Source organism: Lytechinus pictus, chromosome 12 (genome assembly GCF_037042905.1).
Source record: "Lytechinus pictus isolate F3 Inbred chromosome 12, Lp3.0, whole genome shotgun sequence".
Taxonomy (NCBI): domain Eukaryota; kingdom Metazoa; phylum Echinodermata; class Echinoidea; order Temnopleuroida; family Toxopneustidae; genus Lytechinus; species Lytechinus pictus.
The window spans coordinates 6,578,120-6,722,298 of NC_087256.1; the positions used below are offsets into that span (position 1 = coordinate 6,578,120).

The 144,179-nt window shown below is 36.3% G+C and overlaps 2 protein-coding genes across 2 annotated transcripts; one reads left to right on the top strand and one right to left on the bottom strand.

Moving 5' to 3' along the window:
• Positions 1-47,642: 47,642 nt before the first annotated feature.
• Positions 47,643-81,705, top strand: LOC129273246 (fibroblast growth factor receptor-like). Its single transcript, XM_064107852.1, has 17 exons — positions 47,643-47,676; positions 57,221-57,502; positions 59,229-59,494; positions 60,441-60,564; positions 61,003-61,190; positions 63,377-63,478; positions 65,965-66,106; positions 66,978-67,204; positions 67,899-68,029; positions 68,659-68,780; positions 69,344-69,454; positions 70,418-70,605; positions 71,061-71,183; positions 72,384-72,592; positions 76,647-76,752; positions 77,087-77,146; positions 77,668-81,705. The coding sequence occupies exons 1-17, from the start codon at positions 47,643-47,645 to the stop codon at positions 77,758-77,760; spliced, it is 2,508 nt and encodes an 835-aa protein (XP_063963922.1). The 3' UTR covers positions 77,761-81,705.
• Positions 81,706-82,347: 642 nt separating this feature from the next.
• LOC129273442 (fibroblast growth factor receptor-like 1) lies at positions 82,348-110,804 on the bottom strand. Its single transcript, XM_054910470.2, has 7 exons — positions 110,801-110,804; positions 109,029-109,136; positions 105,327-105,599; positions 95,236-95,319; positions 90,006-90,290; positions 88,063-88,413; positions 82,348-87,536 (listed from the first exon to the last, which is right to left on the bottom strand). Exons 1-7 carry the CDS (start codon positions 110,802-110,804, stop codon positions 87,013-87,015), a joined length of 1,629 nt encoding a protein of 542 aa, XP_054766445.2. The 3' UTR covers positions 82,348-87,012.
• Positions 110,805-144,179: the final 33,375 nt, after the last annotated feature.

Genomic DNA, 144,179 nt, shown 5'->3' on the forward strand with positions numbered 1-144,179 from the left:
ATGCAACAAGTGAGAACACCAACATCATTTCGTTCAGTTTGCACTTCGATACTTCTCTCCGGGGGGGGGGGGGGGGGGGTACTCGACCAAAAAAGTAGTAGGTATGTGCCGCTGGCGAGACAAAAAACGGGGGCCTTGCAGCGGGCTTATTGTAAAAAGGAGGGTCCTCGGAACTACAAATGTGAAAACGGGTCCTTGGAACGGGTCGCCTGCATGTGAGTGCGCATGCATCCCTATGGAAAGTGTATGCAGCTAGCCCGGCGGCACGGGCGCCGGGTGCGCTAGCGCAGAGGCGATGGACGGACAGCGCGGCTCTGCGGCCGCTTTTCACCAAAATTGCGGCTCATTGTAGCAGATCAATCAATGCGACCGGAACGGCGTAACAGAAAATATGCGAAGCTTTGGAGCCGATGTCTTTCTTTTTTATCGATAAGAAGAAAATGCTATGCTTTGGAGCAGCTTTCTTTGTTCTTTTTCTCAATAAGACAAAACTGCTATGCCTTGGAACGGAAATTTGAGTGTAAAATTGGGGGTCCCCTCCGCTGCACGTACCCACTATGCACTATATATATACTGAGTGCCCCCCCGGGACTTCTCTCCTCTTTTTTTGAAAGTTAAGGGTGCCATTCACTGGATTCACATTATCGAAGGGGAGGAGATGGTCTCTCACGATCTTATTTCTTTTTCAATGGCTGAAAATTCTTTCTATGTTGCAGCCACAGACTTTGTATTACATAAAGAAAAGCTTATTCAGTGTATTGGTGTCACGCAAAAATGACAATGGATATCACCATCTCTGCACCTTGTGTATGCTAACATTCAATAAAAAAAAACTGTGCCCCATCAATTCTTCACCCAAGACTGCGCTCTCCTCCAATTTTCCCCTGAACTCTTCGATCAAGATTATTCTGAGACCATTCAGATTTCAAGATTGGAAGAGACTTTCTCCAAGCTGAATGGAATCTTTCCCTTCCCCCTTTCCGAGGATAATGTGAACAGAGGATGGGGTATACTACCCTGAAGACACTACTAATTGATCATCCTATAACTGTCAAAGATCATCCCAAAGCTGTCTGTTGGGCAATGACATCCCCACACCAAAGGGACTATGAAGGAAATCGTTCATTATGGCACCACTGGACAATTGCTATCTGGAAGTCATATGGTCAGGAGTCTGCCCAGGGTGACTAGTGGGTTTAAATCTTTTAAATATATTAAACATGTTCGCCAAACTTGACCTATAATTTGGACTGCCAACATTGTCCCTTATGGGCAATTCCATAAAATGATCATCCTTTTTGTACGTCTGACCCCCATTTTCCTCAAGTCATACTTCATTCCTTAAACTGATCAAGCCATGGTCCTTTGAGAACAATACAGACTGTCAAGAGAACATGAAATCAGAGACAGAAAATTTCATGAAGGTCTCACATATAGGGGGTCGGACGTACATCCACTTACATTGACGAGTGGATACCATGCGCGACCAAAAAACATGTAAAAAGGATGTCTTTTTCAAGATAGGGCACGTTGCGTACGTAACGTAATAAGGGTATCAAAAACACTAACATGTTTTATAAAGGAAGTCCTTTTTGCCCCAACACTACGTGTTTAGAGTCCGATTTGCGCAAGGTGTGGAAGGTGGGGCCGTACTAAGCCCAATGATGTGTAAAGGTAAAACCGACGACCGATGGACCCATGACATAACAATTAAAATATCGCTGTACTTAATAGGGGGAATACTTGGGTAGTTTTGTTTCCAATACTTGTTAAGGGTAGGGTTTCACACGCTATTACTTGTTAAGGGGAAGATTTTCAGAGTATGGAAAATACTCGTTTAGGATGCTTTTCGAGACCCCATGGTCGTGCATGGCATCCACTCAATAGGAGTGCCCCCCCCCCCCCCGGAATTGCCCTTATCCTATAGTATCGATACTTATGCAATGGTAACATATTCTGGCCCAGGGCATATTCATAGTTGTAAGCTTTAATTCTGTCTATTTTTAATGATTCAAAATGTTACATTGAACTATTATTCTAAAAAATTTCTTTTTAAAAATTTGACAAAAGCAAAGAAGTCCTCATCATTTTTCATTGATTGGTATTTTAATAAAATTGTCAAGACTTGAGCGAAGATATTAAGAAACTTCTTGGGCCTTGGGGCTTATGTGATAGCTGTCTGACCAGGAAAATATTTGTTGTAAATAAGAAAACATCAACATGCAAGTAAGAAGGCATGTTTCACCATCCAAAAAAATGAGTATTCGCCATTATATAGCTTTCAGGTCTTGATATGAATGATTACTGTATTAGTGCCCCATAGACACCCCCCCCCCCCCACACACACTCCTCAACGACAGTACAATTGGTCTTTGGAAATAACAAATTATCAACCTTCATGTGGGGCCCATGTCAATATTTTTTCAGTTGGATTATCTGTTGTTTCCTTTGGGATGTTCACAAAAACAATCATATTTTGTTCTGGATGTGTCAAACATCTTGAGTGAACTTGCCCCCCGACTGAGCAAGTTCAGAATCAAATTACTCAACTTGCCACTGAGTTCCACCCGCATAGTAGCTCACTGTATTGATGGGTATTCACTGGCCTGAAATATAGCCACTAGGTCTATGCTCGCATCAACTAGTTTCTGTTTGGTCTAATCCTAGTTCGTTTTCAACCTGTTTGTCTAATACCATTTGGTCTTATCGCCATTTAGCTGTTTACCATTTTGTCTAATTACATATTCATAAAGACATAAATTTAGAACCGTTTCCCCCGAATTAATGAAAAACTTTAAAAAAAAACTTTGTTTTTCCTTGTCTGATTTCAATGAAATATTTAGTGAATGATTGATTTTACTTTTCCTGTTCAAATCATGTTATTTTCAACCTGGAGTGTACGTCCCCCTTAACCACTCATTCACAAGTGATAATTGCTCTGGTTTTGGCCCTGGATGAATATTCATGATACTTTATAACTAGCAGACCTTTGCATGCTTTTGAAATATGAAGCCCCAAAGTATATGCTGTGTATCCCAATGTAGCATTCCATGCTCAAGTATGAGGAGCCTTGCTTAGGCCAATTGAAAGGGTGTTTTTTCAAAATTTTCTGACTTTTCTTTGATTGGTGCTGATTTGGTTGTATTGTTTAGATAGAGCAAAATTTAGTTGATATATACAGATATTGACCTGCCTTTAAATTGATTGCATAATGTGACACATCTTTGATAAGGCATTAATCAATTTTTTTGGGAGGAAAACTGAGATTGGAAATAGTATTAGTAATAAAACGTTTCTTGGCCATTTGAACATGAGGACAGAAGTCTTATATAATAGCATAGACAGGGTTTTCACTCTTGTATTTTGTTAACCACAGATTAAGACCATTGTTAACTTTATACATCATGGGGAATACAAAGCCATATACCTATAGAATTTTAGATCTATTGATGTAACTTTACTGCCAATTCTTAGAAAAGAGGAGATTGATCTCAAATCTCTTGTTAAAAAGGAATACATGTTCATGATGCATTTAAAAGTTATTGAGAAACTCAGAATATCCAAGAAACATTATTTTATGCCTAATAATTGCCTATTGAAACATTAATGAAATGCTTTTTGATATTGAATGCTCAATTAATACGTGGCTCAATGATGCCAGATGTGCTGCTTTTATCTTTTAGATCATCCTGGTAATTTGTGAAATGATTGAAGGTACAGTAACACATTGTTGCGCTATTAATGCATGCATATCTTCCACAGTGAAAGCTTCTTTTCAGCTCTCTATCAGTTCAGGGAAAAGGGGGGCTTGCCTGTTATCTCCTTTTCCATTTTCTTTTCATATCTCTTGTGTCAGGCTTTGTAATGTCTTATCGTTATAAGTAGCTTGGGTTTACCTAACGCCCCCAGTTTTATCCACCTCCTCCTCTAGCTTATTTAGCCGGCCTTGTCAAGATGTGATGTGAAAAATTCAGTAGGACAGTGACTCCTCATCTCAAAGTCCTCCCCAGACTATCATCAGCCGTAGTGCAGTTCACATAAGTTCATCATATCTATCTTTAAATTCAATTCTATCTGTCAAAGTGTTAAATCTATTGGGGCTGTTGAATTCGACTTGACCAGTGTCCACCTGGGGCCGTTTCATAAAGGACTTGCAACTGTTGTAACTTTGCCGTAATGGCAACTACCATGGCAACAGGGCTTAGCAGCCAATCAGAATCAAGGTTACCATGGTAGTTGCCATAATGGCAAAGTTACAACAGTTGCAAGTCCTTTATAAAACGGGGGGGGGGGGGGGGGGGATACCAATATGCAATTTAACTTCCTTCACACCAATGACAGCTTTTTTGCCAATTTGAGATTCTTGACAGTGGAATGTGAAAGCAACAATTAACGTCTGAGTCAATGAATGATTATTTAGATTATTATCTAATCAGTACTATTTTAAATAAAACATTATTTGATATTTTTTTAGTCTGGATACTAGCATACTAGGAACCTGGACTGAATGTGTCTTTCTCATTTTCATATTGAATAATTAAAAGAACCGTTTTTTAATTCCATATGTGAACATCTCTCTCCTCACTTTATACAGTGAGCATTGGCTCGTTAGAAATTGATTGCCTGTGTTTTATGATGCATGCCCAACAAATTACCCTTCCTCAAAATGGGCTTATACTCCGTTAAACTAATCCCACTTTCGTTTTTTCCATGCAATTAAGAGAAGATGCACCATTATCTGTGTCATTAGTGGTATTTTTTTGCAAAATTGTCTGATTAATGCCCTTAGAAATTTGTTATTCAATACTATTTTCATTAGTGCATTCTATGTAAATGAGTTATATTTTCTTCATCACAAATACATAGGTTTCTCATTTCCTTTGATAAGAATAAGCCAAGTCTTTAACTCTAGTTTACGAAATATGGTTTGCTTATAAAAAAGGCCAGCCCAATATAAAGCATATCACTGAAATGTATAATAGGGAAATTTATGGAAGTTAAAATTTTCTTTTTGTATGCACAAAATGGATGGCATGCAAATGGCGAGGCGTTGCTGACTTTTGTAATTTCCAAATTTCAGATACTTCAGTATTTCTACCAACAATGTAAAGTATGGGTTGTCATAGAGCATGAACAAATTTAATTAATAAAAACTGTATATTTTTATGGTTTTTTTTTATTACTTGCATATGATTTGAAATTACTTAATTTGTAAGATAAGTGTTCAAAAGGACCCTTTTGTAAAAAAAAAAATGGAAACGTTCGTAAGTGTCCTTAAATTTAGAATTAAAATTTCTGCAGAGAAATTGGCAGAGTACCACAAGTCTACGTACGCCCACTTTAACTCAAGACAAGACGACAAGATGCTGGATAAAAATAAGATGGAATTTAAGATTATCTCAAATAAATGTAATGCACATTATTTGAAATTTACCAAAGCTTTAGACTGTCTTTGGTATAAATGTTTCTCTACTTCTGTCAGATGACGCCTTGTTCCCACTGTCATGCGATTTGTTACGATTGCCTTTCCTCTTTGATCATGAACATTTTTTAGCCTTCTACACGCTGGGCTTAAAGTTCCCGTAATTTGCTATCACACTGACAAAATACCTATGACCTTGGAAAATTCCCTGTGAAAGTTCTCGTAATTTTGACAAGTTATAGCGGGTATTTTCTTTCAGGGAGATAATGCATAATTTGCTTTCACACTGCCCAAATTACCTGGTATTTTCTGATCGGGGTAAATTTTATGAGTCGGATCATGGTTTCAATCGTGGCGCGAATCGTGAGAGTGCAAACCAGTTATTACGGTTTGAGTAGAATATTGTAAATAATGAGCCGAGCTATAGTTTGGAAATGTGAGATGATTCACAACATTTTAGTCAATTATAAGGGACTGAGAATTTTGAGTAAAATGAAGCATTTTTGTCTCACCTGCATAGCAGAGTGAGACTAGGCGCTGCTTTTCCGACGGCGGCGGTGTCAACACCAAATCTTAACCTAAGGTTAAGTTTTTGAAATGACAGCATAACTTAGAAAGTATATGGACCTAGTTCATGAAACTTGGCCATAAGGTTAATCAAGTATTACTGAACATCCTGCCTGAGGTTCAGGTCAAATGACCAAGGTCAAAGGTCATTTAGGGTCAATGAACTTAGACCATGTTTGGGGAATCAACATCAAAATCTTAACCTAAGGTTAAGTTTTTGAAATGTCATCACAACTTAGAAAATATATGGACCTAGTTCATGAATCTTGGACATAAGGTTAATCAAGTATTACTAAACATCCTGCATGAGTTTCATGTCACATGACCAAGGTCAAAGGTCATTTAGGGTCAATGAACTTTGGCCAAATTGGGGGTATCTGTTGAATTACCATCATAACTTTGAAAGTTTATAGAACTGATTCATGAAACTTGGACACAATAGTAATCAAGTATCACTGAACATCCTGTGCAAGTTTCAGGTCACATGATTAAGGTCAAAGGTCATTTAGGGTCAATGAACTTTGGCCAAATTGGGGGTATTTGTTGAATTACCATCATAACTTTGAAATTGTATTGGTCTAGTTTATAAAACTTGGACATAAGAGTAATCAAGTATCACTGAACATCCTGTGCACATTTCAGGTCACATGACCAAGGTCAAAGGTCAATGAACTTTGGCCATAATGGGGTATCTGTTGAATTACCATCATAACTTTGAAAGTTTATGGATCTGACTCATGAAACTTGGACATAAGAGTAATCAAGTATCACTGAACATCCTGTGCGAGTTTCAGGTCACATGATCAAAGTCAAAGGTCATGTAAGGTCAATGAACTTTGGCCATTTTAGGGGTATTTGTTGAATTACCATTATATCTCTGTAAGTGTATTGGTCTAGTTCATAAAACGTGGACATAAGAGTAACCAAGTATCACTGAACATCTTGTGCGAGTTTCAGGTCACATGACCAAGGTCAAAGGTCAATGGACATTGGCCATGTTGGGGGTATTTGTTGAATTACCATCATATCTCTGTAAGTGTATTGGTCTAGGTCATAAAACTTGGACATAAGAGTCGTCAAGTATCACTGAAAGTCTCATGCGAGTTTCAGGTCACATGACCAAAGTCAAAGGTCATTTAAGGTCATTGAACTTTGGCCATTTAAGAGGTAATTATTAGATTGCTGTCATAACTTTCAAAGTTTATAGATATAGTGTATAAAATGTGGATATAGGGGTAATCAAGTATCACTGACAAGTTTTAGGTCACATGATCAAGGTTAAATGTCAATGAATGTAGTATTGTATCATTGTATGAATGGTGTTTTTTGTGAATAATTATTTTGTAGTAGTTTTCAAAGTCAGCACTGCTGCTATATTGAATCGCGTGATGCAGGTGAGACCGCCAGAGGTATTCCACTTGTTATTTTATGTGACCCCGTTTTCCACTTTCAAAATTTTGAGTGAAATCTAATAAGCACTATATACCAAATTTTGTATGGTCATTTTAACTTGACATAGCAACACACCTGGCTCAATGTAAAAACTTATTAACAGTAATTTAGTTTTTGGAAGCCTCCAGCTATGGCCGGCATTAGTTACAGTGCTGGGAAGTCAGATTCATCCAGGCCTTTGCAATTTAAAGGTCAAGTCCAAACCAGATAAAAGTTTATTTGAATAAAAAGAGAAAAATCAAACATAACACTGAAAATTTCATCAAAATCCGGTGTAAAATAAGAAAGTTATGACATTAGAATTTCGCTTATTTTTCACAACTCAGTGATATGCAAATGAAAGTCGATGATGTCCCTCACTATTTTTTTTTTATTGTTTGAAATTAACAATATTCATTTTTATAGATTTGACAATAAAATGTTAAAACGATAATCACACATGTTCAGGGAGGATTCAAACTTCATTTAACATAACAATGAGGAAAAAATTAGAATATTTCATATTCTATGTGATGAAATACATGTACTAAAGAAATAATGAGTCGATGATATCATCAGTTTCCTCATTCGCATACCAACCAAGATGTGAATATAACTATTTTGTGAAATTAAACAAAAAACTTTAAAATATCATAAGTTTCTTATTTTACATTCAATTTTAATGAAATTTTCAGTGTTATGTATGATTTATTCAAACCAACCTTTTGTTGGGTTGGACTTATCCGTTGATACTTCATAATAAACCTTTAACTGGGTTGAAGGATCCTAACTCAATGGATGAACAAAATTATACTGCACTGTACTGCCCAGATGTATATTTATTCATTGTATTGATCTCTTTATATTTTAATATTGTTGACATAGATTCAAATATTACATGATGACCTCATGCAGTGCCATGTCTTGATGATCCAGGAAACAATTGCAATCAGATAGGGGAAATTGGGATAATACAGGAAGTAGGTGCTGATATACCAGACAATATAGTTCGGTTCATACATGGATCTATGGTTCATACTGCTCCTCATCATCGATAATGGCTCATTATCAAAGTATACATCAGGGAAAAAATTGCATGGGGAATCTGGGCAAATTCACTTCAAACGCCCTACAGAGCCAACAACCCTTGAAATTTATCTAGTTTAAACTGTAATCGGTCTGGTGAGATAAAAAATAAGTAGCCCCAGAAGTTCTAGAACAAAAAAAATATTTTTTTTCCTCTTTAGCCTGTACTATGAGGGGTCGAACTACCAACTATTCTTTAAAATTCAGAACTAATCTTTGATGAGCAATATATATGTATATTGGGATAATATGTACAGGGAGCAAATGCTGTGATAATAGTTCAGTTCATGACTCCCTGTTCATGATTATGTTCAGTGATCATTTTAAGTTCTTCTTCATAGAAGAGAAATTTGTCCATCGGGATTCAGCCCACAGGCACTGGTGATTTATTGATTGAAATGTCATTATTGGTAACATTTTATTATTATTTTTTATTTGTGTAATAAAGGAGTTCAATTCACCTTTCCAAATCTAAGCTCATACTTTCTAAAACTAGTTTACTGGAAATCGGTTCAGGAAACCAGTTTGGAAGATTGCTTTGCTAGCATTCCCATTTGATCAGCTGAAATTGTTTTTCAAAACCACTTCATGTAAAGTGGCCTTGTTGCTATGGGAACGCTATCAGTGGGGATGACATGTTTTGCACGAAATTCAAAACTGCAGAGTACATATTCTACACAGTGTGTGGAGTAGCGCGCTCAAAATGTGCGAAGATCACTTCCCGAAGAACCGTTGTCCTCACTTACGCTAAAACCAGTTTAATGAGGCACAGCGATCTTGAAAACAACATTGCAAGGTAGTTTTCCAAACTGGTTTGGAAGATCACTTCCAAGACCGCTTCGACAGTTCTCATTACACGTTAAACTAGTTATAATAAGGTGATAATGAGAACGAGGTCGTGTTCTTATATCGGCCCTACACGTGAAGGCCTTATATAGACCTACCTGGGTCGTGAACCTCTGCCTGACATGCACCTCTCCTTGTGGATCTGGCCATTGGGTAGATTCATTCTGCAAGTAATCTTGAAAGGTTACTTTGGAGTTGTTGGTTAATCCAGATAAGTGTTGAACCAGAGAAATGGGAGTTTTAATAGATAACTCCCACTTCCCTTGTTCAATTACCAATTCTTCTCTGAAGATTGAAAATAAACTTTTGGTATAAATAGTTGTGTAAACTTAACCTCTGTATCTATTCTACAATACACTATCTGAAGGATGACCTTGACGCTAAAACAGTTCATACTTTCCACAAAGATATTCCCTTTAGACGCTACCTCAGAACAAGGACAGGTAGGAGGAATAGACTGTTCCAATTTTCACGAAGGTTAGAATGTAATGAAATTGCTTTTGTCAAGGGAAATAGCCAAAATGATTAGTGCAAATTAATTATTTTCAAAATGAGTGTTACTAATAGATGACCATGGTATCAGTGATCCTCATCACCACAATCTAATTAATGTCAGTATCGTTGCAGTTTAGCATCAAATTGGAAATGCATATAGATCTGCTATGATATGGACTTGCCCAAGAAGTGGTCCATAAGTGAAATAAAAATATTAGTTGCAAATATCCTCACCAATATTTCTAGCACGAAGCAGATGCTTCTCGAACGATAGGTGTAGATTCTTGCATAAATTTTATTGGTGATCATACTTCATGAATCGCTGAGTCATAAATATGTAGCGCTGATATTCAAGACAAGTCTGAAATATTGGCAATTTGTAACAACTTTTCAGTGTTTGGGGAAAAATATGGTTTTGGGGTTTAGATGTAAAAACAGTCATCATAATTGCACTTTCTCAGAGGTCAGATCACCTTAGCTACTCCGAGGTCACTGGGTCACCTTTACCTCCATGGAGCTACTGTACTTGTAACAAGAAGTTCAAGTATGTCTCAAGCGTATTGTCAAGACAATAAATTCAAATTTAAGGAGAGAACTTTCTTTATGATCTCCACAGAGTCCAAACCAAGCAAAGTGTAGGCTGAGTAATGTCGGATATCTTTATCTTCCTTTGCAATCATGAACATTTTTTAAAAGAGATTTGTGCAATCAGAACATTTGAAAAAGTTATATTTAGGTTGGAATCAGATCTTATTCAGATAGTATTTTGTTTGTTTGTTTATTCATTTGTTTATTTATTCATTCATTTACTCGTTCATGTATTAATTCATTTGTTTCTGTTTGTTTGTTTTATTTTTACAAATATTGATGGTTTGTTTGATTGGTTGATTCATTCATTCATTGATTCATTAATTCATTCATTCATTGATCCATTCATCCATTCATTCATTCATTAATTTATCTATTCATTCATCCTTTCCTTCCTTCACAATGCATTTATTTATGTAATTATTTATCCATCTATTTATTCATTATTATTATTTCATCAATCCATTTATATAGGCCTATATTTTATTTTGAGAGGGGTGATTTTGAAAGTCCTGTACCAAGGAACACCTGTGTTACCTCAAACACTAATGCACTTGACCTATTAGGAGTAAAGATTGACATCATCTTCAACCTGATTACTCGTTTGACCCATGAATGTAAACAGTCCTTCTCAGGTTAGTCCTAACATAAGCAAACCTTGCCCAAACCTTAGGGTTATGAATTATTAATTCAGGAAGTTGTTGAACTAATCTCTGAAAAAAGGAACTTCAATTGAAAAAAAGAGGAAAATTTGTAAAATTATGAAATACAAAGTTTAATATTTGCAGCATGTAATAGTGATTGATCTTACAGTTGATTTGTGGTATGATTTTACACAATGATCAATGTCATCGATCATAAATTTCAGCCCATATATCACTTAGTGTTACAGGGCCCAAGAATAGCTTAATATAATCTTTATATAGAAAAAACGACATGCATTCACCTTAATTATGTAAAGGTTGGATATGAATATTTAACATTGATCAGATAAAACAATGAGAAACCATCCTGTAAACTCTTTCAGAAACTTTCTCCACCAAGACTGTGTCTGGACAGGAAGACTAGCTAACTGAAAGGTAGCAGTAGTAAATGTACATTCCAAGCAGGCTTGAAATCCTTGATAGACATTCCTATTGCGCTTGATTGATGGGTGGAAAATGAAAGGCAGCTTGTTACTGACACAAGGACATCACATTCTTGATGTTGATTATTACTGTCTTACCTGAGGGATTACTTCATCTGTCCAGGCCAGTCGTTACCAGTGAGACCTAGGTTTGCTCTTGAAAGAGCTTGTACAACATGCATTCTCCAGTGACGAGGCCTTGTCGATAATTGCTACTCACAACATGATTATTGTTTGGTGTAGTGATGCGCAAATGGTGGTTTCTCGGAACTTTCAACTTTAATAATTTATTAATGATGGTTCTTCTGAATGCAATGCAATGAAATAAGAAAAAATAAATGAGTGACAATGTTGGGTCTCCAAGAATGAAGTCATGGACAATGACTCCAGAAGTTACAACGTCACTTTTTCTATTGCAGTATTGGTGATCGCAGCAACATGAAAAATCTATAGTGACTGATGTCTGAAAGTTGGGCAACAAGTAAAAGTCTGATGATGGTGACTTTGCAATTGAATTCTCTGATAACTAAGAATCTAACGATGAACTTATTGATGACTCCAAGCCAAGGGTCCCTGGATGTCCCATACCAAGCCATAATTGAACTACTAAAGATTAATTAATATGATGAACAACAGAAGAAGCTTGAAATGGGCATCCCCAAGCAACACCCCCCATGATACACTTAGGCCTACACCACTGTACAGTTATGTTTCATGTTAAAATAACCACCAAATTATTACTGTCTGATCTTTATTAAATGGTCCTCTCCTTTAATAATAGGTAGAAAATATGAAACAATGGAAAAGGGATGTTTAAAGAAAACAAAACAAAATGCCCATAATAAAGGAAACTACATTCAGTAGAAGGGTCTACTTTTCGTTTAGTATTGGGATTCACTCATTCTCGTACGATTGAATTCCACATGTTTTCAACATGAAGCGAGATAAAAATCATTATATGTCATTTTTCCTTTGTTTTGTTTCCTTTATTGTTTCTATACAACACTGTTAACAATACCATACATGACATTCTTTTGAGTCCAAAGTTGTTTTCAAAGTTTTACGTTGAATGGAACAAAGGGGGATGGTTGCTTATCCATGCATGCTATAATTGGCACAATACTTTAGTCTTTATTGTTTAAGATTTCTTTTTGCATTTCTGTTCTTAGGAATTATCAAACATACTTGCCATTGGTATTTTTGTTTAGGGGGTGAGGCAAAGCAGGAAAAAAGCTCCTGTTTAACATTAAAGGAATTCTTAACAAAAAAAATCACAGCCAAACATAATTTTTGACAGTGTAAATGGCCTGAATGTAATGTATTATTAAATGTATTTAGATTATGCTTCCATTGTTTATTATGACAGGCGGTCTTGGGGATCAGACAGGATTGTTTGGTTTACTACATAGTTGAGTAACTGAGCTTTGATAGGGCATGGACCTATTACAGTTCCCATCCGGTGGTCTAATTTCATTTTGTCTTGTAGTTACCATTTGGTCTCAACACATTTAATATAAAGTGTGTCTACAACCAGTTTGTTATTATTAGTCCAGTGGAAGAAATCATTAAAAGGTTAATCCACTAATAAAGAATGATAAAAGTGTAGTGTTCTTTTGAATAATTTGTATTTATTTATGTTCTTTTGAATATTTTGTTTTTGTTTTCATTCTTTTGAATATTTTGTATTTGTTGATGTTCTTTTGAATAGGCCTATTTTTTTTCTTTTGAATATTTTGTATTTGTTTGTGTTCTTTTGAACATTTTGTATTAACTTGCCAGTGGAACTCAAATTCATGCTGGAACTCTGTTTGCAGAGACCCCGAAAGCCATCTTGTTTCTTGAACGGAACGGTACAAGGAAGAAGTAAAAAGTTGTTGACGATCAGGAAGAGTATTTAGGAGGGGTTAAACATCACACATCACCTTTACACCTATCACCTTGACTCGTAGGAGACAAAAAGTGTGGAAAACATTACCATATGGCAAACAGATGAAGCCAGCAGAATCCAAAGAAGGAGTCATCGTCAAGTTCCGCAGCACCTTGCTTTTCCATCATAGCATTGGTTTCGTATGGCATGACCTGTACACTGTAGTTTCTAAGCTTGGGTGTATATATACTTCCAGAAAAAAAGTCTCCTGTGGACTAAAAAATGACTCTTCAAAAGGCTTCTTTTTAGGGGAAAATGAGATGTCATCTTTGAGCATAATCTATGATTCTATTTATCTTTGTAGGAATTTTGAACACTGAATGACAGGGATGTATGTGCTTTATTTATCCAAGCTCCCTTGCAAAAGACTGAAATTTACTGTTTTTATTCTGCTTTCAAAATATTCCTTTTATTGATATATCTTAAATATATTTTTGGTTTATTTAGTATTTATTGATAAATCATGTGTTTATTTATTTATTTATTCATTTATCTATTTATTTATATTTTGGGGAGGGGGAGAAGCAATATTAAATGGTTCATTAATTAATACAGCCAGATAAGAATCTCAAGATGACACAATTTAAGTCATGTGTGCTCAAATCATGCTTAAATGAATATCAACAGAAAAGAATGATATTTCCTTGTTTTTTTCCATTCTGTATTTATAAGTTTGATTTGATAGTTCAGAAGTTCACAACGATGATTTTTTTTCTTCTGTTTTGTAATGTGTTTTGTGTGGGTAGACATGAGTGGATTTGTGCAAGCTTTAGAGAGATTAATGGTAATATTATAGCCATATCTGGGCCATGCAGATACATGAAGGTCTGTGTAATTTCTAGCATGAATAAAAATGGACCCCAAAATTGTGATAGAGTAGGCCTACACATGTTGTGTGTGTATGGGAATTCAAAGATGGCTCCCTCATCAACGGAATAATTCATGTTGATAAAAAAAGAGGCTCCAAACACCATGGACATGCATTGCAAACACTCACTTTGGTAAGGATGCCTGTCCATTAATATTTGAGGGTTTTTACCAGGCACTACTTGTACAAACGTATTTCGAATTTCTTTTCAAGTTGGGAATGGTCAACAGTTCAACAATTTTGAACACATACCCAAATTTAAACAGAAATGGAGTTCTAAACGTCTGTGTGGTTACTGTTATTTTTGCTTAAATTGGCATTCTTCGGTTTACTGGATTTGGAAATAGAATTTGCCAGATATTCAAGGAAAATAACATTTTTAGGCAGAAAAAAAGAATATTTGTTCGAATTTTTTTTTTTGGGGGGTCACCAGCCCTCTAAACTTCCCAGTTAAAGCTACAATATTAGGTCCCCAGGAATTGATGCTGAAAAAACTAAAGATAATCAAGCAATGATACTATATGTATTTACTGCATAAGCAAGCCAAGGCTTACCGGTTTTATACATTTTGTTGTAGTATATAGTTGATGTGATTGGCAGGATTTAGCACTTGCCTGGGATGCAGTATGGTCGCATGACCTTTGACCCCCCTCATCAAATACTTCCTGGTAATGTCATCAAAATTATTGTAAAAGAAGCTTCTCCAAGAAAAACTAACCTAGTGATTTTGGGGATACCAGTAATCAATCAAACTTTTGTTCCTTTGGCATGTTCAGGGGAGCATTCCATGAAACAAAAAGTGAGTTTTTGCTGACAGCTGTTATAAGCTACTGAAATTCTTGTATCTGATTGGCTCGGAATGAATTAGCCAGTGAAAATCACTTACTATTTAATTTGAGAAACACTCCCAGTCTCCCCTGGAAAAGTGAAAGATCTGTAATTGCAATCCAAACTTTATGATGGTTGTATTGTATTACATGCAAAAAAAAAATATATATATAGTTGATATGAATTTGATGTGCTTTAAAATTTGGGTACATGCAACTATTTAACAGTGATTTATTGAAATGTTGGGGAGGGGTTGTTGTTTTCATCTTGAAATATAAACCATTATTGACAAACGTGTAAACATTGATAAAAAGCTTTTCTGTTGATTCTTTAGGCATAATCCAGATTAAAAATGTATCGAGGCTATGGAGTAAATTCCTATATTTGTCTATTTTATTTCACATTGGAATCTACATAATATGCTTGCTGTTATGCAACATGCAAGCGTCATTTTGCCAGGGGGGGGGGGGCAGATTGCTATCAAGCAAAATACTCGTGTGGTAAACATGAATGTTATGAGCTCATCAATAGGGGAATAGAAAGAGTTTGAAATTGGGAGTGCAGCTGTAATCCTGTCAGCTTTTATCGGTCTGCTTTCATTTAGTCATTTTACCTACATCACCATGCATTTCAATCAAGTAGTTGTGTTTTTCTCTCCTTCATTTCCTCCATTTAACCATCCGAACATCTTCATTTGGAATTCCAGCGTACAGAGCCTATGTTCTTTTGCAATCCGCTCGTAACGACCAATCCAACAAGGAGTGTTTTAAAATAGAGCTAGGTTTTATTGCTTGAAGTTCAGATTTAAGTGATTGCCATGAAGCAAATAAGCAGACTGTCAGGTACACAAATAATTGACCGATTGTTAAAGTAGAATAAAAAAGTGATTTATATTGAACTTAGAACAGAGCCATTTTCTTTTTTTTTTGCAAGTAAAGGGAGAGAAAATAAACATGAACACCTACATAAATCAATTATTCTGTAAAGGACTTGGTGTAGATACCCATGTTTGGTTTACACCATGTTGTATTGACAAAGTGCGGGCTATGAATCACCTTTTCAACAAAGGACGGTTAAAGAGTCATTTTTTTTAAGTCGGTAGAATCTGACCTTCGTTGACATGAATAGCTTCTTCGCAGGAAAATGTAGGGCTACATGCTGGTTGTTCGTCTGGTAAAATGACGCTTATCGTACAGGATAGATCAACCCGAGCCCGGTCATACTGTGGCCCTATTTAAGACACCCCGGGGGCCCTGTTGTATAAAGAGTTGCGATCAATCCATTTGATCTCAACTACGGAAATCCTATCACTGCAACATCTGTAATGCATATTTTCATTGGTGTTTTTAAAATGTGATGTTGGCCCATATTCAAGCATGCATCATTGTGACAAAGTAGTGTGCTCTGCTTTGTTTCAAAATTGAAGTTATTGTCTATATTTTCTGAATGAATTATGATATTGATGACTTCCATAGTTAAGATCGATTGGATCAATCGCAAGCCCCTAAAATTAAAATGTGTTTGTACTGTACTTTATGACCTCATTTGTCTGGGTTTGATCAATACCAAAAAGCAAGCATGTTCAATAATACTTATTTCTACTCTGACCAAGTTATGATTTTGTTTCTAAATATTAAATTATATAGGCCGAAATCTGAAGTAGTTATAAGAGATTGACAGTAAGTCAAATCATCACCATTCAACCAACATCAAAATAGTGTGCAATCAAAAGTTATAAACATAAGATGTAGTAATTTATTATTACCCAATACTAAATTTTATCTGGTTAAAATGATTGAAGTAAATTTGATTGGATGATCAGTTTTCATATGCTCCTGCCTCCCCCCCCCCATACCCCTATCACGCTTATCTATAGCCAAAACTGGAAAAACGTGAAGGCACTCTTCTTCCCACCCATTCTCATTTATTCCCTAAAATATGATCAACGATTGAACAGACATTTGAGTGGTTGCATCTCACAGTGTGAATGGGGGCGAATGAGTCCACAGTTGCACAGTTCATGCCACCGTGTGAGGTTAGTTCCGCAATTGAAGAGAAAGAAATCATCTATGACCTCTGACCTTTCACTGCATCTCATTCTGGCTTATCAAACACCGCATCATATTGGTGCATTCATACGGGTGCGGTCAGGGAAATGCCAGGGAATAATAAGAACTTTATTAAATTGTTTAAACCTTTTTAGCAAATTGTTTAAACTTTTTAAACAAGTTGTTAAAATATAAAGTTTAAACAATACACGTTGTTTAAGTGACAGGTTTAATGTGCTTTAACAATTCAAAAAATGTTTTTAACAGTGTGAATTCTGATAGAAAGGTAATTTAATTTCAGATCTTACACCTGGCCCCCTTGCATAAAATCTACATACAGTGACATATATATGGTAACTTTACCATCCAATGGTAATTACCATGGTAACAACTCTCAACAGCAAATCGAAATCAAGGATTCCGTGAAAGTTTCACTAAATGGCAAAGTTACTATAAACTCTTTATGAAACGGGCCCCTGGAATTATTCAAATATCATGCTGGTGTGAAATCGCCTTATATGTGTCATGTTATCTTTTATATTCCTTCCCAACAGGAGTTTCACCAAACTTCTTAAGAAACATCATGGAAGCAGGGATCCTACCATGTTTGAATGTATGTCGGTTTTCTAGATTTAGCATAATAACGATAAAAAAAATGGATAGGCATTATCATTTTGAAGGTCTATTGGGTTGAAAGGTACATCTATGCTCTTGAGATTTTCACTTTCTGAGAATCGGTTTGTTTTCCTTTTTATAAATTGGCAATAAAAGAAAGACAAACAAAACAGATTTTTGTTGCAAACATATATTATGGTATAAGAATTTTAATTAATGTGATGAAAATCAAAGGGTAAAAATTCACATTTTGCAGTGCTACTTTAATACAGTATATATATAAAAACAAATTGATAAAAAAACCCATTAAATTTTGCATACCTACATATGAACGAAGTAAGATTAACAATTGCATGTACAGTACATGTTGGCCAAATTAACAATTTTGATTTTTTTTATAATTATAATGACAAACATAAAAAGAAAATCTAGAAAGAGGGTTGAAATTACTTAAAGGTCAAGTCCACCCCAGGAAAATGCTGACTTGAATAGATAGAGAAAAATCAAACTAACATAGTGCTGAAAATTTCATCAAAATCGAATGGAAAATAAGAAAGTTATGACATTTTATTATTTCGCTTATTTTTCACAAAACAGTGATATGTACAACTAGGTGAGTCAGTCGATGATGTCCATCACTCACTATTTCTTTTGTTTTTTATTGTTTGAATTATACAATATTTCATGTTTTATAGATTTGACAATAAGGACCAACTTGACTGAAACATATAGTATTAAACAATGCTAATGCCACATGTTCACGGAGGAATTAATCATTGTATCACTTGCCAATGAGGAGAAAATTAGAATATTTCATAGTTGACATAATAAAATACAAAAGAAATAGTGAGTGGATGACGTCATAGTCTCCTCATTTGCATACCAGCCAGGATGTGCGTACTTACTGTTTTGTGAAATTAAGTGAAACTTTAAAACGTCATAACTTTCATATTTTACATCCAATTTTGATGAAATTTTCAGTGCTATGCTTGTTGGATTTTTCTCTTTTTATTCAAATCAACTTTTTGTTGGGGTGGACTTGTCCTTTAAAAAAGGACACTTGACATAGGAAATTATAATGATAGTAAAAAATGAGCAGAAAAAAATATTTTTGCAGTAATCTTGCATATGTCTATCTAGTATAAATTATTTTGGGTGTATTTTACACTGGAACCTAAACCAGTTCAGTTGTGTAATCCGGTTTTCTAAGGCATCCTGTAACTGAATAAACATCATTTCTACATGTAGGCCTAAATGAAAATATAAAATATATTTAGAGGTAAATTTCAACTCTCTTCATGGAGAATGAATAATTAGATGGTTTCTTATCTGCCATCTGTAAATACAGCAATCATGTTGATAAGACTAGAGTTTCCTATCTTGCTTGTACTTTCCTTCATATCTATCTTCACTCTTTTTTCTGAGGGGGGGGGGGGGGGGGGGAGGGGGAGGGTTAGGGGTTATCATTAGGAGATATCTTTAACTTCCCAGTCAATGGCATTCACATTAACACTACAAGTAAATTCAGTAGGGACGTCTACCAGGGCACTCTGGCACCAACTCAAGTAGTATGCTTGATTTCGTATCCCAAACTCTCCTATCCAAAAGATTCTATCAGTATTGTCTTGTTCGTTTTATAAAAGACAGACCCATTTTCTGATACCACAACTACGACATGCAAGGTGTAGATTGAAAGGGGCTAAGGTTGGGTGTAACTGCCCCTCTTCCTTGAAAACCAAAATTGTGCATCCCTTTTACCTTTTCATCCACTGTTGTGTGCCTCTGCCTCTTTTGAACTGAGAACCTTTTTTTCTTGTCATGAAAATGGGGGGGGGGGGGGGTAAACATACTCTCTTTGCCTCCATATTTACAAAATCCTGGACCTGCCCCTCCATTTGTTTTTTCAAATAAATTTTTATGCAGTAGGAACTATAGTTATGTGGGTTTTTTAAACTTTAAATCATGCTTTTCAATTAGATTATTTTTAGTTGCCATAATTTTTGTAACAATATCTTAAAATGATATTTTAACTTAAATATCACTATAATAGATTTTTTCTCTGACTATTATATATTTATGGAAATATTTTTTTTTCTGTCAAAACTGCCATAAGTTCAGTAGCTTCATATTTTATTTTGTACTATGAACTTGGAGTGTGTCATATTTGCAAATGTGTTTTGCAAACAATGGTCAATTTTGGGAGATCATTTGGTGAAGAAGTTTTCATTTTGATTTGATCATAAAATGAAACACCGTCACCATCTCTTATCCACTCCACTGACGAGGGTTTATTAAAAATCAGAAGGTCAGGATGTTGTAGACTATCAACCATCTCACCTTAGCCTGTGTTTGTGGTCTGTGAGGGGTAGAGCGAAACTTTTCCAACTCCTGTGTTTATTGTTCAGGGAACACACCACACTGTGATAGTGCTAGCCTGCCTAAATGCAGTGTGTGTGTGTTACTGCATTGCTGACTCGGGGAGTGTGTGTGCGTGGTGCTCTGTTTTCTTTGGTTTTTATGTAAACGAGGATAGAATGAATGCCTGTGCATTGGAGCAAGAGCGCAAGCTGATTGCTCTACCAGTTTTCAGTACCATGGCACAGGGAGGGCTGGCATAAGCAGGTTCATTGTGTGCTCCCCAAAAAGTATTCCATTGAACAAAGTTCAGCGTTGGGCTAGTGCTTGCACCTTATGTGCATAACAGGCACACAGGCAGTCAGTGGAGAAGAGCGAACACATTGCATTGGTACTTTTCTGGATTTGATTCCTTACTCTGTTTTGGATTCTTGGATATTTATTAATTGTCGAAGTGATGAAGTTCTTTTTGGATTAGTTTCAACCCTTTTACTGTATCTGGATGGTGTAGTTCATGGTGAAAAAGGTAGATATTTGAGAGAGTTTGTATGATTGTGTAAAACTTTTTGATCATGGAGGCAAACCTAAGTATAATCCTCCATTGGTGTGGTTTATCCCTTCTATGGATTGGGTCAAATTGAACAGAGGGACATTGTGTTACTGCACTGGGGTGCTTCTTAGTTAGGGGTGCACACTTTTCATGCATAGAGTCATGTAGAGTTGTAGTTTCTGTATGCATATTCAGTGCTTTAAAAGATTATTATGTCCATTATTTGATGATACTTGATCTTCCAATTGTTTGGTGTTATTTTGGAAGTTGTAGTTGTAGATGTATTCCTTATCAGTTTTACTAAATTTAAGAATTGTGCATTATTACATGTACTATGATGTAGGCCAACGTAGTAATACAGCATTGCTATGTTTTCTGGAATATGTAATGGAATATAACTGATGGCCAAGTTTCTTTCTTGTAGAAAGTGGCCTTAGATATTAAGCAAGACTTAAATAAATGCAGTTATGTTAAAATTTTGAGCATGATAACAAATTAATGTCTGTAGAATTAAAATGGAGTCATTCTGAATGTTCTTAATCTTATAGTTTTTCCTCACTATCATGACTATAACTTGATTTTTTTTCTCAGTACGTTTAAATGAATTAATTTCATTTTTTTTCAGGTTCTTTTTAATGGTCATGGAAAGAACATTGGTTGATACACGATGAAAACATAACCAGCATGATGTCGTCCATACTTGTCGAAAGATTCGCTCTCCAAACCTAACATTCTGCGGTGGGATTTTAATATTACTACTTGCTACAACTACAAGAGTGGTCCTCATCCTGAATCGACTTCGTAAGATTCAACAGATCCGATACGGAATAATTCTAAAAATTGACTGGACTCTCTGCAATTGATTGGAAACGAATGACACTTCAACGGAGGAAAGCTCCTTTTTCGACAAGAGTCCGTGAAGGACTTCCAAAGTGTTGCATCGAAAGCTATGCTCAGAGCAGCAGCGGCATCATGAGACTGCCTTGCTGCTGTCTGAGGGCTCGTCCCGCCATGTTTTCTAGAACTTCTGCTTGTTCAGATCCTCTAAGGACGCTATGGATTGCGCTATTATTATGTGTAATATGCAGTTGGACATTAGTTTCAGTGGTTGGAGCAACAACGTTACGGGATCCAGAAGGTTTGTATTTTGTAGTGTTATCTTCCTTTTAGATGTGAAATGTGTTTTTTATTTGACACTTCAATGTTAAAAATTCAGAGCTTGAATTAGGTTTATCTTCATTATGCCCTTTTATTGGGACAGATATTTTTTTCTGTTTTCATTAAACTTGATTGGATTACATGTAAGGCCTTTTCCAACTTCCTAGGCTTGATAGATTAGTAAAAGAAAACAAAAATAACCAAGGGAAGGGAGTAGAAAAAGTACATGAAAATTTTATAACTGTTCTTAAAGTTATGAATAAATCATTCATTTTATCATGTACATGTAGGCCTAAAGCTTTTATGGCTTTTTCAAATCAGTTATGGTACTTTAAGGACAAGTCCATCCCAGCAAAAAGTGGATTTGAATAAAAAGAGAAAAATCAAACAAGCACAACACTGAAAATTTCATCAAAATCGGATGTAAAATAAGAAAGTTATGACATTTTTAAGTTTCGCTTAATTTCACAAAATAGTTATAGTCACATCCTGGTAGGTATGCAAATGAGGGAACTGATGACATCACTCACTCACTATTTCTTTTGTATTTTATTATATGAAATGTGAAATATTTTAATATTTCTCCTCATTGTCCTGTGAAACAAAGTTTTATTTCGCCTTGAATATGTGGAATAACCATTTTTTAACATTTTATGTTTCAGTCAAGTTGGTCTGTATTGTCAAATCTGTAAAAATTGAAATATTGTATAGTTCAAACAATAAAAAACAAAAGAAATAGTGAGTGAGGGACATCATCAATTCTCTCATTTGCCTGTGACTAAATTGTGCATATAACTATTTTGTGAAAAATAAGCGAAACTTTAAAATATAACTTTCTTATTTTACATCCGACTTTGATGAAATTTTCAGCATTATGTTTGTCTGATTTTTCTCTATTGATTCAAATCAACATTTTTCTGAGGTGGACTTGACCTTTAAGCTGATTCAAGAAACTAAATTTTAATCAATAACTTACAAACATGCAATTTATGGATTGCTTTAACTGCAGCAAAACAATTTTGAATGTAAATCTACAATATGTGCAATCCTGTATGATTCAGTCAAAATTTCTGAAACCATAGTAATAAAAGAATCAAACCCTAAAATTCTCGTTGTGATGAGACTGCTTTCATTATTCATTAATGCTCTTGCATGAATAAGAAAGAAGCGGGATAAACAATTCAAAGTTTTCAGTAGTTTTTCCTCAATGCAGTGAAAGTACATGTACATTGGGCCTACTGTCGATAATGTTGATATATTTTTAACATCCTGTGCATGAATGTAGATGTTAGCCTTAAAGAACAATTTCAGCACATCTACCATAAAAATGTATTAAATTTTAATCAAATTGTTTTCACTTTAACTCAGTTTATTAGACCTATATTTTTGGAAAACTTGTTTTTTTGACTTTGTCAATTCCAATGAGTTAGCCGATAGTGCAAGTGAACTTATTTCAAAATCAAGCAGAGGAAATAGTGTGGAATTGGTCAGAGATGTGTGTGAAGTGCAACTGGGACTGAACAAGAACAGGAACCAATTTTTATGGTTAGATGACACAAATTGAATTCTGACAATTTTCTGCCTCCCGAAAGCCCTGGAGGAAACACCAGAAACCGAACGCCAGCTGTCCCTATCAGTCTGGGTTGTGTGAAGCGAGCCAGCCTGCCTGCCTGCCTGGCCAGCGCTCCTGCCTTCATTTACAGTTCCTAATAATAACCATCCCCATGTTCTGCAGCCTCTTGCTTTCATAATTCATGCCTTGTTGCATGAGATGCTTCCCCTTCTCACCTCGCTTTGGGAATGGTTCTATCCATGCTCGGGGTGTAATATTGTCACTTGATGGTCTCCCAGTGGAGTTGTAGACTGATAATGACTTTCTCGGAGTTCAGGCTTGCCAACACACTCATCACCTTCTTCATATTTGCTCATCTCTCTGCATTTGAATTAACTACTCAGTGCCAAGTCTGAAAGGATGACTGAAGATGTAGTTAGTGCCTATTGGGTGTTCTGTCATGATCGTTTTGCTACATTTCCATGAAAAGTAGTCACTAAAGGGCCTTGTTTCCAAATTTCCTCTCCACTTCCAAAGCAACCGTCAGCATTTCTCATAGGTCTTGAAGAAAAAGACCAATCGTTGCCATGTTAGTCAGTTACAGTAAAAAAAAATGCACTAAAAATAAAATGCAGAAAGGATGTATGTATTTCAGTTTGATGGAAAACTGCCTTTCACATCAGTTGTTCCTTGCTGTTTATTTTAGAAAATATGTAAACTCAATCAACTTCTTGTATTTCATGATGATATCATGTTTGTCAATCAGAGGTTGAAGCCTGTTGTAGAGAGTCCAAAAATTTGACTCGATAATATTTTGAAATTGAAATTTATGGCAGCATACAGAATTTAAAAAAAATTCAATTTTTGTGTATGCGTAATCCAAACCCTCTCCCCATTGAGAAAGGTATTTCTTTTCTTTCACACTGGAATGACTCATTCTAACTTACAATTTTATCCAAATCAACTCCCCTGTCGAGTTCTAACAATGCCAGACAATTCCTCTTTTCCCCATCAGCAGACGATTAAGACGTTTAGGATACAAACAATAGATACCATGCTGCTTTGTTTCCAGAACACACCCATTTTCATTTCATGTTGTTCCTATATTATTAGGTTAAACTCATGGCATTCCATTAGAGCAAGCTATCAAATTTTATTTTGTTGAAGATAAAATTTTACAATGTACAATTGATAACAAATTTATATTGTGCATTGAAATACATGTAGACAGTATTAAGGTCTCAGTCTCAGATTCCAGTCTTAAATATTTTTGGTATGTTACAGTATATCACATGCACATGTAGGTCCTAAAGCTTATGATTTTTGTTTTTAATTGTTCTATATTTCAAAGTTATCCCATTTCAAAGTATTTCAACTATGCAAGTGTGTACAATGGATATTGGCCTAAGAATCATATTATAGAGTTTTATACGGGTAGGTTAAAGTAAATATATCTGAAAAAAGGGCCATGTTTCTTAGTTCTATATATAAACCTTCATTCTGAAATGTAATATATATACATGTATACTGTGTAGTCTTACAGAGGGGCTTGGGCAAGACTTCTTTATACAATCTTCGACCGATCAGGATAACGAAAGATTCTTGGCTCTCTTTGTCAATATGCTTTACCTTACCCTCAAGAGAGATAAAAAGCCTGATAAACTCAATAAACTTGCTCTCTTCTGCAATCATAGTGCACCTGCTGGCCAAAGTCCCCAAACTTCTCTTTTGATAGATGCAGTAAACTACATGTATGCCAATAGGTGGTTTCAAACCGCCTTGATCATAAGAATCCCCGTTAAATTACGAGAACTTTTTTAGGCTAAAAAATACCCATTAATTATTCCTGCATTCACACTGCCCCGAAACATACCCTTCGGGATAAATTCCTGAAGTTAGGAGCATGCGCAGTTTGGTCTAATAAGCAGGCAAGGCGCGAGATTCAAAACCACTAGCCCAGCAGCCACCCACCGCGCCCAACGACACACTGGGCTAAAAGTTCCCGTAAATTGCTTTCATATTGCCAAAATACCTGCGACCTTGGAAAAATCCCTGCGAAAGTTCTCGTAATTTCGCCAAGTACCTACTATTTAGCAGGTATTTTTTTTCGGGGAAATTATGCGTAGTTTGCTTTCACATTACCAAAATACCTAGTATTTTCTGATCGGGGTAAATTTCCCGATCACAGAATACCTGGAACTGACGAACTTCGAGGCGGTCTGAAACCACCTATTGGTGCTGCAACAAACCAACATGGAGTTTATATGTGTGTGGGCCTATGCTAATAATGGCAGACATGTAGATGTAAAATTAAAGGGGGAGGGTGGATGTGGTCTGAACTATTGTTTTTCTAGGGGGGTATGAAAAGTTGTGTTAACTTGCAATGCAAACCTGATATTCTCATTAGATGCTGGTGAAGATTTAATGTTTCTGTGTCATTACAATTACAGTAACAATTGATTTTAAGCTGCAGACTCCCGGCATTCAAGAGCGGGCTTTGAAAATATGTTCATTTTATAGAGACAGGCAAGATGTGATGAATAGTTAATGTAAGTTTTGTGAAGCTAAGCAGCATTCATTCATCTACTTTTCAAGGATACTGTACTGGCAGTTGCATTTCCACCTTCAATATGCATGCTAGCATGGCATGTGCACCCACATCCCTTACAACATTCAATAGTTCAGATCAGAAAATTATTTTTCTGTTTGTAATGAGAAATAGTAAATAACAATAATTTCAAAAAATGAATTAGGATGAAGCCTATAAATGATTTTTTTTTAATGGAGTGTCCCCAGGCTTGTTCATTGTTAGAGTAGAAGAGCTATACTATTTTTTGAAAATTATTGCTAGAAGAATAAAAAACAGAAATGGGGGAAGGCATTCAAAGAAAGCAATGACCAAATTGGTGTGCAGTTAATTTCTGTTTGAGTTAATGAACAAAATAGTAGAATAGTTGGAACATTTGAAAGAAAATAAACATGGAGCAGTTATTTTTGTGTTTTAGTAACTAAGTTACTTTACATTTCATTGGGCGAAGAAACACACCTGTATATCTGTTCAAGGTAGCGCTTGATAATTTGATCAATAATAAGTGTTATCAGGCCACTGCAACAAATAAAAAAAAGACCAAATTGGACTTATTATCCTGTCTGTCTCCAGAGATAGTCCTGTTTGGCGCTAGCTCCACCATGGAACAGCAACAATGACCCAGCAGTAGGGCCAGGCTTTTTTCCCTCCTCCATTACCTACCTTCTCTTTCTCTCTCCACAACAAACAAGCTGTTTATTTCTTTGAAGGCAAGTCATTGGGGCCAATAATTGATTTTGTTGGACCCACCTATTGACCAGAATGCGGCGCTGGTAGAGTTGTGAGATAGGACTAATGATACCCCTTAATCAGCATTCCAGTGCTCGTTCTCCGAAGCCCCACACTTTCCCTATTGTGTATGCCTCCCCCTGCCTCTGTCCTAGCGAGAAAATAGGCCCTATTGATGTCCCTTTTTATATGCTTGACTTTTGAATCAGCTTTGTATTCTGTTTTTTTCTCTCTCTTCTTTTGCGCTGGACACCGTCCAAGCTACTATGGTATGTAGCACCAACCAGTTGTTGAAATTGAAATGAAGTAATAGCCCTATTTACATCCTTGAATAATTTAACCCCCCTGCTTTTTCTACTACTTGTATTGAAAAGTATCTTGGTAGCTGGGATCTCCCAATTATGTGATTAAGAGTATTTTTTTTTGTTCAGTTATGGTGTGAATGCCAGCCAACATGTTGGTCAACTTTCTGCCTCCATGGTTTGATGTAAATAAATGATATCCATTGGTCATGGTCTTCTAAGAAAAATATAATAAAAAAACTAAAAAAAACTTGCTAATGCAAAATTCTCCTACCAACTTACATGTAGTTATGAAATGCCATGATTTCAGTAAATTTTAATAGACAAATCAATTGGTCTACATTGATAAGTCTTTTGGGGTAACAAATATTATGAAATGACAACCATTTCAGATTACAATCATACCAAATGGCTAGAGTAGCATCATTGTAAGGTTTAGAACTTCAAGGGGATACTCTGTACATGTAAATGTATGTAATGTATCGTAAGCAAGTTAAGGTCCATATGAGATCCATAGGCTGACTGCATTTTTGGCCTATTTGGTTTAATTGTTGCACATGTGCATTTGTCTGAGGACCACTTCATTATCTTCCTTTTTGACACTTTTCTCCTGTTGCATCCTCAAACATATCTAGACCTCTTCCATCGTCCCTCTCGCTCCATCTTCCTACCCCAAGAAAATAGGTCCAAGGAAAGCCTGCTTCTCGCCTTGGGCCAAGATTGGCTCACAATGGAAAACTAAAGGGAACTTGAACCCACACCTAGCCTGTTTTCTTTGATCTGCTAGAGTCCTGTGAATGCTGAGGCAAGGTCAGGCCTTTGTACTTGTTTCACAGAGCCCTTTCATCCGGTGTTAAGTACGAGAACTCTCAATCCACAGAACTTCTCCTCTCTCGCACTCCCTCCTTTCATGCCAACCCGGTATTCAGCTGGCCTTGCTTTTGAGAAACGAGGAAAATTGAACTCCCCCGTGAAAGGAACAGAAAACGGGAAAGAAAAGATTATTTGGCGGGTTCTCAGTTGAAAATAAACCCCATTAAGATGTTGTTACAGTCTAAAGGTTGGATTTGGGGAAATAAATACCCTTGCTTTGGCTGAAAGAAGACGTAAAAAGGTATCTTTTATGATGAAGCCACTAGGGGAAAATTGAAAGAGAGAATGGATACTCGGGCACTATCAGTTTTCAATTGATAATTTAGAATTAGATACTGTTGTTTGCAAGTGCTCAATATTTGCACAGGAACTTATTTTTCACCAAATTTTTGTGGACCTCCTTTCAGAAACTTTGATAATCGGTCAAAGAGCTTGCATTGAAATGTTTGAATCAACACGTCTGAAAAAAAAAACAGTGGCAGCATTTCTATCAAGACCACCATTTTATTTTTCTATAGAAGAAACCTGTGATATTTTATAGTTAAATTTCCCGAGTTTCCCACCGTATCAATGATAGATCTACATTGATGGAAGTCCATCATTTTTAGTTTCTGTTGATCATAAAAGAAGATCTGGAGACATGGGATAGTTGGAGAGTAGCAAGGGACTTGGGAACTGATCTCTGACAGGTTTGATGAGAGTCCAAGTTTACAGCTCCCCTGCCATTCACTCTATTCTGATAATATTTAAAGTAAGGAATATACACCATCCCGTCTGTACAGCCATATTTGGTGGTTTTCTACATCTGGAATTAAAAGCTCATTTGCTGGTGCAGGTTTGCAGTCCAGCCATTCATTCTCGTAAACCAGCACTTGCAAATCTTATCAAGTCCAATTAACAAGATGTGTGCTTTTAATAGAATGACAAGTATGCCTTTCTCATTGCAATATTCTCTGTTCTTCTGTTAAGGAGGTAATAAAAGTCTATTCAAATAGGGCCTATAATCAGGTCTATACAGTGTAATTACTTCAAATAAAATTGTGTTGGGGCTACTGGTTAAACATGTACTGAAAGTTAGGTAATTACTTTCAGTTGCTCTGTTTGATCAGGGGAATCTTGGTAATATGATTAAGATTATGCGATAGATATGACTCTGAGTTCCAAGAGAAAGATTCATTTCAAGTGCATGTGCCATTGACAAATTTTTAGCTCTCTTGACAGTAGGGTCTTTCTTCTGGTGCACAATTAGTTAGGGTGGTGGTGCACTTTTCTTTTTTACTGGGATTAGATCTCTAGGGTTGATAACTTGACATGCTCATCAATAAGCAAGATGGAAATCTTGACACAAATACTCTCCAACTTGAGATTACACCCAGATCTGTTACTCATGTCCAGGCGCATCTGAAATTGTTTTCTGAAACTGTATACAAACAGCCCTACAATTATTTTTTCAGCTTGTACATTACATCATGCTGATGAAACAAAACAATGTGCATAGTACGAAGTTGGAAGATCACTTTACCAAAAATAATCGGTCTTAATCAAGTTTTTGATGAAGGATATCATGTCAGAATGGGCTACCTTATCCTGTATATTGGATGGAATGGTATTTACATGTAAGCTTAGAATAATAATTCTGTATACTTTCTTATTGTATCAAGTTTGTTTTTACTTTAAAGATAAATGCCAGTTGTGGTAATGATTTCAAAATGAGTTCGTACAGAATCCAAAAAAATGGCAACCAAAGTGTCTGTTTGTATAAATAAAAGATATGTGCCAAAGGATTCTGGAAGAAATTGTGTAATTGCTGAGAAATTAGCAAATGAGCACGGGATTCGGGTCAAGCGTCGGGCCGACATTCAAAGCAATAATAATACACTGTCCCACGTGCACTTATCTGTGTTGGTGATCTTCAGTGTGAACATTTTTCAGCGTAGATTTCAAGATTTCACAAAGTTCAGTTTATGTAACTGTACCAGATCTAGATCCTCGATGATATAGTGACAAAGAAGCCTGGTTTTACTGACTTTCTCGTGAAATCAGTGTTTACTGCAACTACATGTACTTTCATTTATCTTTAATATTAGCAACTGAACTGGCTAATTTCTTCATACATGTATGACAGGCTTTTATGTTTCTTAGTGATCTATCAAATGCATTTGACATCAATTTCCTTGAGACATTTCTTATAAAAGCTATTAAACAATGAGGTATAAATGAATTGATAATATTCCAGAATTGTGACAAAGTCCTATTCCTTCCAGGATACATAATTAGCAGATATTTCCATCAAAGGTCCTCTAATTTGCATCAAAGTACTTTGCACTGGTCCCTTCTTTGGAAACATCGTGATCTTATCTGAATCATATATATTTAGGCTACATGGCAACTATGCGCTGATTAGAATTGATATTTGTTGCCAATTTAAAGATCAACCAAAATCAATGTTGCCCCTTAAAATAAATCGTTATCATGAAAGGATGAGTGTTTGAACAAGGGGGATGTGCCATGAAAAGACCAAATTTATATCAAGGGAGACAAAAGGCTTGGGAGCGTGGATGTACTTTTCTGGGTGTAAATGATATGTGATTCATCACATTTTGACAGCTTCACAGATGTCCTAACTCAATTTTTTTGTGTTCCCTCCCTTGGCGGGGACAGGACCATCCACGTCATGATGAATCTTTTCAATTGATGCTCAGAAATCCTAATCAACAGAAAGATAATCAGGCCACCCATGTTTCTCTGCTCCTCTCTTTCTCTTTCTCTTCTAGTGGTAGGGTGGGGTGGGGGGGGGGGGCAGTCTAGCGACAGGAACAATGTAGAGTAATTGCCCTACCCTTTGCAACAGGTAAAATAATTTTGGTAGTCAATATCAGGTATGCCAATTGCCATATCCATACAGGCTAGTAGGCCTACATGTATGGCTATGTTTGTCAACTTTGTGTCTGTAAGAGTCCATTCTAAATGATTCTCTTGCCTTTTAAAATTAATTCCAAGTTGCATCCATGCTAATCTTAATCCCTGCTGTATATTGGGATGGGGGCTGAGGTGAAATTTTACACTTTGTTCAGTAAGTTGCATTCTAGGGATGGTCGGTTTTGATATCAAACATGCTTGGATAAACACACACTTTTCCTGTCTTTGTAGTTTAGTTCCCTGGCTTTAAATATACACCAGTCATTGCCACTATGACCTTCTGACTTCTTTGACCTCAGACTTGGTATAAGCAAGTGACAAGGACAGCCTAAAAATAAATATGGAAGATGATCAAGCTAAAATCCACCAACTTTGGGATGTTTGACAGGACATCCAAATTGGAAGATCAATCCTGGCTGGCACATTTTCATTTCAAGCCACAGCGGCACAAGGGAAATAAACCTCCGCAATCATCTCCAAATCAAATTCCAAGCTAGGGGATAGCTACTCTTCGGAAGAGCGAAGAGGTAAACCAGGTCACAGACGCCTGCCCGTGCCGAAATATGACTTCCCCTTCAGACAAAACTGATGGTGAAATCTCCCAGCATTGAGATGGATCTGCGCCATGTCTGGTGCTGAAATGTGACTCACACCAAAATGTCTGAGGTGGGACTGAAGAAAAGGTGTGCTGGGTTGGACAGTGACCTTGCTGGGTTGGGGGAATATGTGAACTTTGCCCTCTGATGTGATTGTTGTGGGTAACCTTGCAGAGTGGAATGCCTCAAGATGGAATGTGTGGTGAGCTTTTTGGAGGTTGTTCCTTATGCTTTGAGTTACTGGAGATGCACTTTCAAGTGAAATTACATGTACATGTATCTGAAGGACCACACCCTTCGAGAATTTTATCCATTTGAATTGCTAAAGATGGAACTTTCGATATGTCACTTGTAAAGTATCCATAAAACGTGGTGAACCATTATATTCATGGGGAAAATTATGAAGATCAAAGATTTAAGGTGTGCTCACTTGTATTGTATGGCTTAACTTTCTCTTCTCTGGAAAGGCCTTCATGAAATTAACCTGTTTCTGGATGATAACTTGTGAAATTCAAGGATCTTGAATAATGTGACAGTTGAGGGAAATTCTAAATTGTTACGCTGCAATCGGCTGCATTAGTTTTTTTTTTAGTTTGATCTTCTAAAATGAGATAGGCCTAGTACTACATGTACGGTTGAAATTAAATTCATTTGGAATTCCAATTTGACACTACAGACAAATAATAAAGCCTTTAAATTGACAGAAACCTCTGCTAATACTTGTAGTATTATTGATATGATTGTTGTAGATACATCTATAGGCAGTTGAGTTACGGACTTGACATTCTCTCACTGAGCTTGCTTTATGAATCACACATATTAGTTACAAGAATGAATTAAACTGCAGACAATGTTATCTTCAAAGTACAACTGACCAGACTACTGTTAATAAATGCGATCAACTTTGATATCCCTTCTGATACATTTTCTTTTCTTTAAAACTTAGGAGGAGAGAATCGCTTAAAGTCGTAACGTTGTAGAGTAATATTATGGTAATACTATGTCTAGACTTTTATGTGACCTCTTTTGGGGAAAACACAAATCTGTTAACTCTGTGAAGTCTTTAAACTTGTTAGTGCCTCTATGGTTTTCGTATACATGTTATACATGCCCAGTATCAGTTGGAAGCTAGTAACCAAAAAACCATGTTTATAATGTGGTAAGGCCTGTATATTAAAAGATGGTCAGTGAAATTCCAATCTTGACACTGGAATTGAAAAATTTGTTAAAAATACAATAGGTCTGTTTCTATGGCTTGCTTAATAAGACCAATAGTAAAAAGTGGTTTTCATAACGGTATTTTAAAGAAAGAACAGATTATCCAGGGAAAGAAGGTGGGGTATACTGGAGGTGGAGGCGAGTGTGTTGGGTACACATGAAATTGATTCAGTGTACATAATAAGAAGTAGACTTTTCAGTACTGTGACGAGCACTGACTTCTTCCCAAGCAGTAGGCCTCCTTTTCTTGTTGTTGAATTCATTGAAAAATGCATTTTATTTGATAATTTGAGCTTCTTTTTGGGAGTGCATGACTGCTCTTGACAAAGCCCTCTAGAATACAAGTTGTTTTCCTTCCTAAATCATACCACCCCTGAGTATTGCTCTCGTGATAATAATACGAGCCATCGGCCATAAGAAAGGAGGTTGAGCCATTTTTGTTGCGATATTTCATTGTGTTGGACCGGACTTGCCTCAGTCCAAGCCTTTTTTTTTTCATTGCCTCAGTAATACCTTGTCCCATTGGTAGTTCTGTTGTGACAAAACCTTTATAGTCTTGATAACTCTTAGTTTGTGTGTGTGTGGGGGGGGGGGTTGATTGTGTGTATGTGTCGGGGAGAGTAGGAAAGAGAAAGAGAGATGGAGCCTTTCCCCCAACTGCATATTGTTACAGAAGTTCTTTCAATTCGTTGAAAAGCCAGCTCTACACTGCAGATATCACTCACTGGGTGCTCGTACTTTTGCATTGAAATTGTGAAATAAATAAATGGCAGGCGCACAAAGGGTGCAGAAGGAAAGAAGTGAAAAATATCAGTCTGTGTGGTCGTTGGACCAAAAAGGTCAGGGATTCGGTTAATCACAATTTTCTTTTGAATCCTATTTGATGTTCAACTGCTCCGGCCCATAATAGAATGAATATACAAAAGTTTTGTTGATTGCAGAACCGCAAAATTATCTACATCCATTTGGATAGAGATAAATGATGGATCAGGAGTCGGCAGAAATGATACAAGCATGAAAATCTAATATTTCAGAATTTGTTGAAGAACTCATGTTCTGTATTAATGTGTTGTCCTGCTGACTGTGTTGTTTATCTGTAGCCTGAATGTAGGGTGCAGTCTGTAGGCTGAAATATTTTAAGATTTGATCACTAATACCATCATAGGGGATAAAGAGAACTACATGAAGCAAGAGAGGAAGGAGGACTGTTGATCAGATTATCTTTGCCCAGATGAAGGACGAATCCATTTTATTCTCAATAGAGGGAGAAAATTGAGGATGGCTTGGAAGAGGAGGCCCAAATTACTTGAAATTTCCACCCCAAAATATGATTTTTTTTAGCTTTATAGAAAATAACTCTAGAGATTATTCTTAATATTGTTGGGTTTTTTAGGGCACCCTTTTCTCAAACCCATATATGGAACCATGTGTTCCACTCGTGTTCCAAAGAAATATAGCCCTATGGGATATATACATGGACTTCTTTGACCAACCCTTAGAACTTGTACCTGATATACATGTAGATATGTAGAATCAACTTAGGCTTCCTTGGGATTGTAATGTACTTTAAAATTGTGATGGATTGTGAATCAGACCCCTCGCCTAGGTTCTACATGTACATGTGTTCATAGTAATTTTGTAAATTGTGTTGATTTGGTATATAGGGTTTTCTTCAGGGAAATGGATCTATTTCCATTTCCCCTCCCTTTTCTGCCTTTTGATAAAAGATTTAATACATTTTATGTTGCACCTACTCTAGTGGATTCTGACATGCGGCATTGTCAGGCATATTCAGTTTTAGTCCTGGAAAACATTGACAAAGATGAAGTGATGTGGATTTCTGGTGAAGAGGGAAGGATTATATGTTGAATATTAAATAAAAAGAGGAAGTAGATATTGTATATAAGAAGGGCGGGGGGAGGGGCTTTTAAAAAGTTGCTTATTTATTTAATCCAATCCCAGTGACAATATTTTCTTTTGAAAATATGAAACATTGTTATCAGCAAGAAGTGTACTTTGGATAAGATCTTATCTGATGGATTGAAGGAGAAAACACATTCATCATCCTTTTGGTTTGCATTTCCTTGCAACAGCATTTCTATTTATTTTTATCGAAATGGATTTTATAGGCGATCCATCAAGCGGGATTTAAATGCTTTATTCCAAATAACAGCTTTATACCGTGGATGCACACAGGTATTCCTTATTATACAGTTCTTAAGGCTCAAGAAGAATGGCTATTGTGTTTGCACCTGAACAGAATTAGGCTCCAAAAACAAGCTCTATTCAAACGGTAAAAGTTATCAATTTTTTTCCAACTTTGATGGCAATTCTCTAGTAAATTTCATAAACTTAATACTTAATGTATGCATAATTTATTAGCTTTAAAATGTTGAAGCTTTGTGGAGTTTTAGTATGGTGGATCTTGATGCAACTGCTTACATTTTGGAATTATGGCAAAATCTTCATTGTGGCTGAAAACCTAGACTAAAGAAGCTTGGTTTCCAATAATACCCATGAATGGGTCGCTATTGATGTGCAGTGTGGAATCAAATAATTCGACAGTACGGAGTAGAGCTCTGAGTTGGCCCATCTTATGGTCGGGAATGGGATTGGCCGCCTTGATATAAAAGTTGTGGTTTATCACAATACAAAGGGTTAGATCCTGACTGGCATGCCCAGCTTATTGATGAACCAAGAGGAAAACTGAATAGAATTGTAGCCATTTTCTGGAATAGGCAAAGTAGATGATTTTATAGTGAAAATAGTAACGGAGGACCATTTGGTTGTGTTTTATTTAGGGTAAAATGGAAACCTGTCTATAAACTGAAAAGACTGAATCATATATTGCTATGGTAGAATAACATTGTGGATATCATTTTCAATTTGGTTTATTCTATTTTAGTCTTCCCGCAATCTAATATGACTATTTGTCAATGATTATCCATGAATGGGTAGTGTAGGCCTACTCTTTGTGATTATATGTTACTCCAAATACACATGAAGTGAGAAGTCAAATAATTTCTAATAAGATTCATGACATTCAGAAAAGTTCACATTTGAAAAGTTGATGAATTTTGTAATCAGCAGGAATTGATTTGAAAACCACAGAAAAAAAATAAGGATTAGGCGTCATGGCTAGGTCAATGTATAAGGGCACGCTATCTATGCTTTTGAATTGTCAGTTTGGGAAGAAAAGCTCATCTCTCAACTCTGATTTTAATGACTTTGTCCCCCTGGCTAACAAAGAAGAGTATATACAGGTAGATTTTACAGTTTTCGTAATGTGTATCGCCATTGTGTGATCAGAGCATGCTTTGAATCAACAGATCTTTTGTTGTTTTTCTCTTCAAATGACTCACAAGAATTCAAGAGTGAAATCTATTGAAAATAGTGCGCCCTTGAGCTCCAAACTTTAGTTTGACACCATGCAAGTGGGCATTGCAAAGATTGAAACTTGCACATTAATCACAAGATACTTGTCATCTTTGAACAAAAGAATACACTGTAGGGACTAGGTGTAATGTCTATTAAAGAAGTTCAGAACATAGATATCAGTATTTCTTCATAATTATACATTGTGATTCTTTGATATTGAACACATATCAAAAAAATAATGTGAACAAGGACTGAAAAGTAATAACAACTTTCGCCCAGAATCACGAGGATTTGCACTGTAACGTTCTGTCAATTTTCTTATTTTAAAGTTGTCAATTCATGTCTCACATCTTTGTAGTATTACATTTGGCAATGATGATAAAAGTAATAAGACTTGAGATACTCCCTGGCCTAGCTGGGATAAAATTTCCAAGAAAATATGTTTTTCTACAGGATTGATATTAACTCCCCTTTCTCTTTTCTCTTTTTGAATTTAATTTCAACAGTTCCACCAGAAGCTCCTCGGGATCTGAGAGCAGTCCCAGTCAAAGCCGAAGCCATAGTTTTAACATACAAAAAACCATTAAAAGAAGGATACACTGGATACATTGTTACTTATTGTCTCGTAAGAAGAGGAGGTAATGTATACTCAAATCTTTCTGTCTTTTTTTATGCATGGATGCTATATTGTTTCATTTCCAAATTTAGTAATCTAAAAGGTATTTAGTTTTGTTTTGTCCAATTAAATTTGTGTAAAAATGTTGATTAAGAACAGTGATCGCTAACTCACAAAAAGGTGTGTACATGATCAATGTTCCTCCAAAAATCCAAACACCACCGATCTTCCTGATCCATGTTGTAAAACGAAACCAACACTGGCATCTAACTTAGATGTGAATTCATCATTTTTCTTGTTATTATAGTTTTGCACTCTTTTATCACCATTATATTGTAGAAAATACTAAATGTCACAATTTTTATTGGGAGAACAATTCATCATGTTCAACATTTATGGCTATGTTTTTTCTTGCTAATAAATGCCACTGTATAGACAGTCACTGTGAGCGGGAGGCAATTGTAAGAATAGAAATATCTGAATACAGTCCGACCTCTCTTATCCGCCCCCCCCCCCCCCTTGTCAATTCTGTCATTTACATATCACTAAGTTGTTCATATATATGTAACTGTTTTGTGAAAAATATGTGAAACTTTAAAATGTCATAACTTTCTTATTTTACATCCAATTTCGATTAAATTTTCAGCGTTATGCTTGTTTGATTTTTCTGTATTGATTCAAATTAACTCTTTTCTGGGTGGACTTGACCTTTAAAAATTAGTGAGTCTTAAAAGGATTGTTGTTATAGATATATCAAATAGATATTCATGTTTATAAACTCGAGTATGACAGTCACGGTTTCTATTAAAATATTGCATGAGTTTGGAAACAAAGAATTAAAAAATTATTGAATTATTAGGGTTAAGAATTTAATGTAGATGGTAAAAGGATGTATATACATGTAGGTTGAAAATGTAAGGTCAGTTACATAATACATTAATTAAATTTTTGCTTTTGTTTTATATTTATCAGGAGGTACTTGCGATACGCAAGAAATTGATGCCAATACGACAGAAGTCGAAGTTACAAACTTGTATGCAAACCACACATACCGATTCCAGGTGCAATCAGTTTATCCAGACCATAGAAAAGGAGTATCGACGCCTTTCGTTGAAGCGACAGGATTAAAACCAGGTAAGTATCAACGGAGTGTTCTTACGTCATGTTGGTTCAGAAGGAAGTGTGTAGCTGGAAGCTGTTCATTGGTGGTAGCTTTGGTGACTTTGATGATAGTGATGATGATTGATGATGATGATGATGATGATGATGATGATGATGATGATGATGATGATGATGATGATGACACTATTCTTTACCATGATAACAAATGATTTTCCTGGAGGAAGAGGACAAGGAAAACATGGGAGTGATGTTAATATGGATGGTGGTGGTCATGTTTATGATGTCAGTAATGATGATAGTCGTGATGATGGTGATGATACTTTACAACTAGTATAAATTATTTAAGAATTAATGGTGGGTTTTAAGAGTTTGGTAAAATAAAAAAGTCTGTAGGCCTGAGTATTTCCAATGGACCTTCTTGTACCCCACATAAACTTGAACTGTAAGCATTTTTATTTTTTTACCAAAGCTATCTTTGGAGTAATCTGCTTTTCCTTTTGTTTCAATACTTTTTTTAATTCCTACTGAGAATAGAAACCAAATAGCAGGATAGCTTGATTTTATCATAGAAATTCTAGAATCTCTGACTTTTCTAACCTTCTGGAAGTTCTGGTGTTTCACACTCAAAGAAAATTACCAATTCTCTAGATTACCTTTGATTGGTAACCACAGCTCAGAAACGTTTCATTTTAAATAATCAAACGTCATTTCTATTGTTAAGAAGATAGGATAGAATTACATTTACGCATCGGCAATGAACAGTGGTCTTCCCCGATAGACAGCTCGTCGGTGCAGATGTCGGCATTGGATTTCCTGTTTGGTATTTGAATTGGCTTCTTTCGTGATCCGCTTCTACCTGACACTGAAATCAATGCCGTGATCTGTATTTTGAAAAGATGGAAATTAGTAACGATTGGGGGTTATTAAGCCTGACATTTTCCTTGTGTGAAAGAGGATACTGTGCAACTCGTTTCAAATTATTGGCCGATCGTTATCAAATTATTGGCCGAAGACATTGATTGCTCATGAGGTGGCCAGACACTCAATATCAAATTTTGGGGGAAATCTCAACTTTGTTTAATGAGTAGGCCTATGCCTTCAATATTGTATGGTCCTAAACAATTTATCAAGTGATTTCTTGTCCAAATCCTAGCTCATCCCCTTCTCCCTCCCCCAAGTAGCCCCCTGTCTTCCCCTCCCTCCCCCAAAGTAGTCCTTCCATTTTTAGGAAGACTATCCCATTTGATACAGGAGCCATACATTTTTCACTCTCCTGAATATTACATAAAGCAGCTTTCACACTTGGTCATAAATCATTTTTTTATCGTTATCTTGTTAGAAAATATTTTTAAACCAAAGAGCCACAAATGGTCATATGTTCAGGCGTGAAAGCCCTAATTAAAATTATTAACCCGAGTGATGTTATTTATTGTGACCATCCTTGTTTTTAAAAGGTATATACATGTATGCAATCAATAATGTACAATTCCTATAATCTATTCTACTGCATGATTGTATATATATTTCCTTAGTGCTCACTCAGTCCTGAGAATTAGTGACGGTTTTATGCATACTGACGTAACCATTGAAAAGCCAGAAGAACCTAGTCATGTGCTAAAGCTTTCCTTTCAAAAGCATTCATGCCTATTAACCGTTTAAAAGAGAATCTTGATATAGGAAAGTTTTCTTTCTCTGGTCAATCTGATGAGATTGTTCAAAAGAGATCAGTGATTGCTTTCTGTAACAAAGATTGGAGTAGATCTTTGAAAGATTTAGCAATAGTATATCCTTTATAATGTGCAAATGTGCTTGAAAATATGGCTAAGAGTAAACTTGAGTTATGAATTTGAAAACAAAAATTAAGGAGATGGATATTTTCAGCAAAACGAATGACATAAAAAGGCACTGTGAATTTGAGTGATAGTGACTTTAAGTTCACTTTTATAAACCATTGATTAGTCATGTGATCAGTGGCTTTAAAATGTGTCTACCCAATCAATTCTAGATGATATTACATTTCGATACATATTAGTTACCATATATCTGCTTTCGGAAATAAGCTATTGACTTCCAACAAATTTTCCCTGAAATTAGTCACTGAGTGATGCTAGTGCTTGATGATTGGATATTGAGGTGAACTGTTTTGACCTGCTTAACAAGGGGAGAATATACTGTGATGATGTCAGACTTTTCTGTGAAAAGATGGATAAGTCGTTTGGCAAGGATGAGGGCGATGGAATTTTGATAGGCAATTTTTGACCGCAAACAAGAAAGCACATTTGCCCTGAATGATTCTCACTGATGCTAGTGAATGCAAAATGATGTTAAGTGTTCGAAGACGTCAAACTTTTATTTTGAGAGAAAGCAATGACTCAAAGGAACATATTTAGCACAATGGATGATCAATCCATTTTGTGTGTGATTCATACAAACTTTAATGGTTACAGTAACTTTAAACAGAAGTTTGAAATGATATTTATGGATTTCTTCACCCTTTAGTATGAAATTATGTGTACATTCAGATAATTGTATAATACTGCGTTAAATGAAAATTATTTGTTGAGTCTGTGATTAAAGTTTAACATTTTTAAGCACATCATGGGCTTTTTGGAAGTGGAATTCTTAGTTTATTTCCACACCGTATTTTGGCCTATATGCTTGACAGCATGTAGCCTACATGTAGTGCCAGACAGCCCATTTCAAGTAATAAACACAAATGAATTGAGTTTTCAAATGGTTCAAGCCAAACATCTTATAAAAGTGATCTTTCACATTTTTTTTTCAATGAAAAAAAAAACACCCCAGAAATAAAATCAGGACCATTGGTCGAAGAAAAGTTGGTTTAAAGCTCTGATTTTTTGTTCGGCTGTATAGTGTACTTACTTACCCCATGTCTTGAATGTAACAAAAACTAGTGAAAAAACATTTGAAATGTAGGCCTATTATTTTCTCTCTCCTGAGAGCGTTATATATGATTGAAAAAACACAGAACTCTGAACAGCACCCCATCCCCTATACTCTAATAGAGAAAAGAATAAACAGTTGAAAACAAGTTTGACTTTAATAGGATGGTATTTACTTGACATTCTCATTTTCATCTACTCCAAAATTGGAGTGGAGACACGATGCGAGTCATAAAACCTCTTCAGGTCCAACAGAAAAATATTGAGCACTCCATCAATTCCCATCAGTCATTATTTTAGTTATGTTGGCACTTTGTTTGGGATTTCGAGAGACTCGCAATACATTCAAATTCATTAAAAGTTTATGAATAGATAGTGCTGGTACACAGGGCGAATGGTGCATTGTGGCATTTCTTCAATTTCCAATAAAGTTCTGTGTGTCAGTGATATCCCTCCAAACTTAAAACATAGATAAGATATGGATTGAGTAGCCATGTCATTTTTGGGTGCTAGAGGATTTATATGAGTTGATATGGATATCATGAACTGTCTTCATTTTGATGGTGAAATTTTGCTGAAAATGAGTAGGAAATGTTTCCTTGATGACCATTATTAAAGGGATGGTCCGGGCTGTAAATATTTATATCTTAATACATAGAGTAGAATTCACTGAGCAAAATGCCGAAAATTTCATCAAAATCGGACAACAAATAATAAAGTTATTGAAGTTTAAAGTTTAGCAATATTTTGTGAAAACAGTCATCATGAATATTCATGAGGTGGGCTGATGATGTCACATCCCCACTTTCCGTTTTCTTATGTTACATAAAATCATAATTTCTTCATTATTTCATACTTGTATAAATAATATGTCTCCTTATAATGAAATAAGTTGCAGCAATAAATATCTAATGCATTTAATCAGTTGTCAATCCAATTATTATAGTTCTTGGAGGAAAAAATTTGAATAAACCTAATTTCATATAATAAAATACAAAGAACAAGTGGAGATGTGACATCAGCCCACCTAATGAATATTTATGACGACTGTTTTCACAAAATATTGCCAAACTTTACAATTCAATAACTTTGTTATTTGTTATCCGATTTTGATGAAATTTTCAGCATTTTGCTCAGTGAATTCTACTCTATCTTTTAAGCTATAAATACTTTCAGCCCGGACCATCCCTTTAATACCCACTTAACCGACTGTCCACTCCCACACTGTACTCTCGCGTAATGAAAGTTGGCGACAAATGAAGCGCAAATTAATTAAGACAGTTACTGTGTTTTCTCCCAGTTCCATCTTACTATTTATCCTTTGACCTAGTAGGGTATGTAAAAACAAAGCTTTGCTGACACGCAACCCATTCAGTCAAGTTCCAAAATGGGAGGGTCATCTCTTGATCTGTTCTTGTGTTTGTTGAACAAGCAGATCGCAGTCCATCCATCTCAATTTTCGCTTCAGGAGTTGACAGAACTTCAAACTGATGGGGTGGGAAATGGGTGTCTGGTCGGCCTGCAGTACCTTGCCTGCCTGCCTACCCCGCGACGGTGCGTGAGGAGAAAGCCTAGGACGGGAGTACGTGGGTAGTATGGTAATTTTGTTAAGTGGTCTTGGTTGAACGATGCCCTTGATGGGTTTGTTGCGATGATGAATAATGAAGCTTCATCAACCGCATCAGCTCCATCCTCACTTCCTGAGAAGGAATGTACCTCATCAGTCTCCTCACACATTGCCTTCATTTAACCCTTTGGCTCTCTGAAGTAGGTGCTTACTGTACAAACATAGGAGAATGGCAGAATTCAAAAGTCACTGGGTTAAAGGTGCTTGGATGTAATCCCCAACAGAAGCACAGAATAAAAAAACCCCAAGATATTCCATGCTTCAGAGCTTTTGGAGTTTCTTGTTTGTTGAACTTGTTTTTTCATACTGAGTAAGTTTTTCTAGACCAAAGATAATCGGTCACGCTATCATCATGCAGATGAATGATGGTTGAAAGTCCTCTCTGGGGTGAGGTTATAGCGATTTAGGATGCTATATAGGATGACTGCTTGTTGTTGAGATACCAATTTCAAATGAATTATGGTCAGTTGTTGCCATCTGGGGAAGTGGAGTAAGCATACACATGTCTGATATGTCAAATTATGAAAATGGTGTCATGACCCAGCTTTTTTTATCATTTCTTTTAGTTGCTGACCTATATATAACAACAGAATTCTCCCTTGTCAAGTTGCCATTTTGAGCCTCATATCGTGCGGATGTCACATCCCAAATACTGCCCCCACTCTTCATTCATTTTCCCCCATACTTTTTTTTATTTCTCATTGTTTCTTTGTACATTTCATTCCCTCTTTATATCCTCCTTCCCCATCTTCATCTTCTTCTAACCCCCCTGCAATCCTCCTCCCCTCACATCTTACTTCATTTGTTTTTACATTTATATTTCATGTTTGCAGTTCTCAAACTGCAGATAAGGAAAGCACAGATCTACATCAACACAATTTGACTTACTGATGTTTTCACATTTTTCTATGGACAGTGTCTTCTTTCAATCTCTTTCAATCTCAAAAAGTATTTTTTACATGGACACACATCTTGAAAGGAAACTATGTCACGCAGGCATTGTATTGCATTGACAATACTCATCCTGCTTGAAGACATGTCGGGCAAATTACCATGTCGATGGTATTGCATCGATGTCGGTGTAAATGAGAGATACACCTTTCTCTTCACAGAAAAGCTCACTTGTGTTGCTTGCTTCCTGTTTGCCATCGTGGAGTTGGCATGAAAGTGAGTAGACTGATATCGATGAAAAAGCATTTTGCGCAACGCAAGACCCATCAGGACAATTAGGAGATCGGTTGTCATATGAGTTATGTGGTGAATATTCATTTGTTCCACATTCTCTGATGGTGGAAGCAGTGTTCTCAAGAGAGAAAAGAAAACAGATTCATGAAGAGCCTTCTTGACTTTGGTATCTTGCTGCAGTCACACCAATGAAACTGACTCCAAACCGTCCGATGATATGTCATTAGCAATTTTGAAATAGCTTTGGTTGGTTTGGAGTTTTGTTGTGCCGTTGTGACTCTGGCGCAAGGTTGTGTTTGTGTAAACATTTTTCACCAGCCTCGAAAATGAATGCAACAGAGATCTCAAATCATGTTTTTGAGATGTCATCGTACATGTCATGGCCTGTGTTAAGTTTTAATGGGCAAGACCTCCCTGGTTTAATAGGCCATGCATTGTGTACACTACAAGTTGAGCTATTTTCCTCTGCTTCCAATGTCAAATTGCACAATATGTTATAATGATGCGTCATGGAAATATATTCCTGTATAAGTAGAATCTACGTCGATAAAATTTGTCTTTTTCTTGAAGCACACAGATTAAACTCTGGTCTCTAGTACTGCAGTTAAATAAATCTGCAAAAATTTAGTGGAATTGCACTCTTGCTTTTGTTGAAGATCTATCTCATCGTCACAGTTTGAATATAGGCCTAGCTAGGTGTATGTGTTTTGATCCATTATTAGGGCCTTGATATTATGTTATCAAGCATTAGCTACCACCCCCATGGCTTGAATTCACCATGTTCGGTTAAATGCATTCTTCCCCGAAGTCCATCTGAAATTTTGAAGATCCAAAAACTTGGTGTAAACAAATTTGAACTGACAGGAAACATCTTCTCATCTCTACCTCCTAAGCTCAACACACATCTCTATCTGTGTACCACCTCCGGCCAATGGCAAGCCCTCGCTCGCTGTCAGGTGACGACAAGTTGTCGCGGCCCTCCCACTGAGCTTGCCCATTGGCCAGCATTCTGAACGGGTCGTTTTACCCAGCTAGAAGTGTCAAGAGAACAGCTGGATGCAAAGAAATAAACTTTGCCTTGTGGGAGTAAAAACATTAGAAGAAAACCTGCTTGAGAATGGCAGGTACACCTGGACAAGAATGAACTCAGGTGTTGGGAAAGAAATCTAGTGAATGTTATTACTTTCCTTCCTTGACTTTTCTCATGATAGGATGTGACAGAAGTCAATTTATAGAATAGGACTAATGAAGTTTGTTCGGTTGTTTGATACCAAATCATTTCCCTCTATAAAAAATCTAATTTCTACAGTGAGTGAAAGGTGTAGACCTAAATGTGTACCCTATCTTGATTTAAAATGCTCTTGATATTTCTTGCATTTGTTGTATCCAACAAGATGAACACAAGTTATTGTTGTGTAAATAAACCCTTCATGGAAACCTTCAGTCTGGTAAATAATTTTCAGGGCACACCCCAAGGGAAAACTAGCCCTTCATTAAATTAGACCAATTTGCACATCAAGGTGTACCCAAGCGTAGTATTGCTTAAATCTGTGTCTTTAACGGTTGCTTTAACTTGAAAGAAAACAAAAAGAAATGCCCATGGAACCAAGAGACCTGCTTTACTGAGTACATGGACCAAATCTCTGAGATTGGCAGAAATCTTGTGGTTTTCTCGCTATATACATCTCCCCTATTAATCTCTACTAGTTTCTTGCACAATACCATCAACTTCCTGTCACCACTGTCCATGTCAGAACGGATTCCTCCCAATAGGTCTTGATGAATGCAATCTCTCTCATACCTTTCGCTTTCCTGTAAGCCACTGGGGCACATTTATACCATTTCGGAAATCTGAGTTTGGCATCACTGACCGACTCTTCATAGGCAAATTGAGAAAAGATAGAATGGCTTTAGCTGTAAAAAGTTTATATTTAATTGAGTAATGAAAGCTTATGGTAGCCTTGTTATTAAAGCTGCTTTATAAGGGGGGGGGGGTGGATCATGTGTGATTTTGAAAATGTGGACTTATGTGGGCCTATATTAAAGATAATATAAATGCAGTTTGGTGATATACCTGTTTCAAACAATCAATGGTCAGATTGATATAACAATTTGTGATTGCTAAAAGTTTTACACATGGGGAAATGAAAATAAACAAGGACGAGGTAGATTCAAGTCATTCCTTGCCTATTTCTGTTCAAAAAGTACCAATGTGAACCCAGTCGGATCCCTGCAGCATTTCTATCCAGTAAAACAATCTGGATGATGTGAACGGAGCAATTGCACCCCTGGCCGTGCCCTTGCACTCTTTCGTAATGGACAGCATGGGTCGGGCCATGACCTCTATGCCAGTCAGAGAAACAGACAAACAGAAAGTCCTGCTGTTTGGTGTCGTAGTAGACCAGCAGAAAACCAGTCGAATTGCCCAAATTTAGAATCAAATTATGATTTTGCCCATTTCTGCTCTTTTTCTTTTGGAAAAAAAACTTGGCCCAACTGTCAAGCCAAATCAGTGTGATGCATTGCTTCATATGCCGTTGTCATCAACTTTGTTTAAGCATGAAAATCATGAAAGTTTGAGAAAAAAAATGGATGCACAGATTAATAGTGGGCTTTATACATACATGTATTGAACCCAATTCAAGGAAAAAATATATATTTATGAGTTGCTTTTTTTTTTAAAGCAGCTGTATTTTTAAGTTAGTAAAATCAGATTTATAATCATTTGTGAGTCTGATTATGGATACTAAAAGCAAGTGTTAAATTATTTTACAATGCATATTTCATTATTTGAAATGATTCAGAACAATGGCTATTCCAGTAATGTTGGTTATGCCAAGTGTAAATGATAAAAAAAATTCTAGCTTGACTGTCAATCGCTGGGGGAAACTGAAATACAAACACATTTTATTTTGTAACTGACAAGCTGAAATCAATAAACGAGCAAGGGGTTTGGAGCTGGGGGTCTCCTACATCCAAATATTTAAACCAGTCAGTCAATACTTATTCCCACTTTGATGGGGGTAATCTCTACATGATGTGTTTATATCCCCCTGTTCAGACCAAAAAAAAAATCAGATAACACTACAGTTCAAATGCACCAAACTAGAATAATTGAATGCAGATATTTCTATGAATGTTTTTATAGTACTATGGTTGAAATAAAACTATGAACTTGTAGGGGATTATTGAGTTGACTTGTGTTGTATTGATGAGGGCCAGCCAGTCGCCCAGTACCAATGTGCAAACTGGAACTGTTTTTCTTATCTTGTGTCTGAATTCTGTGTAGTCAGTACAACCAAATTTTAATGCCCTTTTAATCGATTTTCATAAGTACGTTTTGTGTCTGAATGGGCGGTACATATCTCGCACATCACAATCCTTTTAATAAAGTTCATGTGTGACTGAATAAAACTTTGTCCTTCTTTCTGTCCACTCATTTTGTTTGTTATTTTCAGTTCTCAACAGAGCGCATACTGCATTCCTTTTGTCATTTTAGTTTGTCTGGGTTCGAGTGGTTTCACATGGGAGTAGAACTGATATGCCATATGATTGATAATAGTGATATGCAGAGCTTTAGTTCTCGTGTTTTCACTTAGAAGTAGAATGGATTTGTGCTGGCAGTAGTTACGAGTACTCAGAAGAAATTCAGCCAAATTTGCAACTACTCATTTTAGAATAGTCTTATGAAATATGACCAAGAATTGACCTTGCCAATCAAACTTCTCAAAGCTGTTGACACTGATGGTAGTGTGATGTATTGGTGGTTTACCCCCCCCCCCCCCCATCAAAATTTAGAGGTCAAGTCATTCAAATAAAGATTTTTAAGGTCACATTTCTTTGGAAAACTACATCAATCAACATCAATTTGATTATGCAATTTGCATGAACAGTTATATTTCTATACTTTCCTTTCAACATTGGTACCAAGAGATTTATTTCTGAAAGGGCTACAACTTGACAAGATGGTCACAAAGTCATCCACCCTCTTGAGTTTGATCCAATCCTTTGTTTTGTAAAGCGCCTTTCCTTGTGATTACAAGGCACTTCATAATTCTCGATTTTCCTAACCCACTTCCTGAAGTAGGCCTACCTGCTACAGCAAACGCTTTTCGATATAGCAAGATGTCATATGATATTGATGATACCTTGATACAAGGTACAGAATGAGAAGCAAAGAGATATCCTCAGGTACACATTCTAAAGTCATACTTAGCTCTCATGTCACGTGTGAAAGCACCCTCTGTGGATGAGAGATCTTCAAGCAAAACACGCTGAATTATCTTCTGTCAGGGTCAGATAGCTCATTGAAATAATTGTTTGTCCTCCTAAGTAACAATACCAGATTCATAGTTAAGCAAACGGATGAATGAAAAAGGCCGAATTGTTATTGTTTGGTTGTATGGGTGAATGTTTTGTTGAAGAATAAGGGGAATGACTAGATCTTTCAACATACTGCTGGGGTGATGAATATTTCAATGCTATTTTTCTTTAATAGGGGCGAGCTGGTCCTCAGCAGGGTTAGTCTTGCCAGTTCAGACTCTGTGACCATAGCAGTACTTTCTTGAAAGTATACTTCTGCATAGAAATTATTGATATACCGGTATTCGCAAATAGGACCCAGGAACCTTCTGATTCACAAATGAATACCCCCCCAAAAAAAAAAATAATTAGGCCTTATATTTCTGTGAATTGCTTTAATATATTAGAATATAGAATAACTTCAAAGTAAGATGAAAACTTGCTGGTTATGACTGGCAATGAAATAAGAGGGTCGGACCCTTAAGGCCTACATTTTAACTTCAATCATAGAGTCATTTGCCTTCAATTGCGCTTCTGTTCCGAGTTTAATATCTGCCAGATATGTTGGATTTCATACCGTAGTCCAGGTGTATGAAACTCCGACCAGGTGTTTAGCAGGGAAGATTATAATTCTGCAGCTTCGGAATTCATCATCCATACAGCTTATCCATCATCAAATCCTCTCTATCACAGCAAGCACTGCACCCTGCTTGTCACGCTACACACGTCACAATACCAAACAATTTCTCCCCTCCCAATACAGATGCCTCATTTTCCTTTCATTTTCATTACAAAGTGAAGCAGGGGGGTTGGGGTAATTTGGCCCAGTCATTTGATAGAGATTAGCATTCCAGCATAGCACCCATACTGGGTAAATTGTACTTCTGGAATTGTACGCCACGCGCTCGATGATTCCCCGAAGCGTTGTCCAGGTGCGATAGCGATTTTCAGCCATTTTTCGCCATGATGGGATGGCAATGAATGGAAGGGTTTGTTGGTCTTTCTTGTATCAGGGATGGTCACTCTATCAGTGTGGCAAAAAGGCAATTTTGTAGGACTGCATCCAGGAAAGGGGGGAGCTGGTACGAAAATCAGCAGAAGAATTTTGCGTAGGCTCGTCCGTTTTATTTGCCTTCCCACAAATGGTCATCGCATGGGGGTGTGTTGAGAGACGCCAATTTGATATTGGGGCTATTTCCAGGCTGCGTGAAACTGGTCCAGCCGTAAAAGTAATGAAGAGCAGGAAAGTTTTAGGTTAGAAGTGACCGAGATACTCATGGAAGTGAACTGCTACAGATAACGTGAAATTAAACTGAAAAATAAAAGGATTGCCTGGAATCTCTTCAAGAAGGCCCTCTGCACTTTACATAAAACTTGTTCACAGTCACTGTCTGCCCAAAGTTCAGTAGTTGTCCAAAGGGGAGGTGGTGAATGATAGATGATGTCTGTTCTGCTGAAGTGTTTGAAATGTCTTTGGTAATTATAAGAAAAGAAGTCTTGTGTCACAACACTCGTATGTGATTGAACAATTTTTAAAAACCCAAGAGGGTCACATCCGCTTTTCTCACTTGAGAACTATCTTAGAGTGGGCAGACTTTCTGGAGGGTAAATCGGAAAGAGCTGCAAGTATAAATTGGTTCAGTGTACATGTTAGTCTTTGAGTATGGTTGCTTTTGGGGAAACTTTGATTGATGGTCGGGTTTGCATTCTGATCAATCAGAGAAAGAGAGGTTGATTCAAATTTTACCCCTCCCCTCCTGCCCCTACCCCTCTCCCCAATTTTTTTTTTTCATTATTCACTGTTTATTGAGGTAGGCCCACATGTCTCCTTCCCATTTAAAAGACTTTTATAAAAATTAGCCACATAGGCCTATATAATTTTTCTAATTTGTAAGAATTTAAGATCTACTGCTTGTGGTATTAGGTCCATGCTTTACCCAGTTGACTACTGACTTCTTTATTTCTACATGATTTATTCAGGGATAGTTCCAGTAGGCAGTGGGTCTAGAGAAGTTGATATCTGTATGATTATGTTACGACTAATGAGTCTTGTAAAACTCCATCATTATCCACAGTAAGTTTAAAACCGAAAACAACATTTCGAATTCAGTGTTTTCACTTGATGCTGAATACCATTCAGGTAATGGTGTCTCCAGGAAAACATTGCACCTGTGCAAGTAATACAAACAATGACCTTTATTTCAGAATCTCTTTTTGCCATGCCAGTGAGAAAACATTGTAGGTAAAAATACTGTCTTACAGTAATCTTCCAGCTCATGCCAACCCCTTCCTTTCAATCAATTTATCTCATCTCTTCTTTCCTCCCCCTCCCCCACTTAAGTGTTTGTTCCTTGCCCCCCCCTGCCCTTTATAACACCAACATTTAATTTTTCAATCTCTTCAGTGCGGTTCTGAGTTTCATTGGGTTCTTGCCTCCATATCTTTCATTGGAAAGGGAATTAATCTGTTAAATCTCTGAGCACACATTCAACCCAAACAGTCCTAAGTCAACACACAAACATTCTGTTTTTTATCCTCAATTCAAATAACCTTTGTCCCCCACTCAGTTTGCCCATCACTGATTGCACGGCCTCCTGGCCTCTTAAAGTTGCCTTTTGATTGTGAGAAGTCCGGTTGCACAAGAGATAATGTCCCATCACTCCACCCATTTGCCTATCTCTAAGCCCACAAGGAATCAAAAGAATCCTATGAATACCAAGGAGCCCAAATCTTTCATTATATCAATGGATTATTTTCCACAGAAACAAAGAAAATAGTGAGATACCACAAGCTTTTTTTTTCTTTTTCTTTCTCTAGGATTTATTGTTATAAAAACACAAGATAATAGGCTTTTCTTTTTGTGTTTGTTGTTTACTGTTTGCATCAAGGTTTTTTTTTTCAAAATGGCTGGTTTTGTCAACAGAAGCTGGGCTTGCTGCTAGGGGGTCCAAGAACACTTGTGACCCATGCAGTTTTTTTCTGTGGAATTTCACACTAACTTGTGACTGATAGGGTTGATGTTATACTGCCTCTTTTCAATTACTTTGGTCTATTTAGAAATAGATAGATTGGAGTTAACACAACAAACTTTTTTTTAATACATCTTTCCTGATTTTGGTTGACAACACTTTGCTGTGAGCCTTTATGAGTTCATGGCATGCACAAAGTAAACACAAGCAATAAACATTTTCATAACTTTCTGTTTCTTGACTTGGAACAAGTTTTAAGTTATTCAGAACTAAACTAATAGAGGAATAGGCCTACATCTTATATTAAGGAGAAATGCTTTTCAAAGCATTATTGGAAGAGAAATAGTGTCAGTCAATTGATGACATCTACAATTAGGCCTAAATATGGATTTTCCAAAACTGTATTGTTTTCGTTGTAGTTGTTGTTGCTTTATGAATTCATATACACCAACAGCAGAATGAGCAGAATTGCGAAGAGCTTAGTTCAAGTCTCTGGTTAGTCTGCAAACTTTATTGGGGGAAAGGCTCTTTTTTGTTTTATTTCTAACATTGAGTACATGAATAGAAGTTTGCAGATATTCCAATTGGCGATCAAAACAATGGAGAAAATCTGAATTCCTTTATTGAATAAAAAAGTGTCTGTCGTAACAACAGAGTTGTCAGATTCGGATGGGAAGTCTCTTTGCTTTAGGGAGGCTTTGGACTGGAACCGTCCTTGCCTTTTTTCTCTCTCTTTTCTAAATCTACTGGCGGGTCCTTGTTTTTGCTGAAAACTGTTTTTAACGCAAAGGCCTTGAACTATACAGGTTCGTGGAGGGAAATGCGTTTATTCCATGCAAGTTGAATTTTTGATGAATGTTTGTACTGTGGCATGAAGCAAAAAAGTAGTTAAACACTTGTAGAATGTCTGAGACACACCGTTGAAAATCGACCTCTGGTTCTACTGGTCCATTTGGGTAATTGGTACTTATCTTTGCTCATCTTTGGACAACAAACAGTAAAAGAAATAGAGAAAGAAAGAGAGAGAGAGCGAGGGAGAGAGTGAAAGAGAGATGCGGATGAGAGTGATAGAGGGGGGAGAGAAAGCAAGAGGTAAAAGATTGAGAAGAGGGAACATGTAGACAGATACACAGGGTGAGGGGGTGGTAAGAGAGAAAGAGAGAGAGAAGGGGGAAAGCAGTCATTTATATTCCATTTGAGGATGGTTTCTGCATCACTATCTTCTACCTCCTCTCCCTCAATTCCTCCGGTATCAGTTACCCATGAGATGCATGCCTGCTTGACAGCCATGATATACCTTCAGGACCAATGTATGTTCATCATCGTTGATGCATGTCCATCGTCATGGCAACCCTTCCTGTAGGTGGGTGGATCGAATTCTGCCTGTGATTAGTTGATTACATGTATCCCATTAGTTTCACATCATCCAAGTAATTTGTTATTAAAATGGTAATGTGGTGTATGAATAATTAAATATTTTCTGAATGTTATATGTAGGCTTACCTATCTTATTTTTACAGTAGGGCACTAAAGGATTATTCGGATGAGGTTATAAACATTCTTCTTCATTCAGACAGATCGCAAAATATCTGTAATTTGGACTGTATTCCAGTATTTAGATGGGGAAAAGAAGCGATTTATGATGTTTGTTGGCTGGGAAATTTTTCGCCTTTATAGTTATTGTTAACTGTCATTTTAAAAATAAACACCCTTATTGACAAGTTCTATAGGATATACACTTGCCTTTTCATATGATAAGTTCTTTGTAATCATGCTTTTTGTGCACACTTAGGTAGATATTTACCAAACATGAAAGTTGGCTGATGTCATCCTTTTTTCTGCAATCACTGCTTGAAACTTGACCTCTCAAAAACTAAATGCTATTGGCCACTCAACTGTTCAATTGATTAATCGAATTTACAAGCATTTACAAATTACAAATATACAGAAGTTGTAGATAATGTAAGATTTCATCATTAGATACAAAAACATATAAAACAAGCTTTCCTTTTGTCATGAAATCAATATGCCAATTATTTCTTCCATTGGGCCTTTTGTTACAAAGCTGTCAAATAAGATCATAAAATTCCAGGCCTAACAGTCACAAAATGAAATCAAAACATCAAGTAACATGTTCCAAGGCTTTGACATTGGATGTGCATGTATCAGTGGCAAATCTTCCTTTGTTATGAAACATTTTGTTGGATATTTTGTTAACAAAAAGTCTTGTTAGTTAGCGTGTGGGTGGTTGACAAAGCTTGAAGTGTAGTGTAGTCGTCGAAATATGTGGGAGTGAGTGAGGGGCCATGTGAGGAGCTATGCAATCGAGTGAATCCACATCCCCCCCCCCTCAAACCCTCATTGTGAAGAACAAAAAATTGAACTTGATTACACAAATATTAGCCCAGCTATGGCGACAGCTTAGCCTGCCATGCTGATTTCACACATTCTTTAGTGGGGCAATGTATATGACCCTGAACTAGGGGGAAGCAGCTTCTCCTTTTTTCTCTTTTTTTTTTCACCCTCTGAATGCTTTAGGAACTATTTCTATGTCAATTATTCCATCTCCAGAACAACCAATATTTAGTTTTGACAATTTTTTTTGTTGGGTTCATGGTGGCTCCTTGCCAGAAGAATGAAATGAAAATAAACAGGTGTGTGCATTTTCTAAAACAGCTCTTCTTTCCAGTTGCTCTTTTCATACTATCTCTGCCTCTCTCTCTCTCTCCTCTTTTCTTCTCTTTTCTTTGCATTTCATTTGTTGATTTGTTTCTTCACAAAAGCTTTTGTTGCCACATTCTTTTCTGTCTGTTATTTTCTTCTTGTTTATCATTCTAACATGTCATGCTTGGCTGTGTAAGCCTATGTAACAGCCAAACTTCCATGACTCCTTTCTTTCTGGTAAATGATATTTTACATGTTATATTTGTTTATTTTTGAAAAACGGAACCTAACTATGTGTAGTTATGGGAAGATGGTATTTTAGAAGTTTTTCAGTTGCACATGATACTTTCTGCATCCATGCCTTCTGCATGTGACTGTCTTTTCAAAGCAATCTTTAGATACATTGATGTTTTATTCTCTCATGAGATGAACAACTAGTCACATCGGAGTCGATGACATGAAATATGATCATCAGATGGGCATTTCATCCCCGCCTCTTTCATGTGAACGTCAGGCAATCAGTGCTTTCATACCCACCCATTCAAAAAGTACCTTCATTAAAGTCACAAGAAATTGTTCAGGCCTCAAAATACCTGATTTCTTATATGATGCATTCACACCCACCCGAATCAGACAAAGTTCTTGTAGTTACAACTTACGAGTCAGCAACAGGACACTTGTATTCAATATTCCGAGCTTGAGGATGTTCACTCTTCTTGTTGTGCACTGGACGTTTTCATTATGTCAAATAGTACTTCACAAACTTTGCATTTTTGTTGTGGGATTTCATGAAGAATTTGTGTTCACACTGTAAAATACTGATTCTTAATCCGAGTATAAAGAGCTACTAGTGATTTCAGGTATTTTTGTTGGTAATTGGTTGGGTATGGAGCATCTGACATGAACAACTGCAGGACTCTTTTCTGTATGTCTCTCAGAATCTCCGTATTTGGCGTCGGATAGCTGCCTGCATGTATTAAATGATCAGCAAAGAGCCGTTTCGGATGCTGCATTGCCTTTTGACAGATTAACACTGTCTCTTGAATTTTATGTTTTTTTCTCAAAGTGTGCAATAAAAGAGGTGTAGCTTGTTTGGCTTATGCCAGGATTCAGCTCCTTTTCAGCCTATAGCAATGTACCGTCTTGAGACAGAGATGCATGCTTTCACGCATGCCTAATATCAGATTTCTTGGTGAATCTTAGGTCTTGTAAATATTCATCAACTGCCTTCTGTGAGGCGATTTGCAAGAGAGCTCCCTCCTAACTTCTCTTTTGTCTTCCTCTTTATAAAAGTTGAGGGATTGTGTTTTGTTTCAGGGCCTTCTTGCATACAATATATTCGAAAGTAATCCGTACCACCCCCTCCCTTTTGGCCCTGCCCAACATAGCAGCCAAGACAAGTTATATCAGGACCATGCACACTAAGCTATAAAAGTGACTGATTGTACAGTTGATTTTCATATTTTATTGCACACAAAAAAGTCAATAATCACTGAAATCGATTTTAAAAATCATATGATAAATCACAAAGCTTACAATGTAATGGGGCCTAGATTGTCTTGCCAATGTACCTGACCTATCTGTCAAAGATTAAATCCAGAGACTTACTACTACCTATCCTTGATCCCTGCACCCGTTTGTCTCAATCAAGGGACCTGGCATAACATTTACTGTTGATACAAGCATTTTCTTTTTCTATCCCAAGTCGAAGTTCACAACCGATTGAGATGTGCAAAGTCTTGATATCTTTTTTATGAGCTCGAGATCAATATACAAAGTATTGTAATATTGATGCTCCAGGCATAGCCCTGTCAACGCTCTATTCATGGTGAGATGATAAGACAAATAAAACGAGCTAGGCGTGCGACAACAAATAGATGATATTGCAATGATCTTGTCAGGGTAACATGAATGTTCTGTGACGTGATTGGTTCGTTGTTATTTAAGCCCCTGGCCTGGATAAGAGATAATTTACGAGAAGGTGATGAAGGCGAAGACAGCCGCCCCCAGTGCCCAGGGAAGGATATCAGCTGTGACAAGAAGTTCAGCAGAATGAAATGCAAATTAAAGGCCTACACACCAAGTAACTTTTTGAAGTGGTAGCAACTGATAGAATGACTTAACTTGACAAACTTCGATTAATATTACTAAAAATCAAATCTGAATTATTCCTGTAACTAAGTTGAAATATTATATTTCCGTTTGACCATAGGCCTAGAATCAAAATCCAAATACCTTGAAATTTACATAGGATACTTGCAGATGTGGATGGTGTTTTTTTTTCAACTTTTGTTGTTGCTTTGAGACAGGCTCTTTCTATCTGTTCTGCATTTTTCATCTATCATTTTAGAAGTAAAGAAAGGAAATACCTTGCAATAGTCCATGCTTTTCAGACGTTGGCTTATTGTTTCTTTAATAAATATTTTGATTGCATTCTTAGTTTTTTCTTACTTAGAATCACCTTGGCCCGCCTTACTATTGATCTGATCAATCTCAACTGTATGGAAATCTATCAATGTCATAATTTGTTCTGCAGGAAATTAACACAATATCCATTGTAAAGAAAGAGAAGCACACTGAATTTTCAAAGAAATGATGGATGTATAAATATAAATCATATCAAGAAAATATATTGAAAAAAAAATGCATTTTACATGTAGATAATGACGTTGCTGGCTTTCCATATTTGTGGTTGATTAGATCAATCATAACTCTTTGTAAGATGGGAATCTGATATTGATCTCCATTCCCATTGAATTACAAACATTGAATGCAGTTTAAATGTTCTTCCCCATTGGCTATCTGTATGTGTTGAGTCTTGTATTTAGTTTGGAAGTTTGCGAAAACAGCAGCTTTTGTTTCTCGTGTTTATCTGAAAACACAGTTTTTACAAAAGGTATTTAGGCTACAGTAAAGGTGTAAGAAACATGCCCTGTACTCTGTTTACTTTGTTTTATCAAGGGCATCTTTAAGAGGCAAAAGAGTACAATCTTTGTTATCTTCTATTGTATATTGGATGGACATTGGACCCATTCGATTTCCCGCCAAAAATGAATAGGCAGTAAAAGATTAGTTTGTGCAGTTTGTACTTTCAATATTATTAATGTAGTATTTTTTAAAGATAAGGTTAATGTGTGGTTTTATGTTCAAATTATCTTTCCTTTCATAGTGGTTGTGTGATTGTAATGTTTGAGTTAAGACAGAAAATGTGGTGCCAAGTTTTGAGGAATTGTTTTATCTGAGGCAAATATTAAGCAGACGTGTGGGTGCCTTGATGTCGTTCTGTTTGGTTTGTGTGCTAAATTCATCATCTAATGCATTCAGAAGCAAGTTTCAAGTAGGCTTTGAATCATTCAAATATGGGTCAATGCCTTCTTTGACAGACAAACACCTCAAAAACTTAGGTGTCAAAATTAACACCAGACAAGTGGTTGTCCCTAGAAGTTAGTATTACACCATATACTTTGAACACAACACCAAAAAGTGATGAAATAATGAAATAGGCCTATGTAGTCCTAACATCACCAGGTAATAAATCAGAATTTTTGTTTCCAGGGCTATTTTTTTTTTTAGCTTACCAGCCCAATTTTGCTACATATTACAGTTTATATTAGATCCTTTTGGATTTAAGGAGCTCTTTATTAGTTTTCCAGGGCTCCGTAGGGCATTTTGGGGGCTAATTCGCCCCTAGCCCCTGTGTAATATTTCCCCTGCCATGTATACTGGTGTAAATTTACAATATTGTCCATGTTTCCTTTCTTTGAACAGAGCCACCAACATTGAGGCGGAACTTCAAAGGGGTGGTGGAAAAGAGTCTAGGGTTTGACCACAAGATACCCTGTCCAGTGAGAGCGGACCCTAGACCTTATACCAGATGGCTGAAGAACGGGACCGATATAAGATCCAACAGCCACGATGATCATGTGATCTTCACCAAGACGGCCATAGTCTTCAAGCCCTTGAAGTTGTCTGACGCTGGCCTATATACCTGCGTGGCATCCAATTCCTTCGGCAACCCCATCCATGTCAACTTTACCTTGATAGTAGTTGGTCAGTGAAGGTTTTTTTTTCATTATTTTTTCAAAGCAAATACAATACAGTAATTTCATATAGCATCAGCTCAAGACCTGAACTACTCAAACAGTTCCTGTATCTTTACCCATAATGCAAAGTTTTGATCATGTAGTCTTATAATATACTCCCACTGTAATGATTAATTAATTTTCTGCTTCTCCTTTTTAATACCTTCATAAAATGAATTGATTGATTGATTTTTAGTAACTTTTTAGTTAATAAGAGGTAAACATTTAGCAATTGTTGGTGGATATAGGCATAAAGTCACTTTAAGCACAATTATCTTGATATATGAACAAAATAAGTAAATGATAATGCACACTACATGAAATATAGGAAATTCTCAGAGAGATAAATATGAATGATTTTCGTATGTTATTTACCAGTTCAGTTCGGTATAAACCATATCACTAGAGATTGCTTTTAGCTAGAATAACAAATAAATAAGGCAATGTTTCATGACACAATGGCCTTTCTCTGTCACTGCCTTGTAAAACGCTCTTGATTTATTGCCAATGTTTTTCACCTCCCTTGACGATGTCATTAATTTCAGCAACAATATGCTTTCTTGGTATCATATTTTACATTTCGGTCGCTGACATGGTTGCAAGTTTAGCGCTGTCATTAAATGTTCGTGACCTGGCTGCCATTCCTGATCAAACTTCATTGCCCTTGATAACCTAGACATTGGCTGCAAAATGTCAGTAGAGGGCAGCATTGTAGAAATTTAACTGTGGTGCAGATGGGCACGCATGAGTATTACAGACCCCCATTCACTCACGTGTTATATCATAGCTCATCAAAAAATCATTAAAAATCAATCCCTCGATAGATTTTGCTTTAATTCACTGACATTAGTCACAATTAACAGTACATTAAGACTTGATATGTTAATGAGGTACTTGCCCAGCTCAATCAAAAGTTAAATGGCCTGAAATATGACTAACATAATTTCGGCCAGTTCATTGTCAGAAAAACCAGAACTGCATTGTGGGTAATAATAATTAAAATGAAATACAAAAATGCAGTCTAGCCTCCCCAAACGCCTTAATTATGAAAGAGTATGATCATTATCTCTATCGTTTTTCTTTTGATATACAAACATTTGATATATTTTTAATGAATTATTTTAATCAATAAAGTCATGTGATCTTTACTTACGCCTGTCCGGCATGCTTTGCGCGCAGATGAATTACACTCGTGTGCCCAGATGAGCATTGAACCTTATTGTGTGGACCTCCACTTTGAACCCTTTCCATATTTTGGAGAGAAAATATGATTAATTGCATATTCATAGAAATTCTTCCTGTCCAATCCATAGATCATATGAATAATATTAATAAAGCAAACCCTGATAAAACAAATTTTTATCTTTTCACAATCACTTCGGTTAAAACAAACCCTACCATTTAACTTTACAGATTGATATTCAGGCACTTATCTGACACAAATGTTGGTAATGTTGCTAAACCTCGATCAGTCCTTATCAATGTTATTTCTTGAGAAATTATATAAAGTCATAGGAATCACATTTCAGTTCTTTTACGATATTTTTCCGAAGATAGATATAAAATGGAAGGCAATGAAAATTTGAATATTTATTCTCATAGTCTGTGTAGATGAACTTATTGCCTAATCTATCCCAGGGTGATGACACCTACATTTCTCAAATTAAATTATTCTGCATTTTTGTAAATCGCAGACACGCATGCAGATTCTGCGTACGACGAATCCAGCGTCCTGGAATCCTTCTCTTCGCTGGACTACGACGGCCCGTACAATGAAACGGAAGAAGAGATGGACTTCCCGAGGTTCACCTACCCGGAGCGCATGGAGCCGGAGAGGCCCTTACCAAGCCACACCAAGGTCAGGCTGGAGTGCGGAGCCAGAGGAACACCTACCCCTAACATCACATGGATCAAGGATGGAGAGAACAACTGGAAGCAGAATGTCATTAGACCTACAAGGGTGAGTGTAGGGAGCATTGCATGATACAGATGGTCAGTGAGTCTGTTGTTGTAAGCTACCAAAATGCTTGCATCTGATTGGTTCAGAGCCAATTAGGCAGTTACCATTTGTTTCATGAAACACCCCCAGGGATGGGCATTTCTCAGACAGATGCAGGAATCAATTTGTGCTGCAACAATGCCATTTGAGAAGACGTTGATGTACCTATACCACACTTGACCCAAGTGAGGTAAATGGGTACCTGGTAGGAATATGTTCCTTGATACACTGAAGCGCCTTATTGGCAGCTATGCAAAGGCCATTGTGAGTGTCATTACAAGAAAAAACATTTCAGTTGTACAAGAATGCCCATTCTATGTTTTTCCCCCAGTTTTTATCAATTTAAAGTGGTATCCCTTGATTCATACAAGTACTGGTAACTGTGGTTGGTTTAAGATTCAGGGAATAGCCTGATAAAACACATTGACCTGTATTCTGAAGTCGGGTTTAACTTAAACTCAGGTTTAAAGTTGTGGTTTTAGTATGGCGAGCCAATTGTTACATAAATCACTAATAGTAGAGATATCATACTTCAGCTCATTTGGCTCTCAAATCATTCATAATTGTCTAGGAAGTATAAAAAGATTATTGGCTTCACCATTGATGAATCTAGAAAGAGCACAGTAAACATAAGAAACATACAACTTAATAACAAATTTGATACTTTTGGCTTCCCATACTTAAACCACAACTTTAAACCTGAGTTAAACTTAAACCCGACTTCAGAATACGGGCCATTGACTTCTGACCTTGTACACTGTAAGAAGATAACAAGGTGTCTGTCTGCACAGCCACCAAACTTGAAACAGTATTATGATCAACTAAGTGTAATTTCATTCATTTCAATCTTCAAATGTATCATTTGGTAAACTAAAAACCTACTCTACCCCCTTGTATTTTCCGCCAGGTTGAAGAGAAAGGTTTCCTACTGATCATCCGTCGAGCGATCATTACAGACTCTGGGAAATATACTTGCGTCGTGAGCAACGAGTATGGCACCATTGACCACACCTATGATGTCAAAATCAGAGGTTTGTTATTCTTCTCTCCCTCATAAAACTCTTTTAAGATCAGACAGTGATTGAGGCACAAAATATCGTAAATGATACTTACCCTATCTCTATTGAAATTGTATTTCATTTCTGTTACATCTAGTAATATAAGTTTACTTGTAGGAAGACTTAACTAATCCATGAAAATATTACGCAGGGGCTGGGGCTGATTTAGCCCAGAATTGCTCAACAGAGCCCTGAAAACTATATCCAATGTTGCAGATTTAGCCTGTAATTTGTGAAAAGTAGCCCTTGAAAACAGACAAATCAATTTTTTTGGCCTGCTGCAAGATATTCCCCCTGTGTTGTATGGGTTAAAGAATCCAAACTAAGAATGATTATGCAGAATTATTATGTACCTATAGGTGTTAGTGGTCTTTTTAGAAGGATTTTGAATTGTTTCTCGTCCTGTTGCAGAACGACTCCCTGTCAAACCTATCATGTCGCCCATGAAGAACGTGACTGCGGTTGTGGGTTCCAACACGTCGTTCGTGTGTCGGGTCGTCAGCGACCTGACGCCGCACTTTGCCTGGATGCGTTACAATGGGACCAATAGCACTAGACAGAGTCTGTCGGACATTGATGACCATATTAGTATCCTTCAGGTAAGAAAAAAAAACCTAAGTGACTGAAAAAGAATGAAAAAGAGGAACAGAGAAATGGATGGATCGGCCTTCCCAGTTTATAGTGAATGCTAAATATGACTTACCTCTTGTGCCCAAAATTTCACACAAGTTGGTTAACTAACTTAACTCATGATTTAAAATATGTCATTTGACATAAATTTTCATCAATTTGGGTAAATATATCAACTATATAATAGTTTTGGCACCCAGGTGTTGAATTTAAATGTTGGTTTAACCCATGGTTTTAGTTAATCCAACTTTGTGAATTTTGGCTACAGATATTGAGGAGGGAATGCCTTTGGCTGGTTTTCATATTTTTTAGTTCATAATCATTTTTAGCACATTTAATTAATTTTACATATAATAAATGTGTACCATTAGTGATGTGATACAATATGATCAACTGCTTATAAAGCATGCAATGATTGATACGCATTAATTATATGATTAACTGTTTTTTCTAATCCAAATGAAACTAATGCATATTGGAATATGTAGTGAAGAGCTTCTAAACTCTGAAATGCTGAAAGAGAATAATCATTCAGAAATATAAATTTCTATGTCATAGCAGTAAAGAAAAAAAGTATAGTATTAAGTTGGATTGATATTACCGTAATTATGCATGAGAATGAGAAAATAATGTTATTTTTTATTTATATGACTTTTGATGAAATGATATTGCATGTGCATGAAGTCCGTTGCATGATACCCACATTTTTTTTCAGATGATGTATTATATTCGTATGATATCAATTTCGTTTTGTATTGTTCAACATGATCATTTCACTGTGTTTTTATGACGATTTTGATATATTATGATTATGTAGTGTATGTGATTGTTGCTGATGCTTGGATGTTGTGATAATGTGGTTGTGAACTGTCTTTTATTTATTATTTTTTTGTAGCCAGTAATAGTGTCAAGTTTTGCTCATGTGTTATTTTTTATTTCCTTCTCTTTTTGTGAGGGGGGGATGTTGTATGGTTAATACTTTTCATCTATTCTTTCATGTTTGTATCTGAATTTGTTGTCTTTATGCCTGAAATAAAATACATTCTATACAGATCAACAAAAAATATATAGACATGTGCGAGTGGACGCATCTTTCGATAAAACAAAAGAAATGGGAGAGAGTCATATTCTTTAGAAAACGATAGAAAATATGGAGGGGTCATGTTCTTGTAGAAAACAATAGAAATGGGGGGAGGGGTAATATTCTTGTGGTACACAATATAATTGCGGGAGGGGTCATATTCATTTTGAGAACAATAGAAAGGGGGGGTCATATTATTTTAGAAAACAATAGTGTTAGAAATTATCAGTAGTACAGTATGACTGTCACTGTAAAATTCTTCACTCTTGCATGCATGCAATTATGACAGACTGTTGATATAATGTCATATTCCCAATGCACATACCTATACACAATTAATGTGACGTTTATGTTCCTTGTCAGTATAGGCATTGTATTGACATAGAAATGTTTACCATTGCTTCAAATGTAAACAAGCAATTAAACAAAAACTTTGATTACTCTTCCAAACCACCTCATTATGGATGTTTTCAAACAAATCAGCTGTATTATAAGGTAAGATATATGTAGTCATGTAGACCGCATGCACAAAATGTATGTACGTTACCTGTAAAATCTAGCGTCTGAAGGTTGTTTATATTAAAAATGATTATACAGATATGTCAAAAAAATTGATATTGTCTATATTTTTGTATTGACCTTTTTTGGTCGGGGTGGGGGTTGTTGAGGAGGTGCTATATAAATAGCTATAAAATGGAATTATAGACTGTGATTTTGAGTGATGCTGAATTGATTTTATACTGTGTTAACTGATGGATGCGTGATTATGGTATGGTGTTCATGTGAAAAATAATGTTTGGAAACTTAGTAACTTTGCCATTTTTATGTCAACAAGATGTTATAGCATGGAGAAGTACTATAATTGAATTTAACCACTAACATAATTTGATTTTCCATTTTTTCCCCATTGTCCCTCGTGCATGCCTGCCTACCTCCCCCTCCCACTACCATTATACCACCAATCATCATCCATTCTGCGTTTATGGTCGTTGGCAACCAACTTATTGCTGGTTGCTATGGCGATCACTCTTCTTCCCGGCATGTGAATGTTTGGTAATGACGTTGAACGAGCAGCAACGATGGGTCGAGGAGCCGATGCTCACTTGCGATGAGTTCTTGGATGTCTTCTACCAGAATCAATCAAAGAGGATGTTGGAATGTCTCCATCTTATTCAGGTATTTTGTCATCATCATCATCATCATCACCACCATTTCTTCTTCCTCTTGCAGCTGTTTCCAGTTGGATATTTGGTATTCTTTTCTCTTCACAAACTAGATGCTTTCGTGGTGGAAGTAATTCTATCCTGAAGTATTATTTGTTGAATTATTGGTAGGGTGACAATACCTGGTTTATTATACTTATCAATTTTTTTCAGTAGAGTTTATACTACTCTGACATGTCCATCTGTACAGTTTGGTGACACCAGTAGTGACTTTCACTTTTGAACCACAAGTTTTTGCTTGAGTAAAATTAGGTCCCTTCTACAAAGTATTTATTAAAAAAAGAAACATTTCAATCAGAAGATATGATTTTATTAGAAAATATAAATAGAAAAAAAATGTACATGATATTTTCACCCTACCAATAATTAGCTGATCAATATTGCCTTTTGGTCTCTTACTTTAAAAATATGTTATTGCAGTGTTCATTTTATATGCTTCAAGCTATATTTTCTTTCTATTACTTGGTGTTCTTGTTATATTCTTTTGCTTATCTTTAAATTCCTTTTCTGTTATTTATTTATGTCTGATTACTTTTCTGAAACATTTTCATCATGGGGGTCTTAGTCATTTCTTACAATTTCATAGATATTAATATATCCTTATGGGAATTTTTTTTTTATTGAAGGGCATTTAACAAAGGGGCAGTTCCATAAAATGTTCAACCTTTTTGTACGTCTGACCCCCATTTTTCTCAAATCTTACTTCACTTCATAAACTGACCAAGTCATGGTCCTTTGAGAACATTACAGACTATCAAAAGAACAAGTAATCTGAGACAGAAAATTTCATGAAGGTCCCACATATAGGGGGTCAGATACATGTACGTATTTCATGGACTTGCGAGAAGGGATACATATAACTTCAGGACTTGAAAGTTTACACTGAAAATATTTGAAATATATTTGTGTATCTTAAAACTTATTGTAAAATGAAAGAGCAGTGGCATTATTACGGGGTCAAGTTTGGTATCCTTATCCAAAATTTGTATTTACTTTACTTAACGTATATCTATATATTCATTTTCCCCCGTCTGATTACTTTTATATGTAGTTTTTGCTCTTTCCTTCCTCATTTTCTCAACCATTTTTTTTTTCTTTGGTGAAATTTCCCTTTCAATGTCTTTACTCTCCTTCTGTATCTTATTTACTTTTATCTTTTCCCTTTCATATAATCTTTTTCTATATTGTGCTCCTGTATTATTCATTTTCTATCTCCATATATGTCATATTTTAGTCTTTTATTTTCGTGTCAATCATTCTAAAAGTTGTTCTGTGGATTTCTATTCTTTCCAGGAATCAAGTGAATCAACTAAGCTTTATATTTTTCTCTCTAGGAAAAGCAAGTTTTTGATTATTTCTTTGCATGTTCCTGATTTGCATGACAAACTTATTTCTCAATTACTTAGAAAACTAACTCTTTATGATTAGCATGCTGCATGTGTCTTGACTTTCTAAAACACAATACTAAAGCATTGGGTGGAAATATTATTCTATTTTTGCATGAAATTACTCTCTAAAACCAATTTAATCAAGAAAACTCTAGTATTTGGAATTCTTTTTTTAAACATTGTATTAGGAATTGTCTTGTTCTTCATTATTGGCAAACTTTCTTCTGTTATATACATATACACATTTCTCTGCTGATTCTTCATTTTATTATGTGCACTTCTCTTCCTGCTTCTTATCTCGATTCAAATTTCTCTTTTACTTTTTTTTCTTCAAAGTTCAAACTTTTCACTGCTCTTATTGTTCACATTATTCTTTTTTTATCTGCTTCTCACCTCTCTTCACAAATATCACTTTCTTTTTCATTTACAAATGTTTTAAAAAGCGTATTGTTATGGAAAAAAATAATCAAATTTTTTTTCCCATAAACCTGCATTGTATTAGATTTATGAATGACAGTTTGTGTGCAATATGAGGCAAATTTTACATGCACTTTTATCTATCCTTTGTACAGCTTTAACAAAGAAATGATAAATGAGAGTTATTTCTATTTTTTTTTAGTTCGAATTAAGAATCATTGGTACTGAATCAGACAGAAGAAAAAAAATCATCATTTAATTCGATCTGCTTTATTGTTTTACACTAAAAAAAAGTGGAGATATGACCATATTTTAGCTTTTTGATTGAAAATGATGCTATCAAAATGCATCAAAATTCTCACCTACTTGGAGAATTTAACTAGATATGAACAAAATTGAAGAAAATTGCATTATTTTGGCCCCTAAAAGAATTACATGTATAATGAATAAAAAGTAGAGAAATAAAAAAAATAATTAGAATAAAGGAAATGAATAAAATAAAATGAAATAACATGATCTCACAGTAAAAAACAGTCTAATTGAAAAGAAGGAATAAAATAATAGTGATCATGTTAGATATACATTAGGAAAGAGCACATTGACTGATTTAGTTTTAATTATTTTTGTTGATTAGCTTGAAACTCAAGGTGGGATGGAAGAAGCCAATCAGTTGAAACTCTACAATGTCCAGTACGAAGACGAAGGACCGTACCTCTGTGTTGCCGGAAACTTCTATGGAATGAGTTGGGAAGGCGCTTATCTGGACGTCGTAGAACGTATGTGAACATTGACTTTTCTTTGCTTGATATCCCCAGCACTGGGACAGGGAATGAAAGAAGTGGCATTTTTACAGTGTACAAATGGTACAGTGTAATACAACACAATAATGAAAATAAGAGTATGGTGCTTCCACTGGACTGCCAGGGTCAAATAAGGTTAACTGATTTACTGTGGTCAATAAAGACTATTTGACCCTTAATTTTTGGTGCTTACTTAAAAGAGAGATTCAAATTCATTTATTTCACATCTCTAGATGAATTAATTAATTATAAATAACATAAATGAACAATATATAAAAGCTTATCATGCTTAATATAACTTTCACTTGAACTTACCTGAGCTGAAAATGGTCCCGGAAAAGTACAATAATTATGGAGGAGGTTTATAAAAAGCGTAATTATTAATCTGTATATTTTGTTGCATTTTGGTTGCCTCAGTGCCTATGTCATTTTGTTCAAGTGCATATATTTTTTTTTCAATGAAACTTATTGACCCTAATATCGATTTCACTTTGAAACACAATTTCAATTTAATTTGCACATCCAATCAAGTTTTTGAGCAAATTTTGGTCTTACACAAGTACAGAAAACTTTAAAAACTGGGTATCACAAATCTGGTCTCAAAAGATAGAAGAGACATGCACAAGAATGCTATATTTATTACTTTCTGCATTGCAGACATATCACCTTGAAAATTGATCGGTCCCCCCCCCCCCAAAAAAAAAAAAAAGTATGGTGTCAAAAGATACAGGAAACATGAACAAGAAACATGTCACATGAAAAAGTGATTCCCACCTCAGTACAGAGAGGATACAAATTTTGAGCATAAGGCCAAATATGAGCATGTATTTTTATTATCACTTTGCAGCACCAACGCAACCTCCAGAAAGAACACAGCCCCCTGCGGTGTACATTCCACCAAACACCCAGACAACAAACAAGACTCATCTCATCATCTTCATTGTGGTAGGCTTTATCGTCGTCGTCGTCCTTGTGACTTGCATAGCCATCTTATGCAAGCAGACCCAGGCCAGGCATCAGAGGCCGCCAGACAAAGCAGTCATTAACGGTACTCGCCCTCACATCTACAGACAGGTAAGCTACCAAATGCAAATCCTGTACTCTACGATTAGAGTTTCTAGTTTTATACAGGAAACATAAGTTTCACGGAATTCATGAAGAACATTTTTCATAGAAACACAATTTTTCAGAACAAAAGAAAGACAGAAATATACAGAGAAAATGATGAAAGTAGATGCAAAATCTAATAAAACAAAGCTGTGCACAAGTAAAGGGTCTGCAAATAAAACTAGTTTGCACTGTTAAGCTTGTGTTTTCCAAGCTTTATCTGCATGGGAACTTTTTTTTTTTAAAGATTTCCACTTTTCACAATTTCTTATTTGTATGTGTTGTACACGTCACCAATAAACAAGGAATAAAATGTTTAGAATACTGAATTAAAATCCCATGCGTCAGTTTGGAAGGGGTACTCGTAGTCTCTTATTATTTTAATTGCCTTGAAAGATCCATGTGAGAGATCATCGTATGATTAGTAACTTTAAATAAAATAACTGGTAATGTTTCGATGAAATAGATCAACTGACTGTATGTTAGCGGTTATTTTTGGATGCGATTGTGCATCATTGTGCATCACTCTAGAGTCATCTGTTACTTGACCTACATCATATGCTCGAAACTTAGTAACAAATTACAGGAACTTGAAGAGTGCAAGAACTTGACACTAAGTATGTAAAATAAAATAACCGAATCTGTTCTATATCTTCTCCAGATGTCGAATGACTCCACCAAATCCAATGCTCCCTTATGTCAGTTCAGAGGGAATCGACTGACGTCATCACTAACAGTCATCTCAGAATATGACATCCCTCTTGATCCTGATTGGGAGTTCTCAAGGGACAGGTATGTACTCCAGTCTTAATCCAGTCATGCAACCATCAAGTGCTCTTCTCCTCATTCTTGGATAATGTTTCACTCCAAATCTTGTGTATCGACTTGAGTTTCTCTTGGGAAGTTCGACGTTTGCATTATTCATTGTACATTGTGGAATTTCATGAAGCATAACCCCGAAACTGAGTTTTAAGGGACAGTCCCTGAAATAAGGAAAATGTTTTTTTTTTTTTTTTTATAACTGACATTGTGTCCTATTTTCCTGGGGCAGTCACATTTTGTAGAAGTTTGGAAGGTATGAGTTCTGATGATGTTTAAGTGGGTATGACAATTGTTAGGGGAAAATGATTTCAGTCTTCAAATTGCTATTTTTATGAAATCATATTCAGGTATTTCCATTACTCCAGGGCCCTATTGGCATTTGAATGCTATTCAACAACTGTGGGGGCTTCAGTGAAATAAATATTACATTATGATTTGTAATATTTTTAAAAATTCATAATGATAGTTTATATTCCTCCAGACTTTTTCCATTATTATTGGATATTTTAAAAAGTTCTAGAAACATGTTCTTGATAGTAAAAGTTATACAATAAGCTAGCAGTAATGCATTAAATGAATTTTTGTTGTTGCTATGATAGACTCACCTTGGGCAAGACAATTGGAGAAGGCGCATTTGGCAAGGTTGTGATAGGAGAAGCTGTTGGTATACCAACAGTATGCCAGGAGAAGACTAGCACAGTAGCCGTCAAAATGCTGAAAGGTGAGAGTTTGAAAGTTTTTAACATTCTTCTGGATAATTTCAAATTTCCATGTTCCACACCAGTGGGTGGAATGCAGGGTGGATAGGATCTTAATTGATTTGTATGGATATGGTTTATATTTTTTCCCCCATTTTTGTCACATTGTTATACCAATACTTTCTACTTTATCATTTCTTTTTCTTCATATTGTTTTACTAATACTTCCACATTATCAGGGTGACAAATTCAAGATGAGATCTTTGTAAAACTCTTCTTTGGTAGACTTGTACTAAAATATTTTATAACTGTAGAACTACAAGTCCTGCTCTATAAATGAGTGTACATATCCTTATTTCCTTTTTATGCAATTAAAAAAAATCAATTATCAATGTCTTTGAATTTTTTTTCAAGGTTAAATGATTTGAATAAGTAAATTATCCCCCCCCCCCACCTCCACCCCCCAAAAAAGAGGAAAAGATTGATAATTAATTAAAAAATGAAATATCAAAAAAGGATTAATGAAAAAAAAAATGAGAGACTGTTTAAGCATTTTTAGCGACAATATAATGCAATTTTCTTTCAGCCAATGCCATGGATCGAGAGTTCTCAGATCTCATCTCTGAGCTGTCAATGATGAAGATGATCGGAAAACATCCCAACATTATCAATCTTCTCGGATGCTGTACACAAGATGGTAAGTTTTGTTCAATGTCTGGTTGATAAGAGTTATTGTGGTTAAGTCTGAAAGGACCCAAGGAGCTTTCATAAAACTGTTCAGAAGGTTACGATCGATTTCATGACCAGCTGGCATAAGGAAAACCAACATGTATTCCTCAGTCATTTCAACTCACATTAGATGAAGTTCAAATATGCAGAATTTGTAAGCTTGGTATATGTTATTGGTTACAATGAATATAAAATTATGCGATATGTACTAAAATGTAAGAATCCGTTAAAAGAAAAAGAACTTCTGCACACTATAGAAAGTCATTTTCTTTTCATTGATACCTTTAAGATCATTTTAGTGAAACACCCCCCATCTCCTGTAAATACCAGAGGAGCCATGTTTAATCTAGGAGTGTATTTCAGGGAGCCTCATTTCAAATTCTCATAGCCAATCAGGTTCAATAATTCAGTAGCTTATAACAGTCTTTGACATCACCTACCACTTCATGAAATACTCCCCTTGTGTACATCTGGGCCCTGTCTTACAAAGAGTTATGATTGATCCAATCCATCTCAACTGTATGGAAATCCATCAATGTCATAATTTTTTCTTCAGGAAATTTTCACAATGTCAGTATGTCCTTTGTAAACAAAGATAAGCACAATTTTCAAGAAAACTGAATATATGAATGGACATTACATCTAGAAAATATGTTAAAGAACGAACATGCTTTTTAGATGATGACGTTGCTGGCTTTCCATAGATGATCGGATCAATCTGAACTCTTTGAGATGGGTCCCAGTTGTCTCTGAATGAAAATTTTAGAGAATCAAACGCAATTTCTATTTAAAAAAAATCCATAAGAAATGACTTTATTAAATATTATTATCGAACATATTGATTAATTTTTTAAATATATGATTTAGGTTTAGGTTGTCTAAAAAAGACCAATATTTTCATGACATGATTATAACCCCTTCCGTATCACAGGACCACCCTATGTCATCGTTGAGTTTGCTCACCACGGTAACCTGCGTGACTTCCTCCGATCAAGACGTCCACCTGAAGAATACGAGAAGTCCATCCTCCTGACCACCTCCCAAACGTTGACCAATAAAGATTTGATGTCCATGGCTTACCAGGTGACCAGAGGCATGGAGTTCCTGGCTTCGAAGAAGGTGAGAATCCCTACTTCGCCGTGAGCGCCCCAAAACACTATATCGATCCTTTTCTTGTTGTATTATTGTATTATAAAGGGCTGCATAATATCACAATTGTTCTTGAAACTTCAATGAATCAGCTGTACTGGGTCCATGATATATTGCCTGTCACAATATTATCATAAATTGAGGTTTTAATTTGCTCAGACAATACTTCTACCCTAGTTAAATGCTATAAAACCTAGATGTTTTACTTATTCCTCCAATCCAACTTGCCAATGTCCCATCCCCCCCCCCCTTCACTTTCAACTTACAACTTACAACCCGAGGAAATGAGATTTAGTAATCCAAAGAAGAGCGATTTGAAAAATTGTCTGTGATTGTGCATAGGTTTTCCTTTCCTAACTTTACTATACCACAGCCAATCTAGAAGCAGTTAACTCTTTATTTAATTTCTCATTGTTTATCAATAGTGCATTCATCGAGACTTGGCAGCCAGGAATGTTCTAGTGACGGAAGACTTTGAGATGAAGATTTGTGATTTTGGACTCGCTCGTGATATCCACTACATTGACTTCTACAGAAAGACTACAGATGTAAGATTTCTTTTTATACTTAACCTTTTCCTGTTCCCCCAGACCTCTCATCTCTACAAAATTATCTTTTATGCTTTTCACACTGTACTTTTTTCCTTAACCCCAGGAAATTGGTGGGGCTAAGGGGGGGCCTTAGCCCCACCAATTTCCCGGGGTTAAGCTTAGCCCATTTCGTTTTCACACTATGTTTTAGCAAAGTGGGCTAGCACGGTAAATAGTACAGTACTATCTAGCCCTGCAAAAAAGCAGGGTTAGCCCGCTTATTGTGGTGCTAGCACCACAATTGCGGTGCTAAGAGATGCAGTGTGAAACGAAACTGGGCCAAGGAAAAGTAGGGCTAAGCAATAGCCAATCACAGAAGTCAAAATCGCACGTTAATCACGCTCTGTATGGTAAAATCATCAATATTCATGAGCTGTGGGATAGTCCGGGGTTAAGGCGTTAACCCAGGCTAAGCAGATAGTATGGGGTTAAGAAAAACAGTGTGAATCCAAAAAAAGATAGTATGGGGTTAAGGATAGTATGGGGTTAAGGAAATGCTATGTGAAAAGCATATTTGAATATGTATATAATATATTCCTATGACTTGTATAGTTGTCACACCCATATTTATGTTTTTTTTATTGCTGCACGTGTTCTACAACATGTTTAAATTTCAGATATTTTGGGGCTATTCAACCCCAATTCCTTTGGCACTATATAGAGCACACAGGAAATATTCCAAGTCAAGAACAAAAAAGTGAAAGACATATTAAACAAAGGGTTTAAGACGATCTGTGGGATAGTCCGGGGTTAAGGCGTTAACCCAGGCTAAGCAGATAGTATGGGGTTAAGAAAAACAGTGTGAATCCAAAAAAAGATAGTATGGGGTTAAGGAAATGCTATGTGAAAAGCATATTTGAATATGTATATAATATATTCCTATGACTTGTATAGTTGTCACACCCATATTTATGTTTTTTTTATTGCTGCACGTGTTCTACAACATGTTTAAATTTCAGATATTTTGGGGCTATTCAACCCCAATTCCTTTGGCACTATATAGAGCACACAGGAAATATTCCAAGTCAAGAACAAAAAAGTGAAAGACATATTATACAAAGGGTTTAAGACGATCAGACCATCTGATAATAACAAAGTCGTTACAAACTGGTATGACTGAATACTCATTACCAAACCGATATTTATTTTGCTTTTCAGGGTCGGTTACCAGTAAAATGGATGGCACCGGAAGCACTGTTCGATCGTATGTTCACCACCCAAAGTGACGTTTGGTCATTTGGTATTCTTCTTTGGGAGATCATGACCTTGGGAGGTACACCTTACCCTAGCGTTCCTGTTGAACAGATGTTTGACTATCTACGCTCAGGCAAGAGATTGGAGAAACCTCAGAATACCTCGTTAGAAATGTAAGTTTAAAGAACCTTGGTTGGTGGATATGTGAGCTTTATGGTAGAGCTCTTGCAAGCACATATAGTACACATATCCACATCCGCGAATATGATTATTGATACTTAACCCTCAATCTCCCGGGGTATTTTGATTCTTGTCATTCCCAGGGGGGGGGGGGGGGCCATTATGGCCCCCCCTTAAGATCTCAGCCGTGGATTGCGCGATCACAACGAAAATTTGCATGATGGTAGAGAATGACGTAATCTACGCAGTTGCATTGGTATATTTCACTGAATTCATATATTTTTATTTTATATGAATTAATTATGCTAATTTATTCATGAAATCATACTTTTTGCTCTGATTCACTAAATAAAGCTCCTAGAATGCTATTTTTTGGTGAAAATATTCTTTATAGCATTCCTAACAATTGTGAATGAAAAAAATTCTGGTACAAAGACCGATTTCTTATGTATTTTATTTTTTTTTAAATTTCTTATGTATTTCTTTGTTTTTTTACTTTTTGTTTTTTATTGTTTTTTCGATGGAAATAGTTCCAGACTTAATTCTGATCATAAACAAGGCAAAATTAATTAAGTTTAATCATTAAAAGTAGAAATAATGATACATTTATGAATTTTGGCCAAATACACAATTTGCATTGGATTTGTACATGAAATCACGTTTATGAGCAATTTTGGGTCTGACATGCACTAACATAATGTTGCGTAATGTCGTAACCACGTACCCGGGCATCACAAATTTGGTCTCAAAATTTGCGCGAGACTTGAAAGTAAAAAGTCAGTGAGCGGCGAGGTCAAAAAAATTTGCGCAGCAGATATATCGCGAAAATTGTCGAGGTGGGGGGGCCATAATGGCCCCCCCCCCCCCCCCCCCCCCCCGGGAGAATTAGGGTTAAGCTTTAAACTGCCTCAGAAGAGAAAAAAAATCTGTTAATTTATGTCTAGGTTTTCGGAAAGGGGAGAGATTCTCAAAGAGATCTATTTTTTAGTTGAAAACGCAGCCCCACCAGCATTACCAATTCTCGCTACCCCAAATAGGAACAAAAATCTCATAATGCGCGAGACAAGATAATTTTCACTCCGTCGGGTCGTCATCACCACTTCCGGTTCAGAGTCATGCTCGCGCGAGGTTCGCGATTCTGAGTTTTCCACCACGCTGAAATCGATGCCAATCAGCGTAATATGTACAGATTATAAAACTTTTTATTTAATTTGGTCAGTTTTGATTCCATTTGAATTGTAAATAAAAATAAAAAATATATTTCACGTGAAAATAATTTTTATTCATGTTTTTATTTGGTTATAAAAAAATTAAACCAAAAATGAATATTTTAAAATTTCGCATTTAGTGACCGGCCTGACATCACGATCGCATTGGACTAGACGCTAAATATATACAGCATTCATTCCGTTCAATTTTTCGTCGACCACAAAATGGATAAAAAATCAGTTTCAGAACTTAAAAAAATCTTAACTGACAGAGGAATACCGTGCAATGGAAAGCGTCGGGCAGAATTAGTGACTTTAGCAGAAAAGGCCGTTAAACTGTATCGTGAAAGAGAGGGTTGTGATCACGAACTTACCGAGCGAAAGCGACGGCCGACGTTGTGTTGTTGTGCATGACGGCACTGTTGATCTGAATGGCAAAACAGTGCATTGGACTTCCGAACAGGAAGTTGTAATACCGAAAAGCTATCCCATAATGCAATGCGTGTTACAGGGATTTTCCCGGATCTCGGCGAAATCGCTATTTGGGGTAGCGAGAATTGATGCTGGCAAAAAAGCATAAATAGGTAATAACAAGACCAGTTAACAGTGAAAAGCTTAGAGGTTAGGCATGTTGTCTAGTCTTGTGTTGTGTTATGACAAGGCTCCACATTAACTTTTTTTGGTGGTGGCCTGTTCGGGCCACCAAAACCATCAAATATTTTTTTTTGGTGGCCCGATATTAAAGTTTGGTGGCCCGAAAAATATAAAGAAAAACATTAAAAATGAATAAAACAAACTTCTGAAATATTAATTCTGCAGCCACTACCACTATGTTACTTTTACTTTATACATCTTGTATGTAAACCTTGTTTGCTGTTATTTTACTTTGCTAATTGATAAATGTTTCTATCGTTGTAAAAATGAAATGATTGAAAGAGAATAAATGAATTGTAATGTTCGCAGGTTGTGTGGACTTTTTTAAAAATCTCTGTAGGCCCTATAGAGATAATGGTAAAGTAAATAAATAGTGCATAGCAAATTCAGATAGATGTACAAAACAATGGTTTTTCCTTCCTTCCTCTTTGAATCCTAAAACCTAGATTATGCATGCCCCAAATCCAGTTTATTTCTGTTTTCTCTTTTGCACTATATTATAGAAGGAGAAAATTACAGAAAAATATGCTGCAAAATTAGAACAATGCATAAAAGGGGGAAACAAACGAAAATAATTTTCAAAAAGTATATTACAAAAAGAAAACAAAAATAGTAAAAGAAATTAGTGAAATAAAACAAAAGAAAGAAAATGAAGAAAGAAAAAAACAAAGAACAGGGAAAAAAAGAAAAGAAAATGAAAGAAAAATTAATAAAACAAAGTTAATAAAAAAAATGGGGAAAAGGGGATAATTAAGAAGCCATTACATATATTTTTTAACAGCTGTGGCAACAGTCTATTCTGACTGGAATATAATTAAAAGCCAAGCAAATAATTTTCACTTACTTTTTGGGAATGGCACATTTTTATTTTTATATCCTTTAGTTTGTATTATTTTATTTTCAGTAGAAACATATTTTTTGATCAGGCATATTCAATGGGAAGGGGTATAAATGGTTTAAACACTGTCAAAAAAATGAAAGGAAAAAAAATAAGAAAACGGCAAAAATTGTATCTGGAAAAAAAGTGTGAGAAAAGTCCTTCCCTATATTTGCCAAAATGTTGGGAAAAAAAAATCACATTTCATATCAATGAAATGCCTTCCCAAAGTATTTACTTTCTCAAGAGTGGTTTAAGAAGTCATTTATAAACAAGAAAGAAAGAAACTGTCTGTTTGTTTTTGGCTAGAAAATACACAGCTTCGGAAGAAACCAAGTATCAACATACATACAAATGCACACGTGGGACTGTGATGTACTTGCCTATGTGTTTTTATGTGTATTAATTCATGTGGAAATCGGTCTTTTTGAGTCAAAAGAGAGGTCATAATTCCTCTTCTTAATACTTGCAAATAATCAGGGTACACCAGATTTGCGTAATATAGACTGTAGAATTGCATTTCATTGGTGTAAAATGTGACTTTGACTGAGATTTTCAAAGTTCTGTGGAAGATTTCTCAGCAGCAACATTTTTTATCGCAGCTCCCTGAGTCTGAATAGGCTGAGCTAGATCTAGAGCACAGCTGTATGCAGTGGCTTCATGCAAAGCTCACGCCAGCCGGCCGGTGCGTCTGGCTGGATAATAGCTACTGTATGCTATAGCTGTAGGCCTAATATGCAAACTTTGTGTGTGTGTATTTGTGTGTAGATCAACAAAAAGGGCGCATGACGAACTGGCTTGCAATTTGAGTTGTAGAAAGTTGATGAATGCGTGCAAAATTGGGAGAAAAATTGCGCTACTTTGAAATTATTGGTTGCCCGATTCGGGCCACCAAAACTTAACATTTTATCAATAATGGTTGCCCGAGGTGAATTTTTGGTGGCCCCGGGCCACCGGGCCACCGCTAATGTCGAGCCTTGGTTATGATGATGTCATGAAATTAATCAAGAGAGGTTGTTTTGGTATAAGATTCTTTGGTAGCATATCCCTATAGGGTTAAAATGATATTTTTCAATTTAATGGATATTATATCAGTTGAGGCCTGTGCCTCTCCCCAGTCAACAATCTCAAATTTAGTCAGAAGTGACAAATGTTGACTACCAGAGGCATGGTTGATACATAATTGGTAAGTGTAGTAGGTTTCATGGTACACCATGTATCTTTCTTGGGCAAGTATGGGTTCTTTGTCACAGGTATGTGACAGCAGCACTGTTCTAGGTAACATATCTTTTGTCTTTTATATTTCAGCTATCATATCTTATGTGAGTGTTGGAGGACATCACCGGGACAGAGACCAACCTTCAGTGAGCTCGTAGAAGACCTCGATCGCATCATCTCCGTCTCATCAAATCAGGTATCCAATCTGTTACAATTACAATTGATTTAAGTTCATTGGTGAAAATAACAGCTCCCCATTTTAACAACAATTGCAATTGACTTCAGTAAACCTTAATTGTGGGAACGCATTTGGGGCAACGGGTTGAACATAGATAGCTACATAACACTTGTTGGTCATGGACAACACCTGTTTTAGCATGAATACTTCACAACCATAAATCTAAATCATGATCATTGGTCAAGGTGTACTTGTAATCAGATTATTGTAGAGCACTTAATATATTTAAGCAAGTATAATTATTATCAACCAATGGTTATATATTTTTTTTCTCTTGTTCTTTTCATCCCAGGATTATCTTGATCTGGAAGCGGTGGGCGATGCACCGGTGAAAACCTTCCAAGAGAGCGAGGTAGACTCCGGCTACGCCAGCCAACATAGTAGACACAGTAGTGAATCAACTGTATAGAGGACCCACCCTTCCCTCCCTATCCCACCCCACCCTCGCCTCATCATATCCAGCACCACCCCTGATGCCATCCTCTACCCCCACCCCACCCAACCCCATAGCACTACGCACTTACCCCTCCCTACCTCACCATAAACTATGACTGTGTGTCTTGTGAAGACTGTGGATAAAGACTACATGTATCCCTAGAATTGACTTACATGTAAAATAACAACATGATAGCCTTGGTGTAAGAAAAAAGAAGGAAAAAAGGGAAATGATATCCACTTTGATTATACTAGGAGATATAATTATTGTTAATATGTTTTAATATTGTGATGGACCAAATGATGCAGTATAATGTGAGAGAATGATGATTTATTGATGGAAGGTACCCTCTCCAAATGTATGTTATATTCTTATACGGACCCGGCCGGACTTAAAGACTCCTAACTAAAGTGAACTCTATCTTGTGTTCTCTCTAGCGAATGGCTTTTATGGGATACAGGGCGCCGCTCTCGCCGCAGGTTTATTACAAAGTACCACAAAGTCGGGACTGTTATCCGTATGCAAACTGACAGTGGCAGAAGGGACGCAGGACTTAGCATCTGGTATGCAATTAACATTGTGATTTCATTTTGCCGCTTCAGACTTCAGTTTGTTCCGTTCCGATGTGGAATATTTTTCTTGGTGCTACTGATTGAGACATGGATGTCTTATTAACGGAACTCTTTATTACATGGAGTCCAATACAAGAAGGATTGAGAACTGCCCTTGGATAGTATAGCGTTACATCACTTCAGAGAGCGCCATCATATACTGCAATAGACTCTCATTTACGCGTGTACATAGAAGATGATTAAATCAAAGAGAATATCTTATATGGAAAGCATTGTAACCGAACGGCTACAAACGAACTGAATTCCATTATGCATTGTTGCATCGTGAAGCTTCTAATTCAATTGCCTTCGATTTCTTTGTGCTTTATTGGACATTTTTGTGTTAACAAAAGGTGTTGCCCTTTTTTTGGCGTTGGTGTATGCCAAGTTACGGAATTGGGAAACAGTCAATCTTGGCTCTGTGGCGGACATTGAAAGGACTTGACGTCAAAGGGCACAGGATGAGAACATAGCACTGGGATTCAGTGACTATTAATGCAAGCTGCATAATTATGTATGCTGCTTGGAAAGTAATTATTTCTTGATGTTTAACTGTGACCTCATTACTTTGAATGAAAGAAAATAGTTGGAACATATCTATAGAATATATAAGCTATATTGTGTATTTGGTGAATATATATATGTTCATTTGGTGTAAGATAAGGAGGGCCTGTACTATTAAACTTGCCATGTGTTCACTGCCAGCTCCGAAACAGAGTGATATGTAGTCCCTTTTTTCCATTCTGATATAGCCACATTAGTTAGACTAGTATACTCCTGTAAAAAGATAATAAAGTACTTAAAGTAGACGTATTTAATACTTTCCTTGTGGGTTAAATAAAAGTCTTTGAATATTCTCTTTCGCTCCTGATGAATTACTCCAAACAAGGACTGGCATGATGTGAATTTATTCTTTTTCTTATGCTGTAGATGCACAGTATTTGCTTGAAAACCAAGTTTTATCTCTTTATTGTTAAAGAGCAATTTTAGTACAAATTTGATTGTAATTGTATTGAATTCTTACTATTGCCATTTCATAATGAATTTTTGACCAAAAAAAAATGGATCCCCAGCAAGGGATTTATGAACTTTTATGTGATTTTTTGATCTTCTGCACTCAATGAAACAAGTATTTCTTATTATCAGTAGATGCTTGAGAGAAAAATAATACCTTTCAAATTACTGCATGTATGTTCTTAAATACAAAGTTTTCTCAGCTTTCAAATTTTATCTTTCACTTTTTTTACCACTTGAAAACGGTTCTAAATGAAAAAAATAACAGGACCTAGGTTTATTAGAAGTTTCAGCTCTATGCAAATTTCACGCCAGACAAATGTGTTTTGATGAAAATTTGAAATTGTGATTTATTTTTGTACATTATGTAATTAAGAAATATATTGCCAACTGATTTACATTTTTTTTCATCAAAAAGAAAATTTTGGTCTTTCACTTGGTAAGATTACTTTTTTGAAGATGGCTGGAATTTATGCTCAATACCTTTTTGATTAATTTCTTGTTGCCCGAGAAAGTGATTCATTTTAGTTCTCAGTATTATGGAGTATTCAATGGAAATTATTTATGAAGAGAGACAATAATATTGTTTGAAATCTTTTTGTTACAAAAGTCATGCGGTCTAATATAATATTTCTATTGTAATGGATTGATACGATATACGATTTCAATTTCAAATTCGATTTAAATGTTTTTTACCTTGAATCCTACATATCTGTAATCTCGCAGCATTACATCATGTATCAAACATGCCTTCATACATGTCAATGCGTTTCAAATTCAAAGTGGGCAAATGCTGAATCCGGACTGTTATCATTTTACTACTAATTTTACCAAAAAAAGAAAATAAAAAAAATCATAAAAGCTGCATTTTATTTTCATAGAACGCTTTTACACTGTATTTTAAGCTTTGATAATACTTGTTTTTTAGTATTTAATTTGGAGAGCATGGTTTCAGGCAATGGGGAAACCAAAGCAGTTGCTACCACCACCAAACCATTCCCACTTTTTTTCATATTTTGTTCTACCAGTGGGAATGACATTTTGTTTATTCTGTTTATTTTTGTTCCTACACCTGTACTTCTTGTAATGTTTTACTCCTACTCCATGTATAGACTTGCAGGGTTGTGATCCAGCATGTTGTATTCACTTTTTTGCTTTTTAAATATCTTTGTTTTTCATCTTCTTTGTATTGTCCATAGAAGTATTAGTTGTCAATTACATTTTTTAAAAGCCAGAAAACAAAGTAGAAATTACATTGACCAGTTTGTTGTAGTTTGTTACAAAAAGAAATTCTTTCAAAGATCGATCATAGTTATCAACCAGTGCTTTGCTGAAAAAAAAATCAAGAATGATCCGAATTTTAATTAATACATTTATATTTTCGTATTACAGTTCAAATGAATTATGAAGTTGAAATTTACATTTTAAGAATTGTAGTTTCAAACTGTGTTATTTTGGAGTTGACATGATGTTCAATGTTTGAACACCCTTTTGAAGTATTCTATTAAAAGAGGGCATCTTCACCCCCCCCCCCAAAAAAAAGAAGCCATTATTATTGTTTAGATTCAGGTTGTTACTATAACAATATATCCAGGGAGAGACACTTTTTTATTTTTTCAAGATCATGGAGAGCTAGGATTGACTTTATATCAAAACTCTGATGCCCTCCCCCCCCAAAAAAAAAAAGAGACACAAGATGTCTCTTTAGCTAAAGAATGTTCAAATCAGGCCATTAACAGGGGCATGACTGTCCTGAATTTACCCGATATCTTGGACCCCAGCTCCCATCTCTGATAAAAGCTAATTACTTCAAAATTATTCAGGTTGATGAAATCTGACCCCAGCTCCCATCTCTGATACAAGCTAATTACTTCAAAATTATTCATTTTGATGAAATCTGAATGTAAACAAAGAACAGAAATGTGTTGTATTTACTCAAGGGTTTGTAGAAAGGTTTTTCTTTTTCCTACCTGCTTTATATTGGTATACCAGCAAACATCATTAGTAGGCTATATCTGTTTAGTTTGTATTCTTTTTTTCCCCTGCTGTTCTCATTAAAAACGATGTGCATAAGAAAGTACTTAAAATGTGAGCATTTATCACCATGAAGCGTTTTGTATTCAAGATGTTATTTTTTGCAGATGCATTTTGAAGATTATGTGCATCATTATTCTTGTGAATATCATTGTATTTGAAAAAATGTCTCAATTATGTGCAAGGTGCTGATTTGAATGGGAATTCAAAAGCAACAATATATCTCTTCATTAGCACTAAAATTCCATCTTTAAAATTTATCTGTTAATTTTCAAGACGGACTGGTAGACACTTTTATTGCTTTGTATTTCATTCTGAGCCCATAATTAAAAGGAAGTATACCCACACACTCCATTTCTTTTGGAGTGTTATTAGCCAAACTACCTTTTTGAACCGCGTTAACCTTCTGCATAAAGAAAATTCTTTGTCTAAGGATTCCTGATGCATCAACAAGGACACATCTCTGTGAGATTAAATATTAATGTAAAGAAAGTTATGGAACTTTCAGAATTACTGCAACCTCAAAGTTTGCTTAGAATATCAGTCCAACAACTCCTTTTTGTTATGCGAACATATCGCCTAAAAGGGCGAATGGGCCAGGAGGTGCGAGTTACCTTTTTTATTTTTGGGGGGTCACACTTGCCAGTCAAATCCATTGTGGTTTAATTAGAATAGGCAAGTGTCATTACAGAACTTTATGGTCTATCCATCTTGAATCAAATTGAGCCAAGAACATTTAACCACAAACTCCCACCTCCCTCTCTTTTAATCATTCATGCCATCAAGCTCTAGATTTATATTGTTGCCCTCCCCCCCCCCCCAAAAAAAAAAGTTCATCAAGGTGAAATCATTTTTGTTTTGAAAGGTATCGTCTAATTATCTTGAATATCCTGATTTGGGGAAGTTTAAATATGTAATGAGATTTAATGAAAAATGTTGTCATGTGTTATGTTCCTATTGTATATTAATAAATGAATGTTTGGAACATGAATCATTTAATTTTTTTTTGGGTTGTATTCATTGCTGGATTTATAATAGATGGCTCCTATAACAGAACCATTTCTTTATGGAAGATGAGGTGTTGTTTGTTTTAATCTTCTGTGTCCAAAGGGAAGTGTTCTCAACATCAAATGTGCAAGAAAAAAAAGTCTAAAAGACACCAAAATGTTTGTTTAGAAAGCTGACTGGAAACCATTTTCCTCTAGCTTTTTTTTTAATTTTCTTACAAACTTCCATAAACATCACTTTCAACCATACTTGTTCTGTGATCAGTATATCTGTACAAATCCTTAAAAAATGCAAAAAAAAAGTCTGAAATCATGATTTTAAAATCACAGAATCCTATTTCAAAATATCAAAGTGGATGAATATTCTTAACATCTGGGTCTTGCACAATGTAAATATACCCGGGGACCAATTAAAATCAAGGATTCCACTTTTTTTTTTTTAGACTACTCTGATTATGAAAGGTTGAAACCAAGTCTTTTCTGAAACGCCCCCCAGCAGACAATTATGATTGACCTTATGCAATTATTGTTATACTGATAACTTTTTCCTTTTAAAGGTCAATACTAGCAAAATACAACTAAAATTACAAAGTAGAACACTTAACTTTAAGAAATCCCAAACCTGTAGAATTAATGTAAAACTCGGACAAGTGTACAATAAATATGAACATATCCATTTGTGAATACCTTCCTTATCATCAGTTTGACCATAGAGCTATTAATAGCTCCATGGTTTGACAATATTACATAACACAATTTGCTAAGACATTCCTGACATTTTGCTTCTTCATTCTTGCATTTTATATCATTAACTGGAACTGCAGCATTAATATGCAGTTGCACCTTTACACATAGGCAGAAAAGAAAGAAAGAATTAAAATGCATGAAACACCTTTGGAACCTGCACTTAGCAATATCTCTGGCACTTGCTGCTCAAAAAATTATTTTTATGTGGATCCTTGTCGTTTGCTAACCCTTCTTCATCTGAAAACCATAGCCTCAGAATCAAGAATTTACATGTACCAGTATTAAAGCAAAATATATGCTTGGTCACATTTGCACCAGCAAGTCAATAAGGATGCTCCGTCATCTCGTAATTGCAAATTTAAACATTGGAAAATCTAATCATTTACCATAAGATATTTATATTATATTAAATGGCTCAGAGTATGGGCAAATATTCCATGAATCGAAGATGAGTATTGGCCCTGACGAGTGGAATATTTCTGGTATTCCATGAAATAAGCCATCCCCAATATAATTATCTATCCCATCCCCCCCCCAAAAAAAAAAAAAGAGGGAGAAATTTGATTGAACAAGTGATATCACTTATCACATTATGGCATCATTTGACTATCCACAGTTTGATGTCAAATCACTGATCAAACCAACCCAGCCTCAAATAGTTCTCAAGTTACATACACCGAGGTAATAAGTCGTATTATTTTTTTAGACTAGATTATCTGAAACATGGGTTATACACATCATCAATGTCAAATCTATTCTGTGGTCCAATAAGATTCAACCTAGGAAGATTAACCTGTATGTCATTTCAAATGATGTTAGGGCAATTTTTGGAATTCACTTACAACATGATCCTATAACTCTTGGAATTTCAAACTAGAACTTATCATTTGCAACAAGTCATAAACTCTGACGAAAAAAACATTGCATTTTTCCAACTACAACATTAACACAAAACTAGCAATTAGTTGCAAAGCTTGCAATGGGTGATCACTTAATATTGAAATTGATTGCAAAACATTTGTTGTGTAGGGGCTTGGTAATTTAATGGGTGACACAATATATGCTCCTGCGACGATTGCTCCGGGCTTAATTTTGTCTCGGACACATGGTTCGGGTTGCAATAGGGTTTTGTTAGGTTTAAGGTAGGGTATAGTGTTTAACCCAGGGTTGAAATTGGTCATTCGATTGGTGTGTGGAGTTTATAGCGGAGCAATTGTCGCCAGAGCAAATGTCATGGAACCAATTTAATGATCAAGATGGACAAATTAATAATGGAAGACTTTTCCTTCATAAATGATTAATTTTTCTCATTAACAAATTTGCACTCATAATCATCAATGAATTCAAGATCAGGGAATCCAACAAATACAAAAAAAAAACAGATTGAGGACAAAGACATGATTCAACATGCCCTTTTTTAAGACAACAGGTTCCCTCTCATCATCATATGAAATCATGTTTGACGAAAGTTTCCATTCAAAATGATGATAAAAAACATGATGTAAAAGTGGGAAGGACACATGATATCATAGAAACCAACCACGCATCACATGAAATAATGTATACATAATACTGCATATAAAAGGCTTAAAATCATGAAAATCCACATTCAGGCAGTAGTAACAAATATTTCAACAGTCCCCTCCTTTCCATGTACTCTGTAAAAAATATATGTTAAGACAAGTGTCCCACTTCAGAAAATTAGTCTTAACAAAAAATAATAATTATTAAAAGCTTCTGAAATTTTGGCCAATTGCAAGTTTTTTTTCGAGCCTACAGTTTGTCCTCGAAATGGAGGTAATTAATGAATGCCAAAAAAAGAATGCATAAATTTAAGCATTTTCTGCACTTCCATCAACAACATACCAGAAAACCTGCTTTTTTTATACATATCTTGAACAGAAATACCAGAAATACAAGATTTAGGGTATAAAATAACAATTCTAAATAGTGGTTTTAACAATCTGATACAAATTAAATCCAGCAAAAAGGGTGATTTATCCCGAAAATGTCAAAAAAGACCCTGTAAACTCAAATAATCAATTTCATAATTAATGCATGAGCAGATGAAAGTCATTGGCAGTAAACCGGAATAGTGCTTATCCCACTAAAAGATAACAGCAACGGTTAGAATGATAGCCAAAGCAGACAATGAAACACAAGCTTTCCCACTTGAAAATTAATGTAAACCACAATTTGTGTCACATGGTGGGTGTTTCATAAAGCTTGTTTGTAAGTGAAGAGCGACTTTAAAAATGACTGGTGAACATTTCTTAGGCTCTAAATAATCACCAATGAAAATTTAATGGTGAATATCATTAACCACAAGAAAGGATCACCAGTTGTTCTTAAAGTCACTTTTAACTTTCAAACAGTTTTATGAAATGTCCCCCCCCCCCCCCCCCCCGATTGCAGATTAGGATACCAGGGGGGTGTTTCACCATGGTTTCACAAAGGTTTAAGTATGAATTAGAGTCGCACTTAAATGCCAACACATAAATAATATGTAATGCGCAATCTTATTGATTAATACGCAGTATTGTGCGTCCTCTTAGCGTGATCTTACCAATGCTGTCATGCCTTTTATAACGCATGTAACTAGGAGCTTAAGTGCGACTCTTAAGTAATACTCAAATCTTTGTGAAACATCTCCCAGGCAACCTTACATAATATCTTCACTTAAAAATTAAAATTGAGTATCTCACTATCTATCCAATAAAAAAAAAAAAAAAGAAGAAGTCATTTGGGAAGAGTTGCTCTAGAGCTAATTACAAAATGGTTTATTGGATTCAGTACAGTGCAGAAAGTAATTTGAAATAAAGAGGAGCAGGGAAGACCATGTTAAGAATTTTTTTTCTTCTCTGGTTTGTATATTCAATGAACTTTACCCTCATCTCCATAAACACTGTAAAGATAAAACAAAAAGTGAATCCACATACCAATATTTCATTGTTAGTACACCAAGGTATGAGTTTCCCACTGCCCTGGCACCCATTTCATAATGTTATAATAACAAGTTTGCAATAAAATTTTAAAGCTATTGAAATTATTCAATTTGAATGGCTGATAGTAAACTTGTCGTAGAAATTGTGTTTTTGATATTATGACAAGTCAGTATGGTAAAGGACCAGTGGCTATGGCTTTATACAAGAGTTGCAGTTGATTAAAATAGAATTAAAATTGGAATTGATCTCCTAAATCATTACTTTGATCTATGTGAGAAGGGGCCATTGGAATATAATTTCTAGAGTTGACATTTGATCTTATTTTTAAAAACTAATATTTCTGTTAATACGTTACCTTTGAAACATTCCAAACGGCTTTTGAACAAGGTGCGTCTAAGGTTCTAATGGGACCCCATCTCACTAAAAATTGTGACTGATCCAATTAATCTCATTTATGGAAAGCCAGAGACATCATTTTCTTCAATACATGTCCATTAAACATGTTTTCTCTGTAATGGATACTCAAGCATGTATCATGCTGAGGAAAATAAGCATGCTCATTTAGTTGACAACGGTACTTTGCATACAGCGTCTACATCAAGAATTGTGACACTGATGGCTTTCCACATTTCGGGATAAATCACAAAAATATTATCTATCTTTGAGGATTCATTACAGATCTATAACATCATTCTATCAGGTAAATACTATAATGCATCATGTGACTCATATTTTAGGTTCATAAAGTTTACCAAATTACGTAATAATGGTTCGTTCACATCATACAATTGAACATCAGGAAAGTGAGTTAGATTAAAGCAGGAATTCAAAAAATAAACATGAATTTTCAACCTTTGTTTCATGCATTCTGTGAATAGAGATCGCTGAAATATTGATTTTCTTTCAGCCAACATATGAATTTATATTAGTCATTACCCCTTACTTTTTTATATCAACGTTTGCAGCTCATCACCAAATTCAAAATAATATTAAAAAACACTAGTCATCAGTTCTATTTCAAGAAGAGCTAAGACTATAACATCTCAATCTCTTTCAATAATGATATATAAATATCTGTACTTATTTATACTTTATACACATCGCAGGCCATAGGCACTAAGACACACACTTTCTGTACAAACAGAACACATAATACAGAGTTGGGCGTACATATATATAGATATATATACTTATGTACAGATATGAAATATATAAACAAGACAAATACAGTGTTCTAATAAATCTCTCTCTATACATATATCTATGGGCACACTGCACATGCCATGTGAACATAATCTAGAAGGGTTATCTTTATCTAGCTAGAGACGTCAACATAAAGGCAAATTTTTTTTTGGTTTCTGCTTTTTTTTCATATAAAAAAAAGGAAAGTGACACCTTTAGACTTTGGAATTGTTGAGCAAATGCTAGCAATGGAGAATCGTATGCTGATGTAAGTGATGGTGCATGTTTGGTCTATTGCTGCTTGTTAAGCTCCCGTTACTGTTTAAAGTGTCTGTGAAACTGCTCGGTGAATGCACGTCGTAACGGTTGAGGACGTTTTCCCGGCTCGGTACCGGGTATATGTGAAGAGTCTGTTGTGAGGTGAGGGGGGCACACTGCGCGGCAGTGAGGGGCGCACACTGCTCCATGTCCATCATATGGGGGTTTGCCAGATTGGTTCGATTTAAGTAATCACTGTGGTTGTAATCCTTTTTGATCGAAGAGTTCGGGAGCTGGGGTGCGGGCGGGGTCGTCCGATGGCGACGTTGCGACCTTGCCTTGTTACGACTGATGGTGCAGATGACGATGACGACGATAAATAAGAAAGCAAAGCCGACGGGGACACCGATGAGCAAGCCTTGTTGAACTGAGCTCCATGCTTGTGGAACGACCGGATTTACTCTAGGAGTCTGCTGAAGGGCAGGGTCGATCACATTCAGGTTTGGATCTGAAACAAATCAAATGGAGAGAAAAAAGAACTAGCTTATATGCACTATATTGTATAAATGGACCTATCATTATTATTATTATATTTAATTTTCTACATGAATGTTTCCTCCAATCAAATTAAGTTACATCAATATAATTTGCTTGACAAATATGCAGGACAACTCTATTTTTCTTATTCATCAATGAATCTGAAATCTAATTTTTTAAGGAGAATTCTTGAAGTTTTACAACACTTTTTGATTTGCCAAAATCAATATCCTATAATACATAAACCTCTACATTATTTGGATAACATCACCTCTTCTAGTGTTAGATGTTTCTGCAAAAATATACATTTAAGCAAACTGTTCTGTTTTAAAAGAAACAAATTAAGGTCAACAATGGAAAGTATGATCATTTAGTGAAACTGCATTATTTTTATCAATATTTTGTTTACAAGCGAACTATGAAAAACATACCTACATATTTTATTCAATCAATATTAACTGAGTGGGCACCCCCGGGGGAGGAGGGGGGAATCTTACCTGGAAAAACTTCAAGGAATGCACTTTTGAAGCTGTATCCCATGGTATTCGCCCCTAAACAGATGTACATCCCTGCATCCTCCGCCGTGGCATAGGAAATGATGAGTTTATTGAGGTATGACCCGTCGGGTCTCGGGAGCACATCCCCCGCAGGAAGAACCACAAAGTACTGTCCGTCCATCTCTATGGTGGCGTTGGAGGGGATGCTATGCGTTTCCACCCTTTTCAGCCATTGGATGTGGGGCTTGATGTCGCTACGCACTCGGCATTGGAATGATGTGGTACCTCCAAACTCCACCGTCGTGTTGACGGGGTGTTCTCCCAACAGCTCAGGCTTCTTCTTTACTTGATCTTAAAAGGAAATATGGTATGGTATTAAAAGGAGAGGTTACTTTTGTGGCATAAGCATATACCTAGGTCTTAAGCAGCTAAATCCAAGGCCATGATAGAGATGTCCTTTAAAACCCAAGTCCCTGTCATTTGGCTTAGAGGTTTCATGGTCCCTTTTTTTTAATTTCTCAGATTTGTGATATAATATATAAATAAAGGGGGTTCGCACATCAGTGGCCTTGTACTTTCTAATGTTTGCCCAGAATAAATTTGAATTTTATAGAATCACATATATATGTTGATGTTTTGCCACGAAAAGATAAATGTCCTTGAACAATGGATGACTTCAATGAAAGTTACTTTGTTTACGATAAAGAAAACAAATGATCTATTCAGAATTAACTATCGTTTTCTCTTTCGCTTATAGGTACAGTCAACTATGACAAAATATCCAATGACTTAGAAAAAAATAATGAATATGAAAAGCAACTGCTTATTTTAATTCCGAGATATTGACATTACAAGAGACCCCTAGAGTGCATCATAATTCTAATGGCGAACAGAATGATAATTAAATAGCTGTAGCTTTGTTCTTAAAATCTATGAATATGGGTCTTATACTCAAAAATATTTTAGCAAGGTAGGTACTTTGATTCTATATTCATAATTATGTTTCTGTTGAAATGATTACAAATAATTTGGAGTACATATAAAAAAAAGAATTGAATGATTTTTGTGTTATTTAGTGCATATATAATTTCATTAAAAAGAAAAGTGAGTCAACACCACCACCATGAATCATAAATCATACAATACCATGCAATGAACATGAAGCAAGCATGCCACATAAAACAAAGTATTACCCAAGATGTATCTCTCATTAAAAAGATGAGGTTATATTGAGCATAACGAAAAAAAAAACCTTTTTTTTTCTAGTCAATATAGAACACATTTGGCAAATGACAAAAAACAAGCATGCAAAATCATCACGTGCAACCCTCATCGTTTTAATGAGATGTATAGGCTAAAGATATTTAAACAATTATAGCAGACAGAAAAATGCAAGGAAATGTGAATATTTCAATTTATTAAAGAAAAGCACCTTTTTTGTTTCGTTTTCAAGAGAAATATGGATCTACCGTTGTTTCCGTTCCCTTTCATGAGTAATTTTTCTGAGTTTGTAAATGTAGGTTATAAATACAAAGCAGGGGAATTGAGGTCTTATTTCAACCAATTTGGGACAATCAATTACTCGAATCCTTACTTTATCTGGCTTTTATGCTTCAAATTGGCAATATAAGGATTTTCCTATCATTTCTGCATTTAAGTTTTCTGTTTATTTCACTGAAACAAATAAGATAAATATCATCTCAGATGTTAGAAATGTGCCAATATGCATGGGAAAAACATTTGTTGGCAATCCTATCACAGTCAATTTAAGGATTGTCATGATTAATTTTCCATCAAACTTTTTTTGAAATTATATTTTTTAATATCTCATCTGATATCCATGAATTTGTATGATTTCAGGGCCTGCATTTTTTTCAGTCCAAAGTATAAAATCTAATCACTTTGTCCCAAATAGGTTGAGTTAACGTAGGCCACGCACTCACCTACTACATCTACTTCATAGGTGGCGTTAATACGCCCGTGCTTGTTAAACACAATGCACGTGTAGGTGCCGCTATCTTCCGATTTTAAGTGGCTCAACTTGAGAGTAAACTGCCTAGATTGCTTGCCCTCCGCAGCTATGACCATTCGTGTGCCGTCCTTTTCCCAAACTATCTCTGGGCGAGGGTGGCCGGAAGCCTTGCACTTTAACCTCACAGAACTGTTCAGGGGCTTCATTATCTTTTGGGTCTTCATCATTTTGTTCAGCTCGGAAAATTGAGGCATGGCTATATAAAAAAACGAATAAACAACATAAAGACATGCACGAGAGACACACAAAAAGAGAAAAACAGAAAAAAGGGAGAAATGAAAAGATGGAACAACTCCCAGGATCCGATGAAAACATAATTGGATGATTTGATGAAAGTGGTATTGGTTTTGTTAACGGGAAGGGGGTCTGGATGAGGGGGGGGGGGGTCATTCATGAATTTGGATTGGATCTGTATAAAACATTCAGAGAACACAAACGAAATTGGAAACACGACACTCAGGACTGCCTATATATGGCCACTAACGAGAAGACAAACGAATGGTCAAACCTCGAGAGGCAAACAATCAACATAACCTTATTCTCCACACAATAGCCATGTTTACACCAATCCCCATGAGGAAAATAACCATGTAGGAGCTTGTTCAGGCCTCTGAGCGCCTATTTATTTCAGTATATCACGCATTCAAACTTATGTATCTTAACCAGTCGAAGTATTTTTCCGAAGAGGCAGGTGTAAATGTACCCACTGAAATCATGTCTAAGGAGCAAGTGCCATTTATTCATACCACGACAAGCACAAATTTTCTGACTTTTACACTAATGAATTGATTTCGTTGTAAATGTATTCTCTTTTGACCCCTCCTCTACATTTTAAATATTTATCATTACGAGTGTGAAGTTCAATGGCAGAGGGTATCATTTATTTATGAAACTGCAGATAGGAGCTTTGACCAAACTTTTTTTAAGCTTCCAAGAAGCAAGTTAAATTTAAAGAGATATATTGCTAAATAAATAAAATAATTTACTCCTCATAAGTTGCTAAGTCTGCTTTACTGGCTTAAAGTCTGTGTCTATTGCTTTATTTAACCACGTAGTTATTGAGGAAGCAAATGTACCTTTGACAGAATAACAAATGTCGCCCTCTACTGTTGAACAATGTACACTGCTCACAAAAATCCAACAGATTACTACACTTTACAAAACTACTATACCAACTGCATTTGTCCTCAAGTTGAAGGGATTGTCCCGGCTGAAAATATTTAAATCTAAATAAATAGAGTAAAATTCACAGAGCAAAATGCTGAAAATTTCAATAAAATCGGTTAACAAATAACGAAGTAATTGAATTTTAAAGTTTATCAATATTTTGTGAAAATAGTTATATGCACATTGTTATGAATATTCATTAGGTGGGCTGATGATGTCACATCCCCCACGTTCCTTTTTCTTAAGTTATTATATGAAATCATAAATGTTCAATTTTTTCATACATGTGTAAATGATGTGTCTCCATTATGATGAAATAAGTTGTGACAATAAATTACTAGTGGACTTAAAGCTAAATGAACGTAGTTGCAGTAAAACACTGATTTCGTGAGAAAGTCTGTAAAACCAAGGTAAATATTGATATATCATCGTGGATCTAGATCTGGTACAGTTACATAAACTGAACTTTGTGAAATCATAATATCTAGCTAAAAAAAATGATCACATTGAAGATCGCCAACACAGATAGGCACACGTGGGACAGTGTATTATTATTGCTGGAATAAAGACCTGACGGAAGTGACCGAATCCGCGCTTATTTTGCTTATTTCTCAGCAATTACACAATTTCTTCCAGAATCCTTTGGCACATATTTTTTATTCATACAAACAGACACTTTGGTGATCAATATATTGAATTCTGTAAAAAGTCATTTTGAGATCATTCCCACAACTGGAATTTATCTTTAATCAGTAAGTCAATCCAATTGTTTTAGTTCTTGGTAGAAAAATTATGAATAAAACCTAACTTCATATAATAAAATACAAAAGAACAAGTAGGGATATGACATCATCAGCCCACCGAATGAATATTTATAAAGACATGCCTAGAACTGTTTCACCGGAATAATGCAAATATTTAAAATTCAATAACTGTTTTACTTGTTATCCAATTTTGATCAAATTTTCAGCATTTTGCTCTGTGAATTTTACTGAGATATAAATATTTCCAGCCTGGACCATCCCTTTAAAACATACATCCTTTTTTAAATCTACTTGTACTGTACGACTACCCAGATGCATGGACACTAAGTCTAAAAAGATATGTAGTGTAGCAGAAAGGACTCTTTGACTCACCACTTCCCTGTAACAGAGCTTAGCGATTGAATGGGGGCTGATTTTTACTTGATGTATCACTTAATATCAATGGAATCAATCATAGAATCAGCCCCAAGATCAATCGCTAAGCTTTCATGTTACGGCCCAGAACATTAAAAAATCTACATTAATAGCGCTAGTTCACTGAACCTATATTTATATGTATTTTCTAACAGTCTAGATCTATACTGTTCACAAGATTTTGAAGTGTTCCTGAGAATCAAAGCAGGGCAACTGGTACAAGTTGCAAGAAAAGAAGAATCGGAAGCTACATGTACATTGGAAATTTGAATTTCTTGGAATAGACTTTGTTAACCTAAATGAGTATTGATTCTTATATTACGAGGAGTACAGAAATACAGATACCTCGTATGATACACTTTAAAAAGCGATCAAACTTTGTCGATATATGTATGCTGCAGTTAAATTGTATTAACCAAATGGTGATGTGAAATGAATTCGACCATGATAATGAAAAACAAGTTATGAATGACCCAGATTGAACATTATATCAAAATTAATATATCAAATATAATGAAAGTTAGGTTAGTGAATTAAAAATGTACTTTATGTGTTTCTTGAGAGTATTCTTAAATTAAATCATTACAGATTGAGACAATTCAAAGAACAAAAACATGGGTAAATTTTACAAAGTGACTTGTCAGTGTTTTATTTTCTATTGACAACTGATTATCCTTGCATCCCATTGGCTGAGGGCTACATCTGTCAGTGAACATTTAGTGGCTAGCTGGCAAGATCTTCCACCGATCTTAGATACATGGATTGATGCTGATTCAATTAAAGACATTAATTTTTTTAAGAACATTTAATTCTACAAAGTACAGACACAGCAAAACCATTCACCATGAAAGAGAAAAGATGGCATCTTCTACTCGGCTTCCATCAAACCATCGCAGTGATCATATCAGGCTGTGTAATCAAGCAACCTGACTTTTCATTTTTTTTTTATTCCACATTATCTGCCTGAGATCGGGGGGGGGGGGGTTAAAAAAAAGCATCATTCCATTGGTGAGATCATGCTCTAGAAAACATTTTGTGTATTCATCATCATTTAAGTTTCATGTTAGATAATGTGTCCACGATGGCATTAAACACAACTTTCAGTTACTGTATAAGCTGTAATTTTCGCGGGGGTTTAATTATCGCGGATTTCGCGAAATGCCGATCGGCCGCGAATTTAACAACACGCGAAAATATTGACACACTTCTTGGTCAGTGCCAATGTCCCCGGCAGCAAAGTTTTGCTATTGAAAACATACTGTTTAGTGAGAAAATGGAGATATGCACCTCTATATGTACAAAAAATAAGGCTTAGAAAGTACAGTTAGTGATTCAAAAAGTTATCTAGAATTTCACTTTTTTTAATTTCTCAAACAAAATCAGAGCCTAAAGTATTTTCTAACATTATTTCATCAATATCTATACACTCACTGTAATATTAAAATGTATTTTCCATGAAATAATTTGATTTTATTGTCATCTGATTGACTCTATACACACGTATTGGCAGCTATTTGCATACTCATTAATATTCATAAGTCACATGACCAGAGCTTTTCAAGGTGTAGATTCTGTTCACAAAATTCCACATTTTTGCACTTTTACCATCTTTTTGAAAAATTATTAGAACAAAACACCAATTCTAAAGATTGCTTAACCCTATAAATTACAGATCAAACTGTGGCATGATGAATTTTCAGATTTAAAGGTAAAAAAAATTGAAATTTAAACCACTTTTTTCCACAGTTTGTAACTGTTTTTACAGGGACATATTTATGTACATAACACAGATCAGCATGGCATTGGAAGAGTACAGATATGCACGTGATTTGCACTAGATTTACTTCTTTTAAGTGCTGTGGAAATATTTTCTACATCTTCCGATCGCGAATTTAACAACACGCGAAAATGTCGGGACCCCGTGATCTGTACGCGAAAATAACAGCTTCTACAGTACACTAATTCTTTTAGATCCCCCCTCCACTGATCGACCATTGGCAAAGGTGTATCGATGCACTGTATCGTGAAAAGAAATATCATTTATAAGGCAAATATACAAAAGTTGTGCTCGTGTAACCTGACCTTTTGGTGGTGTAGATAAAGGGGGCCGTTCTCATGAGAAGTTTGGCTACATAATTGTGTGATCACTGGATAGTTTGAAGAAAGCCCTTCTACTATGCACATGTGGAAAGTTCATGATATAACACTGATAGTATGCTTCCACATAAACAAAAAATCAGCCATCAATTAAGTTTGATTTCATTATTTTGGAGATAAATAAGCGGAGCAGGTCTGTGAAGTTTCAAACTAATTCTGTATTTTTTTCCAAGAAGTTATGATTCAACTTATCATAAAAACAAATGATTAGCTATTCTGTGACATACCTCGCAAATTCCACCGTCCAATTTACTCAATATCCTAACAATTATCCACTGGGTGAGTCTCATTTTCCAGTTATGTAACTGAAACTAATAACAGGAAATGAATGTTCAATAAATGGGTCCAAAGTGAGATATAATTTCATAGGTAAAAGTCAAACATTCACCATTATGGATCTATGTATTATGTCATTTTTATTTTCATTTTACATGGACAGATTGAAAATAAGGGTGTTTGAAAGATATATCACAAAGAGTTTCAGAATGCAAATACCTGCATGATTGCATCTTCCTAACTTTCTTATTTTTGAATAAAATTTATTACTCAAACTTTCACTAAGATATTGCTCCAAATATTTTTATGAAAACAAACTTTATTTCTGGGTGACTTTCCTATTGGCATGGGGTTAATACTCACTTCCAGACGTTGGTCTATCGGGCCTATCATCAACTGTAGGTGTGTCTACCTTGCTAGGATCTCGTTCAGGACTACTTGACCCATCTATGGTAAAAAAAAGGGGGAAATGAAAAAAAAAAGACAATCATTAGCATCATGCCTAGTCAAATGGTAAATGACATGAGCCCTGTTTCATAAAAACTTTGTTTTATAATAACAAATACACAACTTCTCTATGAAGTTTCATATCAGCCAATCAAATCAATGTAGCTCTAGACTGTTGTTCAAATATTACAACAAATTTTATGAAACAGGCTTTTCCTGTTATCACAATTGCTATTTCTTATTTCATTTTAGACAAGACTCAAGACTCAACAGTCAACACTAGCAAGTACTTCAAAATGGGTGACGAAAATCAATTTTTTTTTAAATAGGACTCAAGTGCATCCTGGACCAACCCCTCCCTTTTCTCTCTTTCCAAAATAAGCTGGTGCCCTATACCCGTTGAGACCACCATACTTGTAAAGAGCATCTTCCCATCATGTGTGCTCTAATTGCAGGCCTTTTCTTCACTTTTCTTTTGCTCCTTTTCACAGTTTGAAGTAAACCTCTCAAATCATTAATTCCTATTGTTAACCAGCACCCATTCATCCCACCCCTCTTCACACAAAGTCCACAAGTAAACAAATTAATCACAAGTCAAAGGGGGGGGGGGAGAAGGGAGAGAGATAGAGAGAAAGAGAAAGAGAAAGAAAAGAGAGATAGGGAAAGAGAAAGAAAGAAGAGACTACAATGGAAGATTCTTCCAACCACTTCTTTTTATTTATCACTCTATTCTATTTCAATTCATCAACAATTCAGGGCTATTACACAGCTAACATGGAGGAATGAAAGCAAAGAATTGCCATTGATTCACATGTAAATGGGTCCTCTTTTCTTTGTCCTGCGGTTCTTGCATTAGCACTACACTGGCGCCTGAATCAAAGTTGTTTGAATTTCTCCCTTCTTTTTTTTTTTGCACTGGAAGATCAGTGTGTGTTTTTTCTTGCGAGTGTTTACACTACACAAACTTTCCAGCATACCAGTCTTGAGTGATTTGGGCACAGTTCTCCCTTTCTTTTCCCAACTTCGTATGCTTGCTATGCTTCTACTACATTGATCTATTTGATATTTGTCTGAATTCTGGAGACAGTGTTTGGAGTTTGAAGTGTGTCTGCATGTCCACACAAATATAAAGGCACAACTGCAGATTTACTTCATTTTATCAATGTCTAAATGAGAAACATGATGTATCTTCATGCCTTAATCATTCTGATTATAATGGCTGCTTCCTTAAATTTTCATGTTGAGGTACTTTTGTAAGTCCACAATTGCAAAGTTTCCACAGTTTTAACAATCATTGCGCAAAATAAGGTAGGCCTATTTAAATTGCACTATGATGAAACACATCCAAGTCAAGACAAGCTAGGATATGGGCATGTTCCAAAACTTCAAATGATGTGTTTGGAGCATATACATCCCAATCAAGCTTAGTGAGTAATTACATCTTGACACCTTACATGCACACATAACAAGCAATTAGAAAACTAGAAATACAATAACACATAGGTGTAGTAGACTCATCTGCAGATCTCTCACAACAAAATACTCCCTTGAAGGACACAAACCTATAACCAGGGCAAGTCAAACACACACCTTTTTTCGCATTCAGTGTGCATCTTAAAAGTTAAATCTAAAAAAGCACACAAACTATGTTACGTTGGTAAAGAAATGTGAAAAAGGCTAAGGTAAGGGAAGAGAGATATCGCTATCTACCTTGCATTGCCATTCTCTTGTGTAATTTCAATAATCACATTTTGACTTGAAGGTGAATCCAACCTTAGCAATTTAACTACCAGTATACAAAAGTAGCCTTATAGAAATCAAGATTCCTTGACTAGACTCGTAACATTTGAGCAAAATACCATACAGACAGAAAAACAAACAAAAAATTATTTCATGAAGATTTTGTAACAATAAAACAAATTTACCTGCACATTCTTTTGAAAATTGATTATTCAAAATCATGGTAAACCATACAATTATACAAAGCAGAATATTTTTGGATTCATGAAAAACAATGGAGATAATGCATGGACTTCAGACATAGAGCAATATGCCTTGTGAGGGAGGGAGGGTGGGGTCAATCTAGTCAGAAAGGGGTCATGAAAGGTCATGCCGAGAGGATATATGTGCAGGTCCCTGAACTAACACCTCAATGATGGCAAAGCCAAAGGGTGGGTTCACTGAGTTGTTGCATGGACCTATTACGAATGGACATTCAACGAGAGCATTTTATGACCACCACCTGTTTCCAGCTGTCAAAATTGCTGTCTAACCCTTAACTTTCTCTTTACGCGGTTTTTACAACGACCGCCCGGGGTGATTGTTTACACAAGCTCTTTTCACCCGATGATCGTCACCGATCGATCACTGGCCCTCTTTCGACCAAAGACGGTCATGTTGTAGCCCCGATTGCCAATAGGGAAAGTCCTTACCCCTTACATTACCTAGAATGCAATGCGCAATTCATATCCGGTTTTTCAGTACATTATTTTAGGCTCTCAATAATGTGCGATTGTCGTCTGTCCATCAAAAAAAATCCCGTTAAATTTCATCAATCCTGTGGAATTTTATGCCCAAATGAAAATCAACTTCTGACCGAAGGTAAGCGCTACTATCGACATCGATACTGTCCGAAAAAGCTGAGATTTTAACGTTTTTCCGCAGATTTTTTCGTCGAATTTCAACTGCTTTTCTGCCGTAGATATACGGATCTGCAAGGTGATGTCAATGCATTTCATTTCCGGTTGTTAGCGATGTACGTAAAAAATACGTTTATGCACGCCTGTTTTCTTGTTTCTGCTATCATTTTCAAAGCGCTAACGTTCGCTGCTGTGCGTTGCTTTTGATAAAGTGAACGAACAACATCATAATAGGTCCATGGTAGGAGCAGCGTACAATTGATTTCCGCTGTCAATCAGTGAGAGCATGTTTTACGACCGGCTTGATGGGTGTCAGCTGCCAGCGCTCTGTTTATAAAAGGATTAGCGGCGACGGTCTCTGTGTCAAAGGAGGGGATTCGTTGAATGTCCATTCGTAATAGGTCCATGGTTGTTGGGGGCGAGATTGAGGGTGAGGTTGGGGTTGAGGTTGCCCAATCTAGTATAGGCTTATGCATTCTATGAAAAATAATTGGCCTACATAATATATTAAAATATATCAGCTTTATACGTAATTCCCCTCCCGTCTTCTCTCCCACACTGTTTTCCTCCAGCCTCCCCCTTTAAAGGCAGGCATAAATGGGTCAAAAGATGCATGCATTGTCACAAATACACAGACAAAAGTGAGATATGAACTTTGCGTTTACTTTGAAAATATTTCAGGTGATTATTAAAGTCTTTGACTATCCTACATGTACATTCATTGAGTTTCCCCATAGACCGAACACTTGATTCTTGGCAGAACTATAACACACAGAACAAACACTGGTTCGAGCCGAGGACTGGTCCTGAGCCCCAATTCTTACCCGCTTCTTTCTCCTGTTTTCTCTCCAAGGAGCCATGTGTTATTGGTAATAAAGCAAGCCTCCATTATTGTGAATGGATAATTGGTTGGGTTGACAGGCCAGCTCTGAGGGGGCTACTTGAGAGGTTACGCCCCAGGCGATAGGGGTGCTTTCAGGCTGGTGACAGGCTGCCCCACTGGGGCCAATCACTTACTATAGGGCCCATTTGCACAGCAAAAATACATAATAAAACATTTGAATGATCTCTTTTTTTGGGGGGGGGGGGCAAAATTGCCATCTACACTACTGAAAAACTTCCAGTAAGACTTGCTCATATGGTAAAAACTTCACTGAGAGGGTAGCACTAACTACCAGAGAGAAGACATTAGAGGATCATGGGGGAGCAACCATTTTCTCCTCCTCTTCTGAGTCATTAGACACTCACTGGAGGGGGGGGGGGGGCAGACTGCACCGTTAACTGCCCCGCCCCTACAGGTACACTGGTGGTGAGTAGCATATGCACCTTGCCTTTTTCGCTCAGCAAGGGATAGTGTGAAACCACCGAGACAGACCAATTTCTCCTTACTCCAGTACGAGCATCAATGAGAATCAAACTGACCGCACTTTCAGCAGAAAGAACTCCCTTTGACGGAATATTTACTTTTGGGTTTAGCATAAGAATAGGGGTATGTGACCAGTAAATCTACCTAATTTGTATTCACACGTCACAATACATTCAATGATATGTCTCAAATTATCAAAGAAATGAAAGAGTGAAGTCCTGGAGAAGTACTTCCTAACTTTGCAAAGACAGATGAAAGAGGAAGTATCAAGGCTTTGAATATCTCTGCATAAAATTGAATTTGTAATTTGCAAGTTCGGGTTTATTACTATTTTGAATGGAAGTGAATTGAATTGAATTTATTACCATATCTCACTGCCAGGTACAATATGAACAAAGACAATTGGTAATTGGGGCTAACATAATGACAAGATGCAAATCGAGATTATCCCCAAATAATGCCATTATCATAGTTAAAACAATTATTTTAACTACATCACAACATTGTACAGTAACTTCAGTATTAATTCTACTTATTACTGATACAGACAATTGCAGTCATTTAAAATGAACATATTTACACTACTTACTTAAAAATATCATAATTATTCACACAAATCTTTACACAGAAATAATTTTTGGCAAGTCTGTGAAGTTTTCCTATAACTACTGGTAATTACAAACGTTCAGCTTGTTCTGTTTTGACTGGAACTTTGAATATGGTTGTCATTAAATTAATTTTTTAAATATAAGAATTGAACACATGAATTGTCAATAATCCCCTATTAAACCTATATAGACTCTTAGAGAGATGATGATAATGGTAGTGATGCGACATCAACGATGGTGTCATGGTTATGGTGGTGATGATGTTAGTGGCGATGAAGATGATGATAGCGGTGGTGATGATGATAATGATGATGGTGGTAGTAGTGGTGGTGTTGGTATAGTGGTGGTGGTGATGGTGGTGGGGTAGATGATTATGATGATGGTGATGATGATGACAGTGATGTCAATGATTCACCACAACCATAGCCTTGAGGTATATCTTTTTGCATAAAACCGTCAAGATATTACACTCTACACTCTATTACAGTTATAACTCAAACCCGAAACCCTCAGAGATATCAAGACTGGAGCAAATGTTGCAGGAGCAAATGTTGTGTCACCTTAAAAGCAAGTATGAATGCAGCATCACACATCTTCGTGGACTATCTGCGTGGACCATCTTTAAAAATATTCTCTCACTGATGTTTGCTGATCGTTAAAGATTTGCGCGTGCTCCGGGCAAATGCAGAAGAAATGAGAAAAGCGTGTGTGGGTTAGGACCTTGCAACATTTATACTTTTGCAACTCAAATGATGACTCAAAAATCAAACAAGAGATTATCTCTCAAATTTCAAATTTTGCCTCTTGACCCCCCCCCCCCCAACCCCGTAAGTAACCCAAAGCAATGTGATTGGCTCAGGTGATAAATCCGCCTTTAAACAAGTGCAGAATTGGTCGATTTTGCCATCATTTACACTTCATCTTCATGCAATTGAGCAAAAAACCCAAGACATTGTGTGGGAAATGTTTGCAATCTACTAGATGCCGAGAGGGGGTGTCGGCATCATCAAAGAGCCGATGGCCCTGGGGCGAGGGGAGTGAAGTGGAAAGTAGAGAGGTATGGGGTACAGAGAAAATCGTAGAGGGGGGAGGGGAAAGGGGGATTAAAAAATGGTACAGATAGGGGTCAGAAGATGATCAAAAAAGATAAAAAGGAAACTTAAAGGATATTGGAATAAAAGAGATAAGCTTAAATTAAGAGGGAGAGGGTAAAAGATAATAGATGATATTCATATTTGCATATGCCTCATTGATAATAAAATATCGCATTTAGAGAGCGCTGTTCTTTCATCAGAAAAAGAACTTGGACAATAATTTTTGAAAATTGGTCTCTCAAAAAGAATATTCATGATATCACCCTTATATCATGTAGATTTTAATTAAAGTAAAAATATATATATATTAAAAAAATAGTCACAGAATTTTGAAGTCTTACTTTCTAGTCATCTTCTCAATAAGTTGACAATGACTTGACCTGTGCATCCATTTAAATCTTAAGAGAGTCTTATTACTTCATACATGTTTACAAATTATGGGGGAAATGTTAAGTCATGTAGAAAACCATTAAAAAAAATAAATCAACATAAACATATGGGTCAACAATTTGACATTTATAACAAATTGGTTAAAAGTTTGAAAAATCCACAACTCTGTTTAATATTCTTTGATACATTTTCTTTTCAATTTAATAAATGCACTTTTCTAATTTTTCTGCATTTACTTGACATCAGGGCAGACTTGTAGGATGGTGTTCCTCAATAAGTTTTCTGCATTCTTCAGAATATATTAATCTTAAAGTGCCATTTTCAACACCAAAATTTGTAATATTATTTATACTGTACATAGCTTCTTGAGGAACAGGTATCTTGAATTTAATGTATCTAAATCTATATCAAGAAAATTGGAAATTTACAAGCTACAAAACACTGGTTCTGCTTTTCAAATGATTTTTGTTGGATATTATTTCATTTTGATCATGATAATTTTTGAAGTGGTGGAATCTGGTGGGTTAATTTCCCCCAATTGCCAAGCTCTATAATCTTGCAAAAAGCACTTGCACACCGCCAAATCATGAAAATACTTGTCACTTACTTCAGACCAAGTTATATCATCCATTCATACTTTCATTATCAGATCTGTACAGGAAAGTTCTTCTAGATAAGATTATGATCATCTAACATGGCATTTACATTTCTTCAGAGAATACTGTGCATTCTTCATTTGCATACTTGATCAAAGTCCTCCTAACATGCTTTTACACTGCACAAATGCCAGCAAATTCAAATAACTATTCAGAAACTTTCAATTGAAATCATTAGTTTTTTTGTCATGGTGGCAGGGTAATTTACTTAAATTGCAAATTGACAGAAACACCTAGTATTTTTTTTTTATTTGTCATCAAGGTAGTAGGATATCCAATTTAAAAATACAAAAAATTATCTGGTCAAAGAGAGGTATGAAGGTCCCTCCCTGCAGTGTCCAAAGGAAAGAAAGTGGGCCCCTTTGATCATGTAACCCAATAGTTTGTGCAGGGGATTACAAGATGATATCAAATATTACAAGAGGGGAGAGATTGATGCAGTGCTTGGATCGTCAGCTCATCCTCGCTGAGTGTTATAAAGAGATAGATAACCATTTAAAGGAGAATCCTCCCTGAGACATAAAATGCTGTTTTGGACAGGGAAAATATATAGTGAAAGTTTGAAAGGAATCGGACAAGCAATAAGAAAGTTACATATCAACTTATTTAATTTTTCTTTAACCTCCGAAGACCACATTTTATTTTAGTTTGGATTCCCTATAAAGGTAATCTTTCATTAAAACAAAATATCTTGGGGGATGTGATTCCAAACCAAATTAATATAATTTTTTTTTAGAAGATTTGATATTTCATGTGATGATGATGATGATAATAATAATCAATAATAATCATAATATTACTTTGGAGATCAAAGAGCAAATATGTGATGCAATTAAGGGCAAAAAATACCAATAATCATCACATAGAATTATGTGATGTCAGAATGATGGGAATTGAAAGAAAAATAAAGTCTATGTGTAGGTCTTTATCCTTAATTACAAGAAAATATGGTTACTTTATATAACCTCTGTAATTCTTTGAAGGTCTGAACACAGGGCCATTTTACTTCAAGTTTGAGGAAAGTTCAAAGAGAGTGTTGTTAGGAGAGTTTGTGATTTATGTTCCAGCATTTTATAGCAGGTTATAGGACTCTTCACAATTTTCAAGAGGGTTATAAATTGTTCCCCGCTAGGCGTATTCCCCAAATCTCTAATCATCCAGAAAAATAAGACCTTTTCATATTTTCAGAGAAAATGATTCCCCAAATCTACATGTACATCAGAAAGATAAATCCATCAGTCTGTGAGCTGCATAATTTAAAGGAAGCTTCAAGAAGAAGTTTAAAACTTAGTTGAAGTTTTATACGACACTGAAAGTGAGAAAGAGGTGATAATGTTCCTATCGTACAGATCTTTACTATACAAAAGCTTTAAAAAAAATTAAATTGTAAATATTGAAGAAAAAATATAGAAATTTTATTGAACTGACCTTAAATCAGGTAAATGTATATTTAATTATTGAGGTAAATGATTTTTTTGTATAGACATCTCTCTAATTGTCAAAACCCTGAATGATTTCCTAAAGTAGGATTTTACAATTCATAGCATCTCAAAAATATATTTTTTCAATAAGTTAATGTCCGATAGGAAAGGATGGAATTACTTTAATAATATATTGTTCAATTTGAATGACACATTTACCCCAATATGTGAACATGGCCACATGATGGCTGAACTTTTATTTGTCAGAGGACAAGATTTTTCTTTCTTTTGTAGGTGGAGGAGACAAGTGGTTGGTGAATAGGGACAAAGTCATAAACCTATCATTTGAAGTGATAATAAATCCTAAATCATTCAGAGATATGGAATTTAGGTCAGGAATAGAATGCACACTGGTCTAACCAAGCAAGATACACAGACAAATATTTGAGCAGTAAAACTTTTATTTGGACAGAATTACGATAGTTTTTATTGGAATGCAAACATAATTTTAAGTGTTTCTTGAAATAAGAATCAATCTCATTGCTATTCCATTTTTTGTGTGTTTTGTAATTGATACAACACGAACAGAAAATATTAGTAATATCCATATAATGTTCACAGAATGTATGTTAAAACTAAACCAATCCATCTCTCACCAGTCCAGAACACATTTCAGAAATAAATTTATTCATTATTGATCATGTTTACTACATGTAAACAAAGAAAACTATTCCTTGATGATTTTTACTAATTTCTTTTTTTTTTCAATTCACGAAAAATGTAACTTCTTTAGAGCATGATACTCTCATTCGCAACAAATGTATTATTTGTCCCCCCCCCCTTGTCGATTTGATGAAATTTCAAAATTGATTTACAATACAACCCTAACCCACTGGTTATCACTGTGGTATTTTCCGCATGTCTTTTAACACATCAATCTAATCCCGATTGTCTGCATTGGATACTTGAAACGACAGATGTCCTGGCCAAAAGATACTAAAAAAATATCTGAATTCATGGAAAATAATAGCTTGGAACAAACAATTGGCAAAAAGACGTTTTTCCAATCATCATCATCTGCGGACTTGGAAATGACATCACCAGCAGTTCATCAACAGGTTTTAACCAATCATCAAATCTCAAGTGACGTTGCATATGCGTGATCAACATCGCAGGCGCACACCCGACACATGTTTTCGCAATCAGAATTGTCATACCCAACAACAATCTTTCTTATATCATCAGGGATATTTTAAACCACATGCTGCTGTGACCGTATGGGCCAGGGCTAAGGTCAACCACCTTGTCAATAATCAAGATGCAAGATATATTCAAAGAATGATATTCCGAGATTAAAACTGGAAGTTCAAATCTGTAAAGGATATGCCTACCAAGATATTACGTTATCAAGTTGGTTTTCTCCCCAAACAGAAAATAGAAATTAACATGTCAGTTGAATTATTTCACCTTTACACCAAGACTCAAGAGCATTTTTGTTAAACATCCCATCATATGAATGTATCACTTAAGCTCTCTTTAACGCCTTATGCTCTGCAAACTGATAGATATTCAGAAAAAAAATTTCCTTGTAACTAAAGTTGAAATAGGGTGAAAAAATAGATGATTGAAGAACACCCCTCCCGAACGTTTCTACAACTTTGCCATTATATTGTTCCAGAAAGAAGAATCAATTTCATATCTTTTTGAAATTTTCCACAACACAAAATATTAAGTTAAAGCAAAATTTAAGAGAAAAAAAGTGAGATTTTTTTCACTTTCTTCATAATTTTTTGCATGCCTACAAAAACCACCTATGGGTGGACCCTAACATACCTGTAATTGTTAATGTAAAGTTTACGCTGACGCTTCCGAATCCATTTGTGGCCCTGCAGATGTACGATCCACTGTCTTCGATCACCACGTCATTGACTTTGAGACCCTCCGATCTGACCCGGAAGCGCTCCCAGCCGCTGTGAATGGTGACGCCATCCTTGGTCCACATGATGAGGGGTGGGGGATTCCCCGTGACGGGACATGGAAGCTTGATAGATCGACCCTGAACTGCTTTCCGGAAACCGTTCACCTGCTCCGAGATCTTGGGTGGACCTGCAATGACAACCAAAAATGATTAGACTCATTAAAAGGGATATTTGGTGAGATGGAAACAAAAAGTTGATCTGCTTTCCAAGATGTTCTAACATGTAGTCTGGTACATGTACCTTGCCAAATATTGTCCATATATTATGGGGAGGGGAGCCCTCTATGATCACGATTAGGCATGTTTCATTAAACTTGGAATCAAGTTTCAATAAGCTTGGTATCAATAAAGAAGTGCTTGCAACTTGTCATATCCAAAATGTTCTATGAAACAGGGCAATTACGATTTGTTAATAAACAAAGTTTAAGGGACTTCTTGACTCACATCATTTGTTTCAAGCTTTACACCAATTAATTTGAAGGGGAAAGAACATTGAACTAGACAGAGGGGACATTCTTCGACCTAATCTTCAAACGTGGCTGGCGTGCCCTGGGCACTGTCAGACTAATGGTCATGCGTCCATCACCTATAACCTTCTAGGCATTACACGGAATTACCTAATGGTCACTACTAAAAGAATTCATGGCCATATTCCCTTCAATAATGGCGATTCTAGCCAAAAGTTTAGTATCAACAGTATCGCCCCTGGGTGCCAGAAGTACATGTTACCTTCCTGCAATTATTGTTTGCCTCTTTGTCAATTCAACTTGGGGCTTCTTCCCACCTCTGGACATGAACAAGTGATAGAAAAACATCCAAAGAGAGAGAAAAAGAAAGACCATATTTGTTCTTTGCAGCAGAGGGGAAGCTTTCACCATGCCAATGAATTAGGAAGAACGGATCTTCTCAGGCTTGAGCATACATGTATGCAAATACAAGGAAATCTGCCGGAAAATTGACGGGGAGGACTGACGGCAACAGGTTTTTATTCATCTGAATTGTGTTCAACCGTGAAATGATGAATGGCAGGCGAAAAACCCACCTGAATTTTGAGTGGGCTGAATGTGACCGTTCAACATACCTGTGAAGTCAAAATCAGCCTGTCAATCTACCAAGTGAATGTTCATTATAACGAAGTGGGAAGCCTACTTACCACCCCCCCCCCAATAAAAAAACATCCCCAAATAATATTCATTTATTAGGATGAAGAACGTAAGCGATGGTTAAAAAAATATGGGATAAAGGTCTGTCTATCCATAGAGAGAGTTGCTTTTAAAGCTAAAACTAGAATATATTTGATGTGATGAGCAATAATTTCAAATGAATGTCTTGAAAATCAAGATGAATTGTTTCCTTATCATGACATTAATGAAACTGAGACTGAAAATCACCAATGCAGATAAGCACACATGGGCATGCATATCATTGTTGCTTGGAAAAAGGTCCATATTTTCAGGCAGAATTAGTTGCCACATAGCTCATAATTAATACCAAAATGATGTGTAGATTTTCATTGTTAACTTCACAAATGACAACTATGATCTTCATTTTCAACTTTCATTTTTACGCTTATTTTGATAATCAAAGTAAAAATCTGAAAGTTTCATCACTCTAAAGAAAACAATACAACATCTAACATATTTCTCCCCACCAGTTTCCTTCCATTGCATACAGCCGCCCCAACACAGCTCCCAAGAAAACTTTGTGATTTGAGAGCCTCAGACGACAAGATGACAAATGGAAAGGGACACTGGAGGTGCTACGTCAACTGCAGGGTTTTAAACTTGTCAATCCCCATTTGAGAAGTAATATCTGAAGCCAGTCAAGCCAAGTTTGACTCTCCCTCCAAATATGCCACCATGTTTGGTAAGAAGACCTTCCACAAAACTTTCCAACAAACATTTGATAAAGGTACTTTAGGGTGAACATGACCTATAGGGCTCTGATCCAAGGAGGGTGAGAGAAAAAGAATAAATATATGGATTTCATAGAATATAGCTAAGTTTTGCAATTAGTGATGTAGTCTGAAGAGTAGCTAAACCCGATAAAACCATGCACCATTAGAGTCTTAGGAGCTGGTAAGAAAATGAACACTTCAATGTAAACTAAGAGTAGGCCTACACGTAAATCAATATATGTATGAAAATACCTCACGATTTCATATAGGCCTACATGTATAGGTAAACAGCAAACAGAATGGACAGGGTTTGTGGGTAAAATAACCCTATTCAAAATGTACCTCAACATCAAAAACCCTATCTGATTAATGGGGGACTTCTGTAAAGATTTTCTGAAATACAAGGTGAGATAAACATTAAATTATCTTGCCAGGTTTGAAAATTTAATGATACAAAGAACTCAATTGAAGAGCTACAGATACTAATGACTGGTATAAGGTTTGCTCATGTAGTACGACAACTGAGGGGGAAAAGTACAAGTGTTGGGGTGTAGCTGGTCGACATTCCTGACTGTCACAACCATCCTGGTAGCAGACTTAGCTCTGTCAAGATGAGTCATATCATGTCTTCTACCAGATTCCCTCATCCATATGAACCACCGGAATAAACTACATGGTTTACATGGGTTTACAAGGGCTTACAAACCAAGTACTCCAGACATCAGGGTGACATTGGAGAGCACTTGAAACAGGACCAAGGACTGTTGGGCCTTGGATTGACAGTATTCCTGGGCTAGATTACTTCAGAGAACAAGGGCTCCTATTCACGCCACAAGATGGCAGAATCCTCCGACATACCCTGAAAACAACAGCGCAGAAAATGTGCATGGGATGTAAACAAGCCGGCGAGTTTACTCAGATCTTGAGTCACCAAATGAAGGCGAGATGTTTTTGGTCTTAGAGGCATAAATCCTTTTGACTCTCAAACAGGATAGAGATTTTTGCATAAGTTGAAACACAAGTCTTGTACGTTTGATTCAACAAAGAGCTGAAGGGGTTAGGCTAACCTCAAGACGTGAATTTTTTTTAAATAATCAGAGATTTGTCAAAAGTATTATTAATCACTACACGAGATGGTCAAAGTGCAGTGACAGATGTAGGAACATCTAGACAAAACTTACTCCCTGCTCTACCAGCCTCTACCCCAATCTGAAAGAAAGAATATTAAATGAAATGAATAGGAACGAAATAGGACAAGAATAGTGAAAGAAGCTCTCATTTTAAATCCCAGCGAATTTTGAGAGATTTGTCAGCTGGATTATGCTGTATTCCAATGATAGATCCAGCCCTGTCTCTATGTGACAGCATGTACTTGGTCTTGGAGGTAGCCAAGCTATCCCGGCTCATCTCTCTGGTAGGTTAATCCTCAAAACACACCAGATATGCAAGGGGCAAGATGCCTGTGACACAAAGGATGATATTCTCTGATATAGGTCGTGGTGAAGCCCCCAAACAATCATTCAAATGATTATCAGACATTTTTAAAAAGAAATCAAACTGTGAAACATAAGCACTTCAAAATGCCTGATACCACATCAGCAGATGCTATGTACTACATCCTAAATTATAGACATATAACCGGGGATAGTCTATTAACTACGGTGGTAGTTGTCAATAGTGTAGTAGTGGTAATGGTGGTAGCAAGGGTGGTGTTGGTTGTGGTAGAAGCAGAAGACTACATTAGTTGTACCAGTACTTGCTGGCAATACTAGTAACAGAAACGGTTAAGTGAACTTGTGAAAGTAAAACTAGTAGGCCACTATAGTAACCCAGTGCAACAGCAACAGCAGCAGAACTATGCCGTTCTTATCATGGTTGTAATATTTACTTGTCCTATAAAGAAACAGCAGTAGTAATGAAATTCTACTCTCACTTTGTAACTAATAACATTAGAGTCTTTTGCATTTTTCATATCTAAAGGAAAACATAATAGCAAAGCATTTCAAATCTCAAAGGATCGCAAAGCAGGAATGTAAGATACCCCTATGCTTGGTGTAGTGCAAAATCTTTTCATTAGTATTCGTGGATGTACACATCTTCTATGCATGGCCTAGAGTTGAGAAGCGCTTCATAATCGATACGGGTGCATGAGAACCATGTGCATTTTCCTCACACATTTTCCTCTCTTGCTTATTACACCCATGGGCTAAATGGAACAAATTAAGCATGTAAAGCCCACACGCTAGCTAAAAATTGTCGTGTCTTTAAAGCACTTCCTTTATTTTCGGTCTGCGGTTCTCTCCTCATTATCAAAACCCCAAGCTCCTAACATCCAAAAGGCGAATCAATAAAATATTATTCAGGACTCTGGAAGATAAACTCATAGAAGTTATCAGGGACTTACATATTTGGAGAGTCTCGAGACCCCCTGAGCACATAGCAGGTATCGATCGCCGAAGCATGTTTCTCTGGGGTCGCGAGCGTGCCCTGCCGCTGCCGTGCAAAGCAACATCGAGCTTGCCTACAACGACGACTTCGTGTCGTGCTCCAGCAGAGGGTGTGTTTTTCCAAGGGGCACGCATGTACCAGCATTGTGGGTAAATGAATTTGGACAGGGAGGGGGAAATGGGATGTCTGTAAATTGAGCCGCAGGGGGTCTAATTGGATGATGTGTTGCGCAGCAATTATTTCCTGTCAATTGGGTTAGGTGCGTGAAAATCGATGGCAGAGCAGGCTGCCTTCGCCTGGCTAACAATAAGCAGCTTCACCTGTCCAATGGGAAAGTGAGATATGAACCATGCCAAACATCATGGCCCCATCATTACGTCAGAACTAAAGATGATAACTATGTTAAGATGAGCCTTGAACAGGAAACATTGTAAGCCCTAATTACTAAAATATCAAAATCGAAATGAATTGTTGATTAATTACCAAACAAGTGGAACACTTCTGCCAGTCTTATCTGCATTTTGCAATATAGCAGCAGTGCTAATTTTGAAAACAATTTAGATGAATAATTTTTCAGAGAGGGAAAAAACATTTGATTGTAATATCATGGGTTTGTTTGTCATCAAATGACCTCTGACCTTGACTAAAATTCAAAACCCTGATTATTTTCTTTTATGTATTCATATTCAGATTATCATTAGCCATTAACCAATTGAGGCCAATGCCCAATAATCATCTTCATGCAATTTTATCAAGTCTAGCATATTACTGACTGATAATTTAAAAATTGCCTTACAATAAAAAAAACATTAACTTTGGTTAAGTTTTGACAATGATGCAACAAACATGGTCAAACCATTTCAGACAACAGAATGAAAATTTTCTATTTAAGTGTTCTTTCACTTTAAGCAATATCAAATACATATACCCAAGACTGTATAAAACTCTTGGGGAGATTATTATTTCATAAAATTGATAGCTTACCCATCGTTAATCCTGACTTTGAATATCCCATCAGCATTAAGATGAATTGTCTAATTTGAACGCATTTACTATCGTTCCTTTCTGACTCTTTCAGAGGCTTTTTTTTTTGGGGGGGGGGGAATGGTCCTAAAATTAGTAAATAGCAAGTTAAGGATAGTCATATCTGCATAATATACACAACCAATAGAAACTTGATGTCTTATGAATAGACAACAGTTGGCCTGAGCTCAAACATTTGACAGCCTTTATGCAGCTTTAGGATGTTTTCAATTTAATGGCAGGGATCTAGTCACATGCAGGCACAACAAAGGAATACAAGTTAGATTGAAAGATGTTGAGTTGAGATTGTAATATGAACTAGGTATCTTTGATAGCATCAGAGACATTTCATTCTCTCATATTTCTCTTCATCATGAGACATTTCTTTCTGATTAGCGCCCGAAAAAACCTTTGAGCCAGCTTTCTGGAGCAGGGATGGATCGTCAACGATGCAGCCTTCTCGGGAAGAGGACCTCTATCCAATTACAGATTCTTTTTGACAGCTTTCCTATCATGCAGAGCAAATATTGGCAATGGTACAGACACACTGATATTCGATCGGCTCGATTTAGAGAAGGGCCTAAAAGAAAAGTGCGGTATCTAAGGCTTCATCTCTCACGATGATGTTTCATTAGTATTCAAGAGTTTCACTGATAGCTCTATTCAATCTTAAGTATGTGACTGGTACCGTACATATATTTACAAGCCTAATGACGGTGTGTTTGCGAGCACGGGAGCCCGATGTGGTAGAGCATCTTGTCGCAGAAGCCCCCCTCCAGAAATTTGCAGGGTTCGGTGTCTCTCCGCAGCACCGGAGTGAACAAACCTGATGAAAAGCGGTGGTGGCCTCAACCAGCAAATTAGAATGTGAAATGGAAGAGGGGCATTAAGATTTTCTTTCTCTTTCCAACAAACTGGTTGGACATCTGTACCTTTAGGGCTAGGGGGATGAATCACTTTTTTTAAAGATCTCTTTTAAAAGATGGCAGTTGTTCACTCTTCTTCTCTCCCTCTCCCTTTGACATCCTCCAATTAACTACCTATCAACCATTTTCGTGGGGTGGAGTGGCTGCAAATCGTTAAGAAAATCCCCCCCCCTTTTCCCCCATGTCATCTTGCTTGGCGATACACTGCACCCCCTTTTGTGGAGAGGGTTTTGAAGGCTTTTTTGGTAGCTCTAAGGGCTCCAGGGCTGTAATTCTAGAGCAGAAACTATAGATGGGTTTACCTTTCTACCTCTCTTTTTCTCTGCCTTGGTTTGTCTGAAGCGGGTCTTCAAGTGTGGCAAGCATGGGAGAGCTGTTTCACCCTACATTGGCTTGCTTTACAGAATGGGTTCTATTGTCAATGTGTGCTGCTAAGAGGGAACTGATATACGTTGCAGTGCCATTTGGGGGTTCGGGCAACTTCAATTTCGTATTCATCTTGAAAACAATTTATGGTGTTCCCTTGGACTGCCACCGTGTTTATATAATTTTTAGATTGAGCTGTGGGACTGGGATTGTACAAACTTTGAAAAACACTCAACATAGAAAGTATTGCCACAGTTCTTATAAAAAGTCTGGTCACTAGAAATGACACAAAGTTTTTTTTCTTTCTTTATCAAACACCAAGGTAAATTCCATATGCCAGAATTCTTATTTCAAAGGTACAGCTTGATGTACTTTTTATGAAATACTTGAAGAATATCTAAGAAATTTAGAGTTCATACTTTCCCTTTAATCATATATGTTAAATTACAGAATGTATGGAGACATGAAAATTAATAAATAACGTTGGGCAGTTAATGAACATGCCTGGCTCAAAATGTAAGACCAATCAACCTAATGCAGGTGTATATCTAAACAAGACAATTTGACTTTCAATTTACTATACTATTTACAATTAGTAAGAGGAGTTGTATTATAATGATTAAATTGTCACCATTTTCACAAACTGCCACGAGAAGATTTCAGTAAACAGGGACAAAGATTGAGGCAAAGATGTTTATTTCTTAAGGCTATTTTAAGGTTCACTATTACATTATCTATTAAATGAATAGAGTAAGACTTGATGAGGACTCAAATTTTGTGAAATTATTAGACATTTGCCATTGGAGTCCAACTAGCAAAATCATTTTCTTTGGCCACTTGGGATGCTTTGTGAAAATGGCAGAAGATACCATTGATTCCATTCTAACTGCACAAAACAAATGAAGAGGACCTTGTTCATGTTCTTCACATCACTTCAATGCACCATCACTTACTACTATCCATCTGTATTTATTCTAAGCCATTATTTTACAAGTCACGAATCAATTTTCTCACGTTTTCATTACCCCACATCCCTCGCACATCGATTGCTTGCCGAGATTCATACATATTTTGCCGAGACTTGCACAGCGCATTGGGTGGAAGAGGCCATCCTATCACGCCAGACTTGTTACCAATGCACCGAGAGCAAGAATCTAATGAAGTGTTTTAGTTGGTGGGGTCGAGATTACACCCGATCAGGTTTCCTTGTACGTTTCATTAAATTTGGGTGTAATCAACTTAAAACCCTACCCCTCCTTCACTCTTCTTCCCAGTTAGCATACACTGCAATGATCAAACACAGGGGGAAAGCGGGGAGCATTGATTTTTCCCTCAGTCCGTCAGATTTTTTTTCCTCCCTCAAATTTGGCTTGGACTTTGTATTTGTCTTTCCTTGACAAGCTAGTCATGTATATTTCAGGGCTGTTTGAATCCAGGCTAAGTCAATTGTGAAATTAAAACAGAATACTCATTTCCCAGATAAAAGGGTACATTCATCGTAGAAACACCTCCCCAAAAAAGCTTTTTCAAAACCGAAAACAGCTGGCTATGTAAATACATGAAATATTTTGACTAAATTCGGTAGGGAACATTGCCTATAGCATCCATTTTAGTTTTTCCAATGCTGGGAAACTGAGTGCTTTTAGCAATTACATAAAAAAAACGAATTACCACTTCTTCAACTAGCAAGCCAATAGCAATACAGCCTATTACTTTCATGAGGCGATATCATAATACATGTATAAAGCGATGAATAATTAATGTACACATATGAGACCTCAGTATAAATGAAGTATTATTTGTCCTCAATAACTGTAAACAAGCCAAGTAGAAAAGAATCTCATGGTTCATTAATGGAGGATAAGTGTCAGTCATTCTGAATTGTTTGAAATGAGTAATATTAATTTGGTGGAAACTCAGAATAATATCATTTTGTTTGTTTTATGGTTTTGCTTGGATTAAAAGTAAAAAGACAATAATAACAACCTGATTGCCACTATTCAAGGAAGGTCATGGGCTTTATATCATTTGAAAATGAAATTTTATAAACAAATTGACATTTGTTCAAATTGACCTTACTCCAGGGGCCCATAACACAAAGCTTGGCAATTGATCGTAGAACTTTTTTTTTATGATTGCAAAAATGTACAATACATCATGAAAATCAAGAGAACAATTAATCGATAATCTTTGTGTTACGGAGCCCTGAAGTCCAAATCCAAATATACACAATACAAATAATATAATGTATCAATAGTGATATTCCCATGCTTCGTGCTATCAATGTACAGTACATGTATGTAAACATTCCCTATATATAGGCCTATGTTGAATAATAGATCATAAAAGATGCATATTCTATAATATACACGTAGAGCCCACATTTATCAAATGTTTGGAAGTTTGGAGTCATAGGGCCCTATTCTGAAGCATGGTAAACTATTGTCAAGTCTGGGCTAAAAAAATGAAATTATTGGAATGGAAGCAAAAAGTATCCAGAGTTATTTACACTGTAATACTTATTGTATTTCCTCCCATATTTTGGAGGTGAAAAAACATCCTATTTTTATTAAGAAAAAATATATTGTATGAGTGCCAAAAGTAATGAGAAATCATAGAGATTGATGTCACACTTGGCTACAAGTAGCACTTTTAGACCATGGTTAAATGAAACTGGGTTATTAAAGTATACAGCATGTAACATCTGGGTGAGTAAAATCATATTTCACTCAACATTAATTACAACACTCAATGTCTTCTTGAACCATGCAGGTGATGTTATGTTTGGGAAGGCAGGTCTAGTTCATGAAAACATTTTCTCAATGTTGACATGTTAGATGTCAATCATTACCATTCTACATTGTGACAGAAGGACTCAAGTGACAAATGTACACTTTCCTGTGAAAGAGCAGAATCACTTTTCTTTACACAGATTTCCATGCAATGTTATGATACCTTGCCTAGCATATCTCCTCTAGCACGGTGATTATCAATGCAAACATTTTTCCCACGATCTCAGTGCACATAGGTGAAAATGATTTAAAAAAGAATTAATAACTCAAATTTGAATCAATGTCACTTGCTTCCTTTTGACATTAGGGCAGGATTGTTAGCCCAGCCATAACAAGTCATCAAATTATCACCTCCATGTAAAGATGGAGTAATCTGATTTATTACCACTAGAGTAAAGCTATAAATCTACAAATTAAATACACTATAGGCTTATATCTGTATACTCGCTAGTTTGTTCACCTTTAAGTTGGGATTATCTTCGATTACATTATGATTTTCTTCCATATTCAGCCACTTTCCATTGTTGTGTTATGCTTTGTTGAAAATTACCTTCCACTTTAATTAATCATTTCTACCTGCCAATCTTATCTTTATTTCTTTTGTTTAATATCTTTCTAGATATGACCATCATTGGGTGACCTTTCAATGTCTCAAGTACATGTACTGCATAATTTTCTTTTTCTTTCTAACCATTTTCTTTCTAACCATTTGAATAGTGTGTATCTTCTACTCTCTGCCAATGTCTCTCTTTTTTTAACTCTATTACTTTGCTGTCTGAAAAAAGTATTCTCTTCTTATCACATTTCTAATATATTCATTTTCTCTCTGCATTCGTCAAAGTAATTTTAATCATGATACGAATTTATTTAAATTCCTTTTGTATTATCAACTGCTTACTTTAATATCAAAGCTTACATATAATTATTTCCTTCTCCTCTCCTTCCTATTCCTCTCCTCCCCCCTCACCTTTCATCCCTCTCTCTCTCTCTCTCTTCTTTTCTCTTTCTATAAAATATCAGCATGCCAGACAAATGCACTATTTTATCATTGGTCTAGAAAATAATTTCCACTTTCACATCTCACCAGAAATCTCAAATTCAAGCCAGCATGGCACAGCAGTCACCCAGATGTACTGATCACTTAAAAATCAAAAGAAATCAGAAATACATCCAAACCCCTGAGAGCAGGAAATTGGCCAATAATTTTTCCCACTAATATTATTGCCCACTTGGGTGCCTGCAGCGGGGGACTGACAAATCGTCTGGTTGACTTCTTGCTGGGCCGGGGACATGTCGTACAAATGAAGTACCACGCTATGAAATATGAAATGTCAATAATGCCTGCCGCGTGGAACAGTCCCTTGAATGCAAATCGGCTGGTGGCAATGTTGAAGAGACCGACCGACCGACCCGGTCGAAGGGAGTGGGTGAAACAGGCATGTTGAAGCTCAGTTGAAGCACGCACTGTTTCTCAGGGACTCCTCAGGCATGTCCCGTGCTGAGGGGTAGTGGTGAAGGTCTCACCTCTCAAGCAATGCTCCTATGGACACACCTCTATGAAGTCATAGGGATGAATATGAGACCAGCTCCCTTAGTCGTGTCTGTCTGATTATTAACTGCAGTATTTTTATTTTTTCCTTAATTGGGCAGGTTTTGACTGTACCCATGGAAAATGATGCTAATCTCATAGAGCACAAAAGCCTCTATATCAAAGGAATGGTAAAAATGGTATGTATGGTAAAAATAAAATATTCATCTAGACTTTACACAAGGATAGATTTTACCAGGACAAATAAAAAACATAGGCCTATAAGTATCATTAGTCCGGGTCAAACGCTAGCCATAAATTTACTTATTGAAGGGTCCACTCCTTCCCTGCTGCTCAGTACTCAATTTGCCTCAACAGTAGAAATTTAATTCTTACATTATAACTCATTCATTCTTATCAAAACCAGAAGAACAAAAGAAAAACCTTGGTACAAACATCATACAACAAATGCAAGCTTGATGACAGAGTCAAATTCTTCCACCATGTCTCACTGTCATAAATATCCATTCAATACCATCAAGTTCACAACTCCAAGCATTCATTGAGAAGATTGGATGCAGGACCAAGACGACATTAGATGAAGAAAGATGGCAGGCAGCAGGGGGGGGGGGGGGAAGGGTGGGGTAACCACGTATGGAATTCTTTTCTGGATCAATTGTCTTGGGTATATTTCTCCCAAAGCGGAGGTGCATGCCAATCTTGGTTTTCATCTTTGATAACCGACTTCTTCATCACAAATTGTTGACATGCTGCTTGCTTAGGTTTCACGCCAGCCATGACATGAGAGAAACTTACCCAACACGTGTCCTGCTTTCACGTAGTCTCCATTGGTAGACCCCCCTTCCCAAACAAAATTGTACCCCTTTCACATCGGTTTTCCCAATATTCATGCAATCTTTACAAAGAAAACTGTCAGAGCCAGACCTAACAGGATCCAGGAATACTGGGAGCGGAGGGACCTGACTTGCCCAATCGCAGTTGCCGCTGGATACAAATTTCATCATGACCATTGGTCAGCCTGAAATCAGGTCGTCCAGGGTGTGCATTTATGTTAAGGATGCACGGAATTCCTTCATTTTTAAGAAGTTTTCTTTCGAGCTTTCAGATCATCTGCTTACCCGCATTCACATTCGCTATTCTGATAGGTTATGCCAGGTTAATCTAACATTTTCTTTGTTTAAGCATGGACCGATATGATTTAAAGGGGAATGAAACCTTTGGAACAAGTGGGCTTGTGTGGAAAGAGAAAAATCCAAGAATAAGATCAAAGAAAGTTTGAGAAAAATCTGACAAATAATGAGAAAGTTATGAGCATTTGAATATTGCGATCAGTAATGCTATGGAGATCCTCCTATTGGCAATGCGACAAAGATGTGTGATGTCATATGTGAACAACTTTCCCTGTGATGGACTGTAAAATACCCAAAAAATGTCTCTCCTTATTCTTTATTCTTTGAAAATCTGTATTACATGCCCTCCTATAGAAAGAATACATGATCTACTGATAGAAGTGATAAAAAAGGCAGTTTAAGTGAAATATACACAAAAGTAATGGGAAAGTTGTTCACATGTGACATCACACATCTTTGTCGCATTGCCAACTGGAGGATCTACATTACTTACAATAATGATCTAAATTTCAAATGCTCATAACTTTCTTGTTATTTATTCAATTTTTCTCAAACTTTCGTTGATCCGTTTCTTTGATTTTTTTTCTGTTTTCACACAAGCTATCTTGTTTCAAAGGTTATAACTGAATTTTACCAGATAAATGGGTGAATTTCATAAGTGCTAAAATAGTCTTGGGAGGAGAACATGTATGCCAGAGAACGGTTGCACAAGCACTACACATGTACATGTAGGTGCACTCGTTCTCATAGAAGGATCCATGATCTCATCTTAGAATTGATGAACAGGATCCTCACAGCACTTTGGGAAAATGACCACTTCAAACATAGTTTTCACACTAAATCACTAGCAGTTTCAATGACCCTTTTTCCTTGCTGCACTGCAAAAAATAATGCAGACTATTTGGAAATAATGAATGCAATTTTTATTGCTGCATCCACACTATTCTGACCGGTATTTTGGTTGGATTCTCTTACACCCAACCACCTTAAAATATCAAAAGAAGTACCAGTATACAGGCTAATCAAGCAATAAATGACTGGTACAGATCTTGACTTTGGACTCGACACTGTATTAATGGGAAGACTAACCACCTTCCAGTGGGAGTCTGTGCATCCCATTTTAATAGGAAAATTAGAACCTATATGCCTTTCATTCCTACATATTGGGCCCTCTGGGGTCATATTTCACCCCCCTCTGAATAGATGCTTCCATTGGAGGGATCCCCCTGGAGGCCGCAACTTGTCTTGACCCTGGTAGCCCTCAGAATCATTCCTCTACCAAATGTTTAGTTAAGATTTGCGAAGGGTCGGAGGTCGGCGGGATCATGTGACACCCTGGGTTTTCCTTTCCTTCAATCATTGGCTCCTCTCTCTTTTCTTCCAGTTACGCTATTCACTCTGGGAATACTATGTACACTTTACCATCTTTTTTTTTTAACAAGTCATAATAGAAAGAGTATTATAATATCTTCTTGAGGCTTTCTTGATTCTTTTCACAACAAACTATAGATGGAATCAAATAGGAGTTCAATCAACTACAATATGAAACAGTGTTCACTAGTTGTTTTATTCCTTCTACTTCAGAAAGTAGAAACACATCCAACATATGCCCTAGATGTTTTAGCCATAAATTTAAGCTGGGTAGTCTTTAGAATCACATTGTGTATTATGATTACATATACAAATACAATATGCAAATGAGGATATATTTTCAATTGTAAACACTGCTCACAGATCTATAAAAATCCATTTGGTTTCAGCTGAAATATCATCATGCAAATGAATTCCATGCTATCTCCCTCAGTCTTATACCTTCTGCACCAACCCAAACCTCAGGCCTCTCTCTGGCCAGTCAAATTCTGACCTACTTAAGAATGAGCATGCGGCATACCAATGGTAATTGTGAGTAATGTATTAAACCTTGACAATGAATTATCAAATTAACAACATATTGCAGGAGTGATAAAAAGCCATAAATGCTGTTTCAAAGTGTCATGAGCCAGGGTTCTAACAGCCACATGCCAGATCACCAGACTCAATAGGCAATAATGCATGGATATGAAAAAAAATAGCCTGCAGAAAAGAAAATCCACCATTATTAGTGAGAGAGGTAATGATGATGAACAGTGTCGCCTGAATTATTCTTTTCATCACTTTGTGCTTGAAAGTCATCAATCAAGTGCGCGTTGAGCGGCCGTCACAATAGCGTCAAAGACGACCCTATTCCCCGCGACTATAAAAATGCAGCCAGCATGAAAATGCCAATGAATTACCAGATACGACGGGGAAGAATAACCATTTTTGTCAGGAAGTGGCATGTTTGGGGAAGAGTTCACCAAATCTCTCGCTTGACTGCGTTAGCAGTATGACAGAGGCCCTTGATCCTCGGTTGAAAGCCTGCAGGTAGGAAGGGTCTGCGCACTCAGGGCAGGTTTGTATGTTGCTTGTCTCGATTTATCCTCCGCGGCTGAGCAGCGGGTTGCTTCGTTAAGAGGAGGAGCATCTGTCACATTTTGAAGATTCTGCATTTCATCAAGACGGTTAAAATTCACTTTGATGATGCCTCCGCTATTCTGATTGGGATATTTTACCTTTCATTCCCAGACTAATGGATGACAATACATGCTTAATTTATTAATTCATCACTGATTAAAATCTAACAGCTCTGACAGAGACATTGGCTTTTTATCTGGTTTCTACAAATGAATTGATTTCATTCATGCTGATAAAAATCTCTATCTTCTCTCTGCATGTGAGAAAGATAGTACTTATCCATTTATTCCTCCCCAGACTCTATTTAGCACTCAAGAGGAGTTTATTCAATCCACTGATAAAAATCGAAAAATTATCATTTCACTCTGTTCATGAATGAAAACATTCCAATATTAGTTTATTTTATACAACAACCTCCCATTCTTCAGAGTATTTCTTGTGCTTTTTGGAATATTGCCACAATAGGAGTATATCTTTTTTTTGAAAAAGTTGAATATTTTCTCAAAGCTGAGCCGACAAAGAACTTCAAACTGCATCATTTTGTATCCTTATACCCATCAATTTTGTTTTTAAAATAACTATACAATTAAACCAGTGTTCAAGTTCTATCATTGTTCTTCTGCTGCCCAATCTTCCTCTAGCTTCTCAAACACCTACATGTAATCACAATAATGGGTGGGGGAGGGGGCATTTGACTAAAGGGCTGCAGACACAAGCAACCAGAAAAATGTATGGGAGTTGTATTTTGTGCGGTTGAGATGATCAATACCGGTCAAAAATTGTCATAATCAGAAGATGTGAATGACTTTCCAGATGTTGAACCCTCTAAGTTGAGGGAAAATGGTATTCTGAGGTGACAAATATTTGCAGGGTATCTCCCCCCCCCCTATCGAGGCTTTATTTCGACCAAGAGTTCCTTTATATTTTTGGTTGTGCTGTTTTGCAAAAAAAAGCAGTGAAAATCCGAAGAACAAAATACCTGCCAGAATATTAAAGAAAATTATTTGTTGCAATATCAGGACACAAGATATGTGCATCTATGGTTTTGGCTTTATAATCCAATTCTGCACAAAACATGGGGAGTAGCCTATATGTATTTAGAAAGAGTTTAGCTAGTGATATAAGGTTATAGAAGGCAATCAACTGCAAGGATTTCATTATAGCTTTGGTAACAGTTGTCGTCAGTTGAAATCAGTGATTATTTGTTCCACTAAATGCTCCCATGGTAACTAGGCCTATATTGATTAAACAGGTTCCTGCATGGTGAAATACACCTCTACTCTTTAAAAATGGGCCCTGTATATAATGAAAAATCATGCATTATCAAACTATAGAGCATAAGAGAAATGGATGATTACACACCCTCATACACTGTATACATAATCCTCCTCCTTGCACATTTACACAAGTACATGAGGAGAAAGACACCAATGCCATCACCACCACTGAATAACTGTTACTTTTACATAGCTCAGAGACAAAAGAACCACAACCGCTCTTCATAGCTGCCATGAATTTTGGGCTGTTTGATTTTCAATGAAGTGCGAAATATATCTTTTGTGATTAAATTGGGCTGCGATCCATCAGATTGACACTCTTTGAAAAGTATTTGTTGTGCAAGTGTATCAGTGAAGTTCCATCCCCCCCCCCCTTCTGAACATAAACGAGATCATGCACGCTTCTACAAATTCTGTACAAGTGTACAACCTGCTGATGCAGAGGCAACTACATTTGTGTTCTTTGTCAATGATATTAGAATTTTTGAGGCAAGGTTAAATTAAAAATGGAGCAGCCAAGCTGATAATTGATTAAAAACACAATTGTATGTTCATAAACTTTTTGGGGGGAAGGAGTGGAAGGTTATTCATTAGTCCTTGGTAGGCCTGTAACTAAGATGCATATTAGTTAAAGATACTTTAGATAACATGCATTTTCAAATAAGTACTACTTTTTCAAAATAATGTAAGAATGAGATGGGATACTAACCAATCCCATTAGATGACATACATATAGGAGATCAAAAAGTTCATATAGGGCATTTTATACTTATTTTTATAACCTTTCTGTCACTGGATGCACATGGAGGAAGGATCCTACAAGGACCCATGGGTTAGTCTAGTCACAGAGGTAAGAGTAGTTGAGTTGTAACCTTTGGCTACACATGGACAGATCAGGGAATGTCTCGCTAACAACTCCAAGGATCAAAGTTTGTCTCAAAGTGTGTCTTCAACATGAGCCACAACAAATAAAGTGTTCCGTCCTTGATGATGATGATGATAGCTCATTGATTTTCACTCATTGACATTCATTGAATACAATCCTCATAGTCAGTAATCCATGAAAACCTTTATCCTCATCCAAGTAGCCAAAGGTTCCGTACCAATGGAGCGGGAAATCTTTCTATTTTAGTCAGCCCCATACCTCCCTGGATCCAACCGAAGCTTCATTGCCGGGACAAAGATGCAGAGAGTCTCTCCATGGGCCCCAATTATGTAGCCCCCCAAAATATGTTCAAATGATAATGACAAGTGAAGCATTTTTGTTTTGACTTCCATTCAGGCCAACACTCCTGGAAACCTCAAGGTTGCAAAATACTGTACATCATATACCTTCATGTTTACACATTGTAAGAGCAGACTTACATTCAGTTTGAATGTATTCCATACAGTTAAAAAGATAAATGACAAGAATTGTCTAGATGATTGATGAAGTTATTACTCTCCAGATTGCGTATTGTCATTTCCAATTTCAAATTATCACCGTCAAACAACACATTGGCATTTTCAATAGTGTTTAATGACTGTTCCCCGTCACCCAGGGAAAGGGGGAGAGAAATCTTATCTCTTTACGACCGACCGTCCATACATCCCCCAGTGTTCGGGAGATTGTCAACGGGGGATGAGTGGACTAGGTCATCAGCATGGTTACGTAAGGCGCGCCTGCACATGATAACGCGGGAAAAGTTTACGTGCGTGAATTATTCGACCTGAGCGGAGGCAGTTCTCTTGACACCACATTTCGCGCATGCGCACTTATGATTAAAACAGATGCGCGATCTCGGATTACGAGCCAAGGTCGCTCTTCCTTCGAAAAACCCGGGGGACAATCCTCCAGACCATCCAGACTGTCGATTTTCCGGGGGATCCCCGGGGGATGTCCCGGGTGACGGGGGGACAGTCTGAACAGGGTAATCGAGTGTTGAAGGTAGATTGTCCCTTGAAAACATAATTAACACACAAATATCTGCTTCATAAAAAGAAGAAAACAAAAGAACAGAAATGAGAATATACTGCCAGTGAATGACAGAACATTCATCCGCAATATAATACCTGTAATTTGAAGGTGACCACATTGGTCAGAAAATCTATAAAAGATGGGTCTGGTGAACAAGAATGCCTGGATCTCATTCGCTAAGTCCATTTCAAGGCTATGATTGGGATGGGATTGGTCTATTCTTCTCTGGTCCTAACTCATCAATAGGCATCAATCAATGTTCCATTCAACTGGGTCCACTGTTCTCTTGTCAATCAATTGGATGGCTACAAATGAACTATTGCAAGTAGTAGTCTTTGAACTAGGACTCACTCAGACAAAATAATATAAATTGTGTTGGGTTTAACACAATGGGATGTTTCACCTGGTCATGATAGAGATTTGGCTTATACAAAGCAGACATACTAATTCCACTCCCTGGGGAGTATTGCAGCAAGTGCTATCAGGTAATTAAAGCACACTCCACTGTGATTAAGGTCCTTCCTCGTACCAATTTTTAGCACCTAGCTTGCCCGCAGATCAACCAATGCATACACCCCTTTCTCTCCCTGAGGAACATTCTGACAAGAACTACCAAGCAAAGCATACAGTACTGCATTGAAGATCCCATCCCAGAGGAGTGGGAAATACGTAGATGGACATACTGCAAAGAACTCTACTGCTACAGTGGTAATTGAATAGACTTCTCAGCCACTAAATTTGTTGTTTTATATATATGGCACATGTCATTAAAAATGTTACATAATTCTAATTCCATTTGGAAATGGAATATACATGTAGGAACTGATTATCCAACAGGGACTGTATTAGTAGACTAATGGCATGTGCAAGGCAAATTAAATTGATTTGGAGTGATCTTATCCTCTTATTATAAAGCTTCTTTAGCCTTTGTTAAGCAGAATGCACAAGTATGCACATTCTTTAATAGCTTGAAGTAATGGAAAGTGTCATTCAGAAAATAGGAGAATCAACATGGAATTAAACTCAAACTTCCTTTTAAAGAAAAAAATTTACTAAAAATTCATCTACGGTTTTGAAAACAAAATGAACATTGATCTGAGAGTGATCTTAACGTCAAACTGTCCACCTTGAATAAATTGCATGAGATCATCTAATATACTCCACTCAGGAGTTTGAAAGAATATAAGTCGAAACTTGACTTACACTAGTAGAAAAATGGATCCTTGCATTCACTATATGCAATCTCATTTGATTTGTTAATCATCTCTGATTTGGTAATTATTTGGGCAAAGAGATATTTCATGAAAACAAGAATTAAGGTTTTATAGGGTACCAAAGCTGAAATCAGAATTTGAGATGACTAAATCATTTTATCAAAATAGCAGTGACACATTACTAAATAAAAGTTTGCAGAATTTTTGACTATTTCAAAGAAAGGTTAATTGTACAAAATGATGGTTTACATGTGGGAGGGGAAGGTGAATTGAATAAAGAAAGAAAAATAATCTCAAAAGACACCACTTCAACTAATCAATGCTTTTTTTTTGTATTAAATGTATGCCATGGAGATTTAGGTCATTGCTTTAGGAAACATCCCCAAAACAATGTCATGTGGGGCAATCCAACCAAACCCTCCCCACTTAAGATTATGCCCCCAAATCACCCAAGATCAGAAATCTTCACCCAGAACACTTCCAGAAGACCAAGAGACAGACATAGCAAGAGCTAAAGGGGGAAATCACTCTTTGCACCTCCCCACGATGAGGACTTCCGGCATTGAATGTTCTGCTTTGGGGGCCTTCTCTCCTCTTTTTTTCTCACATTGGGGTTTTCTCCCCCTTCATCATGACTCATGAGAAGAAGCTGCTGTCATGCCAGAAATCAAGTATTAAAAAAGTTTTTTTTTTTCCATTGTTGAACCTTCAAAAAGCCCCCATTATCTACTTAAAACATGTGCCGAATATCAATTTCCTTGCAAGACTTTAAATGAATTAACGATGACCCCCTCCCCCCCAGAATTTCAACGGGAAGCATGTAAGAAATAGAGGTGACAAGACTTTTGCTCAGGTGACAATATTGCTCCTGGCTTCTTTCATCTAAAGTACAGGGTTAGGGTTGTAATTTAGGGTTTCATCTTAGGTTTAGGATAGGGTATGTATAGTGTTAAATCGAGGGTTGAAGTTGGTCATCCCATTACTGTGTATAATTTCCAGTGGAGCAATTGATGCCGGAGCAAATGTCATAGAAACAAGAATAGAAGGCAAAAGTTATATGAATAATTGATTCAGCTTTCTTTCTGTTATAATTCATAGGCCTATCAAGATCAAATTGTTGAGACAAGCAAAATTCAATTCATATCGGGCCTATTCAGAACAAAATGATGGAGGAGGCTGATAACTTCTTCATTTTTACAGCAATTGGTGCAATAAATGTAAATTGTCACAATACAGACTTATCAAGATTATTTTGCAGTCTACCAAAATGCACGCAGGCCAACATCATTCTGTATTCTATGAAGAGATATTGGCAGTTGGGTGTATGACAACACAGTTTGCAGCGACTCTGAGATTGACTATGGTCACAACTCCAAATCCCTATCACGTTCTGGGATGGCAAACACAGCTCACCAAGGACGGACAAACAAGACTCATGGTGTTAACATCCTGATGAGATTGAGCACATGCACACACCTCCCTGTATGTTTTAATGTGTGAAGAGCAGATGACATGAAAATCATTAGGTGGGACAATGATGTATAATCAGGGTGATTAATCAGTTGAGTTGTTTGCTCCCAGCATTCATGTGGGGATCAACTATGAAGCTGTCAGACTAAAGTCTAATTAATGAGGGGACATAACAAATATGGCTGCCAATAACACAGTATCTTGATTAATACAGTATCTATTACAATATTCCATGCCATTTGCACCATCATTATTTCCACTTTGTGTATAAATACACTTGTCATCATTCACTTTCAAACCTATATTACAAACTAAGCATAAACTTTTCTTTAAAAAGAATTGGATTGTGAAATAAAACAAGGAGACTTCAAATTAATGAAAATTAGCATAAATTCTATTATTTCTGAAGGCCTTTTCTATCAGATATAGCAAGGGCCTTCAAGATTCCTGGTACACATTTCATTAATTAACTCGAAAATATGTATGAAATACCAGGATAAAATAAATTAACAACCTCGAAAATATGTAATACTAGCACATAATTCTTACACTGTAGGACCTACCATGTTATATTAAGATCACCTATTATTCATAAACATACATCAGGCCTGCATGCGATATGGAAGTAGTGGCTTTAACCTTTTCTTGGACTTTGTTAAATAGAATGAAAGCACTTGCTGGTTGTTTATCTTTCTCCCACACTCAACAGGCAGTTACAATCACCCGGGATTGTATCAAAGTTCGAGTGCTAGTTGTCTCCATCACGAGATTGATTTACAGATGCACAAGGATCTACCGGTTCATGGTACAACCAGGCAGGTTCTCTGCGTCTCTACCGCTAAGCACTCTTGAAAGGCTTTAAAATATGCAATAGAAATTTCATTTTCAGGTCATGAGACCAAATTGTGGTGAAAAAATAGAGAAATGGTGATATACAAATGAAAGGCCTGTATCCTGCTCTTACAATGAAAAAAAATGGGATGTTAAAACACTGATATCAGTTGGTGACCCTACATGGCCACATCCTAAGGTGTTAAAATTACACCATACATGTAGATAGTTTGAACATAACACCAAAATAACAACCAAAACTATACTATACTCATGATTATCAATGAGTGATGTAGTCTTCTACATGTGTGTACACCTGACACCACATTTTTCTGCTGTGTATGCCTCAGCCTCATGGACTTTTGGTGGCAGTGTAGATATGTATAGGCCTCTCCTAACCTAAATACCCTAAATCTGCCATGTCTCCATCAAATCCAGTACCATAAGAAGCTAACGGAGTGTACCATGCACTTAAAATAAAGATGCTGGTAGTCTGGTCGATCCTTTGAAATAATATTATGGGTAATAACAGTTTTGGTCTCATAAAAGAGACCATAAACATCCTCTAAACTGTCAAATGGAATCGCTTAATCGTTTGTATGTTAAATGCATTATCAGTAAACAGACAATATTCATATTCAAGTTGGTTTTCATAAATAGTAGTACCTATAGGACTTGCAGATTTAGCAAACAATGTTGCATGGCAAGTTTTCTCTACTAATCAAACATATTCAAAATAATAATAGTTTTATTTCATTAAACACAATAACTAGATCCATTCATGTTTTTAATAACGAATCAAATATCTCATCATATGACCTGGAATTGAAACTCCCAATAGTTGCCATAGTCGATATTATTAAACATTAATTGGGGAAAATTAAAGATTGTTACGCGAATGCTACGATGGGTAAAGTATTTTTGGATTCATTCAATTAAGAGCACCATATCTCACCCTACTTTCACTTTCCCTTCGGAAGGAGAATCCAATAAGATCATAATTACAAATGTCATTGATCGTTAAGGGCATCAGCACAACGTCAATAATAAATCAGCCATGAATGGAAAGAAAAAATGGTTTTGTCCATCATCCGATTTGTCAGGCTGATCATTCATTGGGAGAGTTGTGATGGCCGATTTAATAAGTATCCCAATTGGTCGATTCCCTTGGTACTACTAACATACAAAACAAACAAACATGCAGCATTGCACAGCCTTCATATTGACAAATCATATAACAATAAAAAGTGAGTTGGAACCACATAAATGCTCTTATCCCATTTCATTTCAAGCACTTTTTTAATACTCAAAAGTTTAGGTATTTTTTTAGTGCTGCGATGACCAACTGTCACACATAATTTCATGTTTTTGCAATGGGTCTGGTTTTTTTTTTTTTTAAAGACTTCTCATTCCCTTGAATGTAAAATTCAATGTTCATAGTAAACCACAATAGTATTATCAAATGCACAACATAACCAGCACAGTGAGCATACTATAAATTTTGTCCCCAAAACCATCACTTTCCAACATGTACAAATTTGATTTAGACCTATGAAAAAAATTGTGTGCAATATTATACAAATAATGCATGCAGCCGAGTGCGTTAGTGGAAATGCAGAGCACGCGAGGTTTCTTTAGATAGGAGTCGCACTGTGCACGAGCCGCTTGCGGCGAGTGCCCAGTGTGCTCCATCTGAAGAAACCGAGCTTTCTCTGCATTTACTTTTACGCACGACAGATCAAGTGCATTATTTGTTTTATAAAATAGCAACACAGAAACAATTTTTTATAAAGTTACAGTACAGTTTTGTTGGACTTCTACCGCACTGGTTTGCTCGAGCGTGCAATGTCAATTTTCGTTGCACACCTTTTGCACTACCGTGCAGTGCACAAAAAAAGTTGGATGTCATGTGACGCGTATTGACCAATCGCGATGCTTGAAATAATACAGCTATTTTATAAAATGTATTTCCAAACAATTTTTGTGAAAGGAAAAAAGGAATTTCACAGTTTTATTAATTTGTTATCTGCGAGTGGGAATATGGGAAACCAACTTCTACATGTAGTCTACATCGCAGGTGGTGAAAAGAGCACGTCCATCATAGTTTGGTGTCCTCAAAAACAATTTGATGTAGGTAATTGAATGGCCGTGATTTTAATAACAGCTAATTATTTAATCCTTTCTGTCAGATATCAATGGCCATGGCCATCATATCTATTTCAGATACATGTACAAGTATCTCAAAAATGATAAAACCCTACAATTAATCATCCGTATATTTCAAAAATGTTTTTATTTCATTTGAATTCGTTTCAATGTAAGGTAAGGGTACCTTGAGAAAAAAAAAGACAAATGAATCAACTTCAATCAAGCCAATTTCATTCAATCATTTTGTTGAAATGAAAATTGCATAAAAAAAAGCAATTGTATGGTTTTACATGTAATTCTACTCATGTCACTATGAAGTTAATGAAGTTTTGAAAGTATGTATGTTAGTAGTAATATTAACTTAATACTGTAATCATCTGCTGATCTACATTATATTTAGCAAGGGAATATCTGCAACAATGTAACAAAAAAATTGTGCCCCCCCCCCCATGAAAACGAAGAACGAACAACAAAATACAGTTTATAAAATGCCCAATGGCATAATAGGATTTCATCCTTCCAACACTATCTCACCACTTTATCAATCCACTCGGTACATAAAATTACTGCATAGGCCTAGTGTAAAAAAAAACCCAAATGTCATCTTTCCCCCACTAATGCACAGATCATCACTTAAGTGGGGGAGAGGACAATAAATTTCCATGGCAACCTAATAATCTAAGGTTATTTACAAGAGTCTTTCTACCTGACTACACTGGACAAGGCCAGTTATCGAGTGGTAAAGGCTTGTAATAAGTGGACAAGGTGTGATATTCTACTTGAATATAGTCGTAGAGAATACTACATATTGATATAGAGCTTTATGAATTTTAGAAGGATTTTTTTCTTCTAAACTTTACTCATTTGATATTATTTTACATAAATAATAAGTGTGAGATCTGAATGTGAAGTATGCAGGCCTATACTTTAGACTGGTCAAAAGTTGTTCTTGGACTTGATATCAGGAAAGCAGCTAGAGGGTTGCCACTACGAGACAAGAGCAACAAGTAATCTAGTTCCAAACAGTGTAGTTTTTGATAGGCATATTAAGTTCTAACCAGTTTAAAAACACAACATTTTCAAGTTTCCAAGACAGTTCCTCAGAAAGAATCATCAAGGAATTTTCCATCACATAGTAAACAGGACTTTTGCTCTCTTTCCGGTGTATTTGCCTGTTTTGTGTCTCGGCCCCAATTATTCTTCAGACTCCCAAAATCAAACTACCTGAACTTCCACAAATTTTCAAGTTTATCATGAAGTACATACAGTTGCCAAACATGTGGTCTCAAGACGGGAGTCCGAGAGCATGCTGTGCTACCACATTAATAAAAACAAGTGGGACTTATCAGTCATATAGTGACATTGGGACAAGGGCAAACCAACCAATAATTAAAACCATTCTCGATTTCCTCCTTCCTCTCTTGAGTCATTTTCTTAGTACTGCCATTGAAGGTAGAGCTATTTTTGAGGGTCTTTTTGTTACTTATAAAATAGAAGGTCACAACATCCAGACCAAAACATGTGTTCCTTCAATTTTCTTGGTCAAATCTTTGTAAGGCCTATTTAAATATACTGAAAAGTGTGGGAAAATGAAAACCACAAGACATGTGCCAGTTATAGAGCAAAATCCTCCCCTGCATGCAAATGTAGGTTTGTACATGCAAAACATGTACACTGTGCATGCCAAATTTTGGTACTATCAGTAAAATAAGCAACTCTTTAAATTTCACACACAAAAAACACTTATCTCAAGAATATATTTGCACATAGAATACATAACATTCCATCATATTTTTACCTTTCACTTAAAGTTATTCCTTTAAAGATAACAAAATTTATAGAAAGCATTCATTTCAAAGTGCATTGCAAAAAGTGGGTCTTAATGAAATGGTGCCCCCAAATATTATCCAGTGATATTGCAATTTTAAAGGTTATGTGTATTCATGGGTGAGCTGGAGAATAAACTTGCAGCTCCTAATAATTTATTCATGATAAAATTATGTAGATCAACTGTGTACAGAGCCAAACTCATTCCTGAAATCGGTCGGTTAAATAACAAGTTATATACTACCTCTGTTTAACCTTTAAAGCCCTTAAAGAAAAAAAAACACATATTCTGAACATTGGGGCAGCTGAAATTGAATTATTCTTCATTCTCTATCTGGATGTTTTAATCCCCAAGATGTATTTTTCACACCTCAAAGAATAGCTGTGAAACCCCTTGAGCTCCTTCAGGGGGAAATGTGTGATAAGAAGAGCTTTTCTCACTCCGCCAGTCTTTTGTATGCTACACATGCAGAATGTGACAGAACTCCAGCATCATCTCCTGCTTCCAGTGGCATGAAAAGATTTTTGACAGCTAACGAAGTAAGACTGAGAGGTTAGTTTATTACTTGGACCATGTATCACCTTTCCATAAAAGAGCCATCTCTTATCTAGGCCTACTTAAATCCTAGCTCTAGTCAGGTCCCCCATGTTTTGTATTGTCAGGAAAGTCTATTCATAACCTATACAGAGAAATAACAGGCCCTATGAGTGGTCTATTCATCGGCTTCTCGTAAAACCCTTTCTTCCAGAGATCAGGGAGCCCAGTCTATCCCTCCCATCGGGAAGAAAATAATAAAAGGGATGAGGGGGTAGGCTAGCCCTCCTCTGGCCAACAATAGACACCTCATCATTTCAACAATGGGGTAATGATGAGGCATGGTGAAAGGGTGTAAAGATTGCCCCCTCTCGCCTAATTACTATCCTTCAATAGGTGCTATTCGTGGAGGGAGCCCCAGCATGGAATGCAGAAGAGGGCCGGGTTTGAAAAGGAAGGGGCGAGAGTTTGCACCTCTCTTCCAAAATATATCACACATATCCACAAATTGTCATGATTTAGAATGGGTAAATAGGTATGGTTAAGGATGCAGCTGCATAAGTGACAACTTGCACATATTTAGAACTTAAGATATTCTGAGAAATATGCACTCCAAGCACATTTAACACCTAAAAAAAAAAACACTTCGCGAACATATATACTGATTATGTTATGACACAGACTGCGATCAGTCTAACAATAAATCAATCAAAAACAAGGAAGGCTACAATGACATGCAGTTCATTCATGTCAGCTCATGTAATTCCTGAAATGCGTGTAGTCAAAATTATTATCATATGAATCAATTTTCAATCAATGCCTTAATGTGGCGCATCAATACCCAACTACAAATTTAATCTATGGTATCTCACAATAGAGTTACTTATAGCTTAACTCAATTACAATACATACTGAGCTATCACATGTGAATCAAATAATTTTAAGCTAGGATCCACAAATTATCGCAAGGAATCTTTAGGCCTACACTTTGACCGATAGAGATATGATTATCACATTTCAAGAACAAGGAAATTGGCATTGCCCAACGCAAGCTAAGAAAATGTAGGGTCTGCTTTCTCACACTGTAATTATGCAAATCTTCCACACTTTGTTTTTAAGATGACGATAAACTGTCAAGTATAAAACAAACTTTTGAAAGTCATTTATGGGATACAGGTTCCCTTTGCTGGTGCATTTTTTAATGCAAGGGACAAATATTTCTACACAGGCTCCATCAATACCAGTTTACAAGAACAATGAGGGTTGTGTGCATAATACCACAGGAAAGACTGTGGGAGGGGCACCTCAAACAATCATAATCCATAGTTGAGGAGGGTTTGTATGAAAACATCTACACACAGGAATAATGCCATCTACAAGAGCAAACATTTGATCTCTTTAATGGGAAAGAAAGAATATATACAAAGCTGGTAAACAAAGAATGAGACAATCCTAGCCTTTAGTCCAGGATGCCGAATGGCCAACTCCATCCAGACTTGTCTGTCATCAAAATAAAACCCCATCTTAGATATTCTAAGAATGTAAAATATTAAAAATGCATATATATTCAATCTTAAATATTGTGTTCTGCTTCCAAACGAAGGTCTCTAATGCAACAATACTACCAAAAGTAGGTCCATGGTACTAGTAAGTACTGACCTTGCGTGAACCCCTAAGAAAATTGTCCAGCTGGCCGATGATATGTCAGGGAGGAAATATTGTACACTGTATGTGCCTCAAATTAAACATCTCACTTTATTTTTTAAGAAGGGCCTATATATGTAAATTTAACATTTACTAGAGCTGTTATATACAGTTACTCCTTATTTCTTCCTTGATGAAAGTTGATTATTTTGAATCCTCACATTTTCATCACTAGATTCTTGATATCTTCTAGGTAGTTCTACCCTTTGAACTTTTGACCTATGACATTGATGTTGAGGTATTTTGACCTCTGACATTTTCACAACTAATGGGCCTAAAGGACAGTAAAGTCTCCAACAAGTTCTTATCCAGACTTTCACCTCTGATTCTAACCTGACAATGTCAAAGTCATTTCTTAATCTTTGACAAATTGATGCCTGTTATTTTCAATAAAGCAAATAGTGGTTTGGACTCCGACTTTTAACCATTATCAGCCCTTGTATTTTGACCTCTGACGTTTCAACTCTAGCACTTTCACTCATGACATTATTTTCAACCTCTTTCACCTTGACCTCCGACATTTCTTGCAGCACTGTAGCCTCTTGATATTTTTATAAATCGTAAATTTATTCACCATAAACCAGAAATAGCCTCCTTAGAACTCTTGAATCTAGACTACACAACCATGGCAGTTTTCTGGACAAGATGATCAGGTTTGGATGCAGGATAACAGGATAAACTTGGGGTGGCCTTTGTTTATGCTGAAAACACAACAGGCTGTCTTGGACTAACAATCACATACCTGAGTCAATACAGCTAATTGTAAGCCCAATGCAAATTGCATTCAAGAGAAAGGAAGACCCTACATGTAGTACCATGCTAGTACCTTAGAGCTATTACTGTAATAGCTCTATGCTAGTACAGTGCATTCATTTGTTGACCTCTTGATTTCTCTACTCCTTGCAGAACTTGATTCATTATTAATCAGTCTTTGCTAGAAAAGTAAACACTGAACTGTAGTACTGACCACAAGCCCAATGTCGAAAGCCATGTCATATTTCAAATATGTTCCTTGACAAGTGACTACATGGATGCTCCCTTTGGGCTTTCAATAGATTAGAGTTCATTTCTTAATACACTGTTAATCCTACATGTATTATAAACATTAAAATTGTCAATGAAATATTCAAATTACTTGACCTTCATGAAGGCCTATTGTAAAAATTGTAATTCAATGTACCTATCAAAGTCAATAAATTTGTCATTGGTTTGTGGCCTTCAAATCATGAATCATTAGAACTAAACTGGAAATATAATTTCTCAAAAGACTGACAGAAATTAAATCTGCAAAGGATCCATACTTCAGGAGTTATCCTCATAATTAGTTGAAAGTAGAGGCTGTGGGGATGGGGGCTGACAATGCAAAAAAGAATCATAATCAGATGGTGACTGGTCCTTCTGAAGTATTTGTACACATTTATTGGGGAAAAATGGGGGCTGAAGCCCCCCCCCCCTTCGATTCTAAGGCCCCTGGTACATACATACTGGCTGGCTGGAGGCCTGCAGAATTTAAAAATAAACTCCTGATGATCCTGGCGCACTGTCTGCACCAAAGACAGCAATGATAAACGGTGTCTGTCTCACTGTTTTCAGCAATATGCTGCCAGACATCACGGCAGAATGTCATATAACAAAGCTGATGACAAGGGCTGGAACCAGCACACAGATAAAAATCAATCTTGGATGGTAGTTTCTATCATCCGATACACACAACAAAGCATTCCTAAATTTCTTTTACTTTCATATACTGGAATCAAAGTTTCACAAGCAACTTAGCATAGCACTATCGAATAAGATATTACCTACACAGTTATTACAGACATCTCTGTATCACAAAGAGGTACCAGATGCCAACAACTATGAAAATTATATTACAAATAGGGCAAAATAATAATGTAAAACAGGCCTTGTGAACCTCAATTTTCATAATTTCATCAAAAAAATATTCTCACAAATTTATAATGGAAGAGCCTTTTTGTGCAATAGTAGCCCATAACATCTGAATTAGTTAAAACTTTATAAAGACTTTCTGTTGATATTTCTAACCAGAACAACCTGAAATCTATATATAGGCCCTATTGTATAGTTCAACAAAATTGTTTATAAATGTTCATAATTACTGTGTCTACAATGAAGGTTAAATTGGCAATATATCATGTCCTCTACCAAAAATTATATTCCTAATTGTAACTTATGACAAAACTGCTTAAACAAATTGTTAATCAGCCAATAGAATGCCACTATTTTGGTCATTTTTCATTTCTTGTAATTAATAAATAAGCATTTATTACGATTTCATGAAATGCTCTCAAAATACCTTCCAAATTGAAAATTTGAACCCGAACATATCTTTGACTTGCAATGAGATATTGGATTCAAATGATCCAAAACAAATTTCCATGATGATTCTTCCATATCAAAATCTCCTAAACTCCTAAAACTTTCATAATTTCAAATATTTCCTTACAAGAAATGGTGTGTAGGCAACAACAATCTATAAAAAAGTGCCATTTATCAGTTTCATAAAGAGTTGCACTTCTTGATTATATAGCAAATATTGCTACCCATAAATCACTTGCAGCATTGTTTTTCTTTCTATCTATATGAAGCATTTTCTCTTTATATCTTTTGTCCGGCAATTCTACTGCATAAATTGCTTGATGACAAAAATAAGTTGGAACCTCTGATGAACGGGATCAGAGATTAATGAGCTATGACGGCAATTTTCACAGAAAATTGACTTTCCATTGTATGAGAACTGGTTAATGTTTGGTTTTATTGTTTGTTCTACAAAGATTGTAAAGTTTCAATAAATCATTCTCTCGACTATGGAATAAATTAAATAAAGGTGGAAAAGATTATTGACTGGCTACAGCTACACAGGGAAAACAAATGTGCCACGGGACATTACCCACAATCTACATTTCATTACCAAAAGAAATATGTTTTTCTCAACAACTATTCCAATTCTTCATCAATATCCTACATGTACCTACAGTACATCATCAATCTGCCACATTTTGCCTCAAAAGACCAAGCAAAAATTATAAAACATGGAGAAAGACTACAATAATACATGGAAATGTCTAAATCTAATTAAAATCAACTGATTTTAAGGCCCTAACTGATTTAGTTAGGGCCTAATTTTACATTTCAAGTTCTTTTTTAATCACTACTACTGAAATAAAAGTATAGGCCTACTAATGTACCTAACTTAAGTTTAAGTCAAAGAACAAAGTTGACATCAGTATTCTAAATAATATAGCTGATCTTATATTTATAATTTCAAGGATGGATATTGGTTAGAATGCATTCTTAACTTACTAAGTATAATACCCAAGAAGAAGTAGGATAATTGGTAATTGGATCTAACTTACCTCGGAGTTCTGCGGAGGTTAGTCGAAGAACAGCATAGAGCCAGAGGATGAAAAGAGAGTTTAGAACAGACGAAACCCTAGCCATTCTATCAGCGGGTCGCTACAGGATAACACGCGGCAAACCTGCGGGCAAAAGATATCGGGGGAGACCGGTTAGCTGACAATAACATCCACTCGCGCATGAGAAGCAACTCACGACACATTCAACATGAAATAGGTAACCTTTCGATATATTTACCCTGTCTTTCCAGGCATCTAGATCTACTTTCTATATCAAAATGTCTCATGAAGTATTTGCGAAGAGTTTTTCTAGTAAAGAGTGCTGTAATATTCGATTTTCTCCAGTACAGCACGAGCCAGTAGCAGACGAGACCATGCAGTCAAACTCCAAATGAAACATGCAGTGGTTTCACGCGCGCGCGCAATAGCTGGTCAGGATCGCATCATGGGGGTCTCTCTTCCCTGCATAAACCAACACCGTACACACACACACCAATCACGCTGCACCCCATAACATACATTTCAAAGTCCTAAAACAAAGTTATCACTTTGTGTATACAATGACCTTCCAAAGTATGGAATAAACCAATTAACAAACATCACAGTGATAACCCTTCTTGATAAGGCGCTTAAAAGTTAATTTTACGGTAATTCAGTTAAAACTATCTACACGCGACCAAGCTGGTCGAGAAAATAACTATGATTTGATCCGGGATTTGATGCATTCGTACTTATTGGTGAAGCAAAAATGATCGTAAGTATTAATTTTCTTATACATTAAGCGCAGGCCAATTGTTTGTAGTAATTGCTACATATCTTACTTGCTAAAAAAAAGGGCCTTGTAAACTATCGTTTCAACGATATTCTCATCAGCCACCAAGTTTTTCGTTCGATGTTGTTTTTAGACGTTCTATTACATCATTTACATAAAAGAGGACTTTTGAAGATCATATATTTCAACTTCAGAGTTTCCTCCGGGAAATTGCCATTTCCACAAAAGTGACTTTTTCCAACTCATCCACTCATCACATGGTCTACGTTCATTTAGTCTAATGCCATGCAGTACGTCCATCAACATTTCGTCTAACAACCATTTGGTCCAATAACCACTTGGTCCAATCATCACTTCGCCTAATCACCAGTTCGTCTATGACCATTTCGTCTCGTAAACAGTTGGTCTATATAATATTCATTTTACTTTCATTCATTTCGCCTAATCAACACTGCAGTCCAAATAGATGAAACGGTATATGGACTAAGTGGCTATTTGAGTATTGGACGAACTGGATATGAGACGAAATGGTGAGTGGATGAAATGGTAATTTGACCATGTGGACGAACTGACGGTAGACCAAAATAGTATACGAGATGGTAATTGGACGAAATGGCATTGGACCAATTGAAAATAGACCTTTCCTGCAATATCAAGTTTGAACACACTAATCTTTTGTTGTTGTTGATGAAATGTTTACCTTTTTCTCTATCCTATCTAACAAACTTCGCCATATCCCATATATCCTCCACCTAATTTTCAGTTAGCTCTCTCCCCCTCACTCACCCCCTTCCTCTCTCTCTCCCCCTCTTTCTCTCTACATCTCTCCCTCTCTCTTATCATCTCTCCCTCTCTCTTATCATCCCTCCACAAATTCCTTAGCAAGTTTGAGTTTTTGAGGTGCCTTTTTATAGTGATGGTATGAGTTTATATTGGTTTGATTTTATTGGGTGCATTCAGGTTGTGCTTGTATTGTGTGTCGAGCCCATCCATCAGCGTCACAGGCAGACACACAATCCGGCACACAATGCTCCCTCATTACCTCGGGGCGGAGTCGAATTGGGAGAGTTTGCCCCCCCCCCCCCCCCGTTACAGTAGCTCCCAACGTCACTCCGCACATAATTTCATATCGATATCTCCAATATTCCGAGGTGCTATCCATGGTACACGTTTCTTATATTATAGTCATGTAGCTGGTTTCTCATCAAACGCTCACTATCTGTCTATCAAAACGATTATCGGGGCCAACTTCGCGACAATTTATAATTTAACTTGTGCTATTCATCACATCATCCTGTATGCAAAACTTGCATTTTTACAAAACTGAATATTAGGCCAATAAACATCATGAACATCGTGACGTGTACTGTAACTTTTGATAGTGATATTAAACAAAATGATAGATCTATACATCATTGAAATTCTTACTTGTAGTCTTATATTTCATTGTTTACCGAAAATCTTCCACTATATAGGCCTACTCGAAATACTTTTTAATCCCCCTTCCACCTCGCCCCTTCTTCGCTCCCTCTCCTAACCTTCTTCCTTCATCTGCCTGATGTGATGTGTTGCCAACATGAATTTGATGAAATTTTAATAAAAGAAACCTTTGCTCAAAACGCGACCGGAGCAAACAATCACACAAATTGTGGCAAGAATAACAATACGGACATTTCCCGCTGAGGGTGAAGTGCTAAAGCTTTACTTCTGCGTCATTGCATCCTCCTATCCGCAATATTGTTTGGATTTTTCTTTCCCTCCCCTCCCCCATCACATATGAATTCAACATTTCCTCAGAATATTCATTCAACCTCGAATTCAAAGAGCTGAAGTAAAATATTTGATTGACACACAATTTTCGATGGTCCGGATGCTTCTCAAAGTGTATGTATGAGAGGAGGCGAAGTCACATTCGACCCCCCCCCCTCTCCAGTCCTATATAGCCCGAACATATTAATACTGAAGTCCAAACAATGTAAATTCATGAATTTTCTCTATGTATTATAATTTCTTTCAACCGTATTTATGCCTATATCATCTCGCCCTCTTCACTCCCTCGCAAAATACACAATCTTGGTATATGTGAGATGAGGTATTAAAATGCGTTGTAACCTTATTTCAACTGTATTATTTTGGTGAAAGAGAATATACCAGTGTTCTGGTATCATTGTTTGGTGCTTTTTTTGTGGTAGTATATCACAGCTTTTCCATATCAATAATAACAACAATAACAACGTCCGGACCTTCTCCATTTAATTAAGGAATGCACTGGTAATTCTGCAAGTGTCTATAGGCCTACTTTAGACCTAATATATCTGTTTTATTTTTGGTGATTGTTTTGGGGGAAGCTTTTATCATAGCGAGTTATTTTGGAAAAGACTACATATAGCTTTGGCAGGTGTAAGAGAATGGAAAAAAATGTTCTCCCTCCGCTAAATGGATAAAATAATGTACAGAAAATGCTTTACCAAGTCAAAGGAACTTCCATGGGACGAAACACGAACATTCTACCAAAGTTATGAATCAAAGTTGAACACTGTAAGTTGCTTTTTTTTCTTATTTGTAATGTTTTACTAACCATAACAATCACATGTATAATTGCCAAACGCTACCTGATTAAAATCAGTTAATCAATATGGAGAATTTATATACCATACCTCATTAATAGTTATTGATTGGGCTTATTTATAAGCCTCCGTGAAATAGTCAAAAGTTCCACAAGATGGATTTTAATACTTATTCAGTGTATCAAATCACAGTCAGTTTTTTATGGCGTCAAAATACACCTTTTGATTAAGGCAGAATAAAACCACTCTCTGAAAAAATGAAATTCAAGTTTTCCATTCATTTCATGGCTTCAAGTTCGCAGTCAAAAGAAATCCGAAGGGTAGTCATGATCATCGACACCACCGATCACCAATGCGACTTGTTGGATGAGATGGGCGTACTCAAGAAGTCATCTCCACAACACTTTCCCTTATGCTTTTGTCAATCAATCAACGCAGTCAGTCCGCAAGCCCCTGAGTTAATGAGCAAATGAGCAAGATTTATCCAAGTCCTCTCGTGGCTGAATTCATGTCCCTGCAAAATCTCGTGAATTGTGAGACTTTCTTTCTCAAAGAATTTAACCACTTTCTTCTTGAGTAATATTGATTATTTTTGTACCATGGGCAAGAGTAAATGTTACCCTTTTATATTGGTCATTTCTTTTGAATGAAATATTTTGATAAATAAGTGAATTTTTTACCTGAAAAGATGCATCAAACAGAATTTTCTTCCTCTGTTTTCACTTGCAAATTGTGCAACATTTTGTGTTTTAGGCACCAACATTATTTATATCATCAGAAAGCTCAAACTCTATACTTTCTTACAATGTCACTCTTGATATGTGGCATCTTTTAGATGGGTCAGCAGCCAGTTATTTCCATCAAGATGCAAGACGAGATTTCTGAAATTTCTGAGTAACATAAAATCCAGAGTTCTGATTGGCTGAATACTGTTTTCAAAACAAACAGGCGCGGGTAATTTGAAGAGATTACCACATGATGAGTGTGACCTTGCAGAGGCCCAGTGTGGGGAACATTGGAATTTGCGTGGGTGTGTGGAGTCTATAACCAATCAGAGCGCAGTATTCTTGTTTTTGAGCTGCAAAATGTACTTGGCCTATGAAAAGCTGGCTGCTGACCCATCTAAAATACATCTTCTTATAAAAATTATATCATATTAAAGCTTAGATCTTCAGCTTTATCATGATTTAAAAATCATTTGTGCCCAAACAGAAATTAAGTGTGAAAACAACAACTTTTGTTGCATGAAAAAAAATATTTTGTTTCATGTTTTAGATCAAAAGTTTTTCCTATATTACAACATTCTTTTAAAAATCCAAACACATGACCTAAAAGAATGATTCTTCTTCTTTACAAAGATACCAAAAACATGAAATTTAGTCGATATTTAGAGCAGCAATGGCCGAATAAAAAGAGGGGTTTTGGTTCGCACCAAGCTCATTAACTATGCAAAAACCCTCTTGTCATGAATATCACTTGGATAAAAGAAGCTACTTTTTCAGGGCTTGCGGACTGACTGTACAGACATCCACGGAAGACTATAGAAGACGGAAATATCCAAACCACGACACCTTCTGCTAAAGTTGAGCTGACTTTTCCAGATTACACATTCCCAGGTTGGTCAATTCCAAAAAAGAGACATAAGTTGCAAGAATATGAATAAATGCGGTAAAATCAAAGTAATGATTGTGCAGTAGAAAGAAATCCAACAGGAGTAAAGCGGAGAGTTCGAGCGATGGTTTTAACGGGTGTTCGTCGGGCTGAGCTGCCAAGTATCTGGTGTCCAGCAGAATGAATGGGGAGTCCTCGTGTTTGTGTGTGTGTGTAAATGTGCTAGTGTTAGCACCAAGTTTCCCCCCTTCCACACTACAAATGTCCCCCCTCTTTTACTATGGACCTAGCTTTTACCCAGTGCGCCCATGCAACACAAACGATAATCACAACATGCACAGGCCGAACAAAGACTGCATAGAAGCCCTGCAATTCAAAAGCGCATTGGCGATAATGGCAACACAAAGGGAGTAATAATGATAGTGAGGTAATGCACGCACTCCTCAATGGGACTAACGATGGTCCACTTCAATGCAAAGATGGGGTGAATGGGTTGAAGAATGGACGGATTGAAGTGTCACGTGGGTCCGTTAGTTTGGACCTGGTCACAAATAAACTTCACCAAGGTCCGGAGTTGAATCTGAGATGGAAGGACATGGTCATTCTATACAGCACATCACTCAATGGAATGTCTCCCCGAAGACATCAAGACCTGACACCCTGTTCAAACTTCTCTGAAATTGTCCCCGAAGACGTAGGCTCCACCGTTGAAAAAGGTACTTCAAGCTTATTTCCCTATCGCGAACCATGTAATAGGTCCATGCGCGAACATAGGCCTAAATGTTGAAGATATAGGTAGCTCCATTGTATCATGTCAGCTTTGACGAGTTTTTAGGCCTATCTATTTTTAATAAGATGTGACAACAAAAAAGAATATGTATTTTCTTCTCGTTCCAGCCCCAAAACTCAATTTTTACGGTCATTATTTGTACAATATATTGGCTATGTGCCCGCTATGTGTATATATTCAAGTACAAGTATATATAGGCCAAGTCTACACGAAAACGTGATGGATTCGGCAGGATAACAGGCGGATTTTTTCTACATTATTCGTTTTTCAGTGTTGTTGTAATTTTTGAGGACCACGATTGAAATAGTTTCGGTCCTCCAATCGGACACCACAGCAAGACAAGAATCTCAAGTGGCTCAAAATTAAAAACATTTTCACTCCATATTGTTTCTTTCGGTCAAAGGTCTGCAGATCGAAGGGTAAGTGTCCGTTTCGAAAGGATGTCGAATACACTAGGAACAAGGAGCTCGATTACTGGACAATTGCTCATTAGTAAATCCCAAACCACCTATTCACTTGCCCCGAGACCTTCGCCTGATACCTAATGAGCCCGTTCAGACTAGTTGAAAAAAGTTTTTACTTAAGATTTTTTATTCGACGTATCCTCTGGATTTTTCTCAGTGCCCGACACATTGGACATTAATGATGAACGTGAGCAACCGGGAGGGGGGGGGGGGGCAGTTGCCCCCTTCTCCGAATCTTTTCAAACCTACCTTTGTTAAAGAAAAACCAACCCAAAGTGTTAGCTTCACTTCTTCGCATAGATGTTCTTGACCTCTTCACATATTCTTTGCCCCCCCCCCCACCGCCCCTGTGCATCATAATGGGAAGGGCCTATATCATATACCCGAATTCGTTATTGTTTACCAATCTTTATACAGGTGTCCAGATTTCAAGCACGGAAAAGGTCTGTGTCCATCGTTTTACTTGGGAGATGGAGGCATAATCTAGTCTTCCTATAGTAGTCTTAATTTTTCATTTTCATATTTTCATTTCATATATTTATAGCCAAACAATACGGCTATACCATGACGATATATACAAAAGGGCATAAACATATATGTTGTTGATCGGGAGGGTAATACGTTGATTAAACTGGCAGCATAAAACAAATAACGACAAATGACATGAATAATGTCTAAAATCAAGATGCAAGTATCCATACGAATTTCCCCTCGTTTAGACCCAAACTATTCGATATTGCGACTATGGAAGGATTGAGCAACCTGTAATAGTTTCAATGCTGAAGCCATATTTCAAGCATCATAAATGCAGAATAAATCTTTCAAGAGGACCTCGAGTGTACTTTCCGTCCGCACCGAGAGTGGGAGCCGGAATATCGTCACACATCTAAAATATTCACAATTTTAGGCACTATTCGCTAAATCCCATTCCTCGAGTTAACAGCAACAAAATCTCTTTTCACACTTCGCCCTCCACCCCCCCCCCCCCTCCCTCGCCATTTTGAATATTTTCGACGTTCTCTCACTAGAAATTCACCTACGGGCTGCTTTTAACCTTTACCGCCGTTTCATTCCTCGCTGACATCAGTTTCAGAAGATCATATACTTGTTCAATATTTATATTACTTTCTGCTAATACGTATAGTATCAGAAATAATGCTGATACTATTATACAAGTATTTAATAAAGTATTAAAAATACCATTAAGGATATGGACTGAATTCGGTCACAAAATAATCACGGGGTTAAAAAAGTACACCAAATTCAACAATCTTGGTAATATTCTGTTCACTTGCAAGCTTAATATTCAACAATATTTAATCAATAATACTAATTAAGTACAGCCAGATAATATATTAAAGATGAATAAATTGAATTGTTGAACTTTTATTTTGATAAGTATTTTTCATTTCTTTTGAAATAAATACCAAGATGAAAGGGCTAAGCAGCCAATCAAAATCAAGGTTTCACTGATAGGTGGCAAAGTTACCATAATTGAAGTCTTTATGAAACGGAGTGTCAGAGCTGGTCACCTCACTTC

Bases quoted from the DNA above. Each gene is read 5' to 3' on its own strand.
- LOC129273442 (XM_054910470.2), bottom strand. The intron at 105,600-109,028 runs GTAGTTAATAGA...TTGTCATTGCAG, and splicing joins CACTATTGACAACTACCACC to GTCCACCCAAGATCTCGGAG. The intron at 88,414-90,005 runs GTGAGTGCGTGG...TTTCCTTTTAAG, and splicing joins CTATGAAGTAGATGTAGTAG to ATCAAGTAAAGAAGAAGCCT.
- LOC129273246 (XM_064107852.1), top strand. From the start codon at position 47,643: ATGTCATATGATATTGATGATACCTTGATACAAG. The intron at 63,479-65,964 runs GTATTTTGTCAT...TTTGTTGATTAG, and splicing joins AATGTCTCCATCTTATTCAG to CTTGAAACTCAAGGTGGGAT. The intron at 68,030-68,658 runs GTATGTACTCCA...TTGCTATGATAG, and splicing joins TGGGAGTTCTCAAGGGACAG to ACTCACCTTGGGCAAGACAA.